The 144,179-nt window shown below is 41.2% G+C and overlaps 2 protein-coding genes across 2 annotated transcripts; both read left to right on the top strand.

The window, feature by feature from the left end:
* Window positions 1-71,203: 71,203 nt before the first annotated feature.
* Window positions 71,204-141,018, top strand: LOC121379388 (probable G-protein coupled receptor 139). The gene is made up of 3 exons (XM_041507985.1): window positions 71,204-71,380; window positions 82,820-83,175; window positions 135,578-141,018. The coding sequence occupies exon 3, from the start codon at window positions 135,590-135,592 to the stop codon at window positions 136,730-136,732; it is 1,143 nt and encodes a 380-aa protein (XP_041363919.1). The 5' UTR covers window positions 71,204-71,380; window positions 82,820-83,175; window positions 135,578-135,589; the 3' UTR covers window positions 136,733-141,018.
* On the top strand, window positions 129,786-131,445 carry LOC121379024 (uncharacterized protein PF11_0213-like). Its single transcript, XM_041507468.1, has 2 exons — window positions 129,786-130,274; window positions 131,359-131,445. The coding sequence occupies exons 1-2, from the start codon at window positions 129,786-129,788 to the stop codon at window positions 131,443-131,445; spliced, it is 576 nt and encodes a 191-aa protein (XP_041363402.1).
* Window positions 141,019-144,179: the final 3,161 nt, after the last annotated feature.

Genomic DNA, 144,179 nt, shown 5'->3' with positions numbered 1-144,179 from the left:
TGATGTCAATTATATAAACCTAAGCATAAATTAAGCACAATTTAAATACAATTATGTTTTTAAAAATAGTACAAGCTTCTGTGAGATAGATGAATTGTAAATGTTTTAACACACATGCCGAGGAAAGGTACTTATAATTGGCTGGTACTAAGAACAGAGGGACATCTTCATAAATTTGTGAACATAGTATATAAACTCCATATACTTAACCATATTTGAATAATGAAGCCTCAATATGTTATAGAAAAAAGCCAAGTCTATTTGTTTTTTTTAATAATAAAAGCTTCAGGCAATCCTAAGTATGTGTATACATAGAAATTAATACATTTCTGGCATTGCTTACTAGTAACTTATTTTGAGAAGTATATAATTATTCATACATCATATTATATTGTTTTGTAATTGTTATTAACATCTACTTTATAGAATAAAAGGAAGGATGTAAAAATAGAAAATTGTAAACTTCGCATATATTATATTTGGGTCACATAAAATGATTGAGAATTGGGAATGAAAGTTAGATTTTTATAGTGCTAGATATTTGCCTGATGACAATATTCTATGTAGATATCAATTATATACACCAAAACATAAGTTAAGCATAATATAAATAGAACTGCAATTCTAAAATATTACAAAAAGCAACAAACAAAAAAACTAGCTATTGTAAGATGAACTGTTGTGAGATAGATAAATTGTATATGTTATGCAGACTTGCCTAGAATGGTATGTAAATTCACTTTTTATGTTTGTAAGACTTGTGTGTAATATAAAAATATTCAAAATATCCATGTAAATGGTTTAGACAGCATGTACTGCACCATATTTAAGTAATGCTGCCTTCAGATATTAAATACAATACAATAATAAAAGGATCAGAATGTTTTAGGTAAGGTATGTATATATACACATGTACATAGAGAATTACGTATATCGGGAACTGTGTAATTTTTGCTGGCGAGTATACCCCCGGTACTATATCCATATATTGCACTGCTTTGTGGTTTGTTGTTATGAACATGTAATTTAGCATGAATAGCATTCATAATTTGGTCTTAAACCTGTTCAAACTATGTCTGAATGTTAACTTCAATATTGCCATGCAGTTTTTTCATATACTATGTTTGTAATACTCAGGACATTTCAAATTCATTGACTCACTATGCTTAGTCAGATGCCAAAAATGTATTATTTTTTGGTGGAATACATTCACCAGTAACCCAGCTTTAAAGTAAAAGCAGTGATATAGTCCAGAATTATTTTCAAATATTTTTGAAAATTATGTGGAACAATTCACCTTGATCAGAAATTTGCCCTGTTAAAAATAAATAGGGTGCCTACACTCAAACGTGCCCTACAGGCACACTCACCAACAGATTGCCTGCAGACAAGCTGATTTAAATATGTCTATGGATAGGCTTCAAAGATATACTCATCTTGAAAAATCCCGGGGGGGGGGGGTAGGGGGGCGGGGGGGGGGGGGGTATAGTGGGCCCACGGTCTATACCCAGTTTATAGTTATTGTAAGGAGATATAAAGTGACGTCATTGGAAAACTGACGTCATTTAAATTCAAAATTAGCTGTACTATTACAATGCTTCGCCACATTAAAATAAAAACTAGTCTACTAACCTTGACCCCTGTCAAATTCCTATAACAAGCAGACAACGCTGTTTACAGGTCGGTATTTGTTTTTATTTTTCATAATTCTGGAAAATATTAATTTGAAGTTTTAAAAGATGAAAGAAATAAAAAGTACCTTTTGTCAAATATATCATATCACAAAATTAAGGTTGGAGATGTTTTATTTATTGTGTACGAAGCCAAAACAAGAGTCCAAAAAGTGACTGTTGTCGACCTTAACTATCGTGGATTAAAAGCTCGTTGGTTAGTAGTGTTCCCGTCTCAAGTTTTGGTATCGCGCTCATTAAATTGTAAATATTTGTCACCGTTTTCGTCTGTTTTCAGTTCAAATTTTCAACAAAATAGCATTTTAAAGATATTTTACTAGGCAATTCAAACCAAGCACCAACTTTGTTTACATGTCGCGAAGGGCATTCCCGGTAACCATGTGCTATAAATAGTAGCGTTGAATACGGTATAGTTCCAGCAGTTGAGTTGAATACGGAATTTCATTTTTGTATTCAGGGCTGTTTTATATAGTAAGATTGAATGGGTATGTAATAATATATATATATATATATATATATATATATATATATATATATATATACACACACACACACACACACACACGCGCGCGCGCGCGCACCACTTGTCCAAAGCTAATGGTTTGTATATGGAATGTATGTCTGTGAGTCGGAAGGACTGAAGCTAATACATTATACTGTTAGTGGGGAACATGTTACATCAGACATGGTTAAGGACCACACAGATTTTGAGAGGAAACCCGCTGTCGTCACTTCATGAGCTACTCTTTCAGATTAGCCGCAAGGGATCTTTTATTTGCGCTTCCCACAGGCAGGATAGCACAAACCATGGCCTTTGTTGAACCAGTTATGGATCACTGGTCGGTGCAAGTGGTTTACACCTACCCATTGAGCCTTGCGGAGCACTCACTCAGGGTTCGGAGTCGGTATCTGGATTAAAAAACCCATGCCTCGACTGGGATCCGAACCCAGTACCTACCAGCCTGTAGACCGATGGCCTAACCACGACGCCACCGAGGCCGGTTGTTACAATGGAGGCAGATTGTATTTAATACACTATACTGTTAGAGGGGAACATGTTGCAATGGAGGCAAATTGTAACTAATACACTATACTGTTAGTGGGGAACATGATACAACGGAGGCAGACTGTATCTAATACACTATACTGTTAGAGGAGAACATGTCACAATGGAGGCAGACTGTATCTAATACACTGTACTGTTAGTGGGGAACATGTCACAATGGAGGCAGACTGTATCTAATACACTGTACTGTTAGTGGGGAACATGATACAATGGAGGCAGACTGTATCTAATACACTGTACTGTTAGTGGGGAACATGTTACAATGGAGGCAGACTGTATCTAATACATTATACTGTTAGTGGGGAACATGTTACAATGGAGGCAGACTGTATATAATGCACTGTACTGTTAGTGGGGAACAATGTACCATGTCAATGTACTCAGATCAATGTGCCCATGTCAGTATGTCTCAACCGTCAACAGACTGTTCTATGTGTGCCCTGGAAGACACCAGCCTGCACGAGTGTGTACCCAGGCCAATGTGCCGGAGCAGTGTGCCCAGGTCAATGTGTCTAGCTCAATATGCCCACTTCAATGTGCCCAGATCATTGTGACCAGGTCAAGGTGCCCAGGTCAATGTGCCTCAACCGTCAAGAGACTGCCCTGCGTTTGTTCCCATGGTTACGATGTTGAACGTTTTACCGAGTACACATTAAAGATATTGTTCTACGTAAGTTATTACACTGGCGTAGTACACAACATTTTATTGGGGGTGGGGTGGGGGAGGGTGGGGGGAGGGGCAACTCACACTATGTATGTATGTATGTATGTATGTTTGTATAGTATGTATGTATGGATGATTTTATAAAATGTAATAAGTTTTTTTTAAAGTTTGGTTGAGAGGCATGGTCACATTGCCCTCACCCCCCCCCCCCCCCCCCCCCCCCCCATACACAGCGCCCGGCTACGCCTCTGAGCTATTCGTGTCGGTATGTGCGTCTGGTCGTCCTAGTATTTCGATTAGGTCAAACTTCTTCTCTTTTTTTTCTCATGTACATTTTTGTGGTACGTATGTAATTATTGGAAAACTAGATCAAGTTTAGGCTAGTTAAAACATTCAGATGACACCACAATTGGTCAAAGGCCGTGGTATGTGCTTTCCTGTCTGTGGGAAAGTGCATATAGAAGACCCCTTGATGCTAATGCCAAAACGTAGCGGGTTTCCTCTGATGACCATGAATTACCACGTTTGACATCCAATAGCCGATGACTGATTAATCAATGTGCTCCAGTGGTGTCGTTAAACATAACAAATGTTTACATTGGGACGACCAGAAACACATTGAATATGCATTATTATTATTATTATTAATATTATTATTTCATAAATAGGTGGGTTTGTTTTTTCTTCTATCATAGCTATTTGTTGTTTTCAGTGTGATTGTGGGTTTGGTTTGTTTCTCTGTGTTGTTGTTTATTCTTGTTGCTGTTTTAACATTAATTCATTCGTTTATTCATTTTACCTTGATGTTCGTGTGTTTGGTCCAGTTAAGTCGATGTGCACACACCTGACCTGTGTTGTCCGTCTGTCGAGGAGAGGGGGGTTTAATAGGTATCCTCGCAGATAAAAAAAAAGTAAAAACGTGGAGAAAAACAGTTAAAAACGAATTTGTTGATTTCAAAGCCAACAAAAAACTAAACATTCATTACGCATAAATTGCCTAAAAACAGCTTTAGCAAAACCAACCCGTGTTTCGCTAATAACAAAGACAAATTAATGTCATTTTAAGCGGCTATTAATCAATTTGCTGATCAATGTGCACGGTTGTTTTATAATAGCTCGCCGCTCGACACCAAGTTAATCAGTCGTAAGGGACGAAATCCGCGTTATCGGCAAACAGGACGGCTCAATAACGATTTTAACGGTTATAGGCTTGTAATGGGAATACAGACGGAGCTGTTACGCTTCGTTGGGGAGCACGGTTCGCGTCGTCTGGACAAATTACCACCACGTTTAGTCCACGTCAGATTCTCCCCGAGTGATTTCCTGCTGACGAGACTAAATACTTTTGATAATTCGATCACAATCCTCTTCCCTCGTATTTTCCCATGCGATAATCCCGAATAACAATGCACATAATTCGTGGCTGAGAGTGCGAGAGCGAATAATTTTTACATGCTCATATACCACTAGAGTTTCGAGCATGTCCGTCCCGGGGCCTGTCTCTGGATAGCCAGGGGCTTGTCCCGGGACAGAAAAAAAATTAAGCGGACATTTTAGAAATTTACATCCAAAAATTAAATAGTGGGCCTTTAAAATTTTGATGCGCATCTCCAGTATAATTAATGAAGAAAATTCCTTTCATTAAATTTGGTCGCTAGATTAGATCGGGTGGTCAAAAAGAAATTAGATAAGATGTGTGTGTGTGTGGGGGGGGGGGGGGGGGGGGGGAGGGGAGATAGAGTTGAAAATGGGCAGAATTTTGAAAATAGCAATTAGTTACAAAGTTAATAGAATTTTAAAAAAAAGAAAAAAAAAAGTTACAAGCCAAAAATAAAAAGAATTGACTGCTCGGTCGAATATTTATATAATTTGGAGCATTTTAGAAGGACAGTCCAAAAATAAATAAGAGAAAGAAGAGAGGATCGGACTACTTAATAATATTTAAAAAAGGAAAGTAATTTCGACAAACTTTTGAACGAAGGTCTAAAAGTTTAAAGTCCGATCTATATGTCCACGTGAGTGGCCTCGTTAAGGCCGTTAGGGTGCACAGCTTGTAGGGACGAGATGGGTTGCATCCCGTCAAGAAAACCCCTAGATTGACAGTCAATAGACGTTGAAGGTGTAAGTGCTGTGCTGAAATACAGATCTTGAGAAGCCGGATCCGTCTGAACGAGAGAGAGAATCAGACTAGGGTATAGTCCAGTCGTCGTAGGTTGGTATAGTGGTGCGGACGGGCCCGTCTCCGGATGATACGAGATGGTATCACAATAAAATAAAGTAAAGTCTAGAAAAGAGTAGTAGGGTCCGACCCCGCTTCCTATTTCTTCTTAGAGTGGGGCGGTCAATCTTGCAGTGCTGCTAGGACAGGCTCGGACATGTAGAGACTAAACACGAACAACCGTGGCGTTCTGCAGAATGGCCGTCATACGAGTCACGAAAAAAGAAAGTCAACATAGTCAGACGGAGAAATGACTTGGAGGCAAGGAATCTCGCTAAAAAACAACCCAACCTGGTGGTGCAGACTGTCGAAACTAGAAGCGTTCCAGCGTTCAATCAGTTCCAATGGTCGCATACATCCCAGTAGAAAATTCACTTCGCTGATAAAAACAACAAAAGTGAAGGATCCCCAAGTCGAGCCGTGAAAGCACGTGAAGTGTGCACAAACACGTCTTACCGCGACGAGCTCCAGACTGGGAATGCGTGGCTGGGGGTCCACAAATACACCACGTCACGTGGGTCAACGAGTTTCCCATTTAGTATTCGTTGTAGTTCGGGGAGTACTAAGATAGAACAAACAAACAACAACAAATACTAAGGGTTGCACAGGAGTATATCGATTTATTAACGATCAGCTATTGGATGTCAAACATTTGGTAAGTTTGTCATATACTATAATAATGATATAGTATGAGAGAGGAAACCCGCTACATTAGTTTCAATTAGTAGCAAGGGATATTTTATATGCACCATCCCACAGACAGGATATGACGCATCACTGCTGGAACGAGAAATACCCTAATAGGATATTGAATGTCAAACTTTTGGTAATTCTGACATATAGTCTTAGATATTTTTTTCATGAGTAGCAAATGATCTTTTATATGCACCATCCCCCAGACATGATAACACATACCACGACCTTTGCCATACCAGTCGTGGTGCCCTGGTTGAAAACGAGAAATAGCCCAATGGATCCATCGACGGGGATCGATCCTAGACCATCCGTGCATCAGGCGAGCGCTTTACCACTGGACTACATCCGGCCCTCGAGTGAGTGAGTGAGTGAGTGAGTGAATGAATGAATGAATGAATGAATGAATGCTGAAAGACAATGAATGTGTAGCGACTTCACAGCAGCAGTACTAACTAAATGTTGAATTGAATAGATTGATATATTGGGTAATGAATGAATGGATGGATTAACGAATGAAGCATAAATGAATGAATGAATGAATAACATAAAATAATAAATAAACGAAGGATGTACAAATAAATAGAAAGATTATTTTACAGATGGAAGAATGAATAATGAATGAACAATTTTAATTACTGAATCAGAATGTATGGATTATAACTGGATGAAGAAATAAACGAACGGACGAATGCAAAGTATTAGACAAAACTACATTATTGATCGAATATTATTACTAAATAGATGGATGAATAATTGAATGAATGAATGAATGGTCGATGAACAAAACAATGAAATTATGCGAAATATAAGCGCTGCTTAACAGAATCACCTGGCCATATGTTCAGCGGAACCCGTTCGGGGACAAGGTCGAGTACATGCCTATAGGTTGCACCGTACCAAATAGGAGAGTTTCGTGTCAAAGGTCAAGGTGCATCTCGTAATATATGACTGATTGTTTGTGCAATTCATTGCCGATAAATAAACACACTTTTATTTGATATACAGGTGTTATGCAGTATACACCAGAGGTTGAAACTAGTGCAGGGTACCCCCAAATATGCAACTGTGATTTTCATTTTAAAAATGAGGTAGCTAATGAAAACATTAATTAAATCTCTTAAATGGTATATGATCGCCCGTTTGCTTGTATGCAGATTAAAAGTGAGGTTCTGCACTCTTCATTGGGCTACTGCCTTGTTTATATAAATGTTATTAGTAAACTTGATCGGCATTAGGAATTGATTTGGTAAACTGGAACCTCCAGTTGGTCCCGTCCACCAGCATGACGGACACGCCCACCTAAACAAATTCACGCCCACTCGCACGGTATGATTTCTGTCTCACTCCGTCGCCCAGGCCGTCTATCCTCGATTAAATGGGTAAACTGTTCGGCAGTAAGTCTCGGCAAAGCAATGCTCTAATTGCCAGTTGGGGATAAAAATCTCTTTACATGTGAGATCCGCATTTATCTGCCCTACGTCTGGTCGAGTTCGGACAATACCCAGTAGACTGGTATAGGAATGTTTGCACGTGGGGAATCCCGGTTTACTGTCCGTCAGTTAGGATCTGATCAAAGAACTCACTTTTACACGAGTAAAGTTTGTTTTATTTAACGACGCCACTAGAGCACATTGATTTTTTTTTATCTTATCATCGGCTATTGGACGTCAAACATATGGTCATTCTGACACTGTTTGTTTCTTTAGAGGAAACCCGCTGTCGCCACATAGGCTACTCTTTTACGACAGGCAGCAAGGGATCTTTTATTTGCGCTTCCCACAGGCAGGATAGCACACACCATGGCCTTTGTTGAACCAGTTATGGATCACTGGTCGGTGCAAGTGGTTTACACCTACCCACTGAGCCTTGCGGAGCACTCACTCAGGGTTTGGAGTCGGTATCTGGATTAAAAATCCCATGCCTCGACTGGGATCCGAACCCAGTACCTACCAGCCTGTAGACCGATGGCCTAACCACGACGCCACCGAGGCCGGTCACTTTTACACGAATAAACAACACTAACGAACCACTAACCAAACCTTATGGAAATATTTTTCAGGAATTTTCTGTTATTTTCATTTTTAAGCGCGCGAACGCCTCTTTCAAAACAATAGTTTAAAGCTGGCAAAAACGCCATTTTCCAACAAAACCAAAAAAAAATAAAAAATTAAACAGCGCCATGTTTGACATATTAAAAAAAAAATTCAACAACCAAAGAGATACATAACAATAATGTTTTTAATTATTTATTTGAATGTTATGTATTCAATAATAAAAGTATAAATCAATCCACATAAGTGGCAGAATTTTTCTACTTCCTTTTTAGGCATAGCCCTACTTTATGGCTTGTCTAGTTTACAAAACATGATAAATATATTCATCTTTGTAAATAAAGTTACTACACCTAGTACAGCAATTAACAGCATTATCACACACACACACACACACACACACACACACACACACACACACACACACACACACACACACACACACACACACATACACACACATTAGTAATAAAGTGAAAACAAACTTGGGACCAATGTTATTTTTATGTAGGTACATTGCCACATTTGCACTATTTCATTAGTGGGGTCGAACTAATTTGTTGTTAACTAAATCAGGAACGAAACGTCTGGTACCCACATTAAGACTGGCTATCGTTCTGCATTACGCTTACATTACTATCAAAGTAGCACTTTTGGGGTGCCAGTGTAAAGAAAAATATCGCGGTAAAATCTAACAATGGTTTGTAAAAATTTACATTGTTTATAGTTTAACTTACTTGAATAAAACAAGATCGGTAGGTATATTAATGTCATGAATGTGTCACAGATTACTGGTAGCCAAATATTATTTAGTGAAATGTTGCATGCGAAAGCATACAAAAACCCCCAGAGAATTGTGGATCCGTTTCTTTTGTTCTTTTCTTTCTGTTATATATTCCGGTTTTCACCCACCGTGGCGAAGCTGCATGCCACGTAGTAATTACTATATGATATTTGAAATAGCATTAAAATGAATACATAAACTACATAACAAGTAAGACAAACTTCATACATTGCTTCAGTTTACTCGATTGTCAAACACATCTTATATTGGTCGGCTGTTGACGAATACCGCCAATAGACAAACATCTTAGTAATAGCACAAAACTGTAGATAATACCGAGTTCAGGTTGAAATGGAGAATGCAGAATGTAATAAAATTAGTTGCTTAAAAACAAATTGTTAGTGAATTGGAAATAAAATTCAGAATATCTGGCATCCGGAAATCCGGGTATGGGATTAAAATTCCGGATATTTGGGAAAATTCCGGAAAGTTGGTCACCCTGTACTGCATTAACGTAACGATCGATCACTGTTATTTAACCCAAACCTTAGAAATCATCTAACCCTCGCTCGCTGGAGTGATTACTCCAAAGGTTGGAAATGATCTAACCCTAACTTGCTTATGTGATTACTGGACACTTTCTTCGAAATCGTTTTCCGGATACACGCCTCTGATGGCGTGGCTGCGTCGAGACGTACACATGCCGTCCATTTAAGAGGGCCCATTTGGAAATATTTAAGAGCAGTAACAATCTGTATTTCCTCTGGATCAATAAAATATTTTCTCATTTCTAAATGTCGAGAGAGTACTGAAGGTACGCTCGTGGTTTTATTAAAAACGTCGCAATTACCGAGCATTACGAACGTTTTGTTGAAGATGTTTCGCCATGTCGTGTTTGAGATGGCAGTCACGTGGCCGTTGTGTTTCCTGTTGACGGCTACAGCCAGATTGTATTTCTTGATTCGCCCGCAGCTCAGTGTTACACATCCGTCTGTACGTGATTCAACATGCAGCTCAGCGTTACACATCCGTCTGTACGTGATTCAATCTGCAGCTCAGTGCTGCACATCCGTCTGTACCTGATTCAACATGCAGCTCAGCGCTACACATCCGTTTGTACGTGATTCAACCTGCAGCTCAGCGCTACACATCTGGCTGTTCGAAATTCTACCTGCAGCTCAGTGCTACACATCCGTCTGTTCGTGATTGGACCCGCAGCTCAGTGCTACACATCCGTTTATTCGTGATTGGACCCGCAGCTCAGTGCTATACATCCGCCTGTTTGTGCGTCTGTCATAGCATCAGTCCATATTAAAGGGGCAATACAAATATGTTCCGTTCCAAACAGTTATGTACCTTTATTTGTATAGCATTTCATGTAATGGTACAACGTAACATAGCATAGCATAACGTAACGTACCACTGCATAATATAGCATAACGTAACGTACCACTGCATAGCATAGCATAGCATAACATAACATAGCATAACATAACGTAACGTACCACTGCATAGCATAGCATAGCATAACATAACATAGCATAGCATAGCATAGCGTAACGTAACGTAACGTAACACCGCATAACATAGCATAGCATAGCATAGCATAGCATAGCATAACGTAACATAACATAGCATAGCATAGCATAGCATAGCATAGCATAGCATAACATAACATAGCATAGCATAGCATAGCATAGCATAACGTAACGTAACGTACCACCGCATAACATAGCATAACATAGCATAGCATAGCATAACGTAAATTAGCATTGCATAGCACAACATAGCATTGCACTGAAAATAGTATCATAAAAAAACATGGCAAATAATCCTCTCTCGCTCCCGTTCTCTCTCTCTGTCTCTCGCACTCTGTCTGTCTGTCTGTCTGTCTGTCTGTCTCTCTCTCTCTCTCTCTCTCTCTCTCGCTCTCTCGCTCTCTCTGTGTGTGTGTGTCTCTCTCTCTCTCTCTCTCTCTCTCTCTCTCTCTCTCTCTCTCTCTCTCTCTCTCTCTCTCTCTCTCTCTCTCTCTCTCTCTCTCTCTCTCGGTCTCGCTGTCTCTGTCTCTGTCTCTCTCTATCTCGCTCTCTCTCTCTCTCTCTCTCTCTCTCTCTCTCTCTCTCTCTCTCTCTCTCTCTCTCTCTCTCTCTCTCTCTCTCTCTCTCTCTCTCTCTCTCTCTCTCTCTCTCTCTCTCTCTCTCTCTCTCTGCATGTATGCCTATATCTTTCTCTCGCACACACTGGGGTTTTTTTTTTTCAGTACGGTGTCGATCCAAGTGATTGAACAATGATTAAAATTAAAGACGGGAATTACTCCAATGAGTGGGTTCAACTATCAATAACTACCTAAATTTTTTAAACAACATAGTTTTAGTCGAATAACGACTTCACCGAAAGGTATTCTATATAAATTGTTGTTACATGAATTCAAGTTACAAACATATCTTAGAAAACCCATACCTTTAAATCACTTAAAAGAAATATCAAAGATTCGAATTAGTGCACACAAATTAAATATAGAAACCGGAGGGTATAGGATAATAGACAGGGCTGAAAGAAAATGCACTATTTGTAACCAATGATATAGAAGACGAATATCATTTTATCCTTATTTTCCCAGCTATGAATGATTTGAGGAATAAGTATATTAAACAATTTTACCACAGACGTCCAAGCGTATTTAGGCTCACTGAACTATTAACAAGTGAAAACAATAAAGACATCAATAACCTGGGACAATATTTAGCTTTGGCAAATAAAGTTAGAGACTATTTATTGCAGCTTACTTAAAATATGAAGTCCACTAACCAGCCGTTTCATTAGCTAGGATATTAATGGTATTTCATCTGGTATACATCAGTATATACATATATATTTAGAATTATTACTATGCCACGATAATGTTTATAATGCACAAATATATTATGTACATCTCATCACTATTACTAGTATACTATGTTAATTTTACTATTAATTCTTAAATCACCATTACTAGTATACTATGTTAATTTTACCATTCATTCTTAAATCACTATTATTAGTATACTATGTTAATTTTACCATTCATTCTTAAATCACTATTATTAGTATACTATGTTAATTTTACAATTCATTCTTAAACCACTATTACTAGTATACTATATTAATTTTACCATTAATTCTTAAACCACTATCACTAGTATACTATGTTAATTTTACTATTAATTCTTAAACCACTATCACTAGTATACTATGTTAATTTTACTATTAATTCTTAAATCACTATCACTAGTATACTATGTTAATTTTACCATTCATTCTTAAACCACTATCACTAGTATACTATGTTAATTTTACCATTAATTCTTAAACCACTATTACTAGTATACTCTGTTAATTTTACCATGAATTCTTAAAGCACTCTCCACCTGTATTTGTATATTTATATATATATATTTTGATTATATATGTATGTATTTATGCTGATAAGTTTTTTTTTAACTTAAGGCAAATAAAGAACTATTAAAAAACCCCCACCTAGGACGAGGTCGAGTCAAACCGGTCGTGGAAACCGATACCATGACGTGATACACCTCAATGGTTGCTCTTTCATACATCACCCACCAAACAAGGTAGGACTGGGTTTGTTATATATAAAGACGCACTCAACACATCTTAATTACATGTATATGGCATCATACATTTGGTTAATGGTCACATATAAAGAGAGAGAAAAACCCGCTGGCACTACGCAATGGGCTACTATTTCCAGTTAGCATGTTTATATCAGCATCCTACAGTCAGGATAATACACTTATCAATTATATATACCTGTGAGCCGGAAGGCTTAAAGCTAACAAAGTATACCATACCATAACATACCACACCAAACCACACCACACCACACCACGCCAAGGCCCGCACCGCACCGCACCACGCCACACCACACCATACCATACCAGTCTTTATTACACCAGTTGTGGAGCACTGGCTGGGGGAGAAAAATAGCTCAATGGGCCCACCAACGGGCATCGAACCTAAAGCGACCGCGCATCAGACGAGCTCTGTACCAAAAGAGTTAGGGTTAGGGTTAGGGTTAGCCTAACCTAAACCGAGCGCGCATCAGACGAGCTCTGTACCAAAAGAGTTAGGGTTAGGGTTAGGGTTAGCCTAACCTAAACCGACCGCGCATCAGACGAGCTCTGTACCAAAAGAGTTAGGGTTAGGGTTAGGGTTAGCCTAACCTAAACCGACCGCGCATCAGACGAGCTCTGTACCAAAAGAGTTAGGGTTAGGGTTAGGGTTAGCCTAAGCTAAACCGACCGCGCATCAGACGAGCTCTGTACCAAAAGAGTTAGGGTTAGGGTTAGGGTTAGCCTAACCTAAACCGACCGCGCATCAGACGAGCTCTGTACCAAAAGCTAATGCACTTTTCTAAAAGTGTCGCTTCGAAATAAACTCCTTTTTTATTTACTTTTTTAATGAAACTAAAACGTTTAATGGGAATTACTTCCCTACATTCAGCTAGATATACACAGTGATTAAAAAGTGAGGACAAAGTCGTTTTAAGTTACAAAGGCAGTTTAGTACAGGCAGTTAATGGAAATAGAAAACTTTCGTTGATTGAAAAATATATGAAAAGACATGGCAAATTTGATTCGGGGGGGGGGGGGGGGGGGGGGTTATTTAATTAAGCCATGTTAGAGTAGGTTTGAATTGGAAATAAGATATAAACAATTTATTGCAATTTGACACTTTCATTGTGAAACGATAGCTTTGAAAATGCATTAGCGTGTAACATTTTGCAATAAACATTTTTTTTAATGTTATTATTGATAAAAGATGGAATAGGAATTTGTTCCCCACGTCCAGTTAAACACATACAGTGCTTTTGATATGATGACAAAGTCGTTTTCAGTTCAAAAATGCAGTTTATTGCAAAACGGCACATTAATGGAAAAGCAATAAATTCGAAAAGTCATTAATCTCAAGTCCACTGATCGACCAATTTATGAAATGTCAGCCAGATGTGGTTTGGGAGTATTCGTCCGAGCCCAGAGATCACGTTAGAGTCTAGCTTGTAATCGGAAATAAAATAAAACATAGGTTTTATTGTGAAAGAAAGAAAGAAGAAAGAAGTGTTTTATTTAACGACGCACTCAACACATTTTATTTACGGTTATATGTCGTCAGACATATGGTTCAGGACCACACAGATTTTGAGAGGAAACCCGCTGTCGCCACTACATGGGCTACTCTTCCGATTGGCAGCAAGGGATCTTTTATTTGCGCTTCCCACAGGCAGGATAGCACAAACCATGGCCTTTGTTGAACCAGTTATGGATCACTGGTCGGTGCAAGTGGTTTACACCTACCCATTGAGCCTTGCGGAGCACTCGCTCAGGGTTTGGAGTCGGTATCTGGATTAAAAATCCCATGCCTCGACTGGGATCCGAACCCAGTACCTACCAGCCTGTAGACCGATGGCCTGCCACGACGCCACCGAGGCCGGTTATTATTGTGAAACTACACACTTTTATTGTGAAACTACACTTTTTTATTGCAAAACTACACACTTTTATTGTGAAACTACACACTTTTATTGTGAAACTACACACTTTTATTGTGAAAGTACACTTTTATATTGCAAAACTACACACTTTTATTGTGAAACTACACACTTTTATTGTGAAACTACACTTTTATATTGCAAAACTACACACTTTTATTGTGAAACTGCACACTTTTATTGTGAAACTACACACTTTTATTGTTAAATTCCACACTTTTATTGTGAAACTACACGCTTTTATTGTTAAATTACACACATTTATTGTGAAACTACCCTGTACATGGACAGCGCTAGGTACAGGACGCTACTATTCCTGTAAAATCTTTCCAGGAACCCGGCTTCACATTGGTCATAAAGAGAAGGCTGCAATAAACGCGTGGTTGACGTGCCAGCAGCAAGTGTTCTGTGTAGCTGGCACCAGAAGCCCGGAGAACGAACAGGCCGAACATGTCGAGGTCGAGACTGGTTATATTGAAACGTAATGAAGACACGTGCCATCTGCCATTGTTTTTATTACCTAGCTGTACGAAGTTCTTTTTTTACTGTCACTCGAAAATAGTTTATTATTGTTTTATTTTATTTTATTTTTATTTTTATTTTTATTTTATTGTTTAATTTTGTTTAATTTAATTTTATTTTAGGCCTAATTTACTGTTTTTAATTTAATTTAATTTAATTTTATATGTATATAGGCCTATTTAAATTATTTTATTTATTTATATATTTTATTTTTATTTCTAAAGTAAATGACACTCGTTACTTATCTGCATAATAGCGATATTTGACAGGCTGATTGTAGGTGGAATTGGGCCATCCGAATGGTCTATAGATGTGTGTTTAAATATAAGAGGTACATTATTCAATGTGTGTTCACAACTGTTATGGTTTTCTTAGCTCCTTAGTCCTCCTAAAAATTAAAAAAAAATTAAGTTTGGTGATTTTAATGAAATGTTTTACCGATTTTTTGTTTTAAAACCAACGCTGGTATTAACCCTTTCCATCCGAGCCGTCGTTGAGTACTCAATATCAATAATTATGAATGGTCCATTGTGTAAAATAATCAAAATAATGGTTTATTTTATTTTCGTTTCCGGTATCATTGTCATGGTTTATTTTGTTGAACGTGATTGTGAACGTGATTGTGAATGTGATTGTGATTGTGAACGTGATTGTGAACGTGATTGTGAATGTGAACGTGATTGTGAATGTGATTGTGAACGTGATTGTGATTGTGATTGTGATTGTGAACGTGATTGTGAATGTGATTGTGAACGTGATTGTGAATGTGATTGTGATTGTGAACGTGAATATGATTGTGATTGTTAACGTGATTGTGATTGTGAACGTGATTGTGATTTTCAACGTGACTGTGAACGTGATTACGAACGTGACTGATTGTGAACGTGACTGTGATTGTGAACGTGACTGAACGTGATTGTGAACGTGATTGTGATTGTGAACGTGTTTGTGATTGTGAACGTGATTGTAATTGGGAACATCATTGTGAACGTGATTGTGAACGTGATTGTAATTGTGAACATGATTGTGATTGTGAACATGATTGTAATTGTGAACATGATTGTGATTGTGAACGTGATTGTAATTGTGAACGTGATTGTGAACGTCACTGAACGTGATTGTGAACGTGATTGTAATTGTGAACATGATTGTGACTGTAAACGTGATCGTGATTGTGAACGTGATCGTGATTGTGAACGTGACTGAACGTGATTGTGAACGTGATTGTGATTGTGGACGTGATTGTAATTGTGAACATGATTGTGATTGTGAACATGAGTGTGACTGTGAACGTGTTTGTGAACGTGAATGTGATTGTGATTGTGAACGTGATTGTAACTGTGAACATGATTGTGATTGTGAACATGATTGTGACTGTGAACGTGATTGTGAACGTGATCGTGATTGTGAACGTGATTGTGACTGTGAACGTGATCGTGCTTGTGAACGTGATTGTGTATTTAGCGAAACACCTCGTAACGCGAGGGTATAGAATTGTTAGATATCCAACCTTGGTTCAAACACAGGTGAACACACCCTGCACCCCTTTCTCAGAAGTGTATGCTTCCTTGGGCTGCCTAATCAGCTAATCAAGTATAAAGATAGCCACCATCTGTCAGAGTTAATGACTATGGTCAAGTAGAGAGATAGCCACTATCTGTCAGAGTTAACGAGTGTGGTCAAGTACAGAGATAGCCACTATCTGTCAGAGTTAACACAATGAGTGTGGTCAAGTAGGAGATAGTCATTAAATGTCAGAGTTAACACAATGAGTGTGGTCAAGTAGAGAGATAGCCACTATATGTCAGTGTTAACACAATGAGTGTGGTCAAGTTGAGATATATCCACTATATGTCAGAGTTAAAACAATGATTGTGGTCAAGTAGAGAGATAGCCACTATCTGTCAGAGTTAACACAATGAGTGTGGTCAAGACGAGATATAGTTACTATCTGTCAATACTTAACACAATGAGTGTGGTCAAGTAGAGATATAGTCACTATCTGTCAATGGTTAACACAATGAGTGTGGTCAAGTAGAGAGATAGTCACTATCTGTCAGAGTTAAAGCAATGAGTGTGGTCAAGTAGAGAGATAACCACTATATGTCAGAGTTAACACAATGAGTGTGGTCAAGTAGAGAGATAGTCACTATGTCAGAGTTAAACCAGTGAGTGTGGTCAAATAGAGAGATAGCCACTATCTGTCCAGAGTTAATGAGTGTGGTGAAGTAGAGAGATAACCACTATATATCAGAGTTAAAACAATGAGTGTGGTCAAATAGATAGATAACCGCTGTTTGTCAGAGTTAAAACAATGAGTGTGGTCAAGTAGAGAGATAGTCACTATCTGTCAGAATTAAAGCAATGCGTGTGGTCAAGTAGAGAGATAACCACTATATGTCAGAGTTAACACAATGAGTGTGGTCAAGTAGAGAGATAGTCACTATGTCAGAGTTAAACCAGTGAGTGTGGTCAAATAGAGAGATAGCCACTATCTGTCCAGAGTTAATGAGTGTGGTGAAGTAGAGAGATAACCACTATATATCAGAGTTAAAACAATGAGTGTGGTCAAATAGATAGATAACCGCTGTTTGTCAGAGTTAAAACAATGAGTGTGGTCAAGTAGAGATATAGTCACTATCTGTCAGAGTTAAACCAGGGAGTGTGGTCAAGTAGAGAGACAGACACTATCTGTCAGAGTTAAAACAATGAGTGTGGTCAAGTAGAGAGATAGTCACTATCTGTCAATAGTTAACTTAATGATTGTGGTCAATTAGAGAGATAGTCACTATCTGTCAGAGTTCAAGCAATGGGTGTGGTCAAGTAGAGAGATAACCACTATATGTCAGAGTTAAAATAATGAGTGTGGTCAAGTAGAGAGATAGTCACTATCTGTCAGAGTTAAAACAATGATTGTGGTCAATTAGAGAGATAGTCACTATCTCTCAGAGTTCATGCAATGAGTGTGGTCAAGTAGAGAGATAACCACTATATGTCAGAGTTCAAGCAATGAGTGTGGTAAAGTAGAGAGATAACCACTACATATCGGAGTTAAAATAATGAGTGTGGTCAAGTAGAGAGATAGTCACTATCTGTCAATAGTTAACTCAATGATTGTGGTCAATTAGAGAGATAGTCACTATCTGTCAGAGTTCAAGCAATGAGTGTGGTCAAGTAGAGAGATAACCACTATATGTCAGAGTTAAAATAATGAGTGTGGTCAAGTAGAGAGATAGTCACTATCTGTCAATAGTTAACTCAATGATTGTGGTCAATTAGAGAGATAGTCACTATCTGTCAGAGTTCAAGCAATGAGTGTGGTCAAGTAGAGAGATAACCACTATATGTCAGAGTTAAAATAATGAGTGTGGTCAAGTAGAGAGATAGTCACTATCTGTCAGAGTTAAAACAATGATTGTGGTCAAGTAGAGAGATAGCCACTATCTGTCAGAGTTAAACCAGGGAGTGTGGTCAAATAGAGAGATAGCCACTATTTGTCAGAGTTAACACAATGATTGTGGTCAGTTAGAGAGATAGTCACTATCTGCCAAGAGTTAATGAATATGGTCAAGTAGAGAGATGGTCACTATCTGTCAGAGAGTGTGTTCAAATAGAGAGATAGCCATAATCTGTCATGATTTAACACAATGATTGTGGTCAATTAGAGAGATAGTCACTATCTGTCAAGAGTTAATGAGTGTGGTCAAGTAGAGAGATAGTCACTAAATGTCAGTTAAACCAATGAGGGTGGTCAAATAGAGAGATAGCCACTATCTGTCAAGAGTTAATGAGTGTGGTGAAGCAGAGAGATAGCCACTATGTCTCAAGTGTTAATGAGTGTGGTGAAGCAGAGAGATAGCCACTATCTGTCAGAGTTAAAACAATGAGTGTGGTGAAGCAGAGAGATAGCCACTATCTGTCAGAGTTAATACAATGAGTGTGGTCAAGTAGAGAGATAGCCACTATCTGTCAGAGTTAACACAATGAGTGTGGTCAAGTTGAGATATAGCCACTATCGGTCAGAGTTAAACCAATGAGTGTGGTCAAGTTGAGATATAGCCACTATCTGTCAGAGTTAACACAATGAGTGTGGTCAAGTTGAGATATAGCCACTATCTGTCAGAGTTAAACCAGTGAGTGTGGTCAAGTAGAGAGATAGCCGCTATCTGTCAAGAGTTAATGAGGATGGTCAAGTAGAGAGATAGTCACTAAATGTCAGTTAAACCAATGAGGGTGGTCAAATAGAGAGATAGCCACTATCTGTCAAGAGTTAATGAGTGTGGTGAAGCAGAGAGATAGCCACTATGTCTCAAGTGTTAATGAGTGTGGTGAAGCAGAGAGATAGCCACTATCTGTCAGAGTTAAAACAATGAGTGTGGTGAAGCAGAGAGATAGCCACTATCTGTCAGAGTTAATACAATGAGTGTGGTCAAGTAGAGAGATAGCCACTATCTGTCAGAGTTAACACAATGAGTGTGGTCAAGTTGAGATATAGCCACTATCGGTCAGAGTTAAACCAATGAGTGTGGTCAAGTTGAGATATAGCCACTATCTGTCAGAGTTAACACAATGAGTGTGGTCAAGTTGAGATATAGCCACTATCTGTCAGAGTTAAACCAGTGAGTGTGGTCAAGTAGAGAGATAGCCGCTATCTGTCAAGAGTTAATGAGGATGGTCAAGTAGAGAGATAGCCACTATCTGTCAGAGTTAACACAATGAGTGTTGTCAAGTTGAGATATAGCCACTATCTATCAGAGTTAAACCAGTGAGTGCGGTCAAGTAGAGAGATAGCCGCTATCTGTCAAGAGTTAATGAGGGTGGTCAAGTAGAGAGATAGCCACTATATGTCAAGAGTTAATGAGTGTGGTGAAGCAGAGAGAGACACCCTCTGTCAGAGTTAACACAATGAGTGTGTTCAAGTAGAGAGATAGCCACTATCTGTCAGAGTTAACACAATGAGTGCGGTGAAGTCGAGAGATAGTCACTATCTGTCAGAGTTAAAATAAGGAGTGGTCGTATTTTTGGCGATAGTTCATTCTAGTGCCAACTGTACGTTACACATTGAGAAAAAAACAAACAACGATCAGTTGATACTAGTGCTATTTGTAAAGAGTTTAAACAACGTTTGATCGTATATTTTGGCGAAAATTAATACTAGCACCATCTGTTCGAATTTATAAAACGAATGGTCGTATTTTTGGCGAGAGTTGATGCAATCGCTAACCACCCGTTAGCATTTAAATGGCGAATGGTCGTATTTTGTGTGAAGATATGACACTAGCGCTAATTATTGCCAGTGGCTTCTTTTTCCAGTGCTGGCTCCAATACGTACAGAGAAAAGGAGGGGATGATTGTTTGAGGGGATGATTGTTTGAGGGGATGATTGTTTGACGATGCCTCAACTCACTGTAAACTGAAGTTATTTGATGCCTTATATATGGATACTTGGCAGACACAAATAGAGAGAGAGAGGGGAGGGTGTGGAGCAAGGACGAGATATAGAGAAATGGAGATAAGGGGGGGGGGAGAAAGATCGATAGTGATAGATAGAGAGATAGAGATAGAGAGAGATAGTGAGAGAGAAAAGGAGAGAGTAAAAAAGAAAGATTGAGTGTAGCGACCAAGAACCAAAGAGATAGCGGAATGGAGAGAGAGAGAGAGAGAGAGAGAGAGAGAGAGAGAGAGAGAGAGAGAGAGAGAGAGAGAGAGAGAGAGAGAGAGAGAGAGAGAGAGAGAGAGAGAGACGGGTCGGGGGGGGGGGGGGGGCGGGGGTAGAGGGAGAGAGAGAACAAGGATTATTTGCCATGTTTTGTTATGCTGTTATTTTCAGTGCAATGCTATATTGTGCTATGCAATACTAATTTACGTTATGCTGTGCTGTTCTGTGCTGTGCTGTGCTGTGCTATGCTATGCTACGCTATTCTATGCTGTGCTGTGCTATTCTTTTCCATAGGCAAGACAGTACATATCAAGGTGTTTGATGAACCATTAGAGTGACAGTGGTTGGAATGGAAGACACAATTAACTCGGGTCTGTCCATGGTAGTCGTCTTACGATCCACCGCAACTGATGAGAGGGAGTTACAGAGAGCTGATGAGAGGGCGTTACAGAGAGCTGATGAGAGGGCGTTACAGAGAGCTGATGAGAGGGCGTTACAAAGAGCTGATGAGAGGGCGTTACAGAGAATTACAGAGAGCTGATGAGAGGGAGTTACAGAGAATTACAGAGAGCTGATGAGAGGGCGTTACAGAGAATTACAGAGAGCTGATGAGAGGGCGTTACAGAGAATTACAGAGAGCTGATGAGAGGGAGTTACAGAGGGCTGATGAGAGGGAGATACAAAGGGCTGATGAGAGGGAGTTGCAGAGAGCTGATAACAGGGCGTTACAGAGAGCTGATGAGAGGGAGTTACAGAGAGCTGATGAGAGGGCGTTACAGAGAGCTGATGAGAGGGAGTTACAGAGAATTACAGAGAGCTGATGAGAGGGCGTTACAGAGAGCTGATGAGAGGGAGATACAGAGGGCTGATGAGAGGGCGTTACAGAGAGCTGATGAGAGGGCGTTACAGAGAGCTGATGAGAGGGAGTTACAGAGAGCTGATGAGAGGGCGTTACAGAGAGCTGATGAGAGGGAGTTACAGAGAATTACAGAGAGCTGATGAGAGGGCGTTACAGAGAGCTGATGAGAGGGAGTTACAGAGAGCTGATGAGAGGGCGTTACAGAGAGCTGATGAGAGGGAGTTACAGAGAATTACAGAGAGCTGATGAGAGGGAGTTACAGAGGGCTGATGAGAGGGAGATACAGAGAACTGACGAGAGGGCGTTACAGAGAACTGATGAGAGGGAGTTACAGAGAACTGATGAGAGGGAGTTACAGAGAGCTGATGCTGTCGGACAGTATAGTTTGTTTCATTTAACGAATCTACTAGCACACATTACATTATTAATCATCGGCTACTCGATGTCAAACGTTTCATAATTCTGACATGTATTTAAGAGAAAATCCACTATATTGTTTTCATTAGTAGAAAGGCAACTTTTATATAAACAGGAGAGCACACACCAATGTCTGTGTTGCACCAGGCGAGTAGTCTACCCACTGAACCAAAGGTGCTTTGATGGTGTGGGGAGTGAGGGTGTGGACAAATCTTATTAAATTCTTCGCCACGTGATATTTTGCATCTCAAGTATTGTTCATCGTCTTCTTAAGTACTCCGAGTTGCTCCTCTTGAGGCCGCTCGAACACAATCTTCTTAACACACACTCACCAACAGGCTGCTCGGCGGTGTTCCATTTAAAATGGCATGATCTCCTTTTTAAACCCAGCCAATGTTTCTAAGCTATTATTGGCTTAGAATTTCATAAAGAGTTTGTTATTCACAAATGGATTTTCTCAATAGATTGATGAAACATGTACAAAAGTGTTCGATGGAAAAATCAATAGGAAAATAGAAATCCCGAAAGGACGAATTGATCGCTTGGCCATATGAGCTTTTGAAACCAATCAAATTAATGAATCACGGCTTTGGTAAATGTAATAGAAATCTATAGAAGTATTTTGTAAGTGGCTATTTAGTACAATGTTAGTAATACAACTAGTGTGCGGTTCCTAATCAATTGGAATTCAAATACACTGCTCGGAGCACGCAATCGTCGCAGGGCAAAGTGTAACGCAGGTTAGGCCATCTTGTGAATGCTTTTTCAATCTCTTTGGTTAAGAATTGAACGTTATATTTTTGACGTTCATGCGATGATAAACACCAAAACCGTTGTACACACTCTATGAATGGAGTAGCGCGTTAGCGCGAAGCCGTTCATACATAAGTGTGTAAAACGGTTTTGTTGTTTATCATCGCATGAACGTCAAAAATGTAACGTTCAATTCTTATAATTCCAAATGCATTAATTTTGCCATTATACAAAAATATATTAAAACACCCAATCGAACTCTATTCCACAATGATTTACAACTGTATCAATTCCCAAATAAGGGAATTCCCTTAGAAAGTTACATTCGGGTTTTTTCCGCGAAATCTCCGATTCATTATATTGATTTACATAACGTTTTATAAATTTTAATTTTCTGAATCAAATGGGGATAAAACGTTATAAAATTTAAAAGAACAGACCATCAACTGATCACGCAAATTTCTGTGGTTTCTGTGTTACTGTGTGTGTGGATTTCAGAGGAAGTTTGTGATTGAGTGATATTATTCTCGGAAAGGACAGGTCGCGGAATTGTGCACGATGGCGTATGTGTTTTCGCGCGTGTAAGTTGTCGGTTTGGTGTTTTTGTCAAATGTGACAGAGCTACGCTCATGTCTCTCTTTTGATCTGTTGAGCATTCTCTGCTATAACTCCTAATAGAAGCTTCGTTTTTGTGGCCTGTCATATACATTATGTGTCTCAGTTCAAAACCGGAGTTGTTTAAAGCCTGAATTGTCACCGTTACTCACAGTGCAGACGAACTTAAGATTAAAAATAGAAACGGGGATTCCGTTGTTTACCGAAAAAGTGCAGTTTTCACGTTCATGGAAGAATGAACGTTGTTTTTTTAGATCACGTGATAGCATTTTAGTCAACCAAGACGCCTATTACATAACAGTAATTGTAAAATGGAATTATTACACAATATTCGTCGTCCAGCTATTTGACGTCGGTGGATGCCACCGGTAGGCCGGGAAAGGCTCAGATTTCGCGATCATTCATGAGTGCTCGTCAACAGGAGTGGCAGTCCTTCTTTTAACGAATTAGTTGATGCGTATGGTCTTGGGAAGCCGTAGTCCTTCTGTTGAGGAACTAGTTGAGGTGTATGGTCCTGGGAAGCCGTAGTCCTTCTGTTGACGAATTAGTTGATGCGTATGGTCCTGGGAAGCCGTAGTCCTTCTGTTGACGAACTAGTTGAGGTGTATGGTCCTGGGAAGCCGTAGTCCTTCTTTTGACGAACTAGTTGGGGTGTATGGTCCTGGAGAGTGGCAGTCGTGCTGCTGACGAACTAGTTGGGGTGTATGGTCCTGGGAAGCCGTAGTCCTGTTGACGAACTAGTTGGGGTGTATGGTCCTGGAGAGTGGCAGTCGTTCTGTTGACGAACTAGTTGGGGTGTATGGTCCTGGGAACCCGCAGTCGTTCTGTTGACGAACTAGTTGGGGTGTATGGTTGTCACGGGGATTCTATAATACCCGTAACTGAATAAAACACGATTATCAAAACATCTCTCCTAACTGTATATCTATTAGATCTCTCTCTAACAGGCGGTTAAACCCTAGTATGGCTCGTCTCTAGGTATGATCAGAGATACGATCTTATATAAAGTATATATATTTATAGTACGTTAGTTCTCTAGAAACACAACAAAAACACAATACACTTTGGAATCTGTATTAATCTACGCTGACAAATGTACAGCCGTAGTAGTTAATTAATAACAGCAATAATAACAACCCAGAACTGATCACTTAATTAGTTAATCTCTAGGTGTCTAGTTACACAATATGCGAATCACTTCACCGTTACACCACACCCACACGTGTGATAATTGAGAAACGCTTCCAGGAGAAGTTAATTAATAAAGGAATTACAACACCATTCCTAACTGGTTAATTTTTAGTTAACCCTTACTACTCGTTCAGTAACGTGTGATAATTTAGAAACGCTTCCAGGGGAACTTAATTAATAAAGGAATTACAGCTCTATTCCTAACGGGTTAATTTTTAATTAACCCTTAACTACTCTTTCAGTAATCTTGCAACACAGAATTAATACTGGTACCTATCACAATAAAGACAATAACCTACAGTGTACCTAGGTCGTCTAGGATGACTGGCTAAGCTTTATATTACCAAATACTCGTATAATGTTAGAACAAGAAGTCTACGATTTACTTCGTCAGATGACCGAAGACACTGTCTAAAGAATATTGGTATAATACAGTATTAAAATATTTAAAAGTCACATCAATCACATCAAGGTTATACACAGAGCAGAAATAATATATTTACCAGTCCAAACGGACAACGTTCCCCCTGGACGCCTTCCAAATGTTTCTCCTCGATATCTCTAAAACACTAGCTATTTATTATAAATCAGGATTTTGCCTGGGGGTACAAGGCGGTACCTCACGTATCATCTCATATTCCAACTCTACTAGAGTCGGTATATTTCTCTCTCATCGTCAGACTTACTGACGCCATCGTCGCCAAATCACGGTCGTCGAAACCGCACTCGCAGAGGTATTACGTAACTACTCGCCACATGGCCTCCACAGCTGGACTAAGTGCATATTGGAATGCCCGATCGCGCGAAGTATTACGTAACAAGTTGCCCACCTGGGCTACGGGCAATGAAACTGCACACGGCCCTCTAACACAAGTAAAATCGCCACAGGCGAAAACAAATTAAGAGCATGTACCGTCACACACCCCCACCTCAAAAAGGATATTTCCTCTACTCAGGAATAGGGAAATATACTACATTAAAACAAAAAGGTGCATTAACCGACGCATACGGGCATTTATAACACATGTAATAATAAGGTGACTACCAGTAATCACACTGAGTCTCTGAGTCCCTGGTATACAAATAAAATATATATAAACAAAACAGAAATCAAGAATGTCAACACATATCATAACGTTCAACTTCGGGACAGGGCATCAGCGATTACATTGGATGTGCCCTTGATATGTTCAATGGTAATTGGGTATTCTTGCAGAAGAAGACTCCATCTCAAAACTCTCTGGTTGGAGGCTTTCATTAGGATGGTCCAGTCCATCTTCGTCTTCTTGGAACAGCACAGCTCCAGCACCCACGTCACTGGCACCCACAGCTAGCTTGAACGGCATTCGGTAGTCTGGTGCTGCCATCACGGGAGACGAGTAGCGCCTCTGCTTGAGACGGTTGAATGACTTCTCGCATTCACCTGACCAATGGAACTTCGTTTTCTTTCTCATCGTCGCACGTTTTCCAGGTTTTCTCCGATAGGCATGCTGTCGACGCGGTGTAGCGTTGGGTTCCAAGCGCACATCTTGGCTTAAGGTATTGGTAACCGTTGGAAGGTTCTGACAAATGGAAACATTGTCTTGTTCCAACGTAGTCAACTTTGCTCGCTGGGGGTTCAAGTCTGCTAGAATCTGGCCGTTGGCCAACTTGAAATTGAGTGTCTCTCAATTTGGACCGGTCTCTCTGGAACTATCGGCAGTCTGTCAAAATAACCTTTTAGCAAATTGATGTGACAATACCTACTTTTCCTAACCCTATCAGGAGTGTTTATCACATACCCTGTCTCATTAACCCGTTTGAGCACAACATAGGGCCCGAAATACCTGTTCTGCACAGAACCCCGTTTAATGGGAAGGTACAGCAGCACCTTATCCCCTGGTTTCAATTCCCGACTCCTAGTCTTCCTATCAAACACTGATTTTATTTTGCTCTGAGCATGGCTCAGTTGCTTCCTAGCTAGTTCGGTCGCCGGCAACCTCCTATCCCTAACTCTTTTATTCATCAATACTCTCTCAGTTAACAATGTAGTGCGAGCTGCCAACAAATTCGGATCAGCCCCCTGCTCTATTACTAACTCTTGTCTATTACAAGGTAAGTCCCCTCTATCAAACACAACTGGTTCAATTCCCCTCTGCGGGAGATCAACAGGTTCCACCACATTTAATTTGTCAGTTGACTTATCTACCATTTTACTGATAACCTCATCCACTCCAATTTCATGGCTCACACACGTATCAGACAAATCACAAATATCCTCTAGATCCCGTGCTAACCTACTGGCCATAGCCCTAGTCTTTACACACGCAGGATATCTAATCTCATCAACCTCACACTCTTCTATTGGTAAAGTGCTGTCTTTAATTAACAGTTGGTCACATTTCAGCTGACAACACTGACTAGTCAAATCATTTCCCAACAAAACTCCTATGTTTTCAACAGGCAAGTCCTTCACAACATCCATAATGACTGGTCCCGTCACAAACTTCGAACACAAGAAAACCTTATGTAACCTGACAACCATATTTTCTCCAGTAACCGAGGTTAAAACCAAACTACGTCCTATGTCTGAATTTTCAATACCAGCTAAACACTCTTGCGTTATCAGACTCTGACTACACCCGGTATCTCTATAGATTGATATTGCCTTAGGACACAACTCTTGTTTCACATCACAAACCATACCAGTGGACACATACGGGTTTACTTTCTCTGCCATGGGACTAACCATTAACTCACTCGTTAACGGAGCTGACCTCACTAAACCGACCACTTGCGCATTATCGCGTTTCCTTTTAAAACAGTCTCCGATAAGATGGTTATCCTTTTTACAGTAACTGCAATGTGGACGAAAAGTTCGTGCATTGGCTGATAATGCAGGCCTATCCTTACTTTGCCCACCAGGTGCATTCCTTGCCTGACTAGCTGACCAACTAGATGACTCTCCCCGATAGTTACTTTCCCGGGAAAAAAATGGCTGAAATTTCTTCTTATCACCCTGTTGTAAAGAGCTACCCGGTACTGCCTGAGCTTTGTGTATTAACACGTAATCATCTGCCACTATGCCTGCCTCCTCTATCTTTTTGACATCACGATCCTCTAAATGAATACGTAAGCTAACTGGTAATCCATTTTTAATGTCCTGTAAGATCAACAACTCCCGTAACTCGGTATATGACTCTACCTGATGAGACACCACCCATTTATCAAACATCCCTGCCTTCTTAGCCACAAACTCACTATAAGACTGACCCTGCGTTTTTCTCAACTCGCTATACCGTAAACGATAATCCTCAGGTCGTAATTCATAAGCCCTCAACACTGCAGCCTTAACTAAGTCGTACTGACTTGCTCGCTCATCACTCATTGAATTATAAGCTATACTAACCTTCCCCTTAAACTTAGACACGGCTAACAATGTCCACTTAGACTCCGGCCAATTTAGCTGCTTAGCGGCCCGTTCAAAAAGTTGGAAGAACATGTCTACCTCCTGATCGTCAAATACAGGCACTGATCTATAAGCCTCCGACATGTTAAAACCATTTCCTGCCTCACGTCTAACTTCTTCAGTATTCAACTTTAACTCATGTTCCACTTTTAATTTTTCTAACTGGAATTCTCTATCCCTATCTTCTCTTTCTCTCTCTCTCTCTCTATCCCTCTCTTCTCTCTCTCTCTCTCCCCTTTCTCTATCCCTCTCTCTATCTTCCCTATCCCTCTCTTCTCTTTCTCTCTCTCTCTCTCTATCTAATGCACGTTCTTCTCTTTCCAACTCAAGTCTTTTAAAAGCTAATTGTTGTTCCACACTTAACTCATTTATCTCTATCTCTGGAACAATCTCACTGTCTTCCATAACAGGACTATCACCAAAAACTTCCTGGATAATAATTGTCCTTATATCTCCTAAGGTTTTAGCTGATGTTAAATCAATTTCTCGCTCACCCACGATTTCAACTAACTCGGCCTTACGTGCTCGCTTAATCTCCACTACACTGAGCGTAGGCCTATCCAGCAAATTCTTATCCATGTTTAGATATGACACACTTAATATTAATTAATTTTCTAGTGAACAACGTGCTACTTCTGGTAAATTTGTAAAAATATTTTATAAAGCCCCCATTTACAAACAATACTTTTTTAAATATCCATGTCCCGTTTCAGATCCGGGACGAGCGTCCCAATTTTCTACTCCTGTCACGGGGATTATATAATACCCGTAACTGAATAAAACACGATTATCAAAATATCTCTCCTAACTGTATATCTATTAGATCTCTCTGTAACATGCGGTTAAACCCTAGTATGGCTCGTCTCTAGGTATGATCAGAGATACGATCTTATATAAAGTATATATATTTATAGCACGTTAGTTCTCTAGAAACACAATAAAAACACAATACACTTTGGAATCTGTATTAATCTACGCTGACAAATGTACAGCCGTAGTAGTTAATTAATAACAGCAATAATAACAACCCAGAACTGATCACTTAATTAGTTAATCTCTAGGTGTCTAGTTACACAATATGCGAATCACTTCACCGTTACACCACACCCACACGTGTGATAATTGAGAAACGCTTCCAGGAGAAGTTAATTAATAAAGGAATTACAACACCATTCCTAACTGGTTAATTTTTAGTTAACCCTTACTACTCGTTCAGTAACGTGTGATAATTTAGGAACGCTTCCAGGGGAACTTAATTAATAAAGGAATCACAGCTCTATTCCTAACGGGTTAATTTTTAATTAACCCTTAACTACTCTTCCAGTAATCTTGCAACACAGAATTAATACTGGTACCTATCACAATAAAGACAATAACCTACAGTGTACCTAGGTCGTCTAGGATGACTGGCTAAGCTTTATATTACCAAATACTCGTATAATGTTAGAACAAGAAGTCTACGATTTACTTCGTCAGATGACCGAAGACACTGTCTAAAGAATATTGGTATAATACAGTATTAAAATATTTAAAAGTCACATCAATCACATCAAGGTTATACACAGAGCAGAAATAATATATTTACCAGTCCAAACGGACAACGTTCCCCCTGGACGCCTTCCAAATGTTTCTCCTCGATATCTCTAAAACACTAACTATTTATTATAAATCAGGATTTTGCCTGGGGGTACAAGGCGGTACCTCACGTATCATCTCATATTTCCAACTCTACTAGAGTCGATATATTTCTCTGTGATCGTCAGACTTACTGACGCCATCGTCGCCAAATCACGGTCGTCGAAACCGCACTCGCAGAGGTATTACGTAACTACTCGCCACATGGCCTCCACAGCTGGACTAAGTGCATATTGGAATGCCCGATCGCGCGAAGTATTACGTAACAAGTTGCCCACCTGGGCTACGGGCAATGAAATGGAACACGGCCCTCTAACACAAGTAAAATCGCCACAGGCGAAAACAAATTAAGAGCATGTACCGTCACAATGGTCCTGGAGAGTGGCAGTCGTTCTGTTGACGAACTAGTTGGGGTGTATGGTCCTGGGAACCCGCAGTCGTGCTGCTGACGAACTAGTTGGGGTGTATGGTCCTGGGAAGCCGTAGTCCTTCTGTTGACGAACTAGTTGGGGTGTATGGTCCTGGGAAGCCGTAGTCGTTTTTTGACGAACTAGTTGGGGTGTATGGTCCTGGGAAGCCGTAGTCCTTCTGTTGACGAACTAGTTGGGGTGTATGGTCCTGGGAACCCGCAGTCGTGCTGTTGACGAACTAGTTGGGGTGTATGGTCCTGGGAAGCCGTAGTCCTTCTGTTGACGAACTAGTTGGGGTGTATGGTCCTGGGAACCCGCAGTCGTTCTGTTGACGAACTAGTTGGGGTGTATGGTCCTGGAGAGTGGCAGTCGTTCTGTTGACGAACTGGTTGGGGTGTATGGTCCTGGGAACCCGCAGTCGTGCTGCTGGCGAACTAGTTGGGGTGTATGGTCCTGGGAAGCCGTAGTCGTTTTTTGACGAACTAGTTGGGGTGTATGGTCCTGGGAAGCCGTAGTCCTTCTGTTGACGAACTTGTTGGGGTGTATGGTCCTGGGAAGCCGTAGTCCTTCTGTTGACGAACTAGTTGGGGTGTATGGTCCTGGGAACCCGCAGTCGTGCTGTTGACGAACTAGTTGGGGTGTATGGTCCTGGGAAGCCGTAGTCCTTCTGTTGACGAACTAGTTGGGGTGTATGGTCCTGGGAACCCGCAGTCGTTCTGTTGACGAACTAGTTGGGGTGTATGGTCCTGGAGAGTGGCAGTCGTTCTGTTGACGAACTGGTTGGGGTGTATGGTCCTGGGAACCCGCAGTCGTGCTGCTGGCGAACTAGTTGGGGTGTATGGTCCTGGGAAGCCGTAGTCGTTTTTTGACGAACTAGTTGGGGTGTATGGTCCTGGGAAGCCGTAGTCCTTCTGTTGACGAACTTGTTGGGGTGTATGGTCCTGGGAAGCCGTAGTCCTTCTGTTGATGAACTAGTTGGGGTGTATGGTCCTGGGAAGCCGTAGTCCTTCTGTTGACGAACTAGTTGGGGTGTATGGTCCTGGGAAGCCGTAGTCCTTCTGTTGACGAACTAGTTGGGGTGTATGGTCCTGGGAAGCCGCAGTCCTTCTGTTGACGAACTAGTTGGGTGTATGGTCCTGGAGAGTGGCAGTCGCTCTGTTGATGAACTAGTTGTGGTGTATATTCCTGGTGAAACACAACACTGACTCACGGTAGCAGGCCTATTGTCAACACGTCCATTTGACGCCGCTGCCTTGTGCAGAGATACGACTTTAAAAATGCTGATTATTTTGTCGTTCGGTTTATTTACTTTATTAAAAGAAAGAGGGGGCATACTAGTGCATTAAACTAATAAGAAAACAGACACTTCATTTTTCTTTAAGAACCTATGCACTTGAAATATATCTCCTGATAACCCTGTTTACTGTAAGTGGGTTTATTTTTACGAAATGGAAGAGCGACAAATTCATATCAAGCTTAGAAATCAGCTTCAATGTTGTAATTTCCTTTTGAACCTCAGTTACTCCGCTTTGAAGCTGGACGAATATAAACATGTTACCAAGTATGTAATCCTGTATCCGCGTTGGAATAATATTATTAATATATATATATGTATATATATATATATATATATATATATATATACACACACACACACACACACACACACACACATATATATATATATATATATATATATATATATATATATATATATATATATATATACATATATATCCTACATTTTGAGTGCAGATGACACACTTTATGAAGTTGGTAACTTTGCAAATTAGATGTAAATTAATCGAGGTCACGGCACTAGGTTTATTAACATTTAAGAAAACGTACTAGGGTGACACTCCATAATTGACGTATGCATTCGTAGTCATCAAATAAAAACATTTCAATAGCTTTCCATCTTTCAGAAAACAAAAAACGTTATGCACTAGTTTATTTTGATGTAAGGTCATCCAAAATGACGTCATTCCAGTTTGACGTCATTTCCATTCAAAAAGACACGGTGCCTCATATTCTTACGTCATTTGAATATCTGGTAATGATGACCTGTAATTAAAGTTGCGCGTACAGTTTCCAAAAATACGTTGTAGTAAGCTTGACATTATATGATAACGAGATTATTACCCTCATGTGTTTCGGTATCGTCAATATCATATATTATTAGGAATAAAAAATAATAATTTAATAAAACAAAAACAACAAAAAACATTAATTATCTTTTTTCCGTCTTCACGTAATCGTAGTTTGCGGATTCAAGGGGTCCCGTGACCCATCCTGTGTAGACTATTATTAAATATTTGCCTTCCATGTTACACACTAGCTACATAACATTATATTATATTTAAACAAAGAAAAAGAAAGAAATGTTTTATTTAACGACGCACTCAACACATTTTATTTACGGTTATATGGCGTCAGACATATGGTTAAGGACCACACAGAATTTGAGAGGAAACCCGAGGTCGCCACTATATGGGCTACTCTTCCGATTTGCAGCAAGGGATCTTTTATTTGCGCTTTCCCACAGGCAGGATAGCACAAACCATGGCCTTTGTTGAACCAGTTATGGATCACTGGTCGGTTCAAGTGGTTTACACATACCCATTGAGCCTTGCGGAGCACTCACTCAGGGTTTGGAATCGGTATCTGAATTAAAAATCCCATGCCTCGACTGGCCTACCACGACGCCACCGAGGCCGGTCATATATTTAAACAAATGCTGTACGTTATACAAAGCTCAACAAATTCAGCAAACATCTAAATAAGTAATCCCCTTAAATGTCTACTTAGTCTATTGGTTTCTTATACAGTTCATAACAAATCATAGACTCTCACCGATATAGACAATCAGGTTTACAGCTGTATAAAGACCAACATATTACCTTTTCTTGTGAAATGTAACGATTTTACCTTGAATAAAATACTCCTATCGTTCCCAAAAATAAAAATGCATCCCAATGATTGTATTTACTACTACTTTACTTATAATTATATTAAACCATCCAATAATGATGACCGACAGGTTAAGAAGTCACACTATAGTTTGAATTCCGCGAACACCTTGCTGCTGGTTTAGTGCACGAATATTTGTTATGTACTTAATGGTCCGAATTTACGAAAGGTGATCATCGCTCGTTTATCTTAGATGCGTGTAAGTCTTAAACGCGGCTAAAATCACACTTGTACGCGTGTGGCTAAACACCTGCGTTTATCGTATCTTATGAAACTAAGACGACGTGTAGTTTGCTATCCGCGTGTAACTTGTACGGGTCATTCTTTAATTGGAGGCACAAATGCCATCCGAAAGTTTTGATTGGTATAATATGATAAAAAAATTAAATAATTAAAAAATTATTTGTTGTTGTATCATTGTTTATATTAACGATCATAATAAGACTCTTTAAACATCAAAAATATAGTTATACTATTTTTATGTGTCCGAATTCAAGGTTAATAAATTTCGATGCCTCTTAAAATTTTAATAAACGATTTTATGTTAATTACATACATTTGAAGTAATGCAAATTTAATAAGCAATGTATTTGTGATTGGAAATAATTATTTTGTATCTTTATATTTGACAAAAAACAAATAAACATTTCCCAAATATAATTGTCATTACCGTTACAACCTCTCTAAATATTGTAATAATTTTCCCAAATATAATTGTCATTACCGTTACAACCTCTCTAAATATTGTAATCATTTAAGAAAGATGGATAACTCTCAATACAAAATCACTATTTTGCACGATAACATGTTGGCAATATTTGTGTTACTGCCAAACATAAGCGTACGAGACAGGGGGCAGGGGGGACAACTCCCCTGCACTAGTGCTGGAGCACCGGTGTGACGGGACATGCTCTTAATTTCTTTTCACCTGTGGCGATATCAATTGTTTTAGAGGGCCGTGTGCAGTCCCAATATGCACTTAAGCCCAGGTGGGCACTTTGTTACGTAATACCTCCGCTGCGCGACGGTGGTCGAGCTGTTCTAATACACACCCAGAGCAGGGGCGGAGGCCATGTGGCCAGTAGTTACGCAATACCTCCGCTAGTTCGATACGTTCGGGGTATTGCTGGCGAACTAGGCGACGACCAGTCTAGGTTTCTAAGAAAGATATGCCGTCTTGGTCGCTGTGGAAAATGCACATGATACGTGAGGTGCCGCGATGTACCCCCAGGCGATATTCGGTTTTTATGATAAATAGCTAGGGTTTTAGAGATATCGGGGAGAAACATAGGAAGGCTACAGGGGAAACGGACGTCGTCCACTGAACGAAATATATAAGTTCAGTCCGGACGTGGTAATTATATATTATTTCTGCTCTGTTGTATAACCTTGATGTGATTGATGTGACTTTAAATATTTTAATACTGTAATATACCAATATTATTTAGATGGTGCTGCCGGTCATCTGACGCAGTAAACTGTAGGCTCACTGTCTAAATAATTATTAAAGCTTAGCCAGTCATCCTAGAGGAACTAGGTAAACTGTAGGTTATTGTCTTTATTGTGATAGGTACCAGTATTAATTCTGTGTTACAAGGTTACTGAATGAATAGTTAAGGGTTAATTAAAAATTAACCAGTTAGGAATATAGTTGTAATTCCTTTATTAATTAAGTTTCCCTGGCAGCGTTTCTCAATTATCACACGTTACTGAATGAGTAGTTAAGGGTTAATTAAAAATTAACCAGTTAGGAATAAAGTTGTAATTCCTTTATTAATTAAGTTCCCCTGGAAGCGTTTCTCAATTATCACACGTGTGGGTGTTGTGTCACGGTGAAGTGATTACAATATTGTGTAAACTAGACACCTAGAGATTAACTAATTAAGTGATCAGTTCTGGGTTGTTATTATTTGTTGTTGTTAATTAACTACTGCGGCAGTACATTTGTCAGCGTAGTATTAATACAGATTCCAAAGTGTATTGTGTTTTTGTTGTGTTTTCTAGTGAACTAAACGTGCTATATTATATATACTTTATATAAGATCTTATCTCTGTTCATACCTAGAGACGAGCCACGCGGGTATATACTGCCCGTTACAGAGAGATCTAATAGATATACAGCTAGGAGAGATATTTGGATAATCGTGTTTTATTCAGTTACGGGTATTATAGGATCCCCGTGACAACCGGCCTCGGTGGTGTCGAGGTTAGGCCATCGGTCTACAGGCTGGTAGGTACTGGGTTCGGATCCCAGTCGAGGCATGGAATTTTTAATCCAGATATCGACTCCAAACCCTGAGTGAGTGCTCCGCAGGGCTCAATGGGTAGGTGTAAACCACTTGCACCGACCGTGATCCATAACTGGTTCAACAAAGGCCATGGTTTGTGCTATCCTGCCTGTGGGAATCGCAAATAAAAGATCCCTTGCTGCTAATCGGAAAGAGTAGCCCATTTTTTTTACGGTTATATGGCGTCATACATGTGGTTAAGGACCACACAGATATGGAAAGGAAACCCACTGTCGCCACTTCATGGGCTACTCGTTTCGATCAGCAGCAAGGGATCGTTTGTATACATCATCCCACAGCCAGGATAACACATACCACGGACTTTGATATATTAGTCGTGGTGCACTGGCTGGAACGAGAAAGAGCCCAATAGGCCCACCGACAGGGATCGATCCCAGACCGACCAATCATCAAGTGAACGCTTTTCCACGGGGCTACTTCCCGCCCCCTTGCGTGGCCTATGGGATTCCGTTTGGTGTAGTAACAACCTATAAGCATAATTCCAATGAAGCGTCAATATGACGGAGGGGGGTCTTGCGTGGCCTATGGGATTCCGTTTGGTGTAGTAACAACCTATAAGCATAATTCCAATGAAGCGTCAATATGAAGGAGGGGGGACTTGCGTGGCCTATGGAATTCCGTTTGGTGTAGTAACAACCTATAAGGATAGTTCCAATGAAGCGTCAATATGACGGAGGGGGGGTCTTGCGTGGCCTATGGGATTCCGTTTGGTGTAGTAACAACCTATAAGCATAATTCCAATGAAGCGTCAATATGACGGAGAGGGGTCTTGCGTGGCCTATGGGATTCCGTTTGGTGTAGTAACAACCTATAAGGATAATTCCAATGAAGCGTCAATATGACGGAGGGGGGACTTGCGTGGCCTATGGAATTCCGTTTGGTGTAGTAACAACCTATAAGGATAGTTCCAATGAAGCGTCAATATGACGGAGGGGGGTCTTGCGTGGCCTATGGGATTCCGTTTGGTGTAGTAACAACCTATAAGGATAGTTCCAATGAAGCGTCAATATGACGGAGGGGGGTCTTGCGTGGCCTATGGGATTCCGTTTGGTGTAGTAACAACCTATAAGGATAGTTCCAATGCAGCGTCAATATGACGGAGGGGGGTCTTGCGTGGCCTATGGCATTCCGTTTGGTGTAGTAACAACCTATAAGGATAGTTCCAATGAAGCGTCAATATGACGGAGGGGGGGGGGGGGGGGTCTTGCGTGGCCTATGGGATTCCGTTTGGTGTAGTAACAACCTATAAGCATAATTCCAATGAAGCGTCAATATGACGGAGGGGGGTCTTGCGTGGCCTATGGGATTCCGTTTCGTGTAGTAACAACCTATAAGCATAATTCCATTGAAGCGTCAATATGACGGAGGGGGGTCTTGCGTGGCCTATGGGATTCCGTTTGGTGTAGTAACAACCTATAAGCATAATTCCAATGAAGCGTCAATATGACAGAGGGGGGTCTTGCGTGGCCTATGGGATTCCGTTTGGTGTAGTAACAACCTATAAGGATAGTTCCAATGAAGCGTCAATATGACGGAGGGGGGTCTTGCGTGGCCTATGGGATTCCGTTTGGTGTAGTAACAATCTGTAAGGATAGTTCCAATGAAGCGTCAATATGACAGGGGGGGGGGGGGGGTGTGTGTGTTGCGACCGCTCGTTTTTAGACCGATTTATTACGAATGTCGAGTCGATGCCGAACATCCGCCGTGTTGACCTCGACACCGGGACGTGTTCAGGAGGCCGAGTTCTCGTGGTGGCTTTCTCGACTACTTGTACTGCGTGTAATCTGAAAAAAACATCACAGGGCGGTATACGGTGCAAACCAGTGGAAATGTTCACGAGTGCTGGTCTCAGAGATATTATTTCGCGTTTCTCCTACTGGCTTATCTAGGTGCGTGTGTGTGTGTGTGTGTAGAAACATGCGTTCGTTAGTTTGTCTGTATGTATATGTATGTGCGTGTATGTGAGTGTGTGTGTTCGTGCGTCTGCGTGCGTGCATGCATGTGCATGCGTATGTGCGCGTATGTGCGCGTATGTGTGGGTGTGTATGTATGTGTGTGCGCGCGTGCGTGCGCGTGAGTTGATATGTGTGTGTGTGTGTGTGTGTGTGTGCGTATGTGTGCTTGTATATGTGTGTGTATATTTGTAGGTGGCTGTGCGTGCGTGCGTGTGTTTATGTCTGTGCGCGCGCGTGTGCATGTGGGTATGCCTGTGTATGTTTGGGAATAGATGTGTATGCGTGCGTGTGTCCTTGTTCTTGCGTGCGTGAGTGGGGGTGCGTGCGTGCGTGCGTGCGTGCGAAACCTTATAAGTTACCCCTGGCTGCTAATCGGGAGGAAGCAGAGGTTATTGTTTGTGTAACTCTCCGATCACGTGACACGGCTTTCATATTCTCCATCTCCCCTCATCTCTGCAACACTACTGGCCTCAGATTACAGTTATCTTCCCATTTGGTTGTCCAAAATCCGGAAGTTTGACCGCGCAAGTAGTCTGCTGTTTGACTGTGATTATTTCATGGCAGACTGCTATGAAGTGGCAACTGTTTGACTGAAGTGACAGGGGATAGCATGTAGTTTGTAAACATGTGTAACTTGTTGACATTGAAGACTTGTTTGTGGTAATTCCGGCCCATGCAAAAGTAGTGCTTTTTGTGTAAAATGGGTGTACTCCGGCCTGGTTTAGAGGGTGTGTCTGTTTAAACCAATATGCTGGGAGAAAGAGCTGGACAACAGGGGTTGTCCTTTTCAGGGTATGTGTCCCCCATGCAGGCAAAGGTACATACAAAACTTCACGGGCCTGCTGATATTAATAAAAATGTTATAGCCACTAAGGCTATATAGAAACATATAGCGAAATTAATTGTGGTCTGAGGCCTGATACTGAGTGTTTCCAACTCTGACCTTTCCATTTTAATAATAAAAAACCCTTCCGCGTTTATAGATAATCAAAACGTATGCCACTGTTATTTTAAACTCTAACCCTTCCGCGTTTATAGATAATCAAAACGTATGCCACTGTTATTTTAAACTCTAACCCTTCCGCGTTTATAGATAATCAAAACGTATGCCACTGTTATTTTAAACTCTAACCGTTCCGTGTTTATAAATAATCAAAACGTCTGTCAGTGTTATTTTTCAAAGCAGTAAAGCATAATAAATGAACGATAATTGTCGAACATCAATTTCAATTTGAAAAAGTCCGTTGTTTCCCGTAATTCACCGCAGCAGTGATATGAGATTCCCGCGAAAACAGCACGTGGTTGTTCAGCAGAGTGAATATCTGCGATGAGCACGGCTATTTTCTGCTCCTCAAGTAGTGTCCTCAATATTATCTTACCATAACCGTCTCCATATAAACCCGTTTGCATTTTACACTGGCCATGACATAGCACGGAGTTGGTTTACTGTCTTTGTTTGGCTGTGTCACGTGTTCAAAAACACCCGTAGCTAGATCGTGTCTAATACATAGTCCTTTTTCAGCCTCAATTTGGGGGTAAATAATTTCAGTGTGGTTTGACATAAGAATAAAATTAAATACAAATTTGGAAATAACAAAAGTGTGCCATTTTTCAGAGCAATGAGAAATCGGTTGAGAAATAACTAAAACTGTAATACTAACCGCATTAAGATAAAGACGTGTGTAGAGTAATGGCCGACGTGCTGTTGTTCTTTTGTTTTATTATTTGTATAGTCTTATGACATGAAATAACTCTGATTATTTTCTTGTTTCTCCCTCTGTGGAAAAAATGACCAAATAGAGTTATACCGCATTACAAGACTACGCAAGTCCATAAACACAAAATGGCGGTGATAACGTTGTAAACTTCCGTTTTTCGACAGAACCCGCTTCCGTGATGTATGCTACTTTACCGATAACACTGTAAAGGGTGTTTATATGCATTTCCTCAGAAAGGACAGTATCTGTCATGACGTGTGACATGCCAGTCGTGGAGTGCTGTTGTGACGTTGCGTCCGTCGAAAGTGGTCGACCCTGAGACCCTTCGTACGTCGGCGAACGTTCTACCACTGAGGACCACCCCAGCCCTCGAGTGAGATGAACCCTGGAGCCTGTGCCATCATCAAGACTGGGTACGCAATGTAGAGTGCAGTGGTAATGCCATGCAGTGTAATCACGGCTCTAAAGACAGCAATTGCAAACCCATTAGCGTCGAAAGCACTTACAAGTGGCGCTGGTGGATAGGCTTTCACAGAACGAGTTTCTAGTCAAAATTGTTTGATGCTACGCTTAGAGAAGAGTGAATGACATCGCCCGATCATGCACAGACAGTACACAGGCAGCTCAGATCATGTCCGGTCGTGCAATCTTTGTGAGTTTAGCATTGGAAATTCCGTCCACCTCAGATTAACCCCTGCATCATTTTGCCATGGAGTCACATGTTGTGCCCAGGGTATATGTGCCTGAACCTGAATTAGATATTCGCGGGGGTGGGTGGGTGGGTGGGGGGGGGGGGGGTGTTACATAGCTGCATTACATTAACGACACCACTAGAGCACATTGATTTATTAATTATTGGCTATTCGATGTCAAGTGAAGCAGAACGAGAAACACGGCGGACAGACACTGGCTCTTAAAGGTCGACCTCGGCTGAAGTCAGTTTTAATAAGCCAGTGTTTATCAGCAATGTAAAACTGATTCGTGATCGGTCATTGAATATACGAGATCAAACATCCATCTTGGCATCGTAATTGCAACAGAGACCATTCCGGAGTTTAATAACTTGGTTTTCGATTGCGAACGCCATTTTCCACAGACAGCGAACTGGAACAGTCTTTGGCATTAGAAACAAGCGGAATGTTTTCATTTCAGAGCAAAAGGGTCAGGCGGTAGCTGCATATCGTGCAGTTCTTTGATTTAGTATTAGTTTTATTATTAAAAACGGTAATGCCCCCACTTACAATTAAATAAACATCTGAACACATATACTGTAAGTGGAATATATTGCTTTGTAAAAACAGGGTGAGGTTTTATTTGTTTTCTTTCTTCTTATTTTAGTACCAATTACTTTGTTGTGGGATTTTTTTAATCGGAGGCACAGTGGTAAACCGCTCGCCAGATGCGCGGTCGGTCAGCGATCGATCCCCGTCGGTGGGCACATTGGACACGTTTTCATTCCAGCCAGTGCACCACAATGTGTATATCAAAGTCCGTGGTATGTGTTATCCTGTCTTTGGGATGGTGCATATAAACAATCCCTTGCTACTAATGGAAAAATGACTGTCAAGTTTAACAAATGTTTCACATACAATAGTCGATGATTAATAAGTGATATAGTGGTGTCGTTCAACAAAACAAACTTTACTTTTTTGTTTTAGTAATTTGCTGTGCAGATTAATCAGAGAATGATAAACAAGCAGGCAGGATCGTGAAATGGATTTATTTGGCTTTTGTCAACCGCTTTCGTATTCGCTTGTGAGGTGGCTTGGTGGGAACGGACTACTGGACATCAATGGAACTCATTCGGCCGTGCTCACGTGGTGGGAAATACTCTTTAAGGTCCATTCATACTGTAATCACCGACCTGCATGCGGAACTGAAATTGTGGTCGCCACACTGTCCGGAGTTTATAACTAAGAAAGTGCCTGTAATACTCGTTAAACGGCTCCATTAGCTGGCAATGGTGAAACAGCAGCAGATACAAGAACGCATCTAACATGGTTATTACACACACATACTACTTATGTGGCTACAGCCGTGTGTTTGACCGACATTAACGATAGAAGATTGACTGAAAACATAGTTTTGCAATTTGAATAGTGTTCTTGGCTGTAAAACAAATTTGCATATCTATTAACACTGCGTATGAACTGCTGAAAAGTCTACTCCTCTCTTGAAATGATTTGAATGATTTTATAAAGCCAGCGCATGCATCCAGCGAAAACAAATCTTTCATTCATGAACACATTCCTGTAGGCTCTGCTTGGACGTTATGTCACGTAATCCCTGACTGATGAACAATTTGCATATTTATTTATTTACACAGCATATGCATTCCGTAATTAACACACTTTTATTTTTAGCTTTAAGAAATCCTTTTATTTGCTTCAGAAGAGCAGGGAGGAATGCAAGAAAAACCAACAATGAATATAATGCCCTCCCCCTCCCTCACTAGTGAACTGACCCTACAGGTTACTTGTATCTTCTAATCGCCTATGGAACGCCAATATAACGTCAACGTTAAAGCGATAATACGTCAGCGTTACACCGAGAGAACATCCGCGTTACACATAGATAATTTCAGCATTACAACGATAGAACGTCAGCGTTACACCGATAACATGGCAGTTTTACACCAATAGAACGTCGGCGTTACACAGAGACAACGTCAGCTTCACACTGATAATACGTCAGCGTTACACCGAGAGAACGTCAACGTCACACCGATAGAACGTCAGCGTTACACCGAGAGAACGTCAACGTTACACGGAGAGAACGTCTGCGTTACATCGATAATACTTCAGCTTTAATCGATAGTACATCAGTGTTACACCGGCAGTATGCCAGCGTTACACCGATGGTACGTCAGCGTTAGACCGATAATACGTCAGCCTTGCACCGAAAGTACGTCAGCGTTAAACCGTCAGTACATCCGCGTTACATCGAAAGTGTGTCAGCGTTAAACCGACAGTACGTCAGCGTTACACGAAAGTGCGTCAGCGTTACACCGACTAAGTCAATGTTACACCGATAATAGTCACCGTTACATCGACAGTACGTCAGCATTATACCGACAGTACGTCAGCGTTACACCGATAGAACGTCAGCGTTATACCCATAATACGTCAGCGTTACATCGACAGTACGTCAGCGTTATACCAATAGTACGTCAGCGTAACACCAATAGTACGTCAGCGTTATACGGAGAGTACGTCAGCATTACACCGATAGTACGTCAGGGTTATACCGAAAGTGCGTCAGTTACATCGACAGTACGTCAGCGTTACACCGACAGTACGTCAGCGTTACTCCGATAATACGTGAGCGTTATACCGACAGTACGTCAGCGTTATGCCGTTAATACGTCAGCGTTACACCGATAGAACGTCAGCGTTATACCCATAATACGTCAGCGTTACATCGACAGTACGTCAGCGTTATACCAATAGTACGTCAGCGTAACACCAATAGTACGTCAGCGTTATACCGAGAGTACGTCAGCATTACACCGATATTACGTCAGGGTTATACCGAAAGTGCGTCAGTTACATCGACAGTACGTCAGCGTTACACCGACAGTACGTCAGCGTTACTCCGATAATACGTGAGCGTTATACCGACAGTACGTCAGCGTTATGCCGTTAATACGTCAGCGTTACATCGATAATACGTCAGCTTTATACCGATAGTACGTCAGCGTTACACCGATAGTACGTCAGCCCTGCACCAAAAGTGCGTCAGGGTTATACCGATAATACGTCAGCGTTGCACCGATAGTACGTCAGCGTTACACCGAAAGTGCGTCAGTGTTAGACTGATAGTACGGCAGCGTTAAACCGACAGTACGTCAGGGTTATGCCGATAATACGTCAGCGTTATACCGAGAGTACGTCAGCGTTACACCGATAGTGCGTCAGCTTTATACCGATAGTACGTCAGTGTTACACCGATAATACGTCAGCGTTACACTTATTGTACGTCAGCGTTACACCGATAGTACGTCAGGGCTATACTGACAATACGTCAGGGTTGTACTGATAATACATCAGGGTTATATTGATAGTACGTCAGTGTTATACTGAGTGTGCGTCAGGTTTAAACTGAGATTACGTCAGGGTTATACCGACAGTACGTCAGCGTTATACCGACAGTACGTCAGCGTTATACCGACAGTAAGGAGGTAAACATCTATTGTTCTGGTGTTCACTATTCTTTAAGAATATAGCGAACCTCGGTTTCGTAATACCATTCTCCTAGTCCGATTCCCTAACCACCACTACCACCACCACCACCACCCACAATAACATCCTTCCAGCACAACAATGCATGAATCAAACACTAATGCAACTAGTGCCAGAAAGGGACAGAGGAGATGTATTAACAGATGAAAATCGTGACAACCGTATTACAAAGACTTGGTCAGTCTCACCACATTCCATTATAAACTCTGATACTGATGGTGATCGATCCTAGATCGATCACGTACCAGAGCAACGTTGTGGGTTTTTTGTGGGTTACTTTTTTTTTTTTTGCCGCCACCTCACACGATATTCACACAGACAGGACAGTATACATCACGGCTCTTGGTATATCATCTCTGGATGATCGGGTTGTTAATTTGTCCCAGTGAGCGAGATATTTGTGTTGTAAGTTTCAACCCAGTCATAACGGCCTTGACCCTTGGAGGAAACTGCGACACATATAACCATTTTAACGACTATGATTATGTATAACCGCATTTCTTGTTAAAAATATCCGTGTCTATGTATAATCAACGTGTTTTTGGTTCTGCTAAAAGTTCACTGATACTCATATGGCAAGCAATAAAACGTATTTAATAAGCAATCTTCCTCGTTAAACGTGCTCCGTTATTGGCAAACAACTTAACAACGGCTGCGACCTGGGGACACTGGGACAGTGTCTTTAATAAAGCCCTCATTAATGACCCCTTCTCCTCGTCGTCTCCTCGTCTTCCCATCGGCTTCCAAACATGACTCCATCCTCATGGCCGGCCAAGTCATCTCGAGTTCAATTTTGCCTTCCATTGATCACTTATATACATATCAGCGAGCGACCCTTTCACCGAGAGGGTCTCGCCAACTGATTGGAGACTTTGACAGCAGGTCACGAAGTCGGCCATTAAGAATTGTTTTTTGCGCGTCACTCTGTAGGAGTTGTTCCTCACACGGCGGTGATTGGGTCAGACAGGGATCGACGTGGACTTAGTAAGTGCAATTAGCCAGCCTACCTCGTGTTGGGTAACTGGTCGGAATCTCGTCATGCACGGACCGAGCGGCGTGATGCGGTTAGCTGCAGCCATTTTCTCACTTAGGGCTCTATTTAATTTTTCAACACTTGCTGGATTTTTCTTGACCTTTCCATTTTACTTTCTTTTGTCAAATAGAGCAGCTGGTCTAAGTCCCGTCCCTTAACAAAATGAATAAACCTGAATAAAAAAAAAAAAAAAAAACCTGATTAATAAGACCGGTATAAACAACTAGGACTCGGGGAAGAATAAACCTGACTATTAAGACCGGTATAAACAACTAGGACTCGGGGAAGAATAAACCTGACTATTAAGACCGATATAAACAACTACGACTCAAGGAAGAATAAACCTGACTATTAAGACCGGTATAAACTACTAGGACTCAAGGGAGACTACACCTGACTATTAAGACCGGTATAAACAACTAGGACTCGGGGAAGAATAAACCTGACTATTAAGACCGGTATACAACTATAGGACTCATACAATCTACCGATGTGTGTAAAGAGACATTGAAGACATCCAGCAATTAAAAGGAAACGTCTCGCTGAGTGCCACCAAAATTACTCCAGTCAACACCTTATCGGTAGAGACATATCAAAGATTGTTTGATGGATTTACCGTGATTCTATGCTTTTGATGTTGTGACCCCACTTTCTTCACTGTATAGTTTGGTATAGACGTTGCACTATTCCTATTTATGGTTGCTACTTTGTTTGACAGTGTGTATAGTTTTCAGCCTTGTATGTTAACGTGTGGCCTATGGGAAGGAAGAAATGTTTTATTTAACGACGCACGCAACACATTTTATTTACGGTTATATGGCGTCAGACATATGGTTAAGGACCACACAGATATAGACAGGAAACCCGCTGTCGCCACTTTATGGGCTACTCTTTTCGATTAGCAGCAAGGGATCTTTTATATACATCATCCCACAGCCAGGATAACACATACTACGACCTTTGATATACTAGTCGTGGTGCACTGGCTGGAACGAGAAATAGCTCAATGGGCCCACCGACGGGGATCGATCCCAGACCAACCAATCATCAAGCGAACGCTTTTCCACTGGGCTACGTCCCGCCCCCTTGCGTGGCCTATGGGATTCCGTTTGGTGTAGTAACAACCTATAAGGATAGTTCCAATGAATCGTCAATATGACGGAGGGGGGTCTTACGTGGCCTATGGGATTCCGTTTGGTGTAGTAACAACCTATAAGCATAATTCCAATGAAGCGTCAGTATGACGGAGGGGGGTCTTGCGTGGCCTATGGGATTCCGTTTGGTGTAGTAACAACCTATAAGGATAGTTCCAATGAAGCGTCAATATGACGGAGGGGGTCTTGCGTGGCCTATGGGATTCCGTTTGGTGTAGTAACAACCTATAAGCATAATTCCAATGAAGCGTCAATATGACGGAGGGGGGTCTTGCGTGGCCTATGAGATTCCGTTTGGTGTAGTAACAACCTATAAGGATAGTTCCAATGAAGCGTCAATATGACGTTGTGTAACGTGATCTGAAGATGTGTGTGTGTGTGTGTGTGGGGGGGGGGGGGGGTTCTTGCGACCGCTCGTTTTTAGACCGATTTATTACGAATGTCGAGTCGATGCCGAACATCCGCCGTGTTGACCTCGACACCGGGACATGTTCAGGAGGCCGAGTTCTCGTGGTAGCTTTCTCGACTACTTGTACTGCGTGTAATCTGAAATAAACATCACAGGGCGGTATGCGGTGCAAACCAGTGGAAATGTTCACGAGTGCTGGTCTCAGAGATATTATTTCGCGTTTCTCCTACTGGCTTATCTAGGTGCGTGTGTGTGTATGTATAAACATGTTTTCGTTAGTTTATCTGTGTGTATATGTGTGTGCGTGTATGTGAGTGTGCGTGTGTGTGCGTGTGTGTGTATGTATAAACATGCGTTCGTTAGTTTGTGTGTATATGTATGTGCGTTTATGTGCGTGTATGTGAGTGTGTGTGTTCGTGCGTCTGCGTGCGTGCATGTATGTGAATGCGTGGGTGAGCGTATGTGTGGGCGTGTATGTATGTGTGTGCATACGCGTGTGTGGGTGTGCGTGCGCGCGTGCGTGTTTGCGTGTTGGTATATGTGTGTGTGTGCGTATGTGTGCTTGTGAATGTGTGTGTGGGTGGCTGTGTGTGCGTACGTGTACATGTGGGTGTGCCTGTGTATGTGTGGGCATATATGTGTGTGTGCGTGCGTGTGTTTTTGTTCTTGTGTGCGTGAGTGGAGGTGCGTGCGTGCGTGCGTGTGAAACCTTATAAGTTACCCCTGGCTGCTAATCGGGAGGAAGCAGAGGTTATTGTTTGTGTAACTCTCCGATCACGTGACACGGCTTCCATATTTCCGAGACTGACATCGCTACATTACAATTAGCCCGAATACTCTGACTGAGGTAAAACCTAGTAAGTCCAAAAATGGTCCTAACCTAATTTTGACCAAAATCAGACATACTAGGTTTTTCCAGAACACTCAAGATATACCCTGGGCACAACATGTGACTTCGTGAATGAATCCAAGGCAAAATGATGTAGGGGTAAACTTCTATCTGGTTCATTGTAATGTAGCCCGAGTACTCTGACTGTAAGAGAGGTAGACGGACATTTGGACAGTTATACGCCCTCATTACAGTCAGAAATCAACCTATGTATTTTTTTTGGCAATTCCTGACAACCAAAAAGTTGGCAAAGATTCTCGCTTTAATACCACACCAATCCTATGTTTGACGTCAAATACCTTTACATCGATCATTTTCGAGTTAACTGATAAAAAAAAATCCACATATTAATCACTAATACACATACTACAGAAAGAAATCCGACAGCACCCACATTCAGCTACGCTTCGTGACACTCCGTCGCCATAATTACAAAGCTCGGCGATCTATTTTGAGACGTAGATCACGTGATCGCACACTGGGCGATTCCGCCTTGTGCAGCAGTTACAGGGGCCGTCTCAAGTTTAACAAATGTTTCACATATAATAGTCGATGATTAATAAGTGATATAGTGGTGTCGTTCAACAAAACAAACTTTACTTTTTTGTTTTAGTAATTTGCTGTGCAGATCAATCAGAGAATGATAAACAAGCAGGCAGGATCGTGAAAATTGATTTATTTGGCTTTTGTCAACCGCTTTCGTATTCGCTTGTGAGGTGGCTTGGTGGAAACGGACTACTGGACATCGGCCGTCCTCACGTGGTGGGAAATACTCTTAAAGTCCATTTATACTGTAATCGCCGACCTGCATGCGGAACTGAAATTGTGGTCGCCACACTGTCCGGAGTTTATAACTAAGAAAGTGCCTGTAATACTCGTTAAACGGCTCCATTAGCTGGCAATGGTGAAACAGCAGCAGATACAAGAACGCATCTAACATGGTTATTACACACACATACTACTTATGTGGCTACAGCCGTGTGTTTGACCGACATTAACGATAGAAGATTGACTGAAAACATAGTTTTGCAATTTGAATAGTGTTCTTAGCTGTTGAACAAATTTGCATATCTATTAACACTGCGTATGAACTGCTGAAAAGTCTACTCCTCTCTTGAAATGATTTGAATGATTTTATAAAGCCAGCGCATGCATCCAGCGAAAAGAAATATTTTATTCATGAACACATTCCTGTAGGCTCTGCTTGGACGTTATGTCACGTAATCCCTGACTGATGAACAATTTACATATTTATTTATTTACACAGCATATGCATTCCGTAATTAACACACTTTTATTTTTAGCTTTAATAAATCTTTTATTTGCTTCAGAAAAGCAGGGAGGGATGCAAGGAAGACCAGCAATGAATATAATGCCCTCTCCCCTCCCTCACTAGTGTACTGACCCTACAGGTTACTTATATCTTCCAGTCGCCATGGAACGCCAATAGAACGTTAACGATAAAGCGATAATACGTTAGCGTTACACCGAGAGAACGTCCGCGTTACACATAGATAATTTCAGCATTACAACGATAGAACGTCAGCGTTACACCGATAATACGTCAGCGTTACACCGATAACACGTCAGTTTTACACCAATAGAACGGTAGCGTTACACAGAGACAACGTCAGCTTTACACTGATAATACGTCAGCGTTACACCGAGAGAACGTTAGCGTTATCCCGATGGTACGTCAGCGTTAGACCGATAATACGTCAGCGTTACACCGAAAGTACGTCAGCGTTACACCGACTAAGTCAACGTTACACCGATAATAGTCACCGTTACACCGACAGTACGTCAGCGTTATACCGACAGTACGTCAGCGTTACACCGATAGTACGTCAGGGTTATATCGACAGTACGTCAGCGTAACACCGAAAGTACGTCAGCGTTAAACTGACAGTACATTCGCGTTACATCGAAAGAGCGTCAGCGTTAAACCGAGAGTACGTTAGCGTTACACCGACAGTACGTCAGCGTTACATCGAAAATGCGTCAGCGTTAAACCGACTAAGTTAACGTTACACCGATAATAGTCACCGTTACACCGACAGTACGTCAGCCTTATACCGACAGAACGTCTGCGTTATACCGACAATACGTCAGCGTTACACCGACAGTACGTCAGCGTTATACCGTTAATACGTCAGCGTTGTACCAAAAGTATGTCAGCGTTACACTGACAATACGTCAGCGTTACACCGATAGTACGTCAGGGTTATATCCATCGTACGTCAGCGTTACACCGAAAGTACGTCAGAATTACATCGACAGTACGTCAGCGTTACACCGACAGTACGTCAGCTTTATACCGAAAGTACGTCAGCGTTATACAGAGAGTACGTCAGCGTTACACTGACAGTACTTCAGCGTTACACCGATAATACGTCAGCTTTACATCTATAATACGTCAGCTTTACACCGATAGTACGTCGGCGTTACACCGATAGTACGCCAGCGTTACACCGAAAGTGCGTCAGGGTTATGGCGATAATACGTCAGCGTTACACCGACAGTACGTCAGCGTTATACCGTTAATACGTCAGCGTTATACCGAGAGTACGTCAGCGTTATACCGAAAGTGCGTCAGGGTTATACCGATAATACGTCATCGTTACACCGATAGTACGTCAGCGTTACATCGAAAGTGCGTCAGGGTTATACCGATAGTACGTCAGCTTTACAGGGACAGTACGCCAGCGTTATACCGTTAATACATAACCGTTGTACCGAGAGTACGTCAGCGTTACACCGAAAGTGCGTCAGGGTTATACCGATAATACGTCAGCGTTACACCGATAGTACGTCAGCGTTACACCAAAAGTGCGTCAGGGTTATACCGATAATACGTCAGCGTTAAACCGACAGTACGTCAGGGTTATACCGATAGTACGTCAGCGTTAAACCGAGAGTACGTCAGCGTTACACTGAAAGTGCGTCAGGGTTATACCGATAGTACGTCAGCGTTAAACCGAGAGTACGTCATCGTTACACTGAAAGTGCATCAGGGTTATACCGATAGTACGTCAGCGTTAAACAGACAGTACGTCAGGGTTATACCGAGAGTACGTCAGCGTTACACCGACAGTACGTCAGCGTTACACCAAAAGTGCGTCAGGGTTATACCGATAATACGTCAGCGTTAAACCGACAGTACGTCAGGGTTATACCGATAGTACGTCAGCGTTAAACCGAGAGTACGTCAGCGTTACACTGAAAGTGCGTCAGAGTTATACCGATAATACGTCAGCGTTAAACCGACAGTACGTCAGGGTTATACCGAGAGTACGTCAGCGTTACACCGACAGTACGTCAGCGTTATACCGTTAATACGTAAGCGTTATACCGATATTACTTCAGCGTTACACCTAAAGTGCGTCAGAGTTATACCGATAGTACGTCAGAGTTACACCGAAAGTACGTCAGCGTCACACCGAAGGTGTGTCAGGGTTATACCGATAATACGTCAGCGTTACACCGACAGTACGTCAGCGTTATACCGTTAATACGTCAGCATTATACAGATAGTACGTCAGCGTTACACCAAAAGTGCGTCAGGGTTAAACCGATAATACGTCAGCGTTAAACCAACAGTACGTCAGGGTTATACCGATAGTACGTCAGCGTTAAACTGAGAGTACGTCAGCGTTATACCGATAGTACGTTAGCGTTACACCGATAGTACGTCAGCGTTACACCGATAGTACGTCAGGGTTATACCGATAGTACGTCAGTGTTACACCGAAAGTGTGTCAGTGTTACATCGACAGTACGTCAGCGTTACACCGACAGTACGTCAGCGTTATACCGACAGTACGTCAGCCTTATACCGTTAATACGTCAGTGTTATACCGCTAGTACGTCAGCGTTACACCGATAATACGTCAGCTTTATACCGATAGTACGTCAGCTTTACACCGATAGTACGTTGGCGTTACACCGAAAGTGCGTTAGGGTTATACCGATTATACGTTAGCGTTACACCGATAGTACGTCAGCGTTACATCGAGAGTACGTCAGCGTTATTCCGTTAATACGTAAGCGTTATGCCGATAGTACGTCAGCGTTACACTGAAAGTGCATCAGGGTTATACCAATAGTACGTCAGCGTTAAACCGACAATACGTCAAGGTTATACCGATACTACGTCAGCGTTAAACCGAGAGTACGTCAGGGTTATACCGATAATATGTCAGCGTTACAATTATTGTACGTCAGCGTTACACCGATAATACGTCAGGGCTATACTGACAATACGTCAGGGTTGTACTGATAATACATCAGGGTTATATTGATAGTACGTCAGTGTTATACTGAGTGTGTGTCAGGGTTAAACTGAGAGTACGTCAGGGTTAAACTGAGAGTACGTCAGGGTTATACCGACAGTACATCAGCGTTATACCGACAGTACGTCAGCGTTATGCCGACAGTAAGGAGGTAAACATCTATTGTTCTCGTGTTCACTATTCTTTAAGAATATAGGGAACCTCGGTTTGGTAATACCATTCTCCTAGTCCGATTCCCTAACCACTACACACAATAACATCCTCCCAGCACAACAATGCATGAAGCAAACACTAATGCAACCAGTGCCAGAAAGGGATAGAGGAGATGTATTAACACATGAAAATCGTGACAACCGTATTACAAAGACTTGGTCAGTCTCACCACATTCCATTATAAACTCCGATACTAATAGTGATCGATCCTAGATCGATAGCGTACCAGACCAGCGGTTTTATTTGTTTTTTTGCCGCCACCTCATAAGATGTTCACACACACACACAGGACAGTATACATCACGGTCCTTGGTATATCATCTCTGGATGATCGGGTTGTTCGACTTAATTTTTCCCAGTGAACGAGATATTTGTGTTGTAAGTTTGAACCCAGTCATAACGGCCTTGACCCTGGTGACATTGTATGTGCGCCTTAGAAGACAGATAAATAACTGTGATGAAGTGTTGTGATTTGAAAAATAACCTGGAGGTACAATAAATCGGCTCCCATTATACAGAGGCTACTTCTTGAGTCATGCTCTTGTGACGCTAGACTTGCAACTTGGAAGGAAATGTATTTATAACATCCACCATACCATCGCTGCTTTACGAGGGCTCTCCAATTACGAAAGCTGACGCCAGACGAGCGTGTGATGTCCCAAGTCTTGTGACGCCACCGGGCCTGGTATGATCGCCCGAGTGGGGGTAGAGTGGACGATGTGTGCCCGGATGTGGTTTGAGAGATGCGTGTAATTGCAATTGTAATTCCTGCCCTTGGGCAGCAACCGGTAATTGTCCAGCAGTGGTCACACCCCGAGTTCGTCAGACCACCGTTCGTGATTGTCCAGCATTGGTCACACCCCGAGTTCGTCAGACCACCGTTCGTGATTGCCCAGCAATGGTCACACCCCGAGCATGGTATGACATTCACTTGTTTATTTGAACGACAAAACTGTATCTCTGCACAATGCAGAGTCGAAGAGGCATATGCAAACTAGCACACCCACCCACCACCCCCACCCCTCGAATTCCGCGATTTGCACAATTTGCATCGTCGTGTAGAATAGTTCGTCCGCGGAAAATAATTTTTCGTGCAGAACACGAAAAGAATTCATAATTTTAGACCGTGGAATTTGCCTTAATCACCGAAAAATGTTCGATGTTTCTGAATTGTAACATTAAACATGGAATTTTAACATTATTTACTTTCCATACAGAAATAAATAAATAGAAGCATAAAGTATGTGTTTCTGTTTTTTTAAAGTTGTTACAGGCTGGACTGGTAACCGCCTTATAGTTACTAGTCTGCGTAGCCTGCGTTTGGAACCAGCCTTTAGTTTCTGTCATTGAATCGGAAATCCTCGCAAGATAGAGCGCAATGGATTGTGGCGAGATGTTCCGATTGTTACTGGGTGCGTACGTTACGGAAATCAACGAAAACGGGTTGTAATTACACTTTGACAGATTCCACAAGTACGGATAGGATTCAGCAATTCCATTCTATTTAATATAAAATAATTATATTAACACATAAGTATCGATTGTTGGAGCGGAGCGGATATATTTTAACATGCTCATATACCACTAAGTTTTCGAGCATGTCTGTTCCGGTTCCCGTCCCTGGATAGCCAGAGGCCCGATCCGGGACAGAATAAATTAAAGGTACATTCCTGAGTTTGCTACAATTTTAAAGATGTTATCAACTAACAGATACTTTTTTAACGATTGTAATTACATATCAAATATATTTTTCTGCATAAACTATCAGTGGCTATATATTAAACGTGTTTCTGACCGTTCTAATATTTGTACTAGGTTAAATTGCATTTTATTTCTTAAAAAGTATTTGTTCGTAGGTACGAAATTATTTGAAGACAAAATCCAGTTTGGGCTTCTTATAAATATTGAGATGACCAGAAACACATTGAATATACAGACACTGATATTCTAAACAAGAAAATATATTTAATATATAAGTTTAATCGTAGAAGTACTTTATTAGTCGGAAACATCTTACAATGCAGCAAACTCAGCACAATAATTATTTAGAATATTAACACTAAAAGGAAGGGGAAGTATATTTAATTTGTAGGCACATCCAAAACATAAATATAATTAATATATATACAAGTACTCATTAATAGTTTTGGCGCAATTTGGAGCGGGCTACCTAAATTAAAAAATAAATTTAATAATTACTTTATTTACTTTATCTCTAGATTGGAAATGGAGTTAGGTTACGAAGTTTAGGCCCATGCCACAAGAAGTTTACTTAGTGGTTGGGATAGGGAAGAGAACCAATCATATTGGTAACTTCAGTGTGACCCGCCAGGAGGGGAGGTGGCGGGCCACCGGACATACTTATCTCACCCTACGGCCGAAACCGCCTACACATACGCCTCCTACTCCTTGTAATATAATTTCCATTGTCACTCGCTAAAGCTCGTGACAGTTGAAAATTGTTTCACTCGGGCCATAAACATGATACAAAATGGAAGCTCGTTTAATATCCTATACACATGTCTTATGATAATAGCAGACATAATTATAATACTAACCAGATATAAATAGCATTATAACTAATCTTAGAACGGCTCTATGAATATAAATAGCATTATAACTAATCTTAGAACGGCTCTATGGATATAAATAACATTATAATTAACCTTAGAATGTCTCTATGGATATAAATAGCATTATAACTAATCTTAGAAATGCTCTATGGATATTTTCAAAACGTGAAGCCTCGCCTCAGTGACAGCAATACATGTCACACAATGTCGACATTCATCCACCAGTTACTCAGTGAACAAGCAGGATATTATACAACTGAACGACCACAGAGAATGACAGCAATACATGTCACACAATGTCGACTTTCATCCACCAATTACTCTGTGAACAAGCAAGATATTATACAACAGAACGATCACAGAGAATGACAGCAATACATGTCACACAATGTCGACTTTCATCCACCAATTACTCAGTGAACAAGCAAGATATTATACAACAGAACGATCACAGAGAATGACAGCAATACATGTCACACAATGTCGACTTTCATCCACCGGTTACTCAGTGAACAAGCAGGATATTATACAACTGAACGACCACAGAGAATGACAGCAATACATGTCACACAATGTCGACTTTCATCCACCAGTTACTCATTGAACAAGCAGGATAGTATACAACTGAACGACCACAGAGAATGACAGCAGTACATGTCACACAATTTCGACTTTCATCCACCAGTTACTCAGTGAACAAGCAAGATAATATACAACTGTACGATTACAGAGAATGACACAAATACATGTCACACAATGTCGACTTTCATCCACTAGTTACTCAGTGAACAAGCAGGATATTATACAAATGAACGACCACAGAAAATGACAGCAATACATGTCACACAATGTCTACTTTCATCCACCAGTTACTCAGTGAACAAGCAAGATAATATACAACAGAACGATCACAGAGAATGACAGCAATACATGTCACACAATGTCGACTTTCATCCACCAGTTACTCAGTGAACAAGCAGGATATTATACAAATGAACGACCACAGAAAATGACAGCAGTACATGTCACACAATGTCGACTTTCATCCACCAGTTACTCAGTGAACAAGCAAGATAATATACAACAGAACGATCACAGAGAATGACAGAAATACGTGTCACATAATGTCGACTTTCATCCACCAGTTACTCCGTGAACAAGCAAGATATTATACAACTGAACGACCACAGAGAATGACAGCAATACATGCCACACAATGTCGACTTTCATCCACCAGTTACTCAGTGAACAAGCAGGATAGTATACAACTGAACGACCACAGAGAATGACAGCAATACATGTCACACAATGTCGACTTTCACCCATCAGTATGTGATATTTTTCAGATCACATACTTTAAGAATTTGATAACTTTGCAAATTAGATGTAAATTAGTCGAGGTCTCGGCACTAGGTTTATTGGCATTTAAGCAAACGTACTTGGGTGACACTCCATGGTTGACGTATGCATTAACAGTCATCAAATAAAAAAAACATTTCAATGGCAATTTGACACTGAAAGCTGCCCAGCGTTCAGAAAACAAAAGACGTTAGGCATAACTTTATTTTGTTGTAAGGACATCCAAAATGACGTCATTAATTACACGGGGGGGGGGGGGGGGGGGGGGGGGGGGGGGGGGGCAGTAGACTAGTATAAAATATTAACTATAGACCACAAGTTAATATTATTACATTTCTGCCGCCTATGCGGATCAGAAGCCAAAATATGAGCAATTGATAGTATATCATGGCAGCCATCTTTCAATTCAAGATGGCGGTAACCAGCATGTCAGACTTTAAATTAGTAGACCAAAATACCCCTGAATACTGGCTGAGTAACTACTGTTCTGTTTCTTGGTTTAGGTCTAGGTTGATGGACAACTATTGTTCTATTTCTTGGTTTAGGTCTAGGTTGATGGGCAACTATTGTTCTATTTCTTGGTTTAGGTCTAGGTTGATGGGCAACTGCTGTTCTATTTCTTGGTTTAGGTCTAGGTTGATGGGCAACTGCTGTTCTATTTCTTGGTTTAGGTCTAGGTTGATGGGCAACTATTGTTCTATTTCTTGGTTTAGGTCTAGGTTGATGGGCAACTGCTGTTCTATTTCTTGGTTTAGGTCTAGGTTGATGGGCAACTGCTGTTCTATTTCTTGGTTTAGGTCTAGGTTGATGGGCAACTATTGTTCTATTTCTTGGTTTAGGTCTAGGTTGATGGGCAACTGCTGTTCTATTTCTTGGTTTAGGTCTAGGTTGATGGGCAACTGCTGTTCTATTTCTTGTTTTAGGTCTAGGTTGATGGACAACTATTGTTCTATTTCTTGGTTTAGGTCTAGGTTGATGGACAACTACTGTTCTATTTCTTGGTTTAGGTCTAGGTTGATGGGCAACTGCTGTTCTATTTCTTGGTTTAGGTCTAGGTTGATGGGCAACTATTGTTCTATTTCTTGGTTTAGGTCTAGGTTGATGGGCAACTGCTGTTCTATTTCTTGGTTTAGGTCTAGGTTGATGGGCAACTGCTGTTCTATTTCTTGGTTTAGGTCTAGGTTGATGGGCAACTATTGTTCTATTTCTTGGTTTAGGTCTAGGTTGATGGGCAACTGCTGTTCTATTTCTTGGTTTAGGTCTAGGTTGATGGGCAACTGCTGTTCTATTTCTTGGTTTAGGTCTAGGTTGATGGGCAACTGCTGTTCTATTTCTTGGTTTAGGTCTAGGTTGATGGGCAACTGCTGTTCTATTTCTTGGTTTAGGTCTAGGTTGATGGGCAACTGCTGTTCTATTTCTTGGTTTAGGTCTAGGTTGATGGGCAACTGCTGTTCTATTTCTTGGTTTAGGTCTAGGTTGATGGGCAACTGCTGTTCTATTTCTTGGTTTAGGTCTAGGTTGATGGGCAACTACTGTTCTATTTCTTGGTTTAGGTCTAGGTTGATGGGCAACTGCTGTTCTATTTCTTGGTTTAGGTCTAGGTTGATGGGCAACTGCTGTTCTATTTCTTGGTTTAGGTCTAGGTTGATGGGCAACTATTGTTCTATTTCTTGGTTTAGGTCTAGGTTGATGGGCAACTGCTGTTCTATTTCTTGGTTTAGGTCTAGGTTGATGGGCAACTGCTGTTCTATTTCTTGGTTTAGGTCTAGGTTGATGGGCAACTGCTGTTCTATTTCTTGTTTTAGGTCTAGGTTGATGGACAACTATTGTTCTATTTCTTGGTTTAGGTCTAGGTTGATGGGCAACTACTGTTCTATTTCTTGGTTTAGGTCTAGGTTGATGGGCAACTGCTGTTCTATTTCTTGGTTTAGGTCTAGGTTGATTTGAACCCGGTAAAGGTCCAATTGGCAGAATTTGGTTCCCATGAAGAGGTCGCCATTCTCCTTTCTCGCAACAAATACAGGGATGTCCTGATTAGGATGAGAAGGAACAAGGTATTCGTCATGTTCCTATCAATCGGCCAACTTTTGTTTGCCATCAAACGCATGGATGTTCACACAAACCACGATCGCCTGGTGGTGCAACTGCATTTCTTACCTCCATGTTACAACCTCTCTTCTGTCGTCATTGGTCAGTCGTGGATGCTTCTGTCGCTATGATTGCATTAGTGTGCCATGCCTTCTGTTCAGGATTCAATGTACCAAGCATGTTGAGCAAAGTTCTGTTGAATCGCTCACACTTGCCATTACCCACAGGAAGGTTTGACGTGGTCCTCGACTTGTCCATATAAACACAGCGTATTTTTTATGAATGTAAATGAAGGAACAAGTTGGTGATGTAGTTTCTTGTATTTACTTTCCAAACATGAAACGTGATTAATACGTTAACAACATGGTGATACAGATAATATACAAGTCAGAGCTCTTGGGTGAATGACACACAGGTCTCCCGATAGAGTTGACATTGCTTATGTTACAAAACTGTCTCTCGGATCTTCCAGTAGAGTTTGTGCTTTGTGAGAGAACTTCCAGGCGTGTGAACAGTATCTGTTCTTCCCGAGTCTGTCCTTCATGGGTAAATTATCCTTATTTATAAGACGCATACTAAACACGTATCTATGTAATATACAGTTGTCAAGGTGTACTCGTTCAGACGCCTACAATACCCGTGGCAACAATTAAATTGCATTGTATTATATTGCTCGTTACATATTTAATTAGTGCTTGACACCAATTGATTTGATTGGCATGTCACTAAGTGGATACCAAGTAACTAATTCTAATTAATGCACATGTAAAAATAAAGATATAATACGTATTGTTATAAAGTTGAAGTTTAGCACTGTGACAGTTATCCACCGCCTGAAAGAAAATGACAAGTCCTAGTGTCTAGGAAATAAACTTGTTACGGTAGTTTGCATACAGTGCTTAAAATAATTGTCCCGTGTCCGAAATGTGGTATCACAAATAAACTGTTTCATCTATTAGACAAGTTTTTCGCTTGTATCGTAATCTCGTTGAGTCAGTTGGTTAACATTGACGTCGTCTGAAGCAGTTGTAGTTGACAGGCTGTTTATCTCGAGTTCGAATACAGACACTGATGCTGATGGTGCTGTCGTCTGTATATACGTATACATGGTTTTGGCTATGTGAATGTCAAGCTTACTTTCTAATATCAGTTTAGGTATCTCAAGATTATGAATTTATTGAAAATTAATACGTTTACTGTTTATATTATTTATTCCGAAAAACATTTAATAATCAAATGAGTCGTTATTTACCGTCGGTGATATTTGTCTCGTCTTATGTACTGTTGTGGATAAGTTGCATTACTCAATGTATTTAGTCTTTGAACTAGTTCATAATTTTCCCGTCTAAGATTTTCTAACTCAGTGTTTTGTTGAACAAGCTTATCGTAATAACTGGCTGATTGTTGATGTAAAGCATCAATGTCTGTTTGCATTTCATGACACACACTTTTGTTATACTCTTCATTATTTGCATTACTGTTACGAGAATCTTTTAAGTCTTCTGTCAAAATATTTATTATACTTTGTAACAACGCTACATCCTTTTTAGACTCTTGGAGTTCTTTTGTATGTATACGGGTTTGTTCTAGCTGTGCTTTTAGTGAACTGATTTCCTGAGATTGGTTCTCGATGGTTAGTTGTGCTTCTGTCAAATCGTTGGTTGTTTTGATAAAGTGATTTCTGGCTTGGTTTATTTCCGTATTGGACATTTGTTTGGCCTTAAGAGCATCGAGTTCTTGTTTTAGTGGGTTATTTAAGTTGACAACGCTAGTGAAAGCCTTAGCACTTAAGTTAGAAAATGGTAGTTGCCTAGCACAAAATTTTCGAAATTCGTACTGAGACTTTCTAGTATTGTCCCTTTCTCTGTTTTTATCCGATTTTTGTTTAGGTTTAGAAATGTTGTTGACTTGGGTATGATGTTTGGAGTATTTATGACAATTTATGTGGTTTACATCTGAGTGAGCATTAAGATTAGAACATTTTAAACAGAACATTTGTAATGGACATAGATTTGCATGACATTCACAAATTCTTTTGCCAAATAACCACTTACCGTTATGACAGACCGTGTCGCTTGGGAAGTTCCGTTGTGTAGAATTCCGTGTTAAAGGAAACATGTCACGAGACCATATTATAGCTCATTTTAAAAGCAAAATGATATAAAAATAATATACAAATAAGTTTATAACAATAAAATACACGTAGTTAACTTAAAATGAAGAAATTACGCCAATCAGTATCAAAGTACGATTTATGCATATTTATTCGTGAGCGTTCGGAAAAAAGGGAAGTGACGTCAGAGCCGCTGTACTCTTCCATTGTTGTTAACTGTTTATATATGGGGTAAGGGGCTTACGATCTTTTCAGTCCAACAGTGCCGTACTGCGCGGCCTTTGGGTGTAAAAATAAACAGTTTAAACGATCGGGATTGTCTTTTCACGGTTTTCCAAAGGATTGTATCCGAAGAAAGACGCGTGTATTTTATCGCAAAACAAAAGATTGGATACCAACACCGCATAGTACTTTCGTGTCAGCCTATTTACAGCCCGGAGCCCGAACGTAACCCAGAGACAAAAACAGTACTCGGTTGCGAATGCCGAGGTGTACAGTGTACATATTTGGCACAAAGATACACCTCAGCATGATGTATTTATATATGTTAAAACAAAAATGTAGAATTTAAAAAAGAAAAAAGAAAAAAAAAAAAGAAGATTTTTCTTGTTAGGGCTGTTGGCCTACATAACAAAATCTGTATTCACCGTCCGAAGAAGGAAACGTCAATAAGTAATTAAATATGGCATATACAAACATGGGATTTGGCATGAGGATACATCTCAGTACGACGTATTTAAATATGTTTAAAAAAAAAAATCTTTTTTTTAAATAATGATTTTAATCTTCGGACGGGGTACGTCACAAAAACGTTCCTCATCGCCCGAAGCCCCAAAGTAACACGAAGTTCAATACAAACTAAACCACTACTGTCGGTGTCGAAATAACTATTATGTTTCATCCACAGGCTGACTTGAGAATCGGAGTGTTGTTTTAGTTAATTGGTCCTTTCTTTCCGTGGTCTGCACATGTGATTCCTAATTGGCAGGTGTATAATGCAGGGTATCGACCAGGTAAGTGATTACCACTTGTCGTGTTGTACAAGCAAGTTTTATCACATGTAGTTTCGATTGTAAAAAATGTGGAAGATTCATTAATTTGGTTTAAAATCGAACAACTATTTTCGTCTAATGTGTATATATGCTTCTCGTACTTACCCCATGAAAACAACGTGTTTTATAAGATATACAACAGCGATATATTTGATTGTATTTTGAATGATGTTTGCGAGTTCTGTGAACTTGGTACAGTTATTGTTGCTGGTGACCTTAACAGTCGTGTGGGCAATCAGGTTGACTATATAGAAACAGATGTTGTAGGTAAACCAGTATTAGATATTTTATCGGAATTTATGATGTATGACGCTGACAGGGCGATGAAGAAACGTGTAACCGAAGACGCCACCGTTAATTCTTTTGGTAGAAAATTAATAACGTGTAAAACTACAGGTTTACGCATAAGCAATGGTCGTTTGCCAGGTGACGAATGTGGCCGTTTTACTTTTTACAACCATTTAGGTTCAAGTGTAATAGATTACGTTCTTGAACACAAAGATAACGTGGATACAATTTCTGAACTGCATGTGTGCGATTTTAATGAGTGGTCAGATCATGCACCTATAGCGTTTACTATGAACTGTAAACAACTTCATGAATGCGGTCCTATTGTTGATGACGTATCAGTTTCTACATCTTACGTATGGAGCGCTGACAAATTAGAGGAAATGAAGCGAAAACTGTATGAGAAATCCAGCGACATGCATGAGTGTATTGACAACATGCAGTCATCCGAAACGTCTGTCAGCGAAGGGCTTGTGGACTTTACATCTCTAATTAATGACATTTTTGAGCCATACTGTTTGAAAACATCCAAGCTGTTCCATAGCCATACACACGTGAAATCTGTTCACACTAATAAGCCATGGTTTGATGATAGATGCAGAACATTCTACAATGGTTATCGAAATTCTTTGCATGTTTTTAATACTGAACGTAATGTAAACAATAGGCAAGCTTTAGTTTTAGCTAAACGTATATACAAGACTTGTGAGCGTAGAGTTAAAAGAAATTACTTGAGATTTGAAGGCAATAAGATTGGTTTCCTAAGAAAATGTAATCCTCGGCAGTTCTTTAGTTTATTTAAAAAGCGCAAACGTGAACCGAAAACAGATTTATCTCTGGATGATTTTTTAAAACATTTTAAAGATTTAGCCAGTAACACAGACGACCCTCCAGATGCTGCAGCAGAACACGACGAGGGCACTTACGCAGAGCTCGACTGCCCAATCACTGAAGAAGAGGTTCACACAGTAATACGACATTTAAAATCATGAAAATCACCAGGAAAAGACCATTTACTTAATGAATATTTTATTACGTTCCAAGATGTATTTGTTCCTTTTTTGACTCGAATTTTTAATGTTATATTTGATAGTGGAATATTTCCTTCAAGTTGGTCGGAAGGTATTGTAATTCCTCTATATAAGAAAGGTAACGTAAATGGTACAAATAATTACAGAGGTATTACACTTGTCAGCTCTCTAGAAAAAGTTTTCACTGCAATTTTAAATAATAGATTGTTAAAGTGGTCAGACGAAAACGATGTTATTACAGATGCCCAGTTTGGTTTTAAACCAGGCTACGGCACAACTGATGCGATTTTTGCACTCCATGCTGTTATTATGAAAATGTTGGCGAGTAAAAAGAAATTGTATTGCTGTTTTGTAGACTATAGAAAAGCGTTTGATAGTGTAAATCGATGTAAATTATTATTTAAGTTAGCACGTTCCGGTATTACCGGCAAACTCTATAATATTATAAAATCGATGTATGACGGTTTGAAGACATGTGTCAAGTATCAGTCTCAGTTTTCAGACTATTTTAATTGTAATACTGGACTAATGCAAGGCGAAGCGTTATCACCATTTTTGTTTTCTATGTATATTAATGATTTTGAAAATGAGCTAATTAGTGGCTTATGTGAGCCAATGTATTTACACGATATTTCGTTGTTTCTTGTAATGTATGCTGATGACACTGTTCTTTTATCAGAGACAGTAGAAGGTCTTCAGAAGATGCTTGATGTGCTCTATGCATATAGTACAAAATGGAACATCAGTGTTAATATAGATAAAACAAAAATTGTTGCATTCAGAAATAGAGGTAAAATAACTGTTAAAGAATCATGGATATATAACGATGACCTAATTGAAATTGTTGATTGTTTTAATTACCTTGGATTGACATTGAATTTTAATGGAAAGTTTACTATATCACAAAGTGTAATTGCTTCACAGGGCAGAAAATGTATGAATCACATTTCAAGAATATGTAATAATCTATGCCTTAATAAGGACACGAAGTTGCACGTTTTCGATACCTATGTTTCTAGTGTTTTAAATTATGGATGCGAAATATGGGGTTTTCATCCTGCTCATGATATTGAACATGTACATATGGATTTTTGTAAACGAATTTTGAATGTCAAGAAATGCACCACAAATGTAGTTGTTTTGACAGAACCTGGAAGAGTTCCTTTAAGTATTATGCGAAAAATTAGAATACTTAAATATTGGTTGAAATTACTACAAACCAGAAATTGTATCTTAAAATCGTTATATGAAGATATGTTAGAACACATGAATCCCTCTAATTGGCTATACCAGGTAAGATATTTACTACTATCAATAGGTTTCGGAGATGTTTGGTGTAGTCAGCATGTAGATAGTGCTAACTCATTTTTAAAATGTTTAGAAATACGTCTAACGGACCAGTTTATTCAAGAGAAAGATGCTACAATAGACAAATCTCCAAAATGTACATTATATAAACTGCTGATAGACACTTTTTGTTTGCAATATTATCTTAGAATATCAATTCCTGAATGTTATGCCACGCTTATTACAAAATTTCGTGTATCTTCCCATCAATTGCTCATTGAACAAGGAAGATATTATGGTATAGAAAGATCGGAAAGAAAATGTAAATTGTGCAATAAGGACGATATAGAAGACGAATACCATTTTATTCTGATATGTCCATTGTATACAGGTTTACGAATTACTTACATAAAAAAATATTATTGGTTCAAACCATCTATGTTTAAAATTGTACAAGTATTATCAGTTCAAAACAGAAAAGAACTATGTAATCTCGGTAAATTTCTCAAACATGCAACCATTTTACGTTCTAAGCATATATAACTGTCCATCCTCCAATTACACAATCACCCATTGTATATATTATCTGTTTGTATCATTGTTTATTGAATGTATATGTATATGCCTATGAGCCGTAAGGCTTAAAGCTAATAAACTATACTATACTATACCACTGTCTAGACATACGTACAAAACAGTCGACTGAATGTGTGCCCGTCGATGGGCTCTGAAACTCGGACAGCTAAATGTTGTGGTGCCCTATCTGGATCGCCACCCTGCCCGTCCTATACGTCCCATGTTGTATATGTGAGAAATAGAAAACTATCATTGGTAACATGATAAATGGCACCCCTGTCGGACAAACTGTATCAGTTAGAGCCTGAGACACCAGGGTGAACTAATTTGTGTCCGAGAAAAGAATAAAAAGAAAGTTGCCTTCGTGACCCCTTTTGAGGTAGAATTGACATCCAGTAGCTGGTGATTAATTAGTCAGTGTGTTCCAGTGGTGTCGTTAAGTCAAACGCACTTTAACCTTTTGAAGAAAACGTTTCCTTTGTTACCTCTCCAACTTTCCTTGTGTGCCCCATTTCTGTTACTCAACGGAAGACAATACTTGCCGTCCCCCACCCCATCAAGAATTTTTTAAAATTAAAACAAAATAATAAAAATAAATTAATATTCGATCCCCAATATATATATATATATATATATATATATATGTGTGTGTGTGTGTGTGTGTGTGTGTGCTTGCGTACGTGTGTGTATGTGTGAGTACGTGTGTGTGTGTGTGTGCATATGTGTGTGCGTGTGTGTGCGTGCGTGTGTGTGTACGTGTGTGTGTGTGTGTAGGTGGGCAGGCGAACACGGACGGAAATGTGGGTTATAGTTGCGTCGCTGGGATGGAAATATTAAAAAAAAAACCATCCTTTCCTCAGTTTTGCATCCATATAATTGATTTTGGTTTACAAACATATGAAAACTAATTTCCGTTTCAATAATTGTGTAAGTTTGATATTGTTATTTGTTCAGTTGTCCCTATTGTTATCGATTAGTAAACTGTTACAGCTGATGGACATTGGTAACCCGTGCAGTGCAACACACACACACACACACACACACACACACACACACACACACACACACTGACTTACTTACTTACTTACATACATACATACAATAGATATTCATACATCAATACATACATACATACATCAGGGTTGAAAATTAGCAGTCTCCCGGTCGCCCGTGGCGACCTTTATTGACTAAGGACGACTAAGAATTTTACAAAGGTAGTCCGTTGGGCGACCATCGATTTTAAGGTCTGACCAGTATGGTACTGGTTAAAAAAAAACCCACTGAAACTGTGACAAAACACACCGCGTCTGTGCTGGCGCGAACTACAGCAGCAGGAGACATAGAACATGCTCTATATTTTGACAGCACCAGACTCGGCTTCTGTGGTTTTGGGTCGGGTCTTTCCAAAAATAAGACACAAAATGTATTGCAGACACTGCATGTATTTTTAAAATCTGCAAGTCTTCGGTTTATTGCGATGGACTGGATACGCCATAATTATCTAGTAGACCTACTTTTTGACAATTGTTATTAAGTGTTATGGTAAACATGAACCATATTTAATTAGCTTATTTCAGAATCTATCTTGTAGTTTTAATTCACACTAACGTGAGCACATCCGCGCATATAAAAATAACAATGAAATAACAACCTAATTACATGAGCAGGGCCGTCGAATGAGCATTTGGCAAAATAGTGGATTATTCAATGGATCTCTATCTAGTGCCTCGTTTTACACCGCCACAAAGTATATTTCATCCCTCTTGTATTGCCGCAAAGAGGACTGCCACTCCCAGACTAATTTACTAAGGTACGCGCTGTTCTACCTTTAGTCTCCCCTTCCCCTGTATTATATGTTTCTTTAGGCATTGTCTCTGTAAAGTTGCATACCTTGGCTGTTCTAGCATTTTGTCTTCACCCCTGTATTAAAAATGATATTTAATCTGTATAACGTAATGGTAATTTGTAAAGAAAAAAAAAATCTTGTTAAAAGAAACGATCTATGTAGGGTGAGCACATGGTTATTATTAAACAAAGGACATTCTAGGTTTGATTTTTGCTGTACAATTAAATTTCAAAGTGATAATTGGAGGGCTAGTTGAATTTGAACAGGGCCAGTAAGATTTTACGTCAACTGGCCCTGCCGGCGACCATGCTTTTCATGTTAATTTTCAACACTGATACATACATACAGAACACATCGTGGTTAGTCTGCAATTTGTGGGCGATTCGGTGCCACAGGTTCGAGTCCCAGCAACGGCATGGGGCAATTTGGGAGGCCAGAAAGGATTTAATTATCCCCTGCGCCAGTGCGTTAATATCTATGTATGTAACAGTCAACCTCGACATACATAATATATAGATATTCATACATCAATACATCAATAAATACATACATACATACATACATACATACATACCCATGTTATCCAAGCGCCAATGAAACTGGCCGACTGTTTTCGGCATTCAACTGGAGAAAAAATCTCATTCACGAAAAACTCCGGCTGGTTACCCCCAAACTCTAGAGTAGATCCTGGAATCATTAAAGCTCACAAACGGATATTCGAAACAATGGTTGATGTGACAGTTTATACACATCAGCAAAATATTTTTGTCATGGAACGTCGTGCTCTCACCAAACTACGCAAAAACCGCAAAATTGTTATAAAACCTGCAGATAAAGGGTCAGCCACTGTCATTCTATCAAGGGAGAACTATATCCGGGAAGCCCATCGACAGCTTAATAATTCGAAGTACTACAAAAACATTAGACAAAGCTATTTGGCCTGAGAATTGTAAACAAGTTCAATGGAATTATTCAATGTCTAAAAGATCAGGGACATATTAATAAAAAAACAAGTAAAATATTTAGAAGTCAGGTCACAATCAGAAACCCGGAGATTTTATCTACTTCCAAAAATCCACAAGCCAGTCCGATATTAACACACCACCCAGTCGTACAATATTTCAGAATACATAGACTTTCACTTAAAACCAATTGCAAATAGACATGAAAGTTTTGTGAAGAACACTGAAGATCTTCTATCAAAATTATCAAAAAACAAAATCCCAAAAGATTCATTCTTGGTTACCCTTGATATTGACTCCATGTACACGACATAGGTATTAATGCGGGCATTGATTCAGTTAAGTGAGCATTTGATAAGTACCCAGATCCAAAGAGACCAAATAAGAACATTATTGAGCTGTTAGAATTAAGCCTAAAAGGAAATAATTTTGAGGTTGATGGAGAAATGTATCAGCAAGTGTGTGGTTGTGCTATAGGCAAACGTTTTAGTCCAAACTGTGCATCTATCTATGTCGCCGAATGGGACGAGGCTGCTTTAAAGAAATCGAGTAAAACACCTCTTTTGTACCTCAGATATCTCGACGATATGCTTATCATTTGGCCACACTCTAAACAAGAATTTTGGAACTTTTTTCAGATATTAAATCAACAGGATGACAATATCAAACTTAAGGCCACCATATCAGATAAATCAGTTCACTTTTTGGATGTAACAATTTATAAAGGTACACAGTTTGAAACAACAGGTTACCTAGACTACAAAGTGTTTTTCAAACCCACAGACACACACCAACTTCTCCACTGCAAATCTTTTCACCCATGACACACCTTTAAAGGCATTGTTAAATCTCAGATTATTAGATTTCACAGAAATTCGAGTAACAAACAGAATTTCAATGAGGCTTGTTCACTTTTATTTAATGCTTTAAAACCTAGGGGATATTCAAAACGGTTTTTAAGAAAAATTAAATCTGAAACTGTTCGAGAATTAGAAAATCCCTTTAGGGCAACTGAAGACTATAAACCATACAAACTTCAGCATAACCAATCACCTCAAATAAGCACTGGCTCCTCTACTACTTGAGCCAAAACCAGGTGTAGACTTCAAAACTTACTTAAAACGCAGTCGACTTTCAAAAGTCAACAGACCAAAATTGAATATCAAATTCGGACAGACATGAACTGTGATTCGAAAAATGTGGTATATCTAATCACCTGTAATTTATGTAAAAACAGTACGTAGGACAAACGCAAAACCAACTGAGAATTAGAGCAGTTTGTCACAAGTATGATATTCGGCATGAAGTTGACACCCCTGTCGCCAATCACTTCAATCTACCTGACCATTCGTTAGATGAAAATGTTGAAATAATTCCAACTGAACAACCCCTGATACTTAGTTCAAAAGACGAAACAGACCTCTTGAGACTTTAACGAGAGGCCTTCTGGATTCGTACATTACAGACAAAACAGCCATTTGGAATCAACGTTGAATCTGGTAAAGCCGTAAAAAGAGATAAAATAATGTTTCCAATAATTTACAGTCGACGTAGCGTTGATATTGGTAAACTTATGAAGGAGGAGTATTTAAATCTGCTAACAGCTATGAAAAAGCCTATACAGCACGCCCGGTTATTGCATACAGAAAAAATCCAAGTCTCAAGGATATCTTAGTCTCCACCCGACTACACGCCGCCTAAGCCTGCGTCTAAGTATCTAAGCCAGTCCATTTTTCAGCGGTTGGTTTGTTGTTATCCCTTTCCTAAAAATTTGTTTTAAAAACAGATACATCGTATCCGGCTGTAAACAAAACATAGTACTAGCCAAATAAATTTAAAACAAGATTGACCGAAAAACAGTTATATTTTGTATATCACAACGGTCTATTTAAAATCAATTTCGAATCCCTGGAGCAAAATTAGAAAATAACATTTAAAAAAAAGAAAGAATTTAATTCCTGAGTCAGTGCGTTCATTCATTCTTAAATACATCTATACATACATATCTGCGTACATCTGTCACATACATATCTGCGTACCTCTGTACATACATATCTGTGTACATCTGTACATACATCTCTGCGTACATCTGTACATACATATCTGCGTACATCTGTACATACGTATCTGCGTCTATCTATACATACATATCTGCGTACCTCTGTACATACATATCTGCGTACCTCTGTACATACATATGTGCGTACATCTATACATACATATGTGCGTACATCTATACATACATCTGTGCGTACATCTGTACATACATCTGTGCGTACATCTGTACATACATCTCTGCGTACATGCAAACACACTGACTAAAAGCCCCACGATCATGCTGCACCGCAGGGGAGTAAACCGTAACCCTAGTGTCTGATCTGAAACCGTAAACCTAGTGTCTGATCTGAAATCAGTTGATTTTCATCATCGATCATCGATTATAATCAGTTTTCTGCAAATGATCAACGTTCGATCATACAATCGTTTAGCATTATGTGAACTGAAAACGTATTTGAATGATTACGACCATGCATGTGTTGTCTTAGTGACAGGGATCCGGCACGTCGTTACTCCTACTTGATAACACCTAGTCATTATGTGTTGGCTTTATGTGCGCATGTCAACAAACCACAGCATGTCACCTAAGTTGTAGGAACAAATACAGTTAACATTGTCAATCGATTATGAGTGTTTATAAGGCATCATGGCATCGGTAGAGTTGAACCCATCGATTATCGATTATGACCAATCATCCGGCGTCACTAATTAACCCTGGGTTCGTATATAACAGGTAAATGTCACACAGTTCGCGTCATTTCAAATCGATTAGGAATCTCAAAACGAGAGACGAGCATCGAAACAATGGATAAACATTAGTGTTGCCTAAATAGTTCTAACAATATACAAAGGCGTTGTGTAACATGACAAAATGCGGGTTTCCAATACATGTTAGATCAACGTGTATGTACGCAAATGTAAATTCCTGTGTGCATGCGAACAGTTTGACAGACGTCGATAACGTAATGAATGGCGTTTGTCTAATATACTCGACGAAAAAACAAACAGTCGTTGCGGGGTTTTTAGGTTATTTGTGTGTGTGTGTGTGTGTGTGTGTGTGTGTGTGTGTGTGTGTGTGTTTGTGTGTGTTGTTGTTGGTGTGTTTTGGGGAGTTTGTGGGGATGGGGGTGTTTTCTTTCTTTTTTTCTTTGTTGCAATTATTTGTTCTTTCTTTTTTTTTTTTTTTTTATTATATATATTTATTTTGTTTTGCACTGGCAGTTTACTGATGTTTGATTTGGCCATAGGTCTATATAGATATGTTTGTCCGACATTATTTTTGACGTTTCGTTCATAGATATATTAGTTTATTCATTTTATTTACCACACTGTATATAAAAAGTTTAGTTTTGTTTAACGACACCACTAGAGCACATCGAATATAGAATATCAAACGTTTGGTTATTCTGACACGTAGTCCTCAGAGAAAATCCGTTAAATGTTTTCTAATGTAGCAAGGGATCTTTTATATGCACTCTCCCACAGACAGGAAAGCACATACCACGGCCTTTGACCAGTTGTGGTGCACTGGTTGGAACGATAAATACAGCGTACATTGCCATCATTTGTGGATTTAAACATCCTTGTTTCATATACAGGCTTCATTGTTCTGTATTGTGGTTAAATATTTACTCATTCAGTGCTTGCAGTATTGGTTTTCCACTCTTGTCTTGTTTGGTTTAGTCCCCTACCGGTCCAACAGGCGGCTACTTTAGGTTTCGCCCGGTCCTTCTGTCCGTCTGTTCGTCTGTTTGTCTGTTTGTATGTCTGTCTGTTTGTCTATGTGTCTGTCTATCTCCGTCTGTCTGTTTGTAAGTCTGTCTGTTTTTCTATGTGTCTGTCTGTCTGTTTGTATGCCTGTCTGTTTGTCTATGTGTCTGTCTGTCCGTCTGTCCCACATATAGTTTTCCGGACGTGTTTTTCGCAATGCCTCAAGATAATTTAGATGAAGTTTTCTATATAGCTTTATCATGTACTGTTACAGATCTAGCTGGACGTTCATGGCGATTTACTTAGTTTGGCCATGGTTATGATCCTTGTTTTTCATTGTAGAAACATACCTCGGTTTCCTGAATTGAGATTTGAAACATAGGTCCCAACTGAGTTAGAAGAAAGAACCACAGGTCCCAAATGAGTTAGTAGAAATAGCAAAAATAAACACACTGTTCAACGTTTTTTTTTTGTCGGTTGAGTATATTGACTGGGCAGACAATAAATAGAGATTTGCACTGTTACACGCATCCCACAGCATGCTTATCAACAATGGGACATCGGAAAACATCATAATTCGAGTTAACAAAAGATCACGAATGTCAATAGTGGAGAAAGGTTGAATATATGTTTTCCATTTGTAAAACGTGAATGAGTTTTAAAAGCCAGTGATATTTAACACACATTTATTATTCATTACCTTCACGATAGGTAGGCCTAAATAGATTCAGTAAATACTAATGAAATGTTAATGTAAAGATCTTTTTATGAGCTATTACGGTGCGACGCCTATTATGACGTCATATGTACCTAGGGATTATTAATTAATTATCCGTACGGCGAGCGACAATGGTGCTGAACATAATGTAGAGGACGTCCTATAACAAGCCAATCCCTGCTGCTCCTTCAGCTCAGCCTCAGACAGGTACACCGGATATTGCCAGTGTAGCAGCGACAAAACGTCTTCTGATCATTACAGAAATTCAGAATTAAAGTTTTCTGTTCTGTTGACGTCCGACCTTTTCGGGTAACTCATTTATCTTATCTTCGTACAAGTTCGTATAACTTTAACTGTGTGGAGAGCAGTGTAAGAAAACGCTGTTATTTCGTAGCATTTACACATCGAAGGTGTACGGTGAATTTCTCCTGTACGCACGAACGTCATCGTTACAATAGCATGCAACGTGCTGGTTGTAGAAAAAAGAAAGAAATGTTTTATTTAACGACGCACGCAACACATTTTATTTACGGTTATATGGCGTCAGACATATGATTAAGGACCACACAGATTTTGAGAGGAAACCCGCTGTCGCCACTTCATGGGCTACTCTTTCCGATTAGCAGTAAGGGGTCTTTTATTTGCGCTTCCCACAGGCAGGGTAGCACAAACCATGGTCTTTGTTGAACCAGTTATGGATCACTGGTCGGTGCAAGTGGTTTACACCTACCCATTGAGCCTTGCGGAACACTCACTCAGGGTTTGGAGTCAGTATCTGGATTTAAAATCCCATGCCTCGACTGGGATCCGAACCCAGTACCTACCAGCCTGTTGACCGATGACCTAACCACGACGCCACCGACGCCGGTCGTTCTGGTTGTAGACTCATTCACTGTTTGAAGTGTTAACGGAGTGTGATCACATTGTACATGACAGTGTAAATAACAGTGTAGATGACAGTGCAAATAACAGTGTATATGTCAGTGTAGATGAAAGTTTTAAATTACAGTATAGATCACAGTGTAGATGCCAGTGTAAATAACAGTATGGATGACAGTGCACATAACAGTGTAAATAAGAGTGGAGATGAAAGTGTAGATGACAGTATATATGACATTGTAAATAACAGGGTAGATAACAGTATAGGTAACAGTGTAGATGACAGTGCAGACGACAATGTAGATGACAGTGTAGATAACACGGTGTAGATGACAGTGTAGATGACAGTGTAGACGACAATGTAGATGACAGTGTAGATAACACGGTGTAGATGACAGTGTAGACGACAGTGTAGACGACAATGTAGATGACAGTGAAGATGACAGTGTACGTGACAACGTAGATAACGGTGTAGATTACATTGTAGATGTTAGTGTAGATAACAATGTAGATGACAGTGTAGATAACACGGTGTAGATGACAGTGTTGATAACACCGTGTAGATGACAGTGTAGACGACAATGTAGATGACAGCGTAGATGGCAGTGTAGGTGACAATTTAGATAACGGTGTAGATTACATTGTAGATGTCAGTGTAGATGATAGTGTATATGACAGTATAGACGAAAACAGATGTCAGCGTAGATGACAATGTAAATGAAAGGTATGTGTTAGTGTAGATGACAGTGTAGATTACAGTGTAGATCAGAATGAAAATTGATGTGTAGATGGATGTGTAGATGGCATTATAGTTGACAATCTAGAAGATGACAGTGTAGATGACGGTGGTATGACAGTCTAGATGACAGTGTGGAGTGATCAACAGCTGTCGTATTAAGCTGCACCCCGCTCCAGTTCTAGTTTACATAGATCAATGCCTGTCATGTTAAGCTGCACCCCGCTCCAGTTCTAGTTTACAGAGATCAATGCCTGTCATGTTAAGCTGCACCCAGGTCCAGTTCTAGTTTACAGAGATCAATGCCTGTCATGTTAGGCTGCACCCCGCTCCAGTTCTAGTTTACAGAGATCAATGCCTGTCATGTTAAGCTGCACCCGCTCCGGTTCTAGTTTACATAGATCAATGCCTGTCATGTTAAGCTGCACCCCGCTCCGGTTCTAGTTTACATAGATCAATACCTGTCATGTTAAGCTGCACCCCGCTCCGGTTCTAGTTTACAGAGATCAATACCTGTCATGTTAAGCTGCACCCCGCTCCGGTTCTAGTTTACAGAGATCAATACCTGTCATGTTAAGCTGCACCCCGCTCCGGTTCTAGTTTACACAGATCAATACCTGTCATGTTAAGCTGCACCCCGCTCCGGTTCTAGTGTATAGATATCAATACCTGTCATGTTAAGCTGCACCCCGCTCCGGTTCTAGTTTATAGAGATCAATACCTGTCATGTTAAGCTGCACCCCGCTCTAGTTCTAGTTTACAGAGATCAATACCTGTCATGTTAAGCTGCACCCCGCTCTAGTTCTAGTTTACAGAGATCAATACCTTTCATGTTAAGCTGCACCCCGCTCTAGTTCTAGTTTACAGAGATCAATACCTGTCATGTTAAGCTGCACCCCGCTCCAGTTCTAGTTTACATAGATCAATGCCTGTCATGTTAAGCTGCACCCCGCTCCAGTTCTAGTTTACAGAAATCAATGCCTGTCATGTTAAGCTGCACTCCGCTGCAGTTCTAGTTTACAGAGATCAATGCCTGCCATGATAAGCTGCACCCCGCTCCATTTCTAGTTTACAGAGATCAATGCCTGTCATGTTAAGCTGCACTCCGCTCCGGTTCTAGTTTATAGAGATCAATACCTGTCATGTTAAGCTGCACTCTGCTGCAGTTCTAGTTTACAGAGATCAATACCTGTCATGTTAAGCTGCACTCCGCTGCAGTTCTAGTTTATAGAGATCAATACCTGTCATGTTAAGCTGCACCCCGCTCCGGTTCTCGTTTATAAAGATCAATACCTGCCATGTTAAGCTACACCCCGCTCCGGTTCTAGTTTATAGAGATCAATACCTGCCATGTTAAGCTACACCCCGCTCCGGTTCTAGTTTATAGAGATCAATACCTGTCATGTTAAGCTGCACCCCGCTCCGGTTCTAGTTTACATAGATCAATACCTGTCATGTTAAGCTGCACCCCGCTCCGGATCTAGTTTACATAGATCAATACCTGTCATGTTAAGCTGCATCCCGCTCTAGTTCTAGCGTGGAGTGATCAAAACCTGTTGTAGTAAACTATACCCCGCTCCAGTTCTATTTTGGGGTGATCGACAGCTGTCATGTTAAGCTACACCCCGCTCCGGTTCTAGTTTGAAGTGATCAACAGCTGTCGTATTAAGCTGCACCCGCTCCGGTTCTAGTTTAGAGAGATCAACAGCTAGTGTGTTAATCTGCACCCCGCTTCAGTTCTATTGTGGAGTGATCAACAACTGTTGTGTTAAGCTACACCCCACTTCAGTTCGAATGTGTAGTGATCAACAACTGTCGTGTTAAGCAACACCCACTCCGGTTCTAGTTTAGAGAGATCAACAGCTATTATGTTAAGCTGCACCCCACTTCAGTTCTATTGTGGAGTGATCAACAACTGTTGTGTTAAGCTACACCCCACTTCAGTTCTAATGTGTAGTGATCAACAACTGTCGTGTTAAGCAACACCCACTCCGGTTCTAGTTTAGAGAGATCAGCAGCTATTATGTTAAGCTGCACCCCACTTCAGTTCTAATGTGGAGTGATCAACAACTGTTGTGTTAAGCTACACCCCGCTCCAGTTCTAATTTGGAGTGATCGACAGCTGTCATGTTAAGCTGCACCCCGCTTTGGTTCTAGTATGCAGTGATCAACAACTGTCATGTTTATCTATGGCAAGAGCGAAACGACGATGGTGTTAAATGTAACGTATAATTGAATGTTTACTGTGTGGAAGTGTAGCCCGTTAGCCGTTTTCCGGTCGGTACAGCAGGTCAATCAGCCACTGGGTTTGGTTAACACGCTGATCTCTATAGGTACCTTACTGCTGTCGTGAATGAAGCGAAAACATGTGTTGTGTGTTCTAAATATACATTGTGCTTTCCTTATATCACGTGTTGTTGATGATGATGATGATGATGATGATGATGATGATGATGATGATAATAATGACGGTTTAAACAATACTTATTTCTTTTTATGTATACTCTTCAAAAAAAGAAACGCATAACTGGTATATGTTAGGATTGGATTGCAAATTTATAGCATCATATCTTTGCTCAATACCAGAGCAGTAAAATTGAAACTTGTTAAACATGATCAGAACATCACTTGGAATGAAATCGTCTATCAAATCAACAGGATTAGGCCACCGTATCAAGGTCACGGTCATGGACACTAATATCGAGTATGAGCCTCTTGAGCAGCAATGACGGATTGGCACCTCCTACCCATGAAATCAAATAATGCTTGAATCACAGGCTGGGAAATTGTAGCCCATGTTTGTTGCAAAGCCTGGAGCAGCTGGGGTAGCGTTTGTGGCGCAGGGTTACGTTGCCGTAAACGTCGATCTAGTTCATCCCACAGGTGCTCGATGGGGTTAAGATCAGGTGATCTTGAAGGCCATGGCATCACTCCGACATTGTGTTGATTCAGGAAGTCTGTTGTTATACGTGCGCTATGTGGTCGTGCATTGTCGTGCTGGAAGATAACATTTTCTGCGTTGATGAAAGGTATGGCGTGACGCTGGAGAATTTCGTTGCAGTAACGTTGGGCTGTTAGATGACCTGGGACATGTACAAGGTCAGTTCTGCCAGTGTAAGTGATGGCCGCCCATACCATAACACTCCCCCCTCCATATCTGTCCACCTGCCGCACACAATTATTGGCATAACGCTCGTTACGTCGTCGGTAAAGCCACTCTTCGCCACTGCTGTCGACGCCATATCAGACAACGTCTGCACCATGTAAGCCGTAGACGCCTATGTTGCACGGTTAAAATGATCCGTCTAGCTGGTCTTCTAGCTCGGATATTGGCTTCACGTAAACGGTTTCTTACGGTCTGGTCCGAAATTCTTCGCATCCCAGGTATGGCAGAAGTTGACGATGAAGCAGTTAGGAATCTGTCACGTAAATGTCGTAGACGTATGTATCTGTCTTGCGCCGGTGTGGTAACTCTGGGACGACCGGATCTGGGGCGGTCACGTGACACTCCAGTTTGCTGATAACGGTGCCAAAGCCTAGATATTGTACTCTGAGATGTGTTGAAAAGACGTGCAACTGTTGATTGCGATTCCCCGGCTTCCATCCGGCCAATTGCGTTGTTACGTTGTGGTTCTGTCAGCCTGGGCATAATTTCAAAGTTACGTAGCGACACTATCGATAATGCGTGTGTGAATGTAACTCAGTTTTCTCTCAAGGGGTAGTGCACGTGCTGTACGTGTATGATTTGTACGTGATAAATGTGAGCTCTGCAACCATTATTATGGATATTGTGAAAACATATTTACACGTGCTGACGTCAAATCATGCGTTTTGTCAGCTTCAGAATTGCATGATATCATATCCACTAGCTATAGAATAAGATAATACTAAAACATTCACTATTGTGTTATTTCAAAATTAATGTTATAAAAAATATGCTCTATGCGTTTCTTTTTTTGAAGAGTATATTAACGGAAGGTATTGGTCAACAGGCATACCTATATGAAGACCTTTCCCTACATTATACAACGATGATGATGATGATGATGATGTTGTTGTACAGCAATGATGAGGGTGATGTTGTTGTATAGCGACGATAGTGATGATGATGTTGTTGTTGTTGATGATGATGATGATGATGATGGTGGTGATGATGGTGATGATGATGATGGTGGTGATGATGGTGGTGATGATGTTGATGATGGTGATGGTGATGGTGATGAAGATGATTATGATGATGATGATGGTGTTAATGGTGATGGTGATGGTGATGGTGGTGATGGTGATGATGATGATGATGATGATGGTAATGATAATGATGATGACGTTCCGCCTGCATTAAAATCCCATCGGTTTCAGGGGTTGGGGTGGGTCTTGGATATAAATGCCTTATATCTCTGCCTTTTAACGGTAGAATATTTCTTCTTTTCCCACTGGAACAACAAAGAGAATATCTTAACACGAATCTAACAATTAAGCCAGCGCCCAGTTTCACAAAACGTCGTAAGCCTAGTTTTGTACGTGAATGAAATCTACGGCTAAACCACAGTTCTTATTACTATTAGCAGTACTACAAATATAGTTAGAAGTTGACATATTTCACTGTCTTTTGTCTTTAATGATGTAATTGTCTGCGTGAAATAGATGCCAAACAATGTAAACGTCTGATCGGTATAACTGTTATCGCAGACGTAAACTTGCAATTTTTTCCTTTTCCTTTTTTTTTCCTTTTTTTTTTTTTAGGCGGGGGGGGGGGGGGGGGGGGGGGGGGGGGTAAAATTTCATTTTTGGCTCCAGAGTGTCAATTTACGATTGTCCAAGAAAATAACCTTAATAAAGTCCGACGGTCATCTGTGCTCTTTTTAACTCGCCGTAAAATGCATTATTTTAATTATACATGTACGTTTAGTTTTAAAAAATGCAGCAGATAAGCGGAACTAAGTCTACCAACGCCAACTTTTGAAAATATTCGCTAAGAACCTGAAAAACCAACCCAAGAAACACATATATTTGCTGTGATTCTTGCTACTTTAATCAGATTTATTTTCTTTTGTGAAGAAGTTGTACACTTGTGACAAAAGTAAACCTGTTCGATCTGTGGACACATACGGGCAGCGCGTGGAGGTAAAACCGACCTGTTGGGCGGCGGTCGATAGTGCACAACAATTGCGAAGTACCAGACAGACTGACATGTATACATGTTAGTACTAACCCGCGAGGAAGTACCAGACAGCCCGACATCTATACATGTTAGTACTAACCCGCGAGGCAGTACCAGGCAGCCCGACACCTATACATGTTAGTACTAACCTGCGAGGAAGTACCAGGCAGCCCGACATCTATACATGTTAGTTCTAACCCGCGAAGAAGTACCAGACAGCCCGACATCTATATATGTTAGTACTAACCTGCAAGGAAGTACCCGACAGCCCGACATCTATACATATTAGTACTAACCTGCGAGGAAGTACCCGACAGCCCGACATCTATACATGTTAGTACTAACACGCGAGGAAGTACCCGACATCTATGCATGTTAGTACTAACCCGCGAGGAAGTACTCAACATCTATACATGCTTGTACTAACCCGCGAGGAAGTACCCGACATCTATACCTGTTAGTACTAACCCGCGAGGAAGTACTCGACATCTATACGTGTTAGTACTAACCCGCGAGGAAGTACCCGACATCTATACGTGTTAGTACTAACCCGGGAGGAAGTACCCGACATCTATACGTGTTAGTACTAACACGCGAGGAAGTACTCGACATCTATACGTGTTAGTACTAACACGCGAGGAAGTACCCGACATCTATACGTGTTAGTACTAACCCGGGAGGAAGTACCCGACATCTATACGTGTTAGTACCAACACGCGAGGAAGAACCCGACATCTATACACGTTAGTACTAACCCGGGAGGAAGTACCCGACATCTATACACGTTAGTACTAACCCGCGAGCAAGTACCCAACATCTATACACGTTAGTACTAACCCGCGAGGAAGTACTCGACATCTATACACGTTAGTACTAACACGCGAGGAAGTACCCGACATCTATACACGTTAGTACTAGCATGCGAGGAAGTACCCGACATCTATACACGTTAGTACTAACACGCGAGGAAGTACCCGACATCTATACACGTTAGTACTAGCACGCGAGGAAGGAAGTACTCGACATCTATACGTGTTAGTACTAGCACGCGAGGAAGTACTCGACATCTATACGTGTTAGTACTAGCACGCGAGGAAGTACCCGACATCTATACATGTTAGTACTAGCACGCGAGGAAGTACCCGACATCTATACGTGTTAGTACTAACACGCGAGGAAGTACTCGACATCTATACGTGTTAGTACTAACACGCGAGGAAGTACTCGACATCTATACGTGTTAGTACTAACACGCGAGGAAGTACTCTATACGTGTTAGTACTACGCGAGGAAGTACCCGACATCTATACGTGTTAGTACTAGCACGCGAGGAAGTACTCGACATCTATACGTGTTAGTACTAACACGCGAGGAAGTACCCGACATCTATACGTGTTAGTACTAGCACGCGAGGAAGTACCCGACATCTATACGTGTTAGTACTAGCACGCGAGGAAGTACCCGACATCTATACGTGTTAGTACTAACCCGCGAGGAAGTAGTACTACATCTATACGTGTTAGTACTAACACGCGAGGAAGTACCCGACATCTATACGTGTTAGTACTAACACGCGAGGAAGTACTCGACATCTATACGTGTTAGTACTAACACGCGAGGAAGTACCCGACATCTATACGTGTTAGTACTAACACGCGAGGAAGTACCCGACATCTATACGTGTTAGTACTAACACGCGAGGAAGTACTCGACATCTATACGTGTTAGTACTAACACGCGAGGAAGTACTCGACATCTATACGTGTTAGTACTAACACGCGAGGAAGTACCCGACATCTATACGTACTAACACGCGAGGAAGTACTCGACATCTATACGTGTTAGTACTAACACGCGAGGAAGTACTCGACATCTATATACGTGTTAGTACTAACCCGCGAGGAAGTACGCGAGGAGGAAGTACCGACATCTATACGACATCTATACGTGTTAGTACTAACCCGCGAGGAAGTACTCGACATCTATACGTGTTAGTACTAACACGCGAGGAAGTACCCGACATCTATACGTGTTAGTACTAACCCGCGAGGAAGTACTCGACATCTATACGTGTTAGTACTAACCCGCGAGGAAGTACCCGACATCTATACAGTACTAACACGTTAGTCTATACTAGTACTAACCGCGAGGAAGTACTCGACATCTATACGTGTTAGTACTAACCCGCGAGGAAGTACCCGACATCTATACGTGTTAGTACTAACCCGCGAGGAAGTACTCGACATCTATACGTGTTAGTACTAACACGCGAGGAAGTACTCGACATCTATACGTGTTAGTACTAACCCGCGAGGAAGTACCCGACATCTATACGTGTTAGTACTAACCCGGAGGAAGTACCCGACATCTATACGTGTTAGTACTAACACGCGAGGAAGTACCCGACATCTATACGTGTTAGTACTAACCCGCGAGGAAGTACTCGACATCTATACGTGTTAGTACTAACCCGCGAGGAAGTACCCGACATCTATACGTGTTAGTACTAACCCGCGAGGAAGTACTCGACATCTATACGTGTTAGTACTAACCCGCGAGGAAGTACTCGACATCTATACGTGTTAGTACTAACACGCGAGGAAGTACCCGACATCTATACGTGTTAGTACTAACCCGGGAGGAAGTACCCGACATCTATACGTGTTAGTACCAACACGCGAGGAAGTACTCGACATCTATACACGTTAGTACTAACCCGGGAGGAAGTACCCGACATCTATACACGTTAGTACTAACCCGCGAGGAAGTACCGGACATCTATACATGTTAGTACTAACCCGCGAGGAAGTACTCGACATCTATACACATTAGTACTAACACGCGAGGAAGTACCCGACATCTATACACGTTAGTACTAGCACGCGAGGAAGTACCCGACATCTATACACGTTAGTACTAACACGCGAGGAAGTACTCGACATCTATACGTGTTAGTACTAGCACGCGAGGAAGTACTCGACATCTATACGTGTTAGTACTAACCCGCGAGGAAGTACCCGACATCTATACGTGTTAGTACTAACCCGCGAGGAAGTACTCGACATCTATACACGTTAGTACTAACACGCGAGGAAGTACCCGACATCTATACACGTTAGTACTAGCACGCGAGGAAGTACCCGACATCTATACACGTTAGTACTAACACGCGAGGAAGTACTCGACATCTATACACGTTAGTACTAGCACGCGAGGAAGTACCCGACATCTATACACGTTAGTACTAACAGGCGAGGAAGTACTCGACATCTATACGTGTTAGTACTAGCACGCGAGGAAGTACTCGACATCTATACGTGTTAGTACTAGCACGCGAGGAAGTACCCGACATCTATACGTGTTAGTACTAGCACGCGAGGAAGTACCCGACATCTATACATGTTAGTACTAGCACGCGAGGAAGTACTCGACATCTATACATGTTAGTACTAACCTGCGAGGAAGTACCCGACATCTATACGTGTTAGTACTAACACGCGAGGAAGTACTCGACATCTATACGTGTTAGTACGAACACGCGAGGAAGTACCCGACATCTATACATGTTAGTACTAACACGCGAGGAAATCTGCACTGACAGCTAGCAGTGTATTTGTGATGAAACGGATTAACAGAAATCTGAATATCAAAAAAGAAAAAAGAAAAGTGACTGACTGACTGAATGAATGAATGAATAAGTGAATGACTGGATGGATGGATGAATGGATGGACGCACGGACGGACGGACGCACGGACGCACGGACGAATGAATGAATGTGTGAATGAATGTTTAATGATCCCCGCACGGACGAATGAATGCAGACATGTGTGAACAAAAGTGAATTTAATGATCCCAAGAATGGCTCCCAAATCCTCCACCCCAACCCAACCCCAACCCAAGCAGACATCACCTGTTGGATGTCAGACAAAAGTGACCGGTCTCGGTGGCGTCGTGGCAGGCCATCGGTCTACAGGCTGGTAGGTACTGGGTTCGGATCCCAGTCGAGGCATGGTATTTTTAATCCAGATACCGACTCCAAACCCTGAGTGAGTGCTCCGCAAGGCTCAATGGATAGGTGTAAACCACTTGCACCGACCAGTGATCCATAACTGGTTCAACAAAGGCCATGGTTTGTGCTATCCTGCCTGTGGGAAGCGCAAATAAAAGATCCTTTGCTGCTAATCGGAAGAGTAGCCCATGTAGTGGCAACAGCGGGTTTCCTCTCAAAATCTGTGTGGTCCTTAACCATATTTCTGACGCCATATAACCGTAAATAAAATGTGTTGAGTGCGTCGTTAAATAAAACATTTCTTTCTTTCTTTCTTTCTTTCTCCCGCTGGAAGAGGACATGTGTAAATTAAAACAGTAAATTTTGGCACCCACCCCTGTGAGATACAGCTCCGCCCATCATACTGAATAACGCCTGGCCGCTCATGTTGACCCCACTGCCCTCCCCCAATACCGCCGCACGACGTGCGATCATCTCTAGAATGGCCGTAATTACAGTAATCAGTTGCTGTTTGGTTAGAGGTGTTGCATCGCATCACAAATCAGTTTGCGATGTCATGTCATGTCATAGGGTTTTACGTGCACATTCAGAACAAGCTGTTGTAGCGCACGCCTGTCGTGGGCACAAGACCGGCCTTGGCCGGCTCCTCCGTCCATGACAGGAAAGGTGGGGGGAGGGGAGAGGAGGGACCGCCTGCACTGGCAGGTGCAAGGGATTACCAGCAGATCGATCAAATCGGTAGCAGGCGGATGGGGGTGGTGGTGGTGGTGGTGCTATGGAATTTGAATGGAGCAGTTAAATGTCAAAGAGAAAAGGGTGCGCAATTTTGATTGAGGGAATTTGGCGCAATTTTGAACGGTCGGTCGAAAGGTAAATGGCCGAGCTAATATAGGTTTTGATATTAGTGAATCGAGAGTAGCTCGTTAATTTTAGACCTTTACGATGCTGTGGTGTCTCCCTAGGTTGCCCATAGGGCCCTTATAAAGGGCCTGACCGCTTCTGGTCGAGGCATCACCAAGTTTGCGAAGGTTTCCATCTAACCGACGAATAACTGACAGCGTGAGGCCCGCCTGCCTGTGGGCTCCGACCAATCGCAGTCGCTCCACTCACTTGTATTGGCTTGAGAGATAGTGAGACTTGAAGCGTTTGTTCAGTGTGGAAACAGTGCTTGCTTTTATCCGGGGGATGTTATCGAGTTCGTGGACGTACATACCTGGACAGACGCCGAGTTGTGTGACGATGCTCTCCCACGTGGGTGCTACTCGCTAAATCCAGACGTGAAATTTTTCTTACGTGTTATGGTGCACATTTTTAAAACGTGAGTAAAAATGTTTCTAGCTCTATTTTGTTTTAAAGAGATCATTTATTAAAAAACAATTTCATGCTTTGGCCTGTATACTTTCATGTGCGCGTGCTGGAGTGGGTGGACTTTTCTTTAGGGAACTGTTGGTTATTGTACGATGTAGTATGTGGGGTTGTGATGTAAAGTTAAGTTAGAAAGTGACAGTGTGAATGCCACAGGGAGTTGGGATGGATTCATGGTTGTAGGTTGTTGTTGTTTGGGGTTTTTAATAATAATAATAATAATAATGTGTGTGTTTGTGTATATATATATATATGTGTGTGTATATATATATATATATGTATATATATATATATATATATATATATATATATATATATATATATATATATATATATATATGTATATATATATATATATATATATGTATATATATATATATATATATATATATATATATATATATATATATATATATATATATGTATATATATAATTATTATTATTATTATTGAATTACACTTATCAATGTTCGAGAGACGTGATGCAGCTGTGTGCCGACTGGGTGACGGGGGGGGGGGGGGGGGGCAACAATAGGAAAGTGTCAAGGCGCATTTCCAGACATTTTAGCAGAGGGGAGGGGTCTAGTCTGTGGCGACACACATTTATAGTGGGTCGAGGAGTGATGCTCCTCCGACAAAAAATACTGAGAAAAAAAGATAATATTTGCTTGTGCAGGGAGGGGTTTTGATCCCCGAACCATTCCCCTACAAACGCGCCTGGCGTCGTTTCAGTCTAAAACGTACCTTTTTATGTGCCTGGAGAGTACCCTGTTTGCGTGCATTGGTCATTTTTACTGCACCCCCTTGTTCTGGGAGACACACGATCCCGTGTCCGTTGAATTACGACACGACACGACAGGCTAGATGCAGACACACCACGCCGCTGTTATAGTGAAACGTATTGGCTTTGTGTACCCGTCTTTAAGATTCTGATAAGTGTGTGTAAATTGAAGACAGGGATATGATGTGTGAATTATAAGCTACATCTTCGCAACCGACACTCTACTAAGCACAATATTTGATGAACTAAGGAAACGTAACATTTGATATTCTGTCCTAAACACTGTGACATTTAAACCGCCTGCACACCGAACCAGCCGTGCTCACGGAGAAATAATTCATCTCGAGATAAAAGTAATCTCCACTATTGTAGCTTTGAAGTTCTCCTACAATTATAAATAATGCAACTTTCAATCCAGACCTTAGCCACGGTGGTGTAGTCGTTAAACCATCAGGCTTGCGGCTGGTATATATTGGGTTCGCACCCCGGTACTGGCTCCCACCCAGAGCGAGTTTAACGACATTATAGGTAGGGGCAACACCACTACACCGACCTATCTCTCACTAAACACTAATAACTAACCATTAACCCACTGTCCTGGACAGACCAGGATAGCCGAGATGTGTGCCCAGGACAACGTGCCTGAACCTTAATTGGATATAAGCACGAATCTAGGTATAAATCAGTGAATGGATTTCCACCTCAGAGTCTGAGTCCTATGTTGGTCTCGCTGATGCACGAAGGTGGTTGTAGTTTAACATGTGCCGGGGTGTCGTTAGATAAAATATTGTCGTCTATCATTTCCATCTGAATGACTTAGTTTCAGTGGTGCAGTTCAGCGTCATCGAGTTAAAACGTTGGAGGCGGAACGGGGTGTGTGTGTGTGTGGAGGGGGGGGGGGGGGGTGTTAGACTGTACCCCGTCCGTTTTCAGTGCAGCTAGAAGAGAGCTATCGGACGACTAGCTACCACATTTATCACGTAATTCACATCCCATCATGAATGGACAAATGCATGATTGAATGAATGGATGAATGAGTGGTAACGCACTCGCCTGGTGCGCGGCCTGTGAGCTCACTGGGTTACGTATCGTCCCAGCCCGATGTAACAAAGACAATGGTATGTATTATCCTGTCGGTGGGAAGGAAGGATATGTTTTATTTAACGACGCACTCAACACATTTTATTTACTGTTATATGGTGTAGGACATATGGTTAAGGACAACACAGATATTGAGTGAGGAAACCCGCTGTCGCCACTTCATGGACTACTCTTTCTGATTAGCAGCAAAGGATCTTTTATAGGCACCAACTCATGGACAGGATAGTACATACCACGGCCTTTGATGTACCAGTCGTGGTGCACTGGCTGGAATGAGAAATAGCCCAATGTGCCCACCGACGAGGATCGATCCCAAACCGAACGCGCATCAAGCGAGCGCTGTACCACTGGGCTACGTCCCGCCCCTCCTGTCTGTGGGATGCTACATATAAAAGATCCCTTGCTGCTAATAAAAAACCGTAGGCCATTGGGTGGCGACAGCGGGTTTACTCTCATTAAAATTCATTCTACTGGTTAATTACTTGTTGATCTAACAGCACCCTGTTGGAGCTCATGTCCAGTTGACCTTTCATTTGACCAATCAAAACCTTACTTGCAAAATCATGCCAGTGATTTGAAAAGAATTTGAAAACATTCGGGATTATGCCGAGGGTATACGAAATGATTCGAGTGAATTACGAAGTATGCTGGAGACTAATTTCAATATAAAATGTTATATAAAATTCGTTTCAAGACGAAAAACCCCACAAAACCCCGTGATGGTATAGTCATAAAATCTGTTTATACTAGTATACAATCCAGAGTTTATTACTGCACTTTTACCCCTGTTTTTTAATGTTGAAATAGACCAACAAGATGGCCTATTGCATAAATAGTCTCACCCGATATTTTTAGAATGTGTATGCTTCCGAATAAGTGTAATTGGTCGATATTTAAATTGTTATTTATAGATGAAATGTCACCTGGACATGGGGAGTCCACGCAATGCTGTTAGATCTACTGGTAGACCAGTAGAGCTAATTTTAATCAGATTGGTTTACTCTCTCATCTGTGTGGTCCGACGCCACAATACAACCGTAGTTAAAATGTGTATAGTTCGTCGCTAAATACAACATTCCTTACATCCCTCATTAATCAGTTTTGTTCGAGTCAGTGCCCCACGACTGGTTTATCAAAGGCCGTGGTATGTGTTGTCATGTCTATAGGATGGTGCATATAAACGATGCCTTGCTACAAATCTGAAAATGTCACGAGTTTTCTCTCTAAGACTATATGTCGAAATTACCAAATGTTTGACATCCAAAAGCCGATGATTAATAAATGAGTGTGTTCTAGTGGTGTCGTTAACTAAAACGAACTTTCACTTCAAGTTATTTTCGTGCTTATATCCAATTAAGGTTCAAGTACGCTGTCCTTGGCACACACCTCAGCTATCTGAGCTGTCTGTCCAGGATAGTGATTTAGTTGTTAGTTGTTGGTGAGAGAGACGTTGGTGTAGTGGTATTACACATACCCATTGAGTCTAGGCTGTGTCCAGGATAGTGATTTAGTTGTTAGTTGTTGGTGAGAGAGACGTAGGTATAGTGGTCTTACACATACCCATTGAGTCTAGGCTGTCTGTCCAGGATAGTGGTTTAGTTGTTAGTTGTTGGTGAGAGAGACGTTGGTGTAGTGGTCTTACACCTACCCATTGAGTCTAGGTTGTCTGTCCAGGATAGTGATTTAGTTGTTGGTGAGAGAGACGTAGGTGTAGTGGTCTTACGCCTACCCATTGAGTCTAGGCTGTCTGTCCAGGATAGTGGTTTAGTTGTTAGTTGTTGGTGAGAGAGACGTTGGTGTAGTGGTCTTACACCTACCCATTGAGTCTAGGCTGTCTGTCCAGGATAGTGGGTTAGTTGTTGGTGAGAGAGACGTAGGTGTAGTGGTCTTACACATACCCATTGAGTCTAGGCTGTCTGTCCAGGATAGTGGGTTAGTTGTTGGTGAGAGAGACGTAGGTGTAGTGGTCTTACACATACCCATTGAGTCTAGGCTGTCTGTCCAGAATAGTGGTTTAGTTCTTGGTGAGAGAGACGTAGGTGTAGTGGTCTTACACATACCCATTGAGTCTAGGCTGTCTGTCCAGGGTAGTGGTTTAGTTGTTAGTGAGAGAGACATAGGTGTAGTGGTCTTACACATACCCATTGAGTCTAGGCTGTCTGTCCAGGATAGTGATTTAGTTGTTAGTGAGAGAGACGTTGGTGTAGTGGTCTTACCCCTACCCATTGAGTCTAGGCTGTCTGTCCAGGATAGTGGGTTAGTTCTTAGTTGTTAGTGAGAGAGACGTAGGTGTAGTGGTCTTACACCTACGCATTGAGTCTAGGCTATCCGTCCAGGATAGTGGTTTAGTTGTTAGTTGTTGGTGAGAGAGACGTTGGTGTAGTGGTCTTACACCTACCCATTGAGTCTAGGCTGTCTGTCCAGGATAGTGGTTTAGTTGTTAGTTGTTAGTGAGAGAGACGTAGGTGTAGTGGTCTTACACCTACGCATTGGGTCTAGGCTGTCTGTCCAGGATAGTGGTTTAGTTGTTAGTTGTTGGTGAGAGAGACGTAGGTGTAGTGGTCTTACACCTTCCCGTTGAGTCTAGGCTGTCTGTCCAGGATAGTGGTTTAGTTGTTAGTTGTTGGTGAGAGAGACGTAGGTGTAGTGGTCTTACACCTACCCATTGAGTCTAGGCTGTCTGTCCAGGATAGTGGTTTAGTTGTTAGTTGTTGGTGAGAGAGACGTAGGTGTAGTGGTCTTACACATACCCATTGAGTCTAGGCTGTCTGTCCAGAATAGTGGTTTAGTTGTTAGTTGTTGGTGAGAGAGACGTAGGTGTAGTGGTCTTACACCTACCCATTGAGTCTAGGCTGTCTGTCTAGGATAGTGGCTTAGTTGTTAGTTGTTGGTGAGAGACACATTGGTGTAGTGGTCTTACACCTACCCATTGAGTCTAGGCTGCGTGTCCAGGATAGTGGTTTAGTGGTTAGTGAGAGAGACGTTGGTGTAGTGGTCTTACACCTACCAATTAAGTCGTTGAAATTTGCTCTGGGTGCAACCCGGTACCACAGAGGCCAGTCAAACAAACTTTAAGAAGGTGCAAGACTACTACATGAGTCACTCAGCAGCTGCTGCGTTCGGCCTGATAACCCAGACAGCTGAAGTGAGTGCCCATGACAGCTTGCTTGAACCGTAGTTGGACAGAATCATCAGAAACAAATATAAATCAAAGTTCCCACTGAGTGAAAAGCTCTATTGATACGTGGTAAAAGTTTTATGAAAGGTTTTCGAAGTCGTGTTGGGAACAGCTACAGTTGATCCGTGACTCAGTGTGCTGCTATGTAATCTGTTACATGGATGTCGCAGCTGGTCGGTTCATTATAGTCCGTGTACATCCAAACGAGAACCCATTAGTTTGTATGTATGTATGTATGTATGTATGAATAATGTCATAACTCGTATAAAAAAAACCGCACACAACAAAACAACTAACACAACATTGCTAAGTTTCATACCCATACCAACTCCAATAACATGTTGTATATAAAAAGTAAATTTAAAACGTTTCGTAACAAAGTCCCAACAAATTGTTTTGATTAATACAGTGTTGAAGACAATTATTAATCCTGGAGAAGCAAAGGTATGCATTTTCACCTGCGTTGCTCCTAATAACCAATAAAACAGTACACAAAGACACAGGGTAGAACAATTGTTTTAAACAATATTTACTTTCTCAAATCAAAGACAGCGGTTTGAGATTTGCCAACAGACAGCTGCAGCGCTGCAGCTGCCTATACGAAGGCCTCTTCCTAGAAGTAACATACACACGTAGTTCATAAGTCAAGAAGACGGAAGCGAAGGAATAAAGCATTTGCACTATGCGCGTGCAATTTGTTTACGTTGGTTGTTCTATCAGTTGCCTTCATTCCTGTATGAAAACAAAAAACGGCCTCGGTGGCGTCGTGGTAGGCCATCGGTCTACAGGCTGGTAGGTACTGGGTTCGGATCCCAGTCGAGGCATGGGATTTTTAATCCAGATACCGACTCCAAACCCTGAGTGAGTGCTCAGCAAGGCTCAATGGATAGGTGTAAACCACTTGCACCGACCAGTGATCCATAACTGGTTCAACAAAGGCCATCCTGCTATCCTGCCTATGGGAAGCGCAAATAAAAAATCCCTTACTGCTAATCGGAAGAGTAGCCCATGTAGTGGCGACCGCGGGTTTCCTCTCAAAATATGTGTGGTCCTTAACCATATGTCTGACGCCATATAACCGTAAATAAAATGTGTTGAGTGCGTCGTTAAATAAAACATTTCTTTCTTTTCCTGTATGAAAAAGGAAGGTGTTTTAATATATGGAATTTGATGACAATTTGTTAAGAAACTGTGGGGTTTTTAATTAGTATTTACATTTAGATTTTTGGAAGAAACGTGTTATGCTAAATGTGTGTTTCGTGTTTCCAGTATCAGTGTCTGTAGAAAAGACAAGTACCTAGTCGTGCTGGTATTGGTAGTTGCTAAACACTCAATTTTATTTGCCACTATATTCGCAGACCTGTACGAACATTTTGTTATGACGTAAAATGATATTTGACCCACTACACACATTAGATCGACCACAAACACATTGTGTATATACAGACGTTATGAACTCAAACCTAATATGAATTGTTTATCCTGAGATACTACGTCACGAGCTGAAATCTACTCTCATTGGTTTCTTCTAAATACGACGTCATAAACATAAGCCTACTGTGAATGATTTATTCTAATTGTGACGTCACCTACTCCCAATGATTTAACCTAAATATGATGTTATAAACAGGAACCTACTCTGATTTATTCTAAATTTAACATCACGAACACAAGCCTACACCCAATGATTTGTTCTAGTTGTGACGTCACAAAGAGAAACCTATTTCAAATGTACTTCATGAAAATAACAACTTACAATTAATCGTGCTTTCCCGACTCCAGCAATAACAAATTGCTCGGATGTGTTCTGCATGGAATGATCACAGTTCGTTTCGGGTGTCACAACTGTTGTTGAGCTGTAACTTTATGAAAAGCAATTTGTTATGTAAATAGCATGCTGCCAAGATGCACCAAGAAGTGTATCCAATTAACTATGTTCCATGCAGCCTTGACATTTTGGTCTTTTGTATTTCCTGCTCAGATTGCATCTCTTTATATTGTAAGTTCTCACCATCCTACTCCACATACCAGTCCTTGTCTTCTGACTGTTTAACTGTTTTCACTTTATGAACCATTCCAACGCGATAACCTGGGCTTTGTTCTGCAAAAGAATCGTAACTAAATGTAGTGACATACGGTGAGTTTGCGCGCGTAATATTTACAACCGTTCCATAAAACAAACTTACTGTAGTCATAAGTGCCCCAGTGTTAAGCCCTCGCCTGCTTTAGGATTTAGGATCGAACCCCGTTCTTGGGCCCATTCGTTACAGCCAGTGCACCACGGCTGGTATATCAAGCACTGTGCTATGTGCTATCCTCTCTATGCATATACTTGCTACTAATATAAATATGTTGCGGGTTTCCTCTCTGAGATTATATGTCTAAATCACCAAATGTTTGGCATCCAATAGCCGATGATACATAAACAAATGTTCTCTAGTGATGTCGTTAAACAAAATAAACTTCTAACTTCTAACCCTATAACGATTAAAATCGTCCGTTAAATTATGTCTTCGATAGTATTGGACATCCGTGAAGTGATATTGCCAGTTTATTTGTGAAGCTATACTGCCGAATGCCTGATATGAGATCTTTATTTTATATTTTCGTGTGAAGGTCGTATAACCTAAAATGTTGTTGTTTTGTGTGTGTGTTTGGGAGGTGGAGGTGGGGGTGGGAGTGTGGGGGGGGGGGGGGGAGTGTTACCGAACGCTGAGTTTCATAAAATTTAAAAATATCTCTCTACCAGTTTGTGATGACTACCTCAGAGAATCATTGTACCAGTTTGTGAAGACTACCTCAGAGAATCTTTGTACCAGTTTGTGATACCTACCTCAGAGAATCATTGTACCAAGATTCTGAACTATCCAATAAAAACTCCACGAGAAGATAGACTTTCAAGTTATCATTTTAAAATTAAAAACTTTGAATAAAAATAATTCTCTATTAGTTTATGGAAGGTACAAGGGAGGACCAATGTTCCGAACAATTCAATCAACATACTCAGAGAAGAACGACTCTGGGAGTTAGAAAAGCTTCGCTGAAGAACGTCATTTTGGAGATGAAAAACAACAAAACCAGTTATTGTAGCAAATAGGATGCCTGTTCTTTAGAGTGATTTCACCCCTATCATAATAATAGTCAGTTCGTACTGACCTGACAACGTCATTTAGATGTAAATAATATGTCTTTAGTATTCCATATACAGCTTATTACGTTCAAGTTTCAAAAGATGAAAGTAAGCAATTGCACTGTTCATCAAATATATAAAAGTATGATCCTATGCTATATTGATTGTGCAAGAAGACAATATTACGGTGCCACGATGTCCTTTCCTCGACCGGAAGTTGGTAACATGTGAAAGACGTATGGCTTGTCTAAGCACATGCTATGAAAACGTTAGAGGTTGTTTTGCTTAACGGCACCACTAGAACACATTGGGTGTCAAACGTTTGGTAATTATGATAGTGTCTTAGATGGAAAATCCACTAAATTTTTCATTAGTAGCAAGAGATCTTTCATATGCCAGTCGCGGAGCACCAACTAGAACGAGAAATAGTCCAATGGGCCCACCGATGATTAAACGAAAATAAATTCCTTATCGCAAGATGGGGAAACTAGCTTAGTAGGTAGAGCGCTCGTCTAAGGTGTTTTGGTCACAAGATCGAGTCTCCTCGGTGGATCTATTCTCTGACTGGGTTTTTTCCGTCTGAGCCAGTGCTCTACGGCTGGTATATCAAAGGCCATGGTGTGTGCTATCCTGTCTGTGGGATGGTGCATACAAACGGTCACTTGTTACTAATGTAAAAGTGTCGAAATAATCTTCTGTTAAACACCAAACAGTAGCAGTGTGAACTGTGTCTAGGTGTCGTTAAACAAACACCCCGTTATTTTCCACTAAGAGCACCAGTATTCTCGTACCACGATGTACCTCGCAGAATACGAAATCCCGCGCGGTCTTTCATCGGCGTTATTGCGATGATCGTGACGGGGAACGATTTGTTCCTTTACCCATTCACAGCAGTTTCATCGCCATGTAAACGACGTGTACGTTTCCTGACTTCCAAATCTAAGCAGGTATTCATCTCGATTGGTGGCCACGTGTACAGCATGACAAAGCAGTGCGACATATTCCACCACTTTAGAATTTATTAGAGCACCCCAATAACCGCGGCCAGGTGTTTGGAAATTGCAACAGAAAAACAATCATAATTTGAGAGAGAGAGAGAGAGAGAGAGAGAGAGAGAGAGAGAGAGAGAGAGAGAGAGAGAGAGAGAGAGAGAGAGAGAGAGAGAGAGAGAGAGAGAGAGAGAGAGAGAGAGAGAGCGAGCGCGAGAGAGACACAGACACACACAGACACAGACAGAATTACTAGATATTGTTTTTTAAGAGAAACGTACCACTTTTTAAAGTTGAAAAGCTAAAATAGTTTGTTATGCCGGACATTGAAATTGTGAACAATACCAGTGTAGTACATTGTGTTGCGATGGTGAACTCTAAACGTGAAGTAAACCCAACATGTTCTACACCTACGAGACCTTTTTAATCTGTATCCTTTCCAGTGATCTTTTTCGTCCTCAGCGTTTCCCAATTTCCCTCTTTGTGCCCCTCGACTGCTACCCTATAGACTATTCAATTTGGGATTGTCTTTCCGACAATATTGGTTGTGGTCCTCGACTGCTACCCTATAAACTATTCAATATGAAATTGTCTCTCCGACAATATTGGTTGTGGTCCTCGACTGCTACCCTATAGACTATTCAATATGAAATTGTCTCTCCGACAATATTGGTTGTGGTCCTCGACTGCTACCCAATAGACTGTTCAATTTGAGATTGTCTCTCCGACAATATTGGTTGTGGTCCACGACTACTAGCCTATAGACTATTCAATTTGGGATTGTATCTCCGACAATATTGGTTGTGGTCCTCGACTACTAGCCTATAGACTATTCAATTTGAGATTGTCTCTCCGACAATATTGGTTGTGGTCCTCGACTACTACACTATGGACTATTCAATTTGAGATTGTCTCTCCGACAATGTTGGTTGTGGTCCTCGACTACTACACTATAGACTATTCAATTTGGGATTGCCTCTCCGACAATGTTGGTTGTGGTCCACGACTACTACATTATAGACTATTCAATTTGGGATTGTCTCTCCGACAATATTGGTTGTGGTCCTCGACTACTATATTATAGACTATTCAATTTGCGATTGTCTCTCCGACAATATTGGTTGTGGTCCACGACTACTACATTATAGACTTTTCAATTTGCGATTGTCTCTCCGACAATATTGGTTGTGGTCCTCGACTACTACCCTATAGACTATTCAATTTGGGATTGTCTCTCCGACAATATTGGTTGTGGTCCACGACTACTACATTATAGACTTTTCAATTTGCGATTGTCTCTCCGACAATATTGGTTGTGGTCCTCGACTACTACCCTATAGACTATTCAATTTGGGATTGTCTCTCCGACAATATTGGTTGTGGTCCTCGACTACTACATTATAGACTATTCAATTTGCGATTGTCTCTCCGACAATATTGGTTGTGGTCCTCGACTACTATATTATAGACTATTCAATTTGGGATTGTCTCTCCGACAATATTGGTTGTGGTCCACGACTACTACATTATAGACTTTTCAATTTGCGATTGTCTCTCCGACAATATTGGTTGTGGTCCTCGACTACTACCCTATAGACTATTCAATTTGGGATTGTCTCTCCGACAATATTGGTTGTGGTCCTCGACTACTACATTATAGACTATTCAATTTGCGATTGTCTCTCCGACAATATTGGTTGTGGTCCTCGACTACTACCCTATAGACTATTCAATTTGGGATTGTCTCTCCGACAATATTGGTTGTGGTCCTCGACTACTACATTATAGACTATTCAATTTGCGATTGTCTCTCCGACAATATTGGTTGTGGTCCTCGACTACTACCCTATAGACTATTCAATTTGGGATTGTCTTTCCGACAATATTGGTTGTGGTCCTCGACTGCTACCCTATAAACTATTCAATATGAAATTGTCTCTCCGACAATATTGGTTGTGGTCCTCGACTGCTACCCTATAGACTATTCAATGTGAAATTGTCTCTCCGACAATATTGGTTGTGGTCCTCGACTGCTACCCTATAGACTGTTCAATTTGAGATTGTCTCTCCGACAATATTGGTTGTGGTCCACGACTACTAGCCTATAGACTATTCAATTTGGGATTGTATCTCCGACAATATTGGTTGTGGTCCTCGACTACTACACTATGGACTATTCAATTTGAGATTGTCTCTCCGACAATGTTGGTTGTGGTCCTCGACTACTACACTATAGACTATTCAATTTGGGATTGTCTCTCCGACAATATTGGTTGTGGTCCTCGACTACTACATTATAGACTATTCAATTTGCGATTGTCTCTCCGACAATATTGGTTGTGGTCCTCGACTACTACATTATAGACTATTCAATTTGCGATTGTCTCTCCGACAATATTGGTTGTGGTCCTCGACTACTACATTATAGACTATTCAATTTGGGATTGTCTCTCCGACAATATTGGTTGTGGTCCTCGACTACTACATTATAGACTATTCAATTTGGGATTGTCTCTCCGACAATATTGGTTGTGGTCCTCGACTACTACATTATAGACTATTCAATTTGCGATTGTCTCTCCGACAATGTTGGTTGTGGTCCTCGACTACTACATTATAGACTATTCAATTTGCGATTGTCTCTCCGACAATATTGGTTGTGGTCCTCGACTACTACATTATAGACTATTCAATTTGGGATTGTCTCTCCGACAATATTGGTTGTGGTCCTCGACTACTACATTATAGACTATTCAATTTGGGATTGTCTCTCCGACAATATTGGTTGTGGTCCACGACTACTACATATTATAGACTATTCAATTTGCGATTGTCTCTCCGACAATATTTGTTGTGGTCCTCGACTACTACACTATGGACTATTCAATTTGCGATTGTCTCGCCGACAATATTGGTTGTGGTCCTCGACTACTACATTATAGACTTTTCAATTTGCGATTGTCTCTCCGACAATGTTGGTTGTGGTCCTCGACTACTACATTATAGACTATTCAATTTGGGATTGTCTCTCCGACAATATTGGTTGTGGTCCACGACTACTACATTATAGACTATTCAATTTGCGATTGTCTCTCCGACAATATTGGTTGTGGTCCACGACTACTACATTATAGACTATTCAATTTGCGATTGTCTCTCCGACAATATTGGTTGTGGTCCTCGACTACTACACTATGGACTATTCAATTTGCGATTGTCTCTCCGACAATATTGGTTGTGGTCCACGACTACTACATATTATAGACTATTCAATTTGCGATTGTCTCTCCGACAATATTTGTTGTGGTCCTCGACTACTACACTATGGACTATTCAATTTGCGATTGTCTCTCCGACAATATTGGTTGTGGTCCTCGACTACTACATTATAGACTTTTCAATTTGCGATTGTCTCTCCGACAATGTTGGTTGTGGTCCTCGACTACTACATTATAGACTATTCAATTTGGGATTGTCTCTCCGACAATATTGGTTGTGGTCCACGACTACTACATTATAGACTATTCAATTTGCGATTGTCTCTCCGACAATATTGGTTGTGGTCCACGACTACTACATTATAGACTATTCAATTTGCGATTGTCTCTCCGACAATATTGGTTGTGGTCCTCGACTACTACACTATGGACTATTCAATTTGCGATTGTCTCGCCGACAATATTGGCTGTGGTCCTCGACTACTACCCTATAGACAATTCTATTTGCGAATATTGGTTGTGGTCCTCGACTACTACCCTATAGACTATTCTATTTGCGAATATTGGTTGTGGTCGTATGGACAATTTCACCTGTAGGCGAGGGGCGGGTCATAGCCCAGTGGTAAATCGCGCCCGTTGTATGGTCGGCCTGCGATCGATCCCTGTCATTGGACCCATTGGGCTATTTCTCTTTCCTGCCAGTGCACCACGACTGGTATATCAAAGGCCGTGGTATGTGCTATCCTGTCTGTGGTATGGTGCATATTAAAGATCCCTTGCTACTAATCGTAAAATCTAACGGGTTTCACCTGGAATCAAAATTATCAAATGTTCCACATCCAATAGCCGATGATTAATAAATCAGTGTGCTTTAGTGGTGTCGTTAAACAAAACAAACTTTAACTGTAGGAGAGCTTTAAGTGGACAATTAAAAAATTAACAAAACACATACTAAGATCCGGCTGTATCTTGCGGTATTTGTATATTCACGTTAATATTTGTAGTTTTGGGGTTTTTTTGTTCCGATTTAGTCAGAATGGCTAACTGGGTTTGGACACAAAATGTGTAATATAAGTACAGAGTTTTGTCAGTGAAAACTGTTAGCAACATTACACGTTCTGAGCAAAGTTGAAAACCAAAGGTCAAGCTAAACATGGCAGCAGTGATATCATTATTAGAAATATAATCCAATAAGCGAAACATCACGTACCACAATATTGCCAGCATTTAACCAGAAGTGATTGTAGCAGGCGAACAATTGCAGAGTTGACATTTGGGTGGCACCGTAATTAGCGCCAATCGTCGGGTGCATTCATCACCCAACTGCCGTACACACAGCCAACACGACACGCCGCTTAGCGGCAGTTCATCTCGTGTAATCATATTATCTCCCCTCTAATTGTAATTACTCCTGTATAGACCCTCTATCACGCTCACTGTTTTATAACATAGGGTAGGGTTATGTGATATATACATCTTCTATCACGCTCACTGTTTCATAAGATAGGGTGGGGTTATGTGATATATACATCTTCTATCACGCTGTTTTATAACATAGGGTAGGGTTATGTGATATATACATCTATCACGCTGTTTTATAACATATGGTGGGGTTATTCGATATATACATCGTCTATCACGCTCACTGCTTTATAAGATAGTTTGGGGTTATGTGAGATATGCATCTTCTATCACGCTCACTGTTTTATAACATAGGGTGGGGTTATGTGATATATACATCTTCTATCACGCTCACTGTTTTATAACATAGGGTGGGGTTATGTGATATATGCATCTTCTATCACGCTGTTTTATAACATAGGGTGGGGCTATGTGATATATACATCTTCTATCACGCTCATAGGGTGGGGCTATTTATATACATCTTCTATCACGTATAACATAGGGTGGGGTTATGTGATATATACATCTTCTATCACGCTCACTGTTTCATAAGATAGGGTGGGGTTATGTGATATATACATCTTCTATCACGCTCACTGTTTCATAAGATAGGGTGGGGTTATGTGATATATACATCTTCTATCACGCTCACTGTTTTATAACATAGGGTGGGGTTATGTGATATATGCATCTTCTATCACGCTGTTTTATAACATAGGGTGGGGCTATGTGATATATACATCTTCTATCACGCTCACTTTTGTATAACATAGGGTGGGGTTATGTGATATATACATCTTCTATCACGCTCACTGTTTCATAAGATAGGGTGGGGTTATGTGATATATACATCTTCTATCACGCTCACTGTTTCATAAGATAGGGTGGGGTTATGTGATATATACATCTTCTATCACGCTCACTGTTTTATAAGATAGGGTGGGGTTATGTGATATATACATCTTCTATCACGCTCACTGTTTTATAACATATGGTGGGGTTATTCGATATATACATCGTCTATCACGCTCACTGCTTTATAAGATAGTTTGGGGTTATATGATATATGCATCTTCTATCACGCTCACTGTTTTATAACATAGGGTGGGGTTATGTGATATATACATCTTCTATCACGCTCACTGTTTTATAACATAGGATGGGGTTATGTGATATATACATCTTCTATCACGCTGTTTTATAACATAGGGTGGGGCTATGTGATATATACATCTTCTATCACGCTCTAGGGTGGGGCTATGTGATATATACATCTTCTATCACGCTCACTGTTTTATAACATAGGATGGGGTTATGTGATATATACATCTTCTATCACGCTGTTTTATAACATAGGGTGGGGCTATGTGATATATACATCTTCTATCACGCTCACTGTTTTATAACATAGGGTGGGTTATGTGATATATACATCTTCTATCACGCTCACTGTTTTATAGCATAGGGTGGGTTTATGTGATATATACATCTTCTATCACGCTGTTTTATAACATAGGGTGGGGTTATGTGATATATGCATCTTCTATCACGCTGTTTTATAACATAGGGTGGGGCTATGTGATATATACATCTTCTATCACGCTCACTTTTGTATAACATAGGGTGGGGTTATGTGATATATACATCTTCTATCACGCTGTTTTATAACATAGGATGGGGTTATGTGATATATGCATCTTCTATCACGCTGTTTTATAACATAGGGTGGGGCTATGTGATATATACATCTTCTATCACGCTCACTGTTTTATAACATAGGGTGGGGTTATGTGATATATACATCTTCTATCACGCTCACTTTTGTATAACATAGGGTGGGGTTATGTGATATATACATCTTCTATCACGCTGTTTTATAACATAGGGTGGGGTTGTGTGATATATACATCTTCTATCACGCTGTTTTATAACATAGGGTGGGGTTATGTGATATATACATCTTCTATCACGCTGTTTTATAACATAGGGTGGGGTTGTGTGATATATACATCTTCTATCACGCTGTTTTATAACATAGGGTGGGGTTATGTGATATATATATCTTCTATCACGCTGTTTTATAACATAGGGTGGGGCTATGTGATATATACATCTTCTATCACGCTCACTTTTGTATAACATAGGGTGGGGTTATGTGATATATACATCTTCTATCACGCTGTTTTATAACATAGGATGGGGTTATGTGATATATGCATCTTCTATCACGCTGTTTTATAACATAGGATGGGGTTATGTGATATATGCATCTTCTATCACGCTGTTTTATAACATAGGATGGGGTTATGTGATATATGCATCTTCTATCACGCTGTTTTATAACATAGGATGGGGTTATGTGATATATGCATCTTCTATCACGCTGTTTTATAACATAGGATGGGGCTATGTGATATATGCATCTTCTATCACGCTGTTTTATAACATAGGGTGGGGTTATGTGATATATGCATCTTCTATCACGCTGTTTTATAACATAGGATGGGGTTATGTGATATATGCATCTTCTATCACGCTGTTTTATAACATAGGATGGGGTTATGTGATATATGCATCTTCCATCACGCTGTTTTATAACATAGGATGGGGTTATGTGATATATGCATCTTCTATCACGCTGTTTTATAACATAGGATGGGGTTATGTGATATATGCATCTTCTATCACGCTGTTTTATAACATAGGATGGGGTTATGTGATATATACATCTTCTATCACGCTCACTGTTTTATAACATAGGGTGGGGTTATGTGATATATACATATTCTATCACGCTCACTTTTGTATAACATAGGGTGGGGTTGTGTGATATATACATCTTCTATCACGCTGTTTTATAACATAGGGTGGGGTTATGTGATATATACATCTTCTATCACGCTCACTGTTTTATAACATAGGGTGGGGTTATGTGATATATACATCTTCTATCACGCTCACTTTTGTATAACATAGGGTGGGGTTATGTGATATATACATCTTCTATCACGCTGTTTTATAACATAGGGTGGGGTTGTGTGATATATACATCTTCTATCACGCTGTTTTATAACATAGGGTGGGGTTATGTGATATATATATCTTCTATCACGCTGTTTTATAACATAGGGTGGGGCTATGTGATATATACATCTTCTATCACGCTCACTGTTTTATAACATAGGGTGGGGTTATGTGATATATACATCTTCTATCACGCTCACTGTTTTATAGCATAGGGTGGGTTTATGTGATATATACATCTTCTATCACGCTGTTTTATAACATAGGGTGGGGTTATGTGATATATACATCTTCTATCACGCTCACTGTTTTATAACATCGGGTGGGGTTATGTGATATATATATCTTCTATCACGCTGTTTTATAACATAGGGTGGGGTTATGTGATATATACATCTTCTATCCCGCTCACTGTTTTATAACATAGGGTGGGGTTATGTGATATATACATCTTCTATCACGCTCACTGTTTTATAACATAGGGTGGGGCTATGTGATATATACATCTTCTATCACGCTCACTGTTTTATAACATAGGGTGGGGTTATGTGATATATACATCTTCTATCCCGCTAACTGTTTTATAACATAGGGTGGGGTTATGTGATATATACATCTTCTATCCCGCTCACTGTTTTATAACATAGGGTGGGGTTATGTGATATATACATCTTCTATCCCGCTCACTGTTTTATAACATAGGGTGGGGTTATGTGATATATACATCTTCTATCACGCTCACTGTTTTATAACATAGGGTGGGGTTATTCGATATATACATCTTCTATCACGCTCAGTTTTATAACATAGGGTGGGGTTATGATATATACATCTTCTATCACGCTCACTGTTTTATAACATAGGGTGGGGTTATGTGATATATACATCTTCTATCACGCTCACTGTTTTATAACATAGGGTGGGGCTATGTGATATATACATCTTCTATCACGCTCACTGTTTTATAACATAGGGTGGGGTTATGTGATATATACATCGTCTATCACGCTGTTTTATAACATAGGGTGGGGTTATGTGATATACACATCACTTTTCATTGGAAATAACGACAAACTATTAATGAATTGATGGATAATGTAATATGACATTATTGACTGGTATTCATGAGATACATTCACATGGAGACATGGCCAGTTATCATCAGTAATCGAGTTGCATTCGTAATCGAAATGTTCAAGTACCAATCAATGGCTTCCTCTCATAAATCCGAGACAAATACCGATTAACTAGACGAGGTTGATATTCTACATATTAAAAAACACGAGTAGCGAATTCTATATATCCTATAACACTTCTAAATTAACATTCTAATTACTTTTTTAGTAAATCACAATACTAAATTCGCCATCATCGATAATATGACGTCATCACGATTAGCACAGACTAGTTTGACGTCACGCATTTTAAACAAATCTTTGAAAACGTTACGTTCAGGTACACGGGTCTTGTTGGCTTGCAAACAAATGACCCATCCACAGCAACAAATTACCTAGAGACATTGCAGATTTGCATACCATTATTAACCGGGTTAATAAAGTAAATTATCACATGGGTTTATGACATGGATATCATGGGTAAGTTATAGGATAAATGTGTGTGTGTGTGTCTGTGTGTGTGTGTGTGTGTGTCTGTGTGTGTATGTATGTATTATCTGCATTCAATAGTTTTAACATATAGCCCAAGAACTAGAGTCAATATTTTTGACGTGTAGCCAGCGGTTGCAAAAAGAAGTACCAGTAGGCGTTGGAACTGTCGGAGTAGGAGTTGGGGGTTTACCGAGAGCTACAGACAGTCAGCGATGAGGAGGGGAGGGGGGGGGGGGAGATATGGGCCGGAGTCTGTTAACCCAGAAGTGTGCAATGTATTCGACTTGTAATGCATATAGTTGGTGAAATTGAAAGTATGACTTACAATTCTATCCTTGAATGTGATTTTAAATCGGGCCAGTGGATTTGAAAATTCACTGGTCATGGTGAAAAATTCACTTGCCCAATTTTAAGGTTGGGGTGTTACACAAGGTCGGGGTGTTACACAAGGTTGGGGGTGGTACACAAGGTCAGGTCTGGGTGGTACACAAGGTCGGGGTGTTACACAAGGTCGGGGTGGTACACAAGGTCGGGTTGGGGTGGTACACACGGTTGGGGTCTTACACAAGGTTGGGGTGTTACAAGGTTGGGGTGTTACAAGGTCGGGGTGTTAAACTCCACAGTGGTAGGTCTGGTAGGCTCTCCCCTTTCAACAATTTTGTTCTTTTAACTGGGATCCCTTGTGGTCAAATCTATAGTGTTTATGGTAGTGTTTGGAGAGAGGTGTACTTTTCTAATGCGCAAAACAATTTTGTAAACCAAAAAGGTATTGTTCAGACTTTATCGGGGGTTCCACCACTTGCCCATCCCCTAGACACGGCCCTGAATGTCCAAAATACGATAACATTGCTTGTACATATCAAGTCGATGGTCAGTAACATATTGTGTCGAAGTATAATATATGATTGCACGTGCTATTATAGCATTGTGTAAACCACATGAAATACACGTATAATATACGATTGTAGGTGCTGTTGTGGCATTGTGTAAACCACATGAAATACAAGTATAGTATACGATTGCACGTGCTGTTGTGGCATTGTGTAAACCACATGAAATACAAGTATAGTATACGATTGCACGTGCTGTTGTAGCATTGTGTAAACCACATGAAATACAAGTATAGTATACGATTGCACGTGCTGTTGTAGCATTGTGTAAACCACATGAAATACAAGTATATATGGGTATATAGGTTCACAGAAAATGTATTACGGGACATTCCCTTCTTTATTGTTGTTTGAGTAAAATATGGATAAATCGAAAATTGCTTCTCCTTACCCATCAAGCAGTTCAGTGCAGTTATTAACTCTTTAACACTGAAAACAATTTATTCTCATGACATTCATTATCAGTCACTATCAAACAACCTACTAATTGAACAAATATAAACGTGTATTACAAAACACGGACAAACAATATAAAACCATATAAAATACACCTACATACGAAGCCAGAGGTGGGTGTGGGGTTGGGCAGAGGGCCACGCCTCCACAAAATCGCGGGTGTGCAATATTCTAGCCACGTGGGTGTGCAATATTCTAGCCACGCGGGTGTGCAATATTCTAGCCACGTGGGTGTGCAATATTCTAGCCACGTGGGTGTGCAATATGTAACAATGAACATCGCAAGATTAAGACACCACCCCAACCCCCTTCACTAAAAAGGAATTTGTTCAGGTCAGTATTTAGTATGTGTACAGCACATATTTGTTTTAACATGTCGGAAATAGTATACGTTTAATGTGTATTCTGAGCCATTAATACGTTTACTTTAAGCGCACTACGAAACTCAGCAGAGGTTATCAATGGTGAGAATTTGGAGAATAACGTTCATTACTGAAATCTAATAAAACGGAAGCCAGAGGCGGCTGGACAAGGTTTTGTTCTGCACGATTTAAGCTGTCGTTCAGAAAATCGCCACTACTCAAAAGAATTTAAGGGTCAAAAATGTATAACCAAACAAGTTTTAGAGTGTATTAGATTGATGATGTAAACTACACCAATTTTTTTATTTATTGTTCCATATTTACAAGAACCCACAAATAAACGTCACTGTATACAAGAAAGTCACATGACATGCTGTCAAAGTTGAAGGTTGTCAAACATGGATTTTACACATTAGAACATTCGTTTAATAGTGTGTGAATCCACCCCTGGCGCGAATACACTCGACACATCGTTGCCTCATGCTGTTGATCAGACGTCTGAAGAACTCTTGGGGAATGGCCTGCCACTCTGCCATAAGAAGTTGACCCAGATCATGAAGGTTGGCCGGAGGGGCATGGTTATCCCGAACTCTCCTGCCTAATTCGTCCCAGGCGTGCTCTATTGGGGCCAAGTCAGGCGAATATGCTGGCCAATCCATCCTGGCGATACCTTGTTGTCTGAGAAATTCCGTTACCACCCTGGCGCGGTGGGGTCTGGCATTGTCATCCTGCAGAACTGCCCCGCCGCCAATCTGCTGAAGGCCTGGGAGAACCAACAGCCGGATAATCTCATTCAGATAGCGGATTCCATTCAGATTGCCATCCACCACATAGAGGGGGGTCCTGTGGTGGATAGAGATGCCGCCCCACACCATGACGCTGCCACCACCGAACCGGTGACGTTGTCTAACATTAACGTCAGCGAAGCGCTCCCCAGGACGTCTGTAGACACGAACCCGACCGTCGTTGAACTGGAGACTAAACCTGGACTCATCAGTGAACATCACTCGACCCCACTGAACACGTTGCCACCGCAGATGAAGCGTGCACCAGTGACGTCTGGCCGTTCTGTGACGTGGTAGAAGTGGTGGTCGAACAGCCTGGCGACGGCAGCGTATATTATTGGCTTTCAGACGATTGCGTATGGTTTGATCAGACACTCGAGTTCCAGTCGCAGTCCGCAGATTGTCACGTAATCGGCGTGCAGTGGTTGTGCGTTGACGTAGTGCCATATTGGTGATGTAGCGGTCCTCTCTATTTGTAGTGCTTCGGGGTCTTCCCGAACGTGGACGATTTCGAACAGAATTCGTTGCTTGGTACCGTTGCCACAGTCGGCCAACGACACTGTGACTGACACCAAGTCTCAGAGCAACATTTCTTTGCGTATTGCCATCCTGAAGCCAAGCAATAGCCCTTCCTCGATCTTCGATAGTCAGTTGAAGTCGTACCATTGTCGAATTTGGAGTGTGCACCGTACACGAACGCAAGCTCCAATTATACGGTAATTCAGCATTGGGAACATGGAATACACGTGCAAAGCGTGCAAATGAAGCGCTTTGTGAAAAAGCAAGTTATGGGCACTTAGCAGACCTTTCGCTTTCGCCCTAATTTACGTGCAAATGTAAGCATGTTTTCGCCATTAGAACTAGTCGACAGTGTCAATGACAGTGGATTTTAATTCATTTATGGGTTGCTTAGACCCACTTTCGTCAAAATGGAACAATACCATGCGTGACATTATGGTCTAGCTAATATAATTGACATTCAGAAAATAATGTCGAAAATATCATCTGACCCTTAAATTCTTTTGAGTAGTATATTTCATTATGAACTCTCCAAAAAGCGAGTTAGAAATGTTGTCTTTTGAAGATCTGTCGCCGTTTGGACGAATTCAAGTCTGGATTTTGCTACAGATTTTCAGATATAAGAAAGTTCCTAATAATTATTGGCTTCAATATTAAACCCCGACTGTCTAAAAACAAACCATAAAACCGATAATATCTTTCAGTGCATAAGTTGTTTGACTGTTGTTTGGTTTAGGTTTTGGTTATGATTGTGTGTGTGTGTGTGTGTGTGTGTGTGTGTGTATATATATATATATATATATATATATATATATATATATATATATATAAAAACAGTTGAGTAGGTCGAGTGTGCAAGTACTCGCGGAATTTGTGGTTGAAGCACGCCTTTTGGACACACACACATAAGTTATCTGGGCTGTGATTCCAGGACGGAGATTAATGATATCACTGGTTACTGGTTAGCACTAGTGAAAGAGAAGTCCGTGTAGTGGCTTTACAGCTCTATACTGAACTGGTCAATACCCGAACGACAAAAACAGTACCAGTAATTAACATTCTTATAATAATCTCTCTCTCTCTCTCTCTCTCTCTCTCTCTCTCTCTCTCTCTCTCTCTCTCTCTCCATCTCTGTCTCCATCTCTACGTTTTCTTCTCCCCTTCTCTCTCTATCTCTCCTATGTCTCTCCTTCTCTCTTTCAATATCTTCTTCTCGCGCTCCTCTGTCTCCTCTATTTGCTCTCTCCTCTATCTCTCTCCTCTTTTTCTCTCTCTCTCTCTCATCTCTCTCTCCTCTTGCTCTATCTTTCTCCTTCTCTCTCCTCTCTCTATCGCTCCTCTCTGTCCTATATGTATCTCTTTTATCTCTCCTCTCTCTCTTTCTCCTCTCTCTCTCTCTCTCTCTCTCTCTCTCTCTCTCTCTGTCTGTCTGTCTGTCTGTCTGTCTGTCTGTCTCTCTCTCTCTCTCTCTCTCTCTCTCTCTCTCTCTCTCTCTCATATGTCACTCTGTCTCTCTACCGCAATATTTCTCGTTCTCTTTGCCCCACTCTCTCTCTCTCTCTCTCTCTCTCTCTCTCTCTCTCTCTCTCTCTCTCTCTCTCTCTCTCTCTCTCTCTCTGTCTGTCTGTCTGTCTGTCTGCCTTTCCCTTAACGAAAAGGTATCTCCCATACTTCATTAATTGTATTGTATCAATACACCCCATGGGTAGCATGTAACGTAATGTCAACATAACGATGTAACAACGCATACGCAATGACGGAACTATTTGCATACCTACATACATACATCATAAATAATTGACGAAAAGTGTCACTTTGTTTGCCTTTTGTTTTGACTGCTGCTCCACTGATACACATACAAACCCTCGTGACGATCGTACTCTGGTTATCAATACACATGGCTACACTGAAAATACAACTGATATGAATCATTAGCCAATCACATTAACTTACACATTATTAATTCATGAACGCTCCTCTTGTTTCACGGGCGATCTGCGATGCATAATTGATACAGCAGCGATTCCTATCACATCATCTATGCACTTAGTAACTGTGCACTGGTAACGTGTTGCGTGACAAAGCGTTACGTTACTGTACCAGTCCATTCCTACCACATGACTTCATAAGATAGAACCAAACATAAAAAATAAAGAAATCCCACGTGGCTTTGATATGACTTTTACTTTGTCATTGGCACGATATGCTTCATCTTTGATCTTCACTTGCATTGCACTTTCATTTGCCTTTCTTATTTTTTCCGCACCCAAAGTTTTCTCTTTTTTTAAATTCTACTGTAGCTTTTTTTTTAAAGTCAATATCCTAGAAGTGTTTGAAGTAATATTTCTTTGTAATAGACATGTCTTTGTATACGTTACTACTAATATATATATATATATATATATATATATATATATATATATATATATATATATATAAGGGCCGTTCTAAAGTTGATCACATGTAGGGTGGAGGGGGAGGGCCGGGGGGCAATGTTTTGTGAGTTCACCACCTATCAATAAAACGAAATGTATGTATAGGCCAGAAACACGTTGAAACATCAAACATTAGCCATTGAATGTACAATGAAGCGTAAATGTTCTCTTAGATCACTTGACGTATTACAGCCTCGGACTTTTAAAGTTTTATTCAACATTCCTCGACCATGTCTTGTAGAGATCCTGGATGCTTTACTCTGACAGCTCCAGACACAGTCAAACAACAAACAGTCACCAAGGATACTAACGGTTCTCACCTCAATTTGTTTCACGATGTCTAAACATGTTCACCAGAAGAATCACGTTCAGCGAGTCTAGCAATAACTCTGGGAGGCCCGAAGGTCTGGAATCAGTTTGACGTCAGCTGACCAAGGGTTAAAGTGGTCGACTGATGCGCGATCGGTCTAGGATCAGCACAATCGCGTGTACGATTACCATTACCTGAGCACATCAGCCACCGAACAGGGTTTATACTGTCTTAGAGTAATACATTGACAAGAGTTGATTAAAGGGGATTTATACTACTTTTGGGCAATGTCTTAACACACTCACAGATCTCCAGATCGTAGTACTGTCACAGTATTTCACACTCAGTCTTCAGGTCGTAGTACTGTCACAGTGTTTCACACTCACAGATCTCCAGATCGTAGTACTGTCACAGTATTTCACACTGCCAGTCTTCAGGTCGTAGTACTGTCACAGCATTTCACACTGTCCAAGTCTTCAGGTGGTAGAACCGTCACAGTATTGCACACTTTCCAAGTCTTCAGGTGGTAGAACTGTCACAGTATTTCACACTGTCGACGTCTTCATGTCGTAGTACTGTCACAGTATTTCACACTGTCGACGTCTTCATGTCGTAGAACTGTCACAGTAATTCACACTGTCCAAGTCTTCAGGTGGTAGAACTGTCAAAGTAGTTCACACTGTCCAAGTCTTCAGGTGGCAGAACTATCCCAGTATTTCACACTGTCCAAGTCTTCAGGTGGTAGAACTGTCCCAGTATTTCACACTGACCAATTCTTCAGGTTGTAGAACTGTCAGTATTTCACACTGTCCAAGTCTTCAGGTGGTAGTACTGTCACAGTATTTCACACTGACCAAGTCTTCAGGTGGTAGAACTGTCACAGTATTTCACACTGATCAAGTATTCAGGTGGTAGAACTGTCACAGTATTTCACACTGACCAAGTCTTCAGGTGGTAGTACTGTCACAGTATTTCACACTGACCAAGTCTTCAGGCGGTAGAACTGTCACAGTATTTCACACTGACCAAGGATTCAGGCGGTAGTACTGTCACAGTATTTCACACTGTCCAAGGCTTCAGGCGGTAGAACTGTCACAGTATTTCACACTGACCAAGTCTTCAGGCGGTAGAACTGTCACAGTATTTCACACTGACCAAGTCTTCAGGCGGTAGAACTGTCACAGTATTTCACACTGACCAAGTCTTCAGGCGGTAGTACTGTCACAGTATTTCACACTGTCCAAGGCTTCAGATGGTAGAACTGTCACAGTATTTCACACTGACCAAGTCTTCAGGCGGTAGAACTGTCACAGTATTTCACACTGTCCAAGGCTTCAGGTGGTAGAACTGTCACAGTATTTCACACTGACCAAGTCTTCAGGCGGTAGAACTGTCACAGTATTTCACACTGACACAGTATTGTAGACTGTTGAAGTCTTCAGGTCGTAATAGTGTCATTATTTTAGACTGTCACAATTACGCCGTCGCCCTAAGTCGTATTATGTCTACAGTTCCGACATTAATTTTATTTGTTTCCAGTCACTGACGTGCTGTTCTGTAATTGATACTGTTGGTCTACCAATGACGTAAAATAGACCACAATAACAAAGGAAGAGGAAGAAGAATTTCGTGTACGAGTTCTTGTTTAAAGACGATAATTACACACAAGGAAGGAATGTTTTATTTAACGACAACGCAGTACACTGTAATTACAATTATATGGCGTCGGATATATGGTTACGGATCACACACCAAATGAGAAAGGAAACCCATTCTTGCCACGTATCGGGCTACTTTTTCAGATTAGAAGCAATGGGTCTTTTAAATGCATACATGCCACGGCCATTGTTATACCAATTGTGGAGCATTCGCTAGAACAAGAAATAGCCCGATGGGCCCACCAACGGGGACCGATCCTAGACCGACCGCGCATTACGCGAGCGCTTTACCACTGGGCTACATCCTGCCCCCATAAACACATCACTGACACATCTGAATGATGCCTGTGTTTTAAAGAGGTCATGGGAGTGGCAGTCTTCCTGCAGGCGGTCTGGGAAGGATGTATCATCGATTTATTATGGAGAATGGAGGTACTCCTATACACAAAGCCATCACAATGCATCGTCATATGAGTCAGCTCCTAGTCTGAACTGCCCTTTCGGCTCTGCCATGTGCCGGAATACGATTTGTATATCATTAACGGTTTTGTCGTTCTTATTGGCTTGAGTTGATCCAGTAAGGGCGGAAATTGGCTAGGTGGTGGGCGGCTTGTTGATAGCGCGGTGAGTCCGAGCATCGACTCCCCTCTGTCAACTCGCTCCATTATCTCCTGCCACATACAGTGATTTACGAATGGTGTATCAAAAGCCGTGTTATGCGCTGTCATGTTTGCTGCAAAGTTCGTATTAAAGATATCCTGAAATTATTTTTTCCCCACATATTTGGTACATGAAATGAAACCTCCAAATCCAGTATTAAAGGAACATTCCTGAATTTGCTGCACTGTAAGATGTTTCCCACTAATAAAATATTTCTACAATTAAACTTACATATTAAATATATATTTAGGTTTCGAATATCAGTGTCTGTATATTCAATGTGTTTCTGGTCGTCTTAATATTTGTAAGAAGCCCAAACTGGATTTTGTCTTCAAATAATTTCGTACGGACGAAAAGTTTGGAAGTAAAATGAAATTTAACTTAGTACAAATATTAGGACGATCAGAAACACGTTTAATATATAGCCACTGATATTTTATGCAGGGAAATATATTTGATATGCAATTACAATCGTTAAAAACTCTTTGTTAGTCGATAACATCTGCAAAAGTGCAGCAAACTCAGGAGTGTCCCTTTAAAATGTGGTTTGTTAAGTGTCAGACGTATTTGTAGATGACTATAGACTCAGAAATGAATCCATATGACTAGACATGTGGAATATATATATATATATATATATATATATATATACACACACACCAACTGGAACCAGAAACCAGACAAAAATACTACATACAGTTCTGCAAGGGGATCCAGTATCTGTAATTGTGAAACTATTCTTCAATTTTGTTCGTCAATAATTCAGAGAAACCAGACATCCAAACTGCGATGGTTATACTCGGGTGATTCTGGCAGGTGACAGGATCTATAGATACTGGTAGTATGCCAATCCACTGGCCGGCCTGTGTAGAAGTATTCGGCTTTGGCACGTGTAAAATGTATCATTACTCGAAAGTCGACATAACGCCTTTAAAGGTCAAGAGAAGACGAATTACGGATGCGATCATTTCGGTTTCAAATTCAGCGTAATCAATCATTTATCGGGTTGTGTGAGATGGCGGATAATGCTAACAACAGATCTAATCTATCTGTCATGACACAACTGTCTCTCTCGTCAACACAGAGAGAGAGAGAGAGAGAGAGAGAGAGAGAGAGAGAGAGAGAGAGAGAGAGAGAGAGAGAGAGAGAGAGAGAGAGAGAGAGAGAGAGAGAGAGAATTTCGCAACTAGATTCACAGAAAGAAAGAAAGAAAAAGAAAAAAAGTGATTGCCTGATATGACCGTAAATTCAACAACGAAGGAAAGGAAAACATTCAATCTTTCCCAACAGACACGGCTTACATTATTTTCAAATCTAAATCATCGGTTAGTCTGGCCTGAGCTCCCTGGCGGGTTTGCATGAGCACAGCCGAATAACATAATGTTTAGTGAGACCTCTACACGATATGAATCATGGCCGGTTAATACACGAAGATTTTCACCCACAGTTAACTGACGACAATCCGCCAGTATGAGAACAGTCTAAGTTTCCAGACGAGGCCCACAGAGAGGCGAGTGGCGTGGACAAACCGAAGCTGCTTCGAAAAGATCGCCACAATACGAAACTCTCGCTTTAAAAGTTTTTTTTTTTTAACCACACCACTAGAGCATATTGATTAATTGATCATCGACTATTGGATGCCAGACATTTGGTAATTCTGACTCGTAGTAAAATCTCGATTTAACCGAATTCTTTACAGCAGCTATACCGAGTGTGACGTTAAATATAAAAGTAGTTTTGTTTATCGACACCACTAGAGTGCATTGATTTATTAATCATCGACTATTGGATGTCAATCATTTGGTAATAGTGACACATAGTCTTAGAGAGGAAACCCGCTACATTTTCCCCAAGGGATCTTTTATATGCACTATCCCAGAGACAGGAAACACATACCACGGCCTTTGATATACCAGTCGTGGTGCACTGGCTGGAACGAGAAATAGCCCAATGGACCCACCAACTTGTATCGATCCCAGACCGACCGTACATTAGTCGAGTGTTTTGCCAGTGGGCTACGTTCCGTCCCAAAAAAGAGAGAGTGACGTTAAGAGCTTGATCTGTAAATTCTCCAATAAACCGATAGTTCTCACTAATAAATTAAATTATTTGGTTAGAATGTTTGTATGGAATCGTAGTTCACGAAACAGTCTTTATATTTCATAACAAAACATTACAAATTGTTTGATGGAGCCCCGTTAAAGTTATATGGTTCTTTGTTGAAAACATTAAACTATATCACATTAGTTGCCATTAGGTATCATTGCGTTAATGTCTGTGTATCTAATAGTCAAATCAGACATGTATACAATATATAGATATAGACCTACATCAATACATACTAGCCAGTGGCAGGTTTTAGTCCATGAGCCAGACCATAAATTGGTACCATCTGAGGGCACGAAACAAAATGGTTATAATTTTTATAGTACACCCTAGGACAAAACAAACATGCATGATGGACTTCCCAAGAGGGTAGCTTTACCTAGTTATCACGTTATCACTAAGAAATCCCTGTTTTAGTCTTTACCTTGTACATCGGTACCCACAAAACACTGATATACCTTGTACATCGGTACCCACAAAACACTGATATACCTTGTACATCGGTACCCACAAAACACTGATATACCTTGTACATCGGTACCCACAAAACACTGATATACCTTGTACATCGGTACCCACAATGTTCTTTGTGGTTTTTGAATATGTCGTAAGTGTTGATTAAGGAACCGAGAGGTGTGATTTGATATCCTTGAGCATTTTAAAATATTCAAGATGGCTGTAAAAACAGAACTGGAAACATCTCCAATACTTTGTCAATAATGACGAAATTGTTGATGTTCATGACGATGTTTTGGGTGTCAGAGGATTTATATTGAACTACTCCCAGCTAATCAATACATTGCAACATTATTTACATCCAAGACGGCCACCACTATAGTAGTCAGAACAAGAAAATTGAAAATTTATTTCATTTTACATCAACTACAGCAAGATTGTGAAGTTAGGAATTGATGTTTGTTTTCAGTCACCAAGAAATACATGTACAACATATGCTAACTGAGATATTGCGTCATCATTCAAATCCAAGATGGACCCGAAAATTATTGTTAGGAGTACGAAGTGGCTATATCTTACATTCTATTATACCCCCAAACAATAATTTGTTTGAGGGTGTTCAATCCATTAAAAATACATGTATATCTACAAGTAAAGTTATCTAAAATGTCATCTAAAATAATAATTCTTATGCTGACCTCTATCTCTTAAGGGTGCACTAGTGTATTTTAAATTATCTAGAAGAAATGTTATACCATATAGACCAAGTCTATAATGCCAATCTGGCTGTGACAAATGGGCATGTTGTAGTCAATAACTGATGTTTTGGTAAAGACTCTGGAATCAGTTTTTATTATTCCCATTTTCTGTCTCTTGATAATGGATACATAGATATATAATATGTATATACTTCATTGCTACATTTGAATGACCAGGACAATCTGTCTCGACTAATTCGTACGACATCAAGTTTTTTTGCCGTAACATTGTAATTTGTAGTATATGTATCCGGTTATTCTGTTATACGTATAGCATTACCAAAAGGAGTTGCAGCCTAGCAAAACATATTGACTTTGAATATACAACACCCAATCTTAGGTGGCCAAACAATGCACACACATAAAATACATCACCTTGAACACCAACATACCCAGTCGAAATTAAGTTAAAAAGCTGCATTGAATTGGATGATTTCAGAGGGTGCATGGTTTCACTTCATGTGGAATAGTTAATGTAGTCTTTCTGATAACTTGTCCATATCGGCATCTAAGTCCCCAGGTTTAATAGGTTTAAATGCCTCAGGCAGAATTTTGATAATCTTGCTTTTGTAACCATTTATATTATAGCAGCAGTATTACAGCCTGAAAGGGCATGGGCCATCAAATGAGAAGCAACATTTTGCATTGCTGTTTCCCCATTGCCCATAGCATTTCTTGCTAGTAGCTCTGTCATTTGGACAGAAATCAGAAGAAGCATCTCTGAAATTATGCAACTAAGTCGGTGTTGCTTTTATTAAAACAATAGCAAATTTTGAATGAAAAATGTAGCTGTCATGGAACAAATGCTGAAACAACCGCTGCAATCTTTTTAATAATTAGCCACTAAGTTCATATGGTGATGGCCGATCATTTCCAGGTATAGCTGAAGGATACTAGTAATTGCCATGTTATGGTGAGAAATGTTGGCATCACACGATTATACATTTTGTTAGATACATTGTCTTGGTCGACAAAATGCAAGGATAAAGTATATATCAATTATATAGAGATAGAAAATGGGAATGATAAAACTATAAGAGATGGCTGGAAGGTTCTGAGTCTAACTATGATAAAGTACGCTGACGCAGTTTCTTATTGTTGTTTTTACAATATAACACAGCTGCCAACGATGCTCGAGTGCCTGGATCACACTAGTGTTGCATGCTTCCTCCTAGTGGATTAAAAGGTCATCCACAGCAGAAATTATATCATCATCATTTGCATACTGCTTACCAGTTTTCAAGTTTGGAAAGAGGTAGAAATCTGGTGAATACGGATGATGATTAATAAGTTCAAATTCACAGTTATACAAAGCACCCATGACAACAACAGGTGCATAGGTGTATTGGAACCAAGCGTGCTAAAACCTTTGTTATACCCAATTTATTCCTTAACTTTCTCAAGAGAAATACCTACTGCATTGGCTATGTGATGTGTGGTGAGTTGATCGTTGACCATCCTTATATTTTATCAACATTTTTTTTTGGTAGTGTCAATTAAAGATTGGCCATGTCTTCGATCTTGAACACCGCTGTCCACCTCTTAACTGTTAACAGTGACAAAGGAAGGGTAATCACCCCTTAAAGTTGATACCGATGCCGCATAGATAGCTGTTGGAGATACTTGATGACAGCGCAGAAGACAGTTTTGTCCATGTATCATTTTGTATCAAGATAGAATAGCTAGTCACTTTGATGTCTGTAGAGATATGCTACAAGATTATGTATTTGTTTCAAATGCTTTATATTAGCATAAAACATGTTGTGTTTAATACATGCAAACATATCATTCGTAATTAATGCCAGAACGTTTCGGCAACCCTTTTGTATAAACACTAGTATCTGGTATCTTGCATGTATATGCCCATTTATCACAGCAATGTTGGCATTGTGAACTATTTGATCCATGTCAAACAACTTATATGCAAAGTTTTGTTTAGGAAAAGGATTGGTTTACCCTTAAAACGTAGCAGTTGGTTTTAAAATGATTGTTCTACATGTAGGTGATATTTAACAAATACAGTGGTCATTTCTTTGTAGCGGGTTTTCTCTCTAAGACTATATGTCAATATTACCAAATAGTTTATATCTATTAGCCGATGATTAATACATCAAAGTCCTCTAGTGGTGTCGTTATACAACCCACACTTTTTTCATTTCACTTCTCAACATATATTTTTTCGTACGTACGAAATCATTGGGAGATAAAATCTGGTTTGGACCACTACAGACATGAGGACAAAAACAAACCTCTTGTTTATAGGTTGTGTACCCAGATGACAATAGTAACATATGTGACTAAAACTCCTACCAGGAGCGTATCAATCGACATAAACGCCACGGATATAAATACTACCACCATTCACACTTAGTACATCAGAACATAATGGGGGTCAAGCTGCTCGTTTCAGAGATAACGGGTAGCGTCTATGACTACCCTAGTTCCGCACAAAACATTGTCATGCTATTTTTAGTAGGACCCCGCACATGTTTCAGGTGCAATGCTACTTGACACACTGGTACCAGACGAAATAAAATTGTATACATGTTTTGCCCTGTAGGACTTGTGGTATTAACTACTCTATCGAAAGTTAGGTGCACCTCTTAACTTTGACCCAGCCGGATGTTATTTGTTTTAGTACTACCTACACAGACATGGATATTTTAGACAAGAAAATACATGCATGTTTTATGTGTAATTGTAGTCCTCCAAACGACTCGGGTGTCGTAAACATTTAACAACGACAGCAGCCGGGACACACTGTCTTTAGTAAGGCTGGATTAACAACCCGACAGCAGTATGTGGGTGTGTAAACCTAGCGAATCTATTGTTGGTGAATCATTGCCGCCATGGCCGCGTAAAAATCAATTTCGACTTACTTGGCCCATCATTCTCGTGATGATATTAGCTGTTGGCGACACCTGTTTGTGTTTTCCATTTCATTCAGTCCGCGAGTATTACTAGATTCCAGCCGAGTCACCATGTCTCGCTTTCCTGGTCACGTAGAATGCCGATTATACCTGGCGCCAGTGAGTTTAGCACAGTCTCCATTTTAGTACACTAAACTGAAATAGTCTTTGTTTCCTTTTCTTTTGTTAGTCTCTGTACTCCGGTTCTGTCGAGCTGACAACATGACTGGAAGTCGTCCGCTAATAACATAAGATAACACTTTAACACTCCTTCACTAGGTCTTTCGAATGTTGCAGCAGTCCTATGAACAAACGCAATGTGCACGTTCATTTTCAAGTTGGTCCTTATAGAGCGGCAGTCCTCCTATTATACACGGCGTCATCTATCATATTATAACTGTCAGTCCTATAGACGGTGTCATGTATCATATTATAGACTGGCAGTCCTATAGACGGTGTCATTTATCATATTATAGACTGGCCGTCCTATAGTCGGTGTCATGTATCATATTATAGACTGGCAGTCCTATAGACGGCGTCATGTGTCATCTTATAGAGTGCCAGTCCTATAAACGGTGTCGTGTATCATATTGAGTGGCAATCCTCCTATAGACGGCGTCATGTATCATCTTATAGAGCGACAGTCCTATAGACAGTGTCGTGTATCATCTTATAATGGCAATCCTCCTATAGACGGCGTCATGTATCATCTTATAGAGCGACAGTCCTATAGACAGTGTCGTGTATCATCTTATAATGGCAATCCTCCTATAGACGGCGTCATGTATCATCTTATAGAGCGGTAGTCCTATAGACGGCGTTATGTATCATCTTATAGAGCGACAGTCCTATAGACAGCGTCATGTATCATCTTATAAAGCGGCAGTCCTATAGACAGCGTCATGTATCATCTTATAGAGCGGCAGTCCTATATACGGCGTCATGTGTCATCTTATAGAGAGGCAGTCCTATAGACGGCGTCATGTATCATCTTATAGAGCGGCAGTCCTATAGACGGCGTCATGTGTCATCTTATAGAGCGGCAGTCCTATAGACGGCGTCATGTATCATCTTATAGAGCGGCAGTCCTATAAACGGTGTCATGTATCATCTTATATAGCAGCAGTGCTATAGACGTCGTCATGTATCATCTTATAGACCGGCAGTCCTATAAACGGTGTCATGTATCATATTATATAGTGGCAGTCATCCTATAAACGGCGTCATGTGTCATCTTATAGAGCGGCAGTCCTATAGACAGCGTCATGTATCATTTTGTAGAGCGGCAGTCCCATAGACGGCGTCATGTATCATTTTATAGAGTGGAAGTCATATAGGCAGCGTCATGTATCATTTTATAGAGCGGCAGTCCTATAGATGGCTTCATGTGTCATCTTATAGAGCGGTAGTCCTATAGACGATGTCATGTATCATTTTATAGAACGACAGTCCTATAGACGGTGTCATGTATCATTTTATAGAGCGGCAGTCCTATAGACGATGTCGTGTATCATCTTATAGAGTAGCAGCCCTATAGACGGTGCCATGTAACATCTTATAGAGCGTCATGTATCATATTATAGAGCGGCAGTCCTATAGACGGTGTCATGTATGATCTTATAGGGCGGCAGTCCTATAGACGGTGTCATGTATCATCTTATAGAGCGTCATGTATCATATTATAGAGCGGCAGTCGTATAGACGGTGTCATGTAACATCTTATAGAGCGGCAGTTTTATAGACGGCTTCATGTGTCATCTTATAGAGCGTCACGTATCATCTTATAGAGCGGCAGTCCTATAGACGGTGTCATGTATCATCTTATAGAGCATCATGTATCATATTATAGAGTAGCAGTCCTATAGACGGCGTCATGTATCATCTTATAGAGCGGTAGCCCTATATACGGCGTCATGTATCATCTTATAGAGTAGCAGTCCTATAGACGGCGTCATGTATCATCTTATAGAGTAGCAGTCCTATAGACGGTGTCATGTATCATCTTATTGAGTGTCATGTATCATATTATAGAGCGGCAGTCCTATAGACGGCGTCATGTATCATCTTATAGAGTAGCAGTCCTATAGACGGCGTCATGTATCATCTTATAGAGTAGCAGTCCTATAGACGGTGTCATGTATCATCTTATAGAGCGGCATGTATCATATTATAGAGTGGCAGTCCTATAGACGGTGTAATGTATCATCTTATAGAGCGTCATGTATCATCTTATAGAGCGGCATGTACCATATTATAGAGCGGCAGTCCTATAGACGGTGTCATGTATGATCTTATAGGGCGGCAGTCCTATAGACGGTGTCATGTATCATCTTATAGAGCGTCATGTATCATATTATAGAGCGGCAGTCCTATAGACGGTGTCATGTAACATCTTATAGAGCGGCATGTACCATATTATAGAGTGGAAGTCCTATAGACGGTGTAATGTATCATCTTATAGAGCGTCATGTATCATCTTATAGAGCGGCATGTACCATATTATAGAGTGGCAGTCCTATAGACGGTGTAATGTATCATCTTATAGAGCGTCATGTATCATCTTATAGAGCGTCATGTATCATCTTATAGAGCGGCATGCACAGTATTATAGAGCGGCAGTCCTATAGACGGTGTCATGTATCATCTTTTAGAGTGGCAGGTCTATAGACTGCGTCATGTATCATCTTATAGAGCGTCATGTATCATATTATAGAGCGGCAGTCCTATAGACGGTGTCATGTATGATCTTATAGGGCGGCAGTCCTATAGACGGTGTCATGTATCATCTTATAGAGCGTCATGTATCATATTATAGAGCGGCAGTCCTATAGACGGTGTCATGTAACATCTTATAGAGCGGCAGTTTTATAGACGGCTTCATGTGTCATCTTATAGAGCGTCACGTATCATCTTATAGAGCGGCAGTCCTATAGACGGTGGCATGTATCATCTTATAGAGCATCATGTATCATATTATAGAGTAGCAGTCCTATAGACGGCGTCATGTATCATCTTATAGAGCGGTAGCCCTATATACGGCGTCATGTATCATCTTATAGAGTAGCAGTCCTATACACGGCGTCATGTATCATCTTATAGAGTAGCAGTCCTATAGACGGTGTCATGTATCATCTTATTGAGTGTCATGTATCATATTATAGAGCGGCATTCCTATAGACGGCGTCATGTATCATCTTATAGAGTAGCAGTCCTATAGACGGCGTCATGTATCATCTTATAGAGTAGCAGTCCTATAGACGGTGTCATGTATCATCTTATAGAGCGGCATGTACCATATTATAGAGTGGCAGTCCTATAGACGGTGTAATGTATCATCTTATAGAGCGTCATGTATCATCTTATAGAGCGGCATGTACCATATTATAGAGCGGCAGTCCTATAGACGGTGTCATGTATGATCTTATAGGGCGGCAGTCCTATAGACGGTGTCATGTATCATCTTATAGAGCGTCATGTATCATATTATAGAGCGGCAGTCCTATAGACGGTGTCATGTAACATCTTATAGAGCGGCATGTACCATATTATAGAGTGGAAGTCCTATAGACGGTGTAATGTATCATCTTATAGAGCGTCATGTATCATCTTATAGAGCGGCATGTACCATATTATAGAGTGGCAGTCCTATAGACGGTGTAATGTATCATCTTATAGAGCGTCATGTATCATCTTATAGAGCGTCATGTATCATCTTATAGAGCGGCATGCACAGTATTATAGAGCGGCAGTCCTATAGACGGTGTCATGTATCATCTTTTAGAGTGGCATTCCTATAGACGGCGTCTTGTATCATCTTATATAGCGTCATGTATCATATTATAGAGCGGCAGTCCTATAGACGGCGTCATGTATCATCTTATAGAGCGGCAGTCCTATAGACGGCGTCATGTGTCATCTTATAGAGTGGCAGCCCTATAGACGGCGTCATGTATCATCTTATAGAGAGTCATGTATCATCTTATAGAGCGGCAGTCCTATAGACGGTGTCATGTATCATAATATAGAGCGTCATGTATCACCTTATAGAGCGGCAGTCCTATAGACGGTGTCATGTACCATCTTATAGAGTAGCAGCCCTATAGACGGCGTCATGTATCATCTTATAGAGAGTCATGTATCATCTTATAGAGCGGCAGTCCTATAGACGGTGTCATGTATCATAATATAGAGCGTCATGTATCACCTTATAGAGCGGCAGTCCTATAGACGGTGTCATGTACCATCTTATAGAGTAGCAGCCCTATAGACGGCGTCATGTATCATCTTAAAGAGTAGCAGTCCTATAGACGGCGTCATGTATCATCTTATAGAGCGGTAGCCCTATAGACGGCGTCATGTATCATCTTATAGAGTAGCAGTCCTATAGACGGCGTCATGTATCATCTTATATAGTAGCAGTCCTATAGACGGTGTCATGTATCATCTTATAGAGCGTCATGTATCATCTTATAGAGCATCATGTATTATTTTATAGAGCGGCATGTACCATATTATAGAGTGGCAGTCCTATAGACGGTGTCATGTATCATCTTATAGAGCGTCATGTATCATCTTATAGAGCGTCATGTATCATCTTATAGAGCGGCATGCACAGTATTATAGAGCGGCAGTCCTATAGACGATGTCATATATCATCTTATAGAGTGGCATTCCTATAGACGGTGTCATGTATCATCTTATAGAGCGCCATGTATCATATTATAGACCGGCAGTCCTGTAGACGGCGTCTGGTATCATCTTATAGAGCGTCATGTATCATAGTATAGAGCGGCAGTCCTATAGACGGCGTCATGTATCATCTTATAGAGCGTCATGTATCATCTTATAGAGCGGCATGTACCATATTATAGAGCAGCAGTCCCATAGACGGCGTCATGTATCATCTTATAGAGCGTCATGTATAATCGTATTGAGCGGCATGCACATTATTATAGAGCGGCAGTCCTATAGACGGTGTCATGTATCATCTTATAGAGTGGCAGTCCTATAGACGGTGTCATGTATCATCTTATAGAGCGTCATGTATCATCTTATAGAGCGTCATGTATCATCTTATAGAGCGGCATGCACAGTATTATAGAGCGGCAGTCCTATAGACGATGTCATATATCATCTTATAGAGTGGCATTCCTATAGACGGTGTCATGTATCATCTTATAGAGCGCCATGTATCATATTATAGACCGGCAGTCCTGTAGACGGCGTCTGGTATCATCTTATAGAGCGTCATGTATCATATTATAGAGCGGCAGTCCTATAGACGGCGTCATGTATCATCTTATAGAGCGTCATGTATCATCTTATAGAGCGGCATGTACCATATTATAGAGCAGCAGTCCCATAGACGGCGTCATGTATCATCTTATAGAGCGTCATGTATAATCGTATTGAGCGGCATGCACATTATTATAGAGCGGCAGTCCTATAGACGGTGTCATGTATCATCTTATAGAGCGGCAGTCCTATAGACGGTGTCATGTATCATCTTATAGAGCGGCAGTCCTATAGACGGTGTCATGTATCATCTTATAGAGCGGCAGTCCTATAAACGGTTTCATGTATCATCTTATAGAGCGTCATGTATCACATTATAGACCGGCAGTCCTATAGTCTGCGTCATGTATCATCTGATAGAGCGTCATGTATCATATTATAGAGCGGCAGTCCTATAGACGGCGTCATGTATCATCTTATAGAGCGTCATGTATCATTTTATAGAGCGGCATGTACCATATTATAGAGCGGCAGTCCTATAGACGGTGTCATGTATCATCTTATAGAGCGTCATGTATCATGTTATAGAGCGGCAGTCCTATAGACGGTGTCATGTATCATCTTATAGAGCGGCAGTCCTATAGACGGTGTCATGTATCATCTTATATAGCGTCATGTATCATATTATAGAGCGGCAGTCCTATAGACGGTATCATGTATCATCTTATAGAGCTGCAGTCCTAGTTCGTCATGGTCTGATATCCAATAGTTGATGTTCGTCAAGGTTTGATATTCAATAGTTCATGTTCGTCCAAGTCTGATATCCAATAGTTGATGTTCGTCCAAGTCTGATATCCAATAGTTGATGTCCAAGTCTGATATCCAATAGTTGATGTTCGTCCAATTCTGATATTCAATAGTCGATGTTTGTCAAGGTTTGATATCCAATAGTTGATGTTCAAGTCTGATATCTAATAGTTGATGTTCGTCCAAGTCTGATATCCAATAGTTGATGTCCAAGTCTGATATCCAATAGTTGATGTTCGTCCAAGTCTGATATCCAATATTCGATGTTTGTCAAGGTTTGATATCCAATAGTTGATGTTCGTCCAAGTCTGATATCGAATAGTTGATGTTCGTCCAAGTCTGATATCCAATAGTTGATGTTCGTCCAAGTCTGATATCCAATAGTTGATGTCCAGTAGTTGATGTTCGTCCAAGTCTGATATCCAATAGTTGATGTTCGTCCAAGTCTGATATCCAGTAGTTGATGTTCGTCCAAGTCTGATATCCAATAGTTGATGTTCGTCAAAGTCTGATATCCAATAGTTGATATTCGTCAGTCTGATATCCAGTAGTTGATGTTCGTCCAAGTCTGATATCCAATAGTTGATGTTCGTTCTACACTGTATTGCCCATATAGCACTTCACTCATTTTTCGACTGATCAATTCAGTTCGTCCCTTCATCCATCCGTTCATTCAATAAACTGTCTTGCCAATTGACTATGAAGATGCTTATGGTCAACATACTTCATATAAATCAACACCTTCGGCAAGGCTATTGGTTTCACATGTGCATGTGGCAAACGTTTATGGGAGAGTTGGGAGTGACGGATGTAAAGCTGATGTTGTTTCCAGGTGAACAGTCTTTCCGCTCGTTAACAAATGTTTTAATAGCTGTGGTCACCCAATTTCAGCGAATCGCACTAAAACAGATATCGCATACTGATAAACATACATGCATTTTTTATATGGCACGATCTAATTTTCTTTATCTCCTTTTTTTCAGTGTGTTTCATCTTAGTTCATTACACGGTAATTACGTTTTATCTTGATAATGAAAAGCGAGACTTTACGAGATGCCGTGGTTCGCTTGCAGCAACTTTTGTTTTTAAATTTGGTTTGATGTGTGAGACTTAAGGCAATATGTCAGTTTGAAATAAAATCCGCATACAAAATTATCTATTAGAAACGGAGTTTAGAAGATAAATTACGCCCAACTAATTAAATGGTCTCCATCTTTGATCTCTCGAACACAAAACAAAGGCTAGCCTTCAGGGCCGAGATGGACTTGTGATCCAAACATGGACACAATGTCGTCATGTAGAACTTGGGTTATTGCTTTGAAACATCACTACTGACAGATGAGCTTAAGACCTTGACCGTTGATCCTGAACCTCAACCATAAACACGTAATTTCTATACAGCTAGTTGTATGTCAAGTCGAGCTAAAATGTCTTAACTGGAACCCATTGCACTCAAAGAACCGAATCTGATAATGAGGTACGAGGGCAGGTGCCCTCCCCCACAAGAAATTGTGTCTTAAAAATGACACGTTTTCTTTTCTTTTTTTAATTTTCGGGGAAGAGCATGGTTCAAAAGAATATATTTCGTCTAGCTGGCGAAAGAGTATTACCCCCACGCTTATTCTGTATACCCCCACCTCCACGCTTATTCTGTACACCCCCACCTCCACACTTATTCTGTACCACCACCCCCGACTACTTTAGGATAGGTAAGTCTCCGGTACGTATTATTTACTGCACCCCGGCTACTCTAGGATAAGTAAGTCTCTGGTACGTATTATCTACTGCACCCCGGCTACTCTAGGATAGGTACGTCTCTGGTACGTATTATTTACTGCACCCCGGCTACTCTAGGATAAGTAAGTCTCTGGTACGTATTATTTACTGCACCCCGGCTACTCTAGGATAGGTACGTCTCTGGTACGTATTATTTACTGCACCCCGGCTACTCTAGGATAAGTAAGTCTCTGGTACGTATTATTTACTGCACCCCGGCTACTCTAGGATAGTTAAGTCTCTGGTACGTATTATTTACTGCACCCCGGCTACTCTAGGATAAGTAAGTCTCTGGTCCGTATTATTTACTGCACCCCGGCTACTCTAGGATAGTTAAGTCTCTGGTACGTATTATTTACTGCACCCCGGCTACTCTAGGATAGGTACGTCTCTGGTACGTTTTATTTACTGCACCCCGGCTACTCTAGGATAGGTACGTCTCTGGTACGTATTGTTTACTGCACCCCGGCTACTCTAGGATAGTTAAGTCTCTGGTACGTATTATTTACTGCACCCCGGCTACTCTAGGATAAGTAAGTCTCTGGTACGTATTATTTACTGCACCCCGGCTACTCTAGGATAAGTAAGTCTCTGGTACGTATTATTTACTGCACCTCGGCTACTCTAGGATAGGTACGTTTCTGGTACGTATTATTTACTGCACCCCGGCTACTCTAGGATAAGTAAGTCTCTGGTACGTATTATTTACTGCACCCCAGCTACTCTAGGATAAGTAAGTCTCTGGTACGTATTATTTACTGCACCCCAGCTACTCTAGGATAAGTAAGTCTCTGGTACGTATTATTTACTGCACCCCGGCTACTCTAGGATAGGTAAATATCTGGTTCTAATGGAGTTTTAAAATGTTATTCTCTGCCGTCAACAACACAAGACTTCTGTCGACTAAACCAAGGTTAAATCGATCTCCATCGCCAGACTACACACACTGATACGCACCAAGTTTTCATTAATACTACACCGATTCCATCAAAGACAAGACATGTTCTTCTTGCCGCGAGTTGCTGGCATAATAGAGAAGAATAACAATATCATTTCCAGCAGCAAATCGCTTGTTCCTGCCCGGAGCACTACATTATAGCAATCAACCTGACACCCCAGTCGGTGGAGAGCGTCTCGGTATGTGACGTTCGCCGGTAAGCAAATCAGCTGGCCCATTACAAAAAAAAAGAAAGACATATTGTATGCCGTCGTCGGTAAGCGCCTTTCACGCACCAGCGGTAAGCGCGCATAATAACGTGCTGTACCCGCGACTCGCTGGGTAACAACCGTGGATGTCGAATCTGTGCGGAACCTCCTCTTACAACAACAGACTGAACCTCCTCTTACAACAGCAGACTGAGTCTCATCGAAGCACGACTCGTATAATGTGCCTGTATTAAACATATATTGAGCATTGTAGGACATTTCTGACCAGTTTGTTTTGTGAGTTGTTAACCATAAATATTCGTAGTACGCGCGGATTTTTTTTTTTCCGGGGGGGGGGGGGGGGGGATTTTGCTTGTTTGTTTTGATGGGTTTTTATTGTTGGTGTGTGTGTGTGTGGTTTTTTGTTGTTGTTGTTTGTTGTTGTTGTTGTTGTTTGTTTTTTTTTTTTTTTTTTTAGGGGGGTTGTTTTTTCGGCGGGTGTTGTTTCTTTGTTTAGTTTTTTTGGGGGTTGGGGTTTTCGGAGGGAGGGTTAGCGGTGTTTGTGTAGTTTTGTATGTTTTGTTATGTGAGAATGAGTCTACACAGTGGGTGGATTCTACGACTAAAGAACCCCAGGCGAGCGCGCTACCCACTGAGTCAGATCCTAGTGACAACGTCCGTCACTCATATAAAGGCGGATCGGTTGGATGGAAGGGGGGGGGCTTTAATTGGTCGGTTAGCATAGGCGTACGGGCTCCCATTTGTGTACGGGTTGGGGGGGGCTTGGGTTGGGGGGGGGCTTTAATTGGTCGGTTAGCATAGGCGTACGGGCTCCCATTTGTGTAGGGGTTGGGGGGGGCGGCTTTAATTGGTCGGTTAGCATAGGCGTACGGGCTCCCATTTGTGTAGGGGTTGGGGGGGGGCGGCTTTAATTGGTCGGTTAGCATAGGCGTACGGGCTCCCATTTGTGTAGGGGTTGGGGGGGGTGCGGCTTTAATTGGTCGGTTAGCATAGGCGTACGGGCTCCCATTTGTGTAGGGGTTGGGGGGGGGGGCGGCTTTAATTGGTCGGTTAGCATAGGCGTACGGGCTCCCATTTGTGTAGGGGTTGGGGGGGAGGGGGGCGGCTTTAATTGGTCGGTTAGCATAGGCGTACGGGCTCCCATTTGTGTAGGGGTTGGGGTGGGGGTGGGGTGGGGTGGGTCAGGCTGAGTTTTGCCCGAATAAAACTAACATTCCCGAATCTGGATAACAACATTTATTCAGATTAGCATTACTGCTATATAGGGTTGCAATGAATTACTTCGCATTTTTAACATGGAATACAATTTATTTTGCGGCTAGAAACAAATAGTAAACAGGTCTTAGGCTAGCACATTTTGCCCGAATAACTCTATAATTTTTGCTTGAATTTGAGACACACACCCTCGTTTCGTTTGATTATGATAATGTGTCACTTTACCTCTTAATGGCTTTTGTCATTTTGATTGTACACAGAGTTCTGTAGGTAACCAGCTAATCGATCAGCCTGTCAGAATGGTTTCGTAACTTTGATATCGACTTATTTGTTCTCCTGTGGAGGTAATTTGTGTCCGTTTACTCTGTAATTAGCGCTATTGCCGATGAAACAGTTGCGTAATTAGTGCTATTGCCGATGCAACGTTCGATAGCAATCTCCGAAACGTTTCAGATATGTTTACATTTTGGATAGAGAACAGGTGTCTCACGTTCTCTCACAGCCAAACAGAAATAGCTGTATAAACGCGTTTGGTTTGGCCTAGAGATACCTGAAGGTAAGTGGCTTTCCAGTGGCGTAACTGGTACAGACATGTAGGTAAGTGGTAGTTCTATAGTTGCAGTGGCGTAACCGGTAATGACATCAGAGGTTAGTGTAAATTCGACTTTTGGAAATGGAGTAGCCGGTAGAGATATAAAAGGTTAGTGTTAATCCAACACTTGGCAGTGGCGTAACCGGTAGACACATAAAAGGTTAGTGTTAATTATACTCTTGGCAGTGGAATAAACGGTATAGACATAAAAGTTTAGTGTTAATTCCACCATTGGCAGTGGAGTAAACGGTAGAGACATAAAAAGGTTAGTGTTAATTCTACCATTGGCAGTGGAGTAAACGGTAGAGACATAAAAGGTTAGTGTTAATTCCACCATTGGCAGTGGAGTAAACGGTAGAGACATAAAAGGTTAGTGTTAATTCTACCATTGGCAGTGGAGTAAACGGTAGAGACATAAAAGGTTAGTGTTAATTCTACCATTGGCAGTGGAGTAAACGGTAGAGACATAATAGGTTAGTGTTAATTCTACCATTGGCAGTGGAGTAAACGGTAGAGACATAAAAGGTTAGTGTTAATTCTACTCTTGGCAGTGGCGTAACCGGTAGACACATAAACGGTTAGTGTTAATTCGATTTTTGGAAATGGAGTAACCGGTACAGACAAAAGGTTAGTGTTAATTATACTCTTGGCAGTGGAGTAAACGGTAGAGATATAAAAAGTTAGTATTAATTCCATTATTGGAAGTGGAGTAAACGGTAGAGATATAAAAGGTTAGTATTAATTCCATTATTGGAAGTGGAGCAAACGGTAGACAAACAAACGGTTAGTGTTAATTCGATATGGGAGTGTTCGCTTCGTGTTCCTTGAACCCGAGGGCGGGAGACCCAACTACTGAGGTACGCCCCGCCCCTGGTTGGCGGGGTGTCTGAGATGGGAGTGTTCGCTTCGTGTTCCCTGAACCCGAGGGCGGGAGACCCAACTACTGAGGTACGCCCCGCCCCTGGCTGGCGGGGTGTCTGAGATGGGAGTGTTCGCTTCATGTTCCCTGAACCCGAGGGCGGGAGACCCAACTACTGAGGTACGCCCCGTCCCTGGTTGGCGGGGTGTTTGAGATGGGAGTGTTCGCTTCATGTTCCCTGAACCCGAGGGCGGGAGACCCAACTACTGAGGTACGCCCCGTCCCTGGCTGGCGGGGTGTCTGAGATGGGAGTGTTCGCTTCATGTTCCCTGAACCCGAGGGCGGGAGACCCAACTACTGAGGTACGCCTCGTCCCTGGCTGGCGGGGTGTCTGAGATGGGAGTGTTCGCTTCATGTTCCCTGAACCCGAGGGCGGGAGACCCAACTACTGAGGTACGCCCCGTCCCTGGCTGGCGGGGTGTCTGAGATGGGAGTGTTCGCTTCATGTTCCCTGAACCCGAGGGCGGTAGGCCCAACTACTGAGGTACGCCTCGTCCCTGGTTGGCGGGGTGTCTGAGATGGGAGTGTTCGCTTCATGTTCCCTGAACCCGAGGGCGGGAGACCCAACTACTGAGGTACGCCTCGTCCCTGGCTGGCGGGGTGTCTGAGATGGGAGTGTTCGCTTCATGTTCCCTGAACCCGAGGGCGGGAGACCCAACTACTGAGGTACGCCTCGTCCCTGGTTGGCGGGGTGTCTGAGATGGGAGTGTTCGCTTCATGTTCCCTGAACCCGAGGGCGGGAGACCCAACTACTGAGGTACGCCTCGTCCCTGGCTGGCGGGGTGTCTGAGATGGGAGTGTTCGCTTCATGTTCCCTGAACCCGAGGGCGGGAGACCCAACTACTGAGGTACGCCCCGTCCCTGGCTGGCGGGGTGTCTGAGATGGGAGTGTTCGCTTCATGTTCCCTGAACCCGAGGGCGGGAGGCCCAACTACTGAGGTACGCCTCGTCCCTGGTTGGCGGGGTGTCTGAGATGGGAGTGTTCGCTTCATGTTCCCTGAACCCGAGGGCGGGAGACCCAACTACTGAGGTACGCCTCGTCCCTGGCTGGCGGGGTGTCTGAGATGGGAGTGTTCGCTTCATGTTCCCTGAACCCGAGGGCGGGAGACCCAACTACTGAGGTACGCCTCGTCCCTGGTTGGCGGGGTGTCTGAGATGGGAGTGTTCGCTTCATGTTCCCTGAACCCGAGGGCGGGAGACCCAACTACTGAGGTACGCCTCGTCCCTGGCTGGCGGGGTGTCTGAGATGGGAGTGTTCGCTTCATGTTCCCTGAACCCGAGGGCGGGAGACCCAACTACTGAGGTACGCCTCGTCCCTGGTTGGCGGGGTGTCTGAGATGGGAGTGTTCGCTTCATGTTCCCTGAACCCGAGGGCGGGAGACCCAACTACTGAGGTACGCCTCGTCCCTGGTTGGCGGGGTGTCTGAGATGGGAGTGTTCGCTTCGTGTCCATACCATCACGAACCGCGCCTCATGTGGACGGTCTTACGGCAGAGTTAGCAAATGCATCCTGTTTGTTGTAACTTTAGATTGAGATATTCTCTTTACGTTATCCGGCTACAGTGAAATAACCTTTTCCAATAGTTACCACCTGCAGTTAGAAATTATCACCTGCAGTTAGAAATTACCACCTACAGTTAGAAGTTATCACCTGCAGTTAGACATTATCACTGCAGTTAGACATTATCACCTGCAGTTAAAAATTACCACATGCAGTTAGAAATTATCACCTGAAGTTAGAAATTACCACCTACAGTTAGACGTTATCACTTGCAGTTAGAAATTATCACCTGCAGTTAGAAATTACCACCTACAGTTAGACGTTATCACCTGCAGTTAGAAATTATCACCTGCAGTTAAAAATTACCACATGCAGTTAGAAATTATCACCTGCAGTTAGAAATTACCACCTACAGTTAGACGTTATCACCTGCAGTTAGAAATTACCACCTACAGTTAGACGTTACCACCTGCAGTTAGAAATTATCACTTGCAGTTAGAAATTATCACCTGCAGTTAGAAATAAAGCGAATGGTGGTGCACAATGTCGAGTAATAGTGAACATGTACAACAGATCACCATGCCGAGTAATAGTGAATATGTACAATAGATCACCATGCTGGGTAATAGTGAACATGTACAACAGATCACCATGTCGAGTAATAGTGAACATGTAAAACAGATCACCATGCTGGGTAATAGTGAACATGTACAACGGATTACCATGTTGGGTAATAGTGAACATGTAAAACAGATCACCATGTCGAGTAATAGTGAACATGTACAACGGATCACCATGCTGGGTAATAGTGAACATGTACAACGGATTACCATGTTGGGTAATAGTGAACATGTACAACGGATTACCATGCTGGGTAATAGTGAACATGTAAAACAGATCACCATGCTGGGTAATAGTGAACATGTACAACAGATCACCATATCGAGTAATAGTGAACATGTACAACGGATTACCATGCTGGGTAATAGTGAACATGTACAACGGATTACCATGCTGGGTAATAGTGAACATGTACAACGGATCACCATGTCGAGTAATAGTGAACATTTACAACGGATTACCATGCTGGGTAATAGTGAGCATGTACAACGGATCACCATATAGAGTAATAGTGAACATGTACAACGGATTACCATGCTGGGTAATAGTGAACATGTACAACAGATCACCAGGGTTTGTGTTATTGTTATTCTGCAACACTCTCTTTCTCGCGCTGTGTAATCTGGATCTCGGGGAAGTACCGTTTTTGCTATATCAACGCTCGGAAGCAAGTCGTGACTGGCCTTTAAAAAAATCGTGCCCCTTGTTTTGTTTACCATAACAACTTAAAACATAGATCAGCATAAACCTCTTTGATCGAGACTAATGCTGTTTACAACAACAACTTCAAAGATAGGTATACATATACGGATCGAATATCAGCACTTTATATCTATTGTAATATGCGGTATTCCTCTAATATATTACACATAAACCAGTATCTACATTTCCACTACTGACATAAAACCCGAATAAAGACTGGTCCTCATACAGATAAACGAGTGGAGTAGTATTGATTTACCAGTCCACCAGTCTATAATTGCATTTAACATTTATTACAGACGACGGGGGGAAGGGTCTGATTATTTTATAGCTTGAACGTCAACTTGTAAATAAAGAAGAAACTCGCCGTACGTTAGCGATTCACTGACCAGGCGGGCGCTTTACCACTGGTCTACTTCCCGCCCTACCGGCCTCGGTGGCGTCGTGGTTAGCCATCGGTCTACAGACTGGTAGGTACTGGGTTCGGATCTCAGTCGAGGCATGGGGGTTTTAATCCAGATACCGACTCCAAACCCTGAGTGAGTGCTCCGCAAGGCTCAGTGGGTAGGTGTAAACCACTTGCACCGACCAGTAATCCATAACTGGTTCAACAAAGGCCATGGTTTGTGCTATCCTGCCTGTGGGAAGCGCAAATAAAAGATCCCTTGCTGCCTGTCGTAAAATAGTAGCCTATGTGGCGACAACGGGTTTCCTCTCAAAATCTGTGTGGTCCTTAACTATATGTCTGACGCCATATAACCGTAAATAAACTGTGTTGAGTGCGTTGTTAAATAAAACGTTTCTTTCTTACTTCCCGCCCCTCCTTGTAGATGATAGTAACATGTTTGTTTTGAAAATCTTGTAGTTGACGGATGCGAATTTGTCTTCCAATCACGACTGTGTTCACCGAATGACCATCAAGCCCGATCGTGTGGCAGAGCGGTACCATTAGTCCCAGTGAGAGATCAAATAGATCAAGGCTGGTCACAACTTCATGTGATGGTCTGACGGATCACGTGTGTGTGACCGGGCCAACATGGATCCTGACCGCTGCCAGCCCATAATGGGGATCACTCGGGGTCGGTAATCGACGTAATTAGCTCTGTTTGAAGATCCCCTCTGGAGGCTAACTGGGAGAGATCTGATCAAACATCCGCTATCCACTTAATAATTCGTCACAGCTGTCAGTCATCTGGCCCTTCACGGACCATCTGTCACGTATACTTCAGCGGTACGGCGATCGCCTTGGGTATCATTGGCCTCAAAGTCGATCGTCTGGGGTAGTATTGGCCTCATAGTCGATCGTCTGGGGGTATTATTGGCCGCATAGTCATCGACTAAGGTATTGTTGGCCTCAGAGTCGATCGTCTGGGGCGTTATTGGCCTCAGAATCGATCGCATATGGTGTTACTGGCCTCAGAATCGATCGCCTAAGGTGTTATTGGCCTCAGAATCGATCGCCTAAGGTGTTATTGGCCTCAGAGTCAATCATCTGATGTGTTATTTGTTCCAAAACGGATCGCCTGGGGTGTTATTGACTCGGGCGTTTTCACGTTCCAACCAGTGCCTCATAGTATGTGCTGTCCTGCCCATCAGACGTTCACGTAAAAGATCCATTGTCGCTTGTTCGGTAGAGGTGTCCTTAAAACAAACATCACCAACCAGTGTCCCACGACTCATATAGTAAAGCCCGTGGCATGTACTGTCTAGTGTATGTAAAGACGCATTGCTGCTTGTTTGGTCAGATAAACATCTGTCTGGTCTCTCTGTCTCTGTCTCTCTCTCTCTCTCTCTCTCTCTCTCTCTCTCTCTCTCTCTCTCTCTCTCTCTCTCTCTCTCTGTTTCTATCTGTCTCTCTCTCTGTCTCTGTCTCTCTCTCTCTGTCTCTCTCTGTATCTGTCTCTCTCTCTGTCTCTGTATCTGTCTCTGTCTCTCTCCCTCTCTGTCTCTCTCTGTCTCTGTCTTTCTTTCTGTCTATGTCTCTCTGTCTCTGTCTCTCTTTCTGTTTATGTCTCTCTCTCTCTCTCTGTCTCACTCTGCCCGTCTCTCTGTCTCTCTCTCTCTGTCTCTGTCTCTGTCTCTCTGTCTCTGTCTCTGTCTCTCTCTCTCTCTCTCTCTCTCTCTCTCTCTCTCTCTCTCTCTCTCTCTCTCTCTCCATCCCTCCCCCCACCCACCCACTCACTCACTCGCCCACCCACCCACCCTCCCTCTATCCCTCACCTCCTCTCTCTCTCTCTCTCTCTCTCTCTCTCTCTCTCTCTCTCTCTCTCTCTCTCTCTCTCTCTCTCTCTCTGGATTTTCGCGATGTTATTTCTCTAAATGCGGATTATTTATAAATGAAAACTGCAATCAGTTTGGTACAAACATCGCTATTTCACCACCCAAATCGTTTTAATTGACCCATGCTGACGGAAAATCTATGTCAACCCTCTGGGCAATTTCATTTTTGAATCTTGGAATTCATTTATGAAACGTTTATACAACGGGGAGTTCGCTACATCGGATTTGGATTAATTTGCTACATCGGATTTGCGCTGTTTCACGTTAATTCACCTTTGTGTGTAGATCAAGGGTAAATTAAATATTCTATTATCCTCAGACTTTTCGATTTCGTTAAATTAAAAACCAAATATCTGATTTACAATCTATTTTTGAGACTAAAGTTGTTGTTTGTGGTGATGACGTGACGGCGACCATTATAAGGTTGTTATTGATGGCACTCGTCTTAAACATTATGACGGGTTTCTTGTGGTAGTATTTTTGATGATGATGATGACACGACTGGCGCTACTGATGATGATCTGGTGGTGATTACAACAATAATAATGATGATGATGATAGTTACGATGATGATGATGATGGCGACGACAATAATGATGATGACACGACTGGCGATACTGATGATGATCTGGTGGTGATTACAACAACAATAATAATGATGATGATGATAGTTACGATGATGATGATGACGACAACGCCAATAATGTTGATGATGATGATGATGGCGACGACAATAATGATGATGACACGACTGGCGATACTGATGATGATCTGGTGGTGATTACAACAACAATAATAATGATGATGATGATAGTTACGATGATGATGATGACGACAACGCCAATAATGTTGATGATGATGATGATGGCGACGACAATAATGATGATGACACGACTGGCGATACTGATGATGATCTGGTGGTGATTACAACAATAATAATGATGATGATGATAGTTACGATGATGATGATGACGACAACGCCAATAATGTTGATGATGATGATGATGGCGACGACAATAATGATGATGACACGACTGGCGATACTGATGATGATCTGGTGGTGATTACAGCAACAATAATAATGATGATGATGATAGTTACGATGATGATGATGACGACAACGCCAATAATGATGATGATGATGATGATGGCGACGACAATAATGATGATGACACGACTGGCGATACTGATGATGATCTGGTGGTGATTACAACAATAATGATGATGACACGACTGGCCATACTGATGATGATCTGGTGGTGATTACAACAATAATGATGATGATGGTTTGATGACGACGACAATAATGATGATGATGGTTTGATGTCGACGACAATAATGATGATGATGGTTTGATGACGACGACAATAATGATGATGATGGTTTGATGACGACGACAATAATGATGATTATGGTTTGATGACGACGACAATAATGATGATGACAATGTCAGTGACGAATAATAACGAAGACGATGATGATGACACGACTGGCGATACTGATGATGATCTGGTGGTGATTATAACAATAATAATGATGATGATGATAGTTACGATGATGATGACGACAACGACAATAATGTTGATTATGGTGATGGTGGCGACGACAATAATGATGATGACGATGCCAATGACGAATAATAATGAAGATGATGATGGTGACGATGTTAATGACAGTATCACCTACACAAATGACATGACCTATATATCTCCCGTGCTCGTGTTATTCGGTCGATCCCAGCGTGTGGTGTAATCTCCATCTGATTCGTGTTGCAGCCCAATGGACAAATATTCTTCAACATGTTGGCTCGTTTGTTTCGAGTCATCAGTGCTTGTAACATCTGGCTCGGAACACAATTACAGTAATTGTAAACGAGTTTACATCCCACACCGACTTAACTAGCCTGGCTGATTGACAGGGACTAACCCACAGCTAGCCATACAGTTTGTATTGTTCACCACTTACACAGGTTCAGGTAATATGGCATTCTCAATGTGAACTGGCATTTGTCTGTAGCATGTGTGCATGCGTGCGTGTGTACGTGTGCGTGCATGCGTGCGTGCGTGTGTATGTGTGTGTGTGTGTTTGATAGGGTATTCGGTGTAATAGAATATATTTTTCAGATCATATACTTTCAGAGTTTGATAACGTTGCAAATGAATCAGGTTATGGCACCATGTTTATTGACATGTAAGTAAACGTTTTATGGTGACACTCCAGAAAGCAGTCTAGCGTTCTGAAAACCCCCCAAAACAAAACATTGTCAAGTACTACTATCTTTGTGTAAGAATATCCCATTAAAAAACCCACAACGTCATGTTATATGCTATTTGAATATCGATTAGTTGCTGACAGGAATTAAAGTTGCGTATGCAGTTTACAAAACACATTGTATTAAGCTTGGTATTATATGATAAAGCCATTATTACAAGTGTGTGTTTCCGCATCGCATATCATAGATTTGGAATGACAATAATGGTATTCCTAATACATGATATTGACGATACCGAAAAACACTCTTGTAATAACCTATATAGATAGACGCACATACACACACAGAGAGACAGACAGACAGACAGATACATAGATACATATTAGATAGGCAGTAGGTAGGTAGGTAGGTAGGCACGCAGGCACGCAGGCACGAAGGCAGACAGACAAGCAGACAGGCAGGCAGGCAGACAGGCAGGTAGGTAGGTAGGCAGGTATGTAGGTAGATCGATCGATTGATCGATAGTTCATTGTGTTTGATATAACAAGTTATAATCGTGACAACACCTAACCGGTATTTTTCTCTTCTGTAGTTCCAGATCGCCATGAACAACACAACGGATATTCACAGTCATGTGTTCATGAGGTACACTTCCGTCTCGGCCCTGATCGAGGCTTTCGCGCCGGTGGGCAGCAACGCGGAACGAGTTGTTCCCCCTGTGTGGTACATCGTCGGTCTACTATGCAACCCGATCTGTGCCGTCATCTGGCTGGGAAGACGCATGCGCCGCAACAACTCGTCTGCCGTGTACCTGGGTGCGCTGTCCATCTCCGACATGGCCTTCCTCTTCCTGCACTTCCTCTACAACCTGAATGGCGCCTGGGGGGTGCGAGTCCACAACACGGAGGGGGGATGTGAGGTGTTCAACCTGTTCTTCTACGCGCCGCAGTACCTGTCGATTCTGCTGGTGATGGGCTTCACGGTGGAGCGCTACGTGGCGGTGTGCCACCCGTTCCTCAAGGAGAAGTGGTGCACGGTCAGGAAGGCCTGCGTCATCGTGGTCGCGCTCACCGTCTTCTGTCTGCTGCTCGCCTCGGCGCAGACCTACATCTGGGACTACCAGCCCATGACGGACTCGTGCAGCTACCGCGACGAGGCGGCAGCCGGTGACGACCGGAGCTTCGCCAGCATCTGGAACTGGGTGACGGAGTTGCTCGTCTTCGGCGCCGTACCGCTGATCGTCCTCGTCTTCAACTCGATCGTCCTCAAGGAGATCTGCAAGCTGGCGAAGAACGGCGTCGTGTCCAAGCAGAGCGGCAGCGCCAGCACCACGGCCTCTACGGTGACGCTGCTGTCCGTGTCCTTCTACCTGATCGTCACGCAGCTCACGGCCACCATCCTCTTCTGCATCCAGCCCGCCTTCCCGCACGGTGACATCTACCTGACGGACGACGAGATTCGCCGGGACCCTCTGTGGACGAGGATGTTCAGCTACCTGGAGGCGAGGAAGGTGATCGAGGTGATCTGTCTGTCGCACTACGCCTGCTACTTCTTCATATACCTGCTCACCGGCAAACACTTCAGAAAGGAGGTGCTCTACTATCTCACGTGCGGCGGCCGCTTTCGCTGCTTCGCCGATACGTCGTCGCGAAAGAGGGGTGAGAAGTATTCGATGGTCTCAGGCAATGGACACGTCCTGTCAGAGACGTGCACGACCACGTACACAACGTATACAACCGGAGTTTGATCTCTGCGCCATCGACGAAATGTTCCATCACAGTATCTGACATAGTGAGCACTGGACACAGCAGTGTTCGTGTTAAACTGAATTCACAGTCTGGAAAGAAGATTCATACTCGAGGAGTCTCCATTGAAGATTGATTGAAGTTTGGGAGTCTGGATTCAGTACTCAAATATATGGTGTTTGGATTCAAGACTCAAAGTTAAGGAATCTGTATTCAAGACTCAGTTAGGGAGTCTGGATTCAAGACTCAAAGTTAGGGAGTGTTGATTCAAGACTCAACGTTAGGGAGCCTGGACTGAATACATTTTGGTTCAAGGCAGAAGCTTGTGGAGTTGGGATTGATTATTCAAACCTAAAAGGTTTTGGTATTCTGGACTAGAAATCTGGGGATTCTGGTAGATGACTCAAACAAAAGGGGTTTGAATTCTTTGCTCAAATTAGGGTAGTATGAACATAAATCACAAACATGGAGTTTAGATAGAAGACTCAAACTTGGAACCTGGATTGAGGGGATCTATACTGGAGACCCAAACTTGGGAGTGTGGATAAAGACTGCAAATGAGCGAATCTGGCCTGGAAACACAAACGCCTGTAAAGTCTGTAAACCATGTATAGTGTGGACTGGGACGAAGTTCAGCATCTGGAGTCGGTCAGAATGGATGTTGTCTCCTTCAAAGAGGTGTGGATTAAACTGGAGGCTTATCATGCGTTTGTGATACCACAGATGTGTGCCAGGATCTTCAACTCAAACCTCATCGTCTGTTTTTGACAGCTCAGATTGGTACAATGATTTCCAACATATACATCAGATCAGAAACGTGAACACGGTACTATAGGTTTGATTTTAATGTGACAGAAAAGAAAGGTGCAAACAGTGTGTACGGAATCATAAGGTCGATGACGTAGTTTTGATTCTTACATCATCTACGACTCTTAATCGACCCAGTTTTTTGGAGTATTGGTGGAGGGAACATCTAACAGGTGTACATAGATACTCGGGCCAGGCTCAATCGTGTAGGTAGCCTAGTGGTTATCGGCTAACAAGACACTCGGGTAGCCAGTTTCCACATCTAGATGTAGTAATCCGGTGAATAGCTACAGTCTCGCGTGTAGTGACCACACCACATATCACATACGGTGAACGCTACATGGCCGTATGCTTTTGTATTTGGGAGGATTTCGTGAAACTAAGTTCATATTTTTGAAATATTAGTATTTATTTTAGAAGTCTGGAATATACAGATAGATCTCGTGAACGATAACTTAAAGTAATTATGTCCATGTTTTTTTGTTGTTGTTTTTGTTGTTGTTGTTGTCGTTATTATTATTATATTTTAATATATTCAATGTACTACATATATATATACTGTATAATATATTGTCTTCGGTGGGATTTGTTTCGGGGTGATTTTGTAGGAGCGGAATTGGGCCGTCTGTACTATAATAGGAATGATGCAAAGCTATATAATTGGAACTAAAACACCCTTTATATTGTGATTTTTCTGAATAGTTTAAATGTTAAAATTAGATTTTACGAAAGTCCTGAATTTGATTGTCAGGCCGCCATATTGACGAGTGTCCAAGTTTACTCAAGGGAATCAAGACGTAGGTGAAACAGTTTTTAAAACGGCTCCTTTCGTGTTTATTGGCTCTAAAAGCAATATTATTTATCCGCTCTAGTGTATGTGTTTCTCCGGTGATATGTCATCTCCGGGGGTAAATTGTGTGAAACAATGCTATGATTCCACGCAGGCACTAATAAATAAATAAATAGAAACAATGCTATGATTCGACGCGGGCACTAATAAATAAATAGAAACAATGCTATGATTCGACGCGGGCACCAATAAATAAATAGAAACAATGCTATGATTCCACGCAGGCACTAATAAATAAATAAAACAATGCTATGATTCCACGCAGGCACTAATAAATAAATAGAAAACACGGCGCCAACAATACTACTAATCTCAGGAGTATGACACGTTCGCTTCACATTTCAAATGACAATATATTTTCTGGCGATTGCTTGGTGGAAATAAAGCACAATGCAATATCTTCTTTTGTCTCTCTTTCTGGGTTTTTTTTGTTTTGTTTTTGTTTGTTTGTTTGTTTTGTTTTTTGGGGGGTGAGGGGGATGTAATTTGTGTTTTTGTAAAAAAAAAAAAAAAAAAAAAAAAAAAAATATATAAATAAAACCCTCTTTTCACAGTGGTTATAAAAAAAAAAAAATTGAATTACAAAGATGGACAAAGAATTCCTGAAATCTATTTTTCGTACACCTTTCCGTCTTGTTTGGTGCACCAATTATCTCACTATCCTGAGCACTATGTACGTTTTTCTCTCTTTATTTGGTGTATGGTAACCTGAGGTGGGGTAATAAAAGAAATCCTATTCCTGTTTCATGAACTCACACATCCCATACACTGCCATGTGAGGGTGTAACATTGTTAACAGCATTATAGTCTAAATGTAGAAAGTTGTCAGGCAAGTTTTAAAATTGGCAGTATGATATGTATATGTTCATGTGATATCAAATGTCACTAATAGCATCGTAATGTGTTAGATATTACCAAAGTATTTGTTTAATTCAACGTGTTTTGTTAACGAACTTTTGTCACCAGTTGCATCCCTCGCTTTTGCAGTACCATACATGGACATTGTGTTTGGTTACAAAACAAAATCGCACATTATAATGTAATTACTAATTAGGCCAAACTGCATGCAGTGACAGACGTGACAGCTGTGGTGGCAGTATTCATGGCGGGTGACAGATGGGGCAGGATATACACCTGATATCATCACAACTCTACTTATTCCAATGAGCTCTGTCCTGTGCTAGTTTTGATTTAGTCTGAGAGTGGTAGTCATCTTCGTGGAGGTACAAGACACATGACATATCCAGTAAAGGATCTCCTCTGGACTGGCCGTCCTCCTATAGACGAGGCACTAGAAAGCATCTCCTCTGGACTGGCCGTCCTCCTATAGAAAAGTCACTAGAAAGGATCTGCTCTGGACTGGCCGTCCTCCTATAGACGAGGCACTAGAAAGGATCTCCTCTGGACTGGCCGTCCTCCTATAGACGAGGCACTAGAAAGGATCTCCTCTGGACTGGCCGTTCTCCTATAGACGAGGCACTAGAAAGGATCTCCTCAGGACTGGCCGTCCTCCTATAGACGAGGCACTAGAAAGGATCTCCTCTGGACTGGCCGTCCTCCTATAAAAAAGTCACTAGAAAGGATCTCCTCTGGACTGGCCGTCCTCCTATAGACGAGGCACTAGAAAGGATCTCCTCTGGACTGGCCGTTCTCCTATAGACGAGGCACTAGAAAGGATCTCCTCAGGACTGGCCGTCCTCCTATAGACGAGGCACTAGAAAGGATCTCCTCTGGACTGGCCGTCCTCCTATAAAAAAGTCACTAGAAAGGATCTCCTCTGGACTGGCCGTCCTCCTATAGACGAGGCACTAGAAAGGATCTCCTCAGGACTGGCCGTCCTCCTATAGACGAGGCACTAGAAAGGATCTCCTCTGGACTGGCCGTCCTCCTATAGAAGAGGCACTAGAAAGGATCTCCTCAGGACTGGCCGTCCTCCTATAGACGAGGCACTAGAAAGGATCTCGTCTGGACTGGCCGTCCTCCTATAGACGAGGCACTAGAAAGGATGTCCTCTGGACTGGCCGTCCTCCTATAGAAGAGGCACTAGAAAGTATCTCCTCAGGACTGGCCGTCCTATAGACGAGGCACTAGAAAAGATCTCCTCTGGACTGGCTGTCCTCCTGTAGACGAGGCACTAGAAAGAGATCCATGGAATCAACAGTTAGTTTGCCAAATACCCAATTTTCTCTGCATTGTGCAGATACACTGCCCTGATAATGTATTATAGTTTTGTCGTTCTGGTCTCACTTACAGTTACTGAAGTACAAAGTCCTAAAATCATATCTGATGCTGAATGTTACACGTCTGACATGGATTGTTTATATTTTACGGTAGTCAGCACATGGGTCTTGTATAGTTTAAGCTTACTGATTTGGTGCATTTTGTAAAACAATACTTCAGAAGAAAAATAAATTCTGGCTGCATGATAAAAGTATAAAATTCACTTGTTCATCGAGATTCTGCGGGGGGTTTTCAGCCAATATTCACGTTTATTAATAACTTAAATCAATATGAGTGTCCATGATAAATGGCACTGTAGCATTTGTGGTGATTGATACCCTATAAGACTTTATGTTCTGTGGGTTAACATCAATGTAAGATTGGTCCATATTATAATAAATATACTTAACAGAATACATTGATATTTTTGTTATATGTCTTTGATGTGTGATTGGCAGATCTTTAAAGAATGTGCTTAAGTATACCTGTTCCGATATTGTTTCATTGTTGTAATTCAAAATTAGGGATTGTGTTTCATTTATATGCATTTTACATTTTACACATACGACCTAACTGTAGTATTCTATTTACATACTATTGTCTGCCTAAATGCATAGCATATCATAATTTAACCACAATGCTATCAAATGGGCATACGAAGATGTGTCAGGCGTGTAACACTATAACACTATTTGACTATTAGTGTGTGTTTGTTTTGTTTAACGACACCACTAGAACACATTGATTAATTAATCATCGGCTATTGAATGGTAATTCGTAGTCATCAGAGGAATCCCGCTACATTTTATTCAGATGTTGCAAGGGATCTTTCATATGCAATTTCTCACAGACAGGAAAGCACATACCACGGCATTTGACCAGTTATGATGCACTGGTTGGAGCGATAAAAAATCCCAATCAGTTGAATGGATCCAGCGAGATGGTTCGATCCTGCGACGCTCAATCCCGCCCCTATGTTTGACTATTAGTGCTGATTGTGAGGATATTGACCCGGCACTTCAGTCACGTGCTCTAAATGATTTGTATTATTTAGGAAAGTAAAGAAATATAGATGAACATCCTTAACCGTTTTCTCTTACAAACGTCTTGAATTCATTTTGTCAAATTCTAAAACTAAAATGGAGACATTTCGCGAACGGGTGTGTCACCAATGGCGATTGTGACATGGTTTAAAGATGTTCATTATTTAGCCGTATGGTGTTTATTTTATTATCGGTTTTAAAAGCATAAACAAAATGGTTATTTTTGGTACAATTAATATGTTAAAGCCTTGAGTTCATTCAGATTTTCTTGGAACATTTAAAAACGGTATCAGAAATAAAGTGTTTTAAAAGAAAGAAATGTTTTATTTAACGACGCACTCAACACATTTTATTTACGGTTATATGGCGTCAGACATATGGTTAAGGACCACACAGATTTTGAGAGGAAACCCGCTGTCGCCACTACATGGGCTACTCTTTCCGATTAGCAGCAAGGGATCTTTTATTTGCGCTTCCCACAGGAAGGATAGCACAAACCATGGCCTTTGTTGAACCAGTTATGGATCACTGGTCGGTGCAAGTGGTTTACACCTACCCATTGAGCCTTGCGGAGCACTCACTCAGGGTTTGGAGTCGGTATCTGGATTAAAAATCCCATGCCTCGACTGGGATCCGAACCCAGTACCTACCAGCCTGTAGACCGATGGCCTAACCACGACGCCACTGAGGCCGGTGTTTTAAAAGAATAAAACATATCAAGTGAATAGTGGGAACAGTATACAAAACAAAACAGTGGACATTTACAAAAATAATAATACAAAAACCGTTCATAAATAGCTTACCTTTAAAACCATGCAGGTGATGGTTAAGCCATCGGACATCAGACTGGTAGGTACTAGGTTCGCATCCTGGTACCGGCTCCCTTCCAGAGCGAGTTCAATAATTCATTGGGTAGGTGTATGGCCACTACACCGACTTCTCTCTCACTAACTACTGGGTAGGTGTATGACCACTACACCGACTCCTCTCTCACTAACTACTAACTCTCTGCCCTGGCACACTGCCCAGATAGCTTAGACAGCGTGCTTGAATCCTAATTGGATATAAGTATGGAAATAAGTATAGATGAATGAATGAATGAATGTAACACCCTCAAAATCTACAATATGTACTAAAAACCATGATCGATTGGCCCATCAATATATTCGATCACAGACTCTTTTCTCCATGATTAAATGCGCATCTCCACTTCTTGGAGATTTTTTTGTTCTTCCGTTTCGAGGTTTCCATTGTACGTCCCTCGACTGCGACCCTGGACTATGGATTATTATTTAAACTGGGATTATCTCTCAGAGTGAGTCAACGGCTGTACCATCATGTGGACACGTTTACGGTATAATGACGTCAGCAAGTAATCATGACTTGTTGGGAGTGGCCGGGCGGGGCGGGTGGTTGGTGTGTCTTTGTGGTGGGGTAACTTTTGTAGAAGTGAGGACGTGAATATCATCGTGGTAAAACAGACTAAAAGCAACAACGAGCACCATATCCAGTACGTAAATGTTGAGACGCCTCAAGGGCATGACGTTGTATATTACATTATGTACCATGCAATATTTTCACAGTACACTGTTAAAGAGAATATTGTGACCTTGTGTAATGATTCCATGTCGCATACTTTTCCAGCTATTCAATGGGGTGGGGCTGTGTGTGTTTAGGTGTTGCTGTTTTGTGTGTGTCCCTATCCCAGCTGTCACAAAAATACTCTGTCACTATCAGAGCTGTCACAAAAACAATATGTCCCTATTCCAGCTGTCACAAAGACACAGTGTTCCTATCCTAGCTGTCACAAAAACACTAGGTCCCTATCCTAACTGTCACAAAGACATTATGCCATTATCCCAACTGTCATAAAGACACTATGTCCATATCCCAACTGTCACAAAGACAATATATCCATATCCCAACTGTTACAAAGACACACTGTCCCTATCCTAGCTGTCACAAAGACACTCTGTCCCTATCCTAGCTGTCACAGAGACATTATGCCCTTATCCCAACTGTCACAAAGACACTATGTCCATATCCCAACTGTCACAAAGACAATATGTCCATATCCCAACTGTCACAAAGACAATATGTCCCTATCCTAGCTGTCCCAAAGATACTGTCGCTATCCTAGCTGTCACAAAATCACAGTGTCCCTATCCCAGCTGTCCCAAAGACACGGTCCCTATCCTAGCTGCCATAAAGACGCTCTGTCCCTATCCTAGCTTTCACAAAGATACTGTCCCTATCCTAGCTGTCACGAAAACACTGTGTTCCTATCCCAGCTGTCCCAAAGACACGGTCCCTATCCTAGCTGCCATAAAGACACTATGTCCCTATCCTAGATGTCACAAAGATAATATCCCTATCCTAGCTGTCACAAAACCACTTTGTCTCTACCCCAGCTGTCCCAAAGACACTGCCCCTATCCTAGCTGTCACAAAGACACTGTGTCCCTATCCTAGGTGTCACAAAGATACTGTCCCTATCCTAGCTGTCACAAAAACAATGTGTCCCTATCCC

This window comes from Gigantopelta aegis, chromosome 2 (assembly GCF_016097555.1).
Source record: "Gigantopelta aegis isolate Gae_Host chromosome 2, Gae_host_genome, whole genome shotgun sequence".
NCBI classification, from domain to species: domain Eukaryota; kingdom Metazoa; phylum Mollusca; class Gastropoda; order Neomphalida; family Peltospiridae; genus Gigantopelta; species Gigantopelta aegis.
Note: the sequence above shows the minus strand (reverse complement) of the source record. Positions and strands in the feature narration are given on the sequence as shown.

What these genes read in the sequence shown, in the direction of transcription:
- LOC121379024 (XM_041507468.1), top strand. Translation starts at nt 129,786, where the DNA reads ATGCTGGGTAATAGTGAACATGTACAACAGATCACCATGTCGAGTAAT. An exon ending in TGCTGGGTAATAGTGAGCAT is followed by an intron (nt 130,275 to 131,358) that starts GTACAACGGATC and finishes AAAATCTTGTAG; the next exon opens with TTGACGGATGCGAATTTGTC.
- LOC121379388 (XM_041507985.1), top strand. Translation starts at nt 135,590, where the DNA reads ATGAACAACACAACGGATATTCACAGTCATGTGTTCATGAGGTACACT.